Raw genomic sequence first — 127,726 nt, forward strand, 5'->3', positions numbered from 1 at the left:
ATAATGTTTTGTCTTACATATTTTACCATACAGTAGTTAAATGGATCACAATTAAGCAATTTTGTTGTTTTAATGAATGATTTTTTATTCTATTACTAAAATGCTGACATTTCTTACCTATAGCCTGCGTTTGAGCGCCATCTACTGTTCCATTTTGGCTGTGTATTTTCACAAACTCGTGAGCTACTTTCAATTTCTCAAACGCAAAACCAGGAAACGATTCAGTATCAGATAGATAGAAACCTACGGACTTATTGTAGGCTATATATAATTTTGTATAAATGCAGTGGGAAATTGGAAGACAATATTTAAGGGGCTCAGTAAGGACCCAGCTGTTTGTAGATCTGCTGAATCTCGTGTTTCAGTAGGTTGTTAAATAGCCTATTATACTATGCTATTTGCAACGCAAATGAATGATCTCAGAGAAGCAGTCAGACTCCCATGTATGTTCTTTTATGATCAAAAGGTGTGCCACACCTTACAAACACACCTGTTTTGCACACGTTTTGAGACAGGAAACACTTCTCAGTTGAGAGAAATCGAAACTTAAGTGTTGTTCAGCAGTTGTCTAGCTGTGTCTGTGTGTTCGTGCTGTGAAATGGCAGAATCCCGTATTTCAGACGAAGATCAGTTCAGCTGTTCAATCTGTCTGGATCTACTGAAGGATCCAGTGACCATCCCCTGTGGACACAGTTACTGTATGAGCTGTATTACAGACTACTGGAATCAAGATGATCAGACGAGAGTTTACAGCTGCCCTCAGTGCAGACAGACCTTCACTCCAAGACCTGCTTTAAACAAGAATGTGGTGCTGGCTGAAATGGTGGAGAATCTGAAGAAGAAAACGGTCAAAACAGCTCGTACTGCTCTCAGTTACACTGGACCTGGAGATGTGGAGTGTGACGTCTGTACTGGAAGGAAACGCAAAGCTGTGAAGTCCTGTCTGATGTGTCTGGAGTCTTACTGTCAAAATCACTTTGAGTGTCATGAAGAATCTCCTTCAAGGAAACGACACAAAGTGACTGATGCCACTGGACGAATTCAGGAGATGATCTGCTCTAAACATGACAGACTGCTGGAGGTTTTTTGTCGCACTGACAAGCGATGTATTTGTTTGATGTGTATGTTGGATGAACACAAAAATCACGATACTGTTTCAGCTGAAGCAGAGAGGACAGAGAAACAGGTAGGCTATGAACTGAAAAAGCTTTTGATTAATTGATTGCTTTTCAAATTAAATGACACGAAGATGGTCACAAGTTAAGACTTGACTATATTGTTATTGCTTGTTGTTCATTTATAACAGCACTTTTCCAATGGGTGATTAACACACTTGCATAGGCCTAATGCTGCATGGCTTGGTGTGCTTAGAGGTGAATTGTGATTTTTGTTGCTGCAGCGCATATTGATAGAGAATAAATGAATAAATGGTAAAATGTGGTGTTTCATGCTGTCAAGACGAAAGAACATAATTGGGAATATTGCAGCCAGCCATACCAAAATTACTTGTGTTTTTCATGAGTCTGTGTCTTCAAGTCCAGAGTCAGTTGTTCACGAGTCCAAGTAAAGTCGCAAGTCATTTTTTGTGACTTAAGTGAGACCGGAGACCAAGTTGCAGACTCGAGTTTCCATCTCTGTTAGTAGCCTAGTATAGTATTTTATTAGCACTTTAGTTCTGGCTCTGGGTCATATGTCATGTGTTTATTTTTCTTTCTTATTGTGAGTTCTTTTTCAGAGCGAACAAAAGTAAACAAAAGTAATAGTTCAATGAAAAAATTTAATAGATACATTCCAGTATAAAAAATATCTAGATGTAATATGTGAAATCTATTGAGAGAAAACTAAAGTCTTCTAATGTTTACAATTATTTGTTCATCCTCTCAGAAACGGGTTGGAGAGATGGTAATATTATTACAGAAGAGAATTCCACATCGGCAAACAAAGCTTCAGGAGCTGAGAGAATCTGTGCAAACTCACAAGGTAAGTTCTTCTTCTAACATTCTTTCAGTATCTCACTATGGGAACGCCTCAGGCATGCTCACCACACACCAAAAAGAAGGAAAAAGAGGGTTCTCTATTGTAGAACAGCTCCGTACTAGTTGTCACGTTGTGGTGGGCTTACCGTATGAAGAGAGTGCAGGCTCCATCATGGCCACTGCGAAAGAGCCAGAGAGCCCCAGAGGAAAAGGTCGTCCTCCTCATCCATGTGCTAATGGAATGTGGATTTCTGCGAAGGACTCAGACGGTCTCTGCATCTCCTGTTTGGGCGCTAAACACGCTCAGGCAGCTCTGTCTAACCCCGAGGGCTGTCCTCACTGCGCGACGTTCTCAGCTAAAACCCGAGAGCGGAGACTCCCAGCTACGTGGCAGTAGCTGGGAAGTCGGACCCATGGCTCTCTGCTCAACCCAGAGAGGAACCTATGGATTGCCCGCAGGCCACCAGTACGTGTGGAGAGATGATGGAGAAGGTGTCACCCGTCCTTCCCCCAATGTTTGAAGATCCGTTAGCGGGAGAGGAAGAGGAAGATGACGATGACGACGATGAAGATGCTATTCTTCCCCTGAATCAGTACCATCTGCCGAGTGCACAGGATGAGAGTTCACTGTACAGATGGACACGGATCTACTCGATGTCTGTCGTAGGGCCGCGGCTAGATTGTCGATCAACTGGCCATCCCAACTGGCAGGTCAAGGGGCTGAAAGAGACCTGTATGATGGAAAAAGACTTCCATCATGTCTCCCTCCAGCGAGGCAGTCAGTGAAGCTGTCAACCTCAGCTGTCAATCATGACATCTCACCCCCGTTTTTATAGCATCAAATAACTAACTAAAACCAAACTTATTCAAAGAACGAACACTTGAACTAACACCAGCGTGATAAAAACTGCCTAATATGACAGAAATTGTCTTTGGAAAAAAAATATTTGAAGTGTAATTTAATTGTTTAGTTTGTCTCACGTCCCACTGGAATACATGGAGAGGGCGAGGTTTATGACCTATACTGCATCCAGCCACCTGGGGGTGATCGAGACGCTTTGGCTTCACTTTTCAGGACTCATGTGGCACGCTTGGTCCTGGCCTCTGTGGCTGAAATGAAGAGGTTTTGGGACACGCCTATTTCCCACTGAGTACCCGTCAAAGGCTTCTCAAGGCTGGATGTTCAAGTAATGTAGAAACATCTGTGGCGAATCATTTGTACCCAAGCTGCAGGGCAGCGCTCTCTTCAACCGGAGCCTCACTGCCAGGGAAAACAGCACTTCGCAGCCTCTGTTTTTCAAAAGATTAATAAATCATCTGCACTGGCCGTGAGGCTCCGTACATGCTTTGATCTCAACATCCCTCCATACAGTCAATCAAGCGGAGTTATTAGAGGAGATGGGTCATCAGTTAGACTCCGGATCTCCCAACCCAGAGCTCTGGGAGGAGATATGCGTCATAACAGATTTAAACCTGTGCACGTCCCACGGAGCAGTTCATAGTACGGTCAGAGTATAGGCTTAGCGGTGGTGGGAGAGAGATCACTATGGCTGGGTTTGTCAGGCCTCTCTGACAAAGAGAAAGTAGAGTTTTTGGATGCCCCTATTGATCCAAAGGCCATGTTCGGCACAACAGTAACAGCAATGCATCAGCAATGTGACCTGCAGAAAAAAGAGGGAGAGGCATTCGAGGTCTATCTCCCCAGAAAGCCAGCAGCTCGGCCTTATCACCCGAACCGACTGAAACCGAAACAGGCTTTCACAGCCACAGTGGCGAAACACTGGTCGGCTACCCCTCAGGGGAACAAAAAGAGGCAGTCGAACTGAGACGTCAGTTTAGTATTAGGAAGGGTTTAGAGACAGCACTCAGGGTTTCTCTGTCCCATCCCTTCAAACTAATTTCTTTCTCTCTCCCGCTGGGAAAAGGAGAAGGAATTTAAATGTGAAATGTGTTTGTGTGGAGAGTTCAAAGGAAAATGGCCCATGTTCCTCTGGCGCCCCCCTCAGAATTGTCTCTCCCTCCACCTACAGGGTTTGTTCTGAGAGAGGAAGGAAAAAAGTTCAAAAGCATCCCATCAAAAATAAAGTTTTCTCTGATGCATCCAGGCCAGGTGCTGAGGGCACAAAAATAAAAAATAAAAAAAATCACAAAAGATTAAAACAATCACAAATAGAAACGAATATAACTCCTTCACTGCTGCAGCACCACTAGTGAGCGAAGACTGGAAGGGCCCACTCGCTGCAAACTGGCATGCATGAGGAATTGCGCAGTTCATCTCTGGGTTTTAACTACGATAGACAGGGGATACAGACTTCAATTCGCTGTAAAACCTCTAGTGTTCAATGGAGTGATCATTTCAGTGGTAATTTCTCCAAGGGGAAGCAGCTTGGGTTTTAGAGGAAGAAATGTCCTCTTTAAAGGCACAATCTGTATTTTTTCGCTGCTAGGGGTCACTAACCTCTTCAAAACCATAACAAAGGCGAACTTGTTACAAAATCATGGAACTTGTCGTCATGCCAATGGATCTAATAATGTTTATGGGGAAATAATGTTTATGGATGTTTATCATGTTTTTAACATGGCTGTGGTATGAAGCAGGGCGTGGCCGAGAATCGCGGGCGTGATTGCTAATGAGAGACAGATATCAGTGCCAAACGCGAGTCCCATAGGAATGAGGACATTTTATTCTACCGAACTACACGCAAGTGCTGAAATACTACTCATACAGGTCAGTTTATTTGACTAATTAAAATTGTGAGGTAATGCAGCGCTGTTTCACTTGGTTACACTATCATACTAAACTGCATTTGAGTGTCTTCAATTCAATTCATTTATAAAGCACATTTAAAATCAGCCTTGGTTGGCCAAAGTGCTGTATATAGAATAGAAAAATACAGATAAATAATAAAAAACAGAAAAAGTCCAGAGAGGGCCTGTTGAAAGTTGTAATGTTATACTATGTATTAGTTTGTTGGCTATATGAACATTTCATCGTGTTGAGCTATATAACATTGATTCGTCTTATGTACATTTGCTTACCTGTCTAATAATGTGCAAGAGTGGTGTCTCTGTCAAGTTGAAGTTTGTTGAAAAGCTCTCACCATCTCAAAAACGCCACACCAATATTGATCCTAGTTTTATTTCTCCTTTTGTCCCAAACTTTGTTTGCCATGGTCCATAATGTTGAATGAAATAACAGCAACAACGTGCCACTAGACGTTATGCAGCTGTCCACGTCTGTTACCATGGTTACTATGCAGTACAAGCAGAAACCAGGGATAACGCAGATATTGCATCATTGACAGGCGACAAGTGACAAGGGACAGGCACTATTTAAATATGTGAATTTCTCTGAATTTACAAATTCTTGGAAACATTTAGGATAATGTAAGTACACAATTGAACGAAATATGTAACACTGTGCAAGTGGTTTTTGGATATTTTAATATAAAAATATTACATATTGTGCCTTTAAGGAAAAAAGGAGTCATAAGAGTGATTCCAATGAAAGAATGCCACATGGGCTTCTACTTCCGTTATTCTGTGATTCCCAAAAGAGAGGGAGGTCTCCGTCCCATTTTGGATTTACAGGTCCACAACAAACACCTCAGAAAATGCAAATTCAAAATGCATTCACTCACGTCAAGGGGAATGGTTTGCCTCCAGGACGCATATTTTCACATAGATATTTTTCCTGCTCACAGGAAATATCTGAGGTTCACTTATCAGGGCACAGCATACGAGCATACGAAAATCCCCTTCGGCCTTGCTTTAGCTCCCAGGGTATTCAGCAAATGTGTGGAAGGGGCTCTGAAGGTTTTAAGGAATGGAGGGGTCAGTTTCATCATATCTGGATGATCTGCTCATCTGCGCGCTGTCCCCGTGGCAAGCAGAGAGTGATAAGTAAACACTAGTGACACATCTGGAGAGATTAAGTTTCAAGATCAACCAGACGAAGAGTAGTCTAACTCCTTCAAAGGAAATAGTCTACTTGGGTCCAGTGTTGGGTAAGTTACTTCAAAAAAGTAATTAATTACTAATTACTAATTACATCATTAAAGTTGTATTTAAAATACTTTTCTAATTACTCTGTCTGAAAAGTAATTTAATTACTCAATAAGTAATTCAACTCATTACTAATTAATTCTTAAAATCCCTATAAAGCTTGACCGGATAGACAATAGAAAGGAAACTCTTTTAATAATTTAAATATGAGTCAAACATGGAATAGTTTAGCCTTTTATAGCTTAATAAAACATTTTAGCTTTATTAGAACATACTATAATACCTAAATTCTTTAGTAACAAATAGGGATGTCAAGATACCAAAAATCTAGTTGTCGTTACCGATACCAGCAAAAGTGCACGATACTCGACGCGGTAAAAATATTTAAAGATACAAATAAAACAATGCTAGGCCTATATATTTTTTCAGGTAGGTCTAATACTAGTAAGTAAAAATACCACAGAAATTGAATAATCAAATAAAAAAATACCTCTGCATAGTCATAACTGTATAAATTAAACATAGATTAATCCTTATTAAAGCTTTTCTTTTGTTGTTTGATTATCGTTTATAATACAGACAGCCAATAGTAGACAGTAGCATGTTTTAAAGGCTGCTGTCACTAAGACCTAATGGACGGAGACAATAAGCTGTTACACATGCTGTTCACATTCACATAACCATTTTGACATAACTGTGTGTGTATTTGTACGTTTATGTGTAACAAACCGCGAAAATCTGACACTCGCGAGAGGCCGCTATGTGTGCGCTTTGGCTGAGAGCGCGCTGACTGAAGACCGTCTCTCAGAGAGCGCGCGCAGTTTTTTCTCTCTAGGACATAGCTTACATTTTACCGTAATGTTCTTGCCTACCTGTGTCAAAAAAGTGGAGTGATTGGAATATTTCCATTCTGCAAAACAGCCACTCGCTTCTGCCTACATCTTCAGACAGTAACTACACAGCCAACTGGTGCGAAGCTGTGAACTCACGCGCAACTGCACTACAGATAACGATTTTAAAGAGGCAGCGTTCACTTTTACCTTTAGACGACGAATTTAGATTTTAAATTCAATATTGATTTATACAGAACTGTTGAACTAATTTACAGTATGTAACGCAAACATTATAAGTAACTAATTAAATTACCTAAAAATGAACAGTAATCCCTTACTTTACTTTTTCAGTGGATAAGTAATGTAATTCAGAGACTTACATCAGAGACTTATTTTACATCTTGAAAAATGGGGCATAATAGGTCCCCTTTAAAGTAGGCTCTGTTACTCTCACTACAGCAAAAAGGGTGAGTGAAGTACATGCTTTATCAGTTCAGTCCTTATGTATGATGTTCGCTCCGGGTGGTCAAAAAGTAACAAACCCGGCATTTGTGCCTAAAGTGTTTAATCATGCTGGTGCTAGCTTTTCATCCACCACCATTTTCATCCCCAGAGGAGGAGAGGTTACACTGTTTATGTCCGGTTCGTACTCTCTACCAGCGAACCAACACACTTCGCAAGAGCAATCAGCTATTTGTCTCGTGGGCTGACTCTTACAAAGGAAAACCCTGTCAAATCTCCTGTCAACGCCTTTCTCACTGGGTGGTGGAGGCTATCATGCTGTTACAATAATGTAAATATAAAGCCCCCAATAGGACTACGAGCACATTCTACTAGAGGTATGGCTACATCCTGGGCTCTATTCAAAGGGATTTCTATCCACGAACTTTGTGCGGCAGCCAGCTGGTCTTCTCCGCACACATTTGTTCATTTCTATAGACTGGATATGACAGAACCCTCTCTGGCTTATTTAGTCCTGGGAGTGAGTAGTCAGGTTGTTTAAGAGGCCATATCACATATCACATCTAAAAACGCATGGAAAGCGCAGCCGTGCCGCTTCCTCCTTCTTTCCAAAGCGCTTGCGCTCCCGTGGCATCTGTCGTTGCTATGCAACCATGAACTGCGCTCTCCACAACGACGAGGAAGTTTCAGCAAAGGATAAATTGATTTCTAGCCCTTGCATTAGCTTTACAACTAGATATATTTATGGAGATGAGATATAAAAACCACACTTTACAGCTATGATCAGCTGTTCGGCTAAGCTTTCGATGTTTTGTTACGGAAAGGCCGAAGTTGATCGGTTCATTCTTGTCACATGACCTGAGGTGCGCTTGCAGCATTATGAAAAGTTAAGAATTTTTCATCTACATGCGCCTGGAAAACGCACCACATGCGCGCCGCGACCACGTCGCTTTCATTAAGAGCGGGCCTGCTGCGGGCCTACACTTGAAATAACGAATTTGAGCGCAATTTGACGCAATATGTGAACAGCTCCTAATGCAGTTTTATTAAGGGCAAATTCCTTTTTCACCTCCGTTTTCACCTCCGTCTGGAGCTATGATTCAGATAATAACACACTCATTCCTTAGTCTGTTTCGTCAGCATATTGGCAATACGGGGGTTGTCTATATCTCATAGTGAGATACTGAACGAAAGTTAGAAAGAGAACGTTAGGTTATTGACCCCGGTTCTCTGATAACATAAAGTGAGGTGTCTCACAACATTGCCCTCCTTGCCGGAGAAGAGATATACGGAGAATGACCAAACGGCAGGTAGCTAGTAGTATACAGGGAGGCGGGTCTCCCTGATCAGCGATTGGTCTGCCATGGTTGGCAGACGTGGTGTTATTGGTGCTTCCGCAATCGGTCATGCCTGAGGTGTTCCATTAATGAGATACCTCACTTCATGTTATCAGAGAACCAGGGTTACGTCAGTAACCTAATGTTTTGAAAAGAGAAGAAAAATAACTGTCAGATCGAATGGACTATTCTAGTGGTTCTCTGTCTGTGTCCTAACAGCGTTCTGCACAGGCGGCAGTGGAGGACAGTGAGAGGATCTTTACTGAACTGATCCACTCCATTGTGAGAAGCCGATGTGAGGTGACACAGATGATCAGAGATCTGGAAAGAGCTGAAGTGAGTCGAGCTGAAGAAGACTTGAAGCAACTGGAGCAGGAGATTGATGATCTGAGGAGGAGAGATGCTCAGCTGAAGCAGCTTTCACACACAGACAATCACATCCATTTCCTACAGGTTTAGAATGATTTTATTATTATGGCTTGTACCGCAGACTCTTTAATTGACATTTGATTTGAGATGCCATTAAAGTTTACAATTTAATGAATCTGAGAACAACCACCAGTTGTTCTGATCAGTATGAATGTTGTCAAGATTGTATTAGATCAGGAATCAGGGGTTCCCAAACGTTTCTGTCAGCTGAACCCCGTAACCTGAAATATTGACTTGAAGTACCTCCGGTGGTTTTAAGTTAATATTTCAATAATTTAACAGCATAATTACATGTTCATGATTCTCTGTGTCAGTTGATGGTCATATGATATGCAGGTAAGCAAATGGAATATTTAATCTTTAAGTAAATGTTATATTTTCATTTTATTTTGTTATTTATTCATTTATTACATTTGTATGATTTAATTCATTATTAGCTTTTTGTCAACTCACAACCCCCCCTGCAATTCCCCCACAAACCCCCATAGTGATGATCTCACTGCAATGTATCAGTCATACACTGTGTGATTCATATTTACCATATGTCTGTTGTCTTTTTGTATATGTAGAGTTTCCAGTGTCTTTCTGTCCCTCCTGCATCTACAGACGGCACTGTCCGTTCTGGCTTGTCTTATGATGATGTGAGAAGCTCTGTGTCTGAGTTACGAAGTAAATTTGAGAATTTCTGCAAAGAGGAGATAAAAAAATTATCTGATAAAGGTAAAGTACAGACTCATAAAACAGTACAACAAAATGAAAGTATAAATATTGTGTGGATGTCAATAAATAAATAATTATTAACAAATGATTGTAAAATAATTAATACATTATTGTAATTAAAAATAAATACATATTATGGATACCTTTATTAAAATAACACTTTAAATATCTGTTTCTGTAGCACAATGCATTCAAATCTGCCTCACCACTGAACCCACTACAAGGGATGGCTTCTTACACTGTAAGTGTTATAAATATTAATACAAATAAAGCAAACACAGACAAATATACATACTTAAAGTGAAGGGTTTAATTTCAAACAGTATTGCAGTGTTCTGACATAGCTTTTTGTGGTTTGGATTAGCTACTCCAAAGAACAGCAGACAGGGAGTGTGTTTGAAACTTTTCATGAAAGTCATTATTTTGCAATTCTGTATAACTAGTAGCCAGGAAGAAAGGAAGAAACAATTTGTAAATGTTTTAATTGTTTTGATGATGTGACTTTATGTCATGGTGATCTCTTCTTTCTTTTTCTTTTTTGACAATGTTGCTCATCTTGGCCAGGTCACTTTTGCAAAAGAGATTTTTAATCTCACAAAGTTTTATCTGGTTAAATAAAGGGCAATAAATTTGCACTTTTAAAAGGCTAAATAAACTTGTAATGAAATCATTTCACCTGAAAACTAGATCAGTGATCTTGTTGCTACCTTTATATCTCACTTAAAGGGTTAGTTCACCCAAAAATGAAAATAATGTCATTTATTACTCACCCTCATGGCGTTCCCACCCGTTCCACTTCGTTAATCTTTGGAACACAAATTAAGATATTTCTGATTAAATCCAATGGCTCAGTGAGGCCTCCATAGCCAGCAATGACATTTCCTCTCTCAAGATCCATTAATGTACTAAAAACATATTTAAATCAGTTCATGTGAGTACAGTGGTTCAATATTAATATTATAAAGCGACGAGAATATTTTTGGTGCGCAAAAAAAAACAAAATAACGACTTATATAGTGATGGCCGATTTCAAAACACTGCTTCAGGAAGCTTCGGAGCATTATGAATCAGCGTGTCGAATCAGCGGTTCGGAGCACCAAAGTGACGTGATTTCAGCAGTTTGGCGGTTTGACACGCGATCTGAATCATGATTCGATACGCTGATTCATAATGCTCCGAAGCTTCTTGAAGCAGTGTTTTGAAATCGGCCATCACTATATAAGTCGTTATTTTGTTTTTTTTTGGCGCACCAAAATATTCTCGTCGCTTTATAATATTAATATTGAGCCACTGTACTCACATGAACTGATTTAAATATGTTTTTAGTACATTAATGGATCTTGAAAGAGGAAATGTTATTGCTGGCTATGGAGGCCTCACTGAGCCATCGAATTTCAACAAAAATATCTTAATTTGTGTTCCGAAGATTAACGAAGGTCTTACGGGTGTGGAACGGCATAAGGGTGAGTAATAAATGACATTATTTTCATTTTTGGGTGAACTAACCCTTTAATGCTTTCACAGTATTACAATATAACTACAGTATTACAGTATTTTTTTTTCTATTAAAATGCAGATTGTGTGTTTTATCTCCCATCAGATTCCCATCAGTTTACTCTGGATTCAGAGTCAGTGCATAAAACATTCCGTCTGTCTGAGGGGAACAGAGTGGCTACTTGCACTGCCACAATCAAACTGTATCCTGATCACCCGAACAGATTTGACGCTTGGCCTCAGGTGTTGTGTAGAGAGAGTGTGTGTGGACGCTGTTACTGGGAGGTGGAGTGGAGTGGGACTCATGGTGTGGGAATATCAGTGTCATATAAGAGCATAAGCAGAAAGGGCAGGGGGAATGAGTCTAAATTTGGATGTAATGATCAGTCCTGGAGATTGTTTCTCTCTCCCTCTGGATACATAATTAGTCACAATAACATTAAATCTGGAGTCCCTGTAATCTCCAGCTCCTCTAGAATAGGAGTGTATGTGGATCACAGAGCAGGAATTCTGTCCTTCTACAGCGTCTCTGACACAATGAACCTCATCCACAGATTCCAGACCACATTCACTCAGCCGCTCTATCCGGGGTTTGTCTTAAATAAGGACTCATCAGTGAAACTGTGTCATCTAGAAGTATAGATGATATAAAGCTTCTACAAATCATCACAATCATATGACAGAGTCACTTATGGAGTCAGATTAAGTTAATAATGATTGTAGTGTATACATATTAATTGTAGTGTAAAAATGACAGTAACATCATAGGCTGTCATTTTGCATTTTTGTGTAAATCATTTTAACATTAAATATCACAAGTAACTTAATTTCTCCATTTCTCTTTAGCTATATGAAAGATTTTAAATCATTGTCATTAAATACTTTTTAGATTGATAAATATATTTTTTTTACATTGCACTTAAAACAATAAAAAAACACTTATAATAAACGCTGATAATGCTCTGGATTTAATAAATGATTTTTTTTAATTGTCTAGAAATATCATACTGTACCTGCACTGTGAAATATTGTAGGCTAATATAAATGTGAACAAAATTAAATCTATATTATTTTGAACGGTTTTGAATTATTTCTTGTGAGCACTGTGAGTTTAGACCTCACATTTCAGTTCAGACGCTTTATGTATAGGTGCATCTCAATAAATTAGAATATCATGAAAAAGTTGTTTTTTTTTTCTGTAATTTAATTCAAAAAGTAAAACTTAAATATATTCTAGATTTATTAGACATAAAGTAAAATATTTCCAGACTTTTTTGTTTTCATTTTGATGAATACAGCTTGCTGCTCATCAAAATCAAAAAATCAGTATCTCAAATTATTAGAATATTTAATTTCAAGTTCTATTAAATTACCATTCTCAGGGTATAAATACTGGGTTCAGGTCAGTTATCCCAACAGCAGTCATGGGGAAGTCTGCTGACTTCACAGTTGTCCAGAAGACGATCATCAAGACCCTCTACAATGAGGGTAAGCCACAGAGGGTCACTGCTGAAAGAGCTGGCTGTTCGTAGAGTGCTGTGCCAAAGCATATTCATGGAAAGTTGACTGGAAGGAAAAAGTGTGGTAGGAAAAGGTGTTTTTTATTTTGGTTAACTGTAATAGGTCTCACACTCAAAAAAAAAAATGATATTTTAAATTAATTCAATTATGGACAGTGGTTCCACACAATAAAAACATGTTATCTCAACTCAGATATTTAAAGTGGGATGAACATAACAGAATTGAGTCAACTAAACTAAATTTAAACATTGATTGAACTAGTTTGAATCAAGTTACTTTTCAGTTAACTGTAGCAAGTAATAGTACATAGCATTAAAAATAAGTATTCTTTACACAAATGATGTTGGTAACCAGATAACATACTAGTAACGACCGTAGTTTTTGCATGATTCTTGACTAAGCAATTTTCAAGCTCTAGTACCTAACGTGCTCATAGAAAAAATAATAAAAATTATGCAAAAGCACATTTTTATCAAACTAAATGTTGTAGTATAACAATTAGGAGCATTGATGTGTGAACTGAATTTGGTGACATTGTGTTACAGTGAAGTTATTAAATATTTTTCATAATGAAAAATCATAAAAAAAATTATGCAAAAAGACATTTTTCCAAACTAAGTGCTGTAGTATTTAGAAGAGCAGTGATGTATGAAATGAATTTGATGACAGTTCAGTGTGTTACAGTGAAGTTATTGATTTTATTTCATAATAAAAAATTTAAAAAATTAGCAAAAAGCTCATTTTTTTTTAATCAAACTAAGTATTAGCAGGAGAGCAGCAGGAGAGCAGTGCAGTATGAACTGAATTTGGTAACAGCACAGTGTGTCCAGTGCGTCAGTGCTGCTTTTTTAGGAAGGCATAGGGCGTAGCATAAGTGTTTTGAACTGCGAGAGTTCTACACTTTCTTCGTACGTTGAATACGGAAGGCGGAAGCTAGATATTTTACTTTATAACTTGGTAAATATGGATATTTTTTACACAAAGGCATCGCTTCACTTCAGAAGGCCTTTATTGCCCCCCACCCCCAAAGCAGTGTGGAGTACGTTTATGATGGATGGATGGAATTTTTTTGAGCTTCATACTCGTTGCTCCTGTTCACTGCCGTTATAAAGATTGGATGCATCAAGATATTTATTAATATAACTCCAATTTGTGTTCATTGGAAAGAAGAAAGTCATATACACCTAGGATGGCTTGAGGGTGAGTAAAGGGTAATTTTCCTTTTAAAGTTAACTAATCCTTTAAGTAATTAGGCCTTTTCTATCATTGATTGCTATCAGGATGTGAAGAGAGTTTCAACCAGAATAACAAAAAGTGTTTTGTTTTTTTGTTAGCTTTAATGATATTTTCACACAACAATCTAAATATATTTATAATTTATTTGCATTAGCCAGAAACTATGGAAGCCACCACTAAATAAAAAAAATAAAAACAGTAATTGTGACTTTTTATCTTAGAATTCTGACTTTTTTTCTCACAATTGCGAGCTATAAAGTCAGAATTGTGAGATATAAACTCGCAATTGCGTGATATAAAGTCGATTATAAGATATAAACTCAATTGTGTGGAACTTTTTTTCTTGCAATTCTGACTTTATATGACGCAATTGCGAGTTTATATCTCAGAATTGTGACTTTATAACTCGCAGTTGCGAGAAAAAAAAGTCAGAATTGTGAGATAAAAAGTCGCAATTACTGTTTTTATTTTTTTATTTAGTGGCGGAAACGGGCTTCCATAATTAAAAGTTATTTTATTAAAAGTTATTTTTTCTTTCCTCAGAAAGAGGTTGGAGAGATACAAGGAAAATTCCAGCAGAGAGTCCAAGAGAGACAGAAAGAGCTTCAGGAGCTCAGAGAGGCTGTGGAGACTCACAAGGTGATACTCAGACTAACCAAGTACCCTACTTTTAACCAGTCAGAGGAGCTCAATGAGTCAACGGTCTGATTGTCTGATTGTCCCAACAGCGCTCTGCACAGGCGGCAGTGGAGGACAGTGAGAGGATCTTTACTGAACTGATCTGCTCCATTGAGAAAAGCCGATCCGAGGTGACACAGATGATCAGAGATCAGGAACAGGCTGAAGTGAGTCGAGCTGAAGGACTCTTGAAGCGACTGGAGCAGGAGATTGATGATCTGAGGAGGAAAGATGCTGAGCTAGAGGAGCTTTCACACACAGACAATCACATCCATTACCTGCAGGTAATCTAAATTTGATTTGAGCCACCGAAACATCGGCAAGCTTTAAAGAATTTCTTTGTCTTTATTGATGCATCTTTATTTTATATGTCTATATGTAGAGTGTCCAATCTCTCTCCGTTCCTCCTGGATCTACAGACAGCATCAGTATTACTTCTCTCTCTTTTGATGATGTGGAGATATCTGTCGCACGGCTAAGAGGGAATCTGGAGGATTTTTGTGACGAGGAGATAGAATATATATATGATAAAGGTAAAGTACTGGAGATTATTTTTGCTCAGACACTTAAAAATGCGTCAATGCATTGGATAATAAAATATCAAATTAAGTGGCATTTATTTTAAAGAAAAGGCACAAACACACTTTTAAGCAAAATATTTCACAAAAATAAGCTTATTTTTAATTTCTGTTCAAAATTGAGAAAATTGTATTTAGATTAGGGCTGTCAAAATTAACACGTTTTTTTGTTGTTGTTGTTTAAAGGTGCTTTATGTAAGAATGACAGCTAGTGGTTGAAATGGGTACTGCAGTCCAAATTCAAAATATTGTTTGCCCCGCCCCCTCCTCCTCAGACTCCACGCTTTTGCGGGTTGCCAGTTTGAAGACATGCAACAGGAGTGAGCTCAATTGACATTGGAAGGCGAGGTGACTTACAACCTGTAAGATAATTAGTTGATTTATTGATTTATGATGAGTTGATATCGGGTTTTAATATGCTCCCATTCATAGAGATTTTTAGATGGATGCTGAGGCTTTTTAGGTCGAGTAGAATCTGCGATCTCTGACCCAGTTTTTCGCTGGCTTCCATGGCTGCAATTCGCTGCATGTGTTTTCCGCCAACTGGCAACCCGGGGTGGCAAAATACTATTGGGTAAATTGGCAACGTGCGGTCTAGCACAGACCAAAACAAAGACAGAAATTCCAATACGGAACGCAAATTTCAAAATTAAAATAACTGGCTGTAGCACTGGTTTTCAGAGAAACGAGTATGTGAACTCAGCATGTTTAATAAATATCTGCAAACTGCAAACATATTATGGTATTTTTATGATTTAGTACAATCAAAAACTTACATAGAGCACCTTTAATGTCTTAAAAATATATAATGTAATTATTGCAGGATCTGTTTTTTTCTGTGAAGTGCTTGATAACTTTATTCAATTTTTGTATATTTCCTACCTGTTAGACCTACCTAAAAAAACTCTTAAAGCACTGTTTACTAGGTTACATTGGTCAAAAACAATGAAAACTTTGTGTAATTTGGCAAGGCAAGTAAACATCTGAGCCGGCCTGACTGGACCAATAGAAAAATTCCTGATTACAGAAAAAATGTGTGATTTAATTAGTGATTTTTTTTTTTTAATCGATTGACAGCACTAATAAAAATATATTAAAAACTTTAATGTTAGGTGCGATTAAACACAATTAATTACAGAAAATGTGTAATTTAATTGATTAATGCTTATAGTTTGTCAAACAAAAGTGGAACATGTCCATAGTTAATGTGATGAAATAAGACTGTGTTTCTCTGCTAAGACTGAGTAACAACAGTTGGTTAAAGCTGCAGTCTGTAAGTTTTGCCACTTTGTCGCCATCTCTGTTTGAAACCTGCAATTGCAGTTATTTGCAGAATTATCATCTTTACATGGGTTGTGCATGGCTCCTCAGCGCGGATGAATCTAATGTTTGCTGTCAGTCACCACAGTGTGGATACTGTACTTCAGAATCACAGATTCTACATCTTGGAAGTATGACCAAAATAAGAATTTTGACTGGAAAATGTCATCTGAACAAACAAGTAACATGTCTGCCAATTTTGTTCTGACCAACTGAGAAAAGAAACATTACAATAAATCACGGTACCAATGGTGATTAAATCTAATGATCGCTTAGCTCATATCACATCAAACCATGCAAATTATTATTTTTGTTATACTTTGTTTTCAAATTGTTAATGTTAACAACATCAGCATTGTGTGACTATGTGTATTTAGTGTGTATTAGCATCCAAAGTCTTTTGCTTTTGACTACAGGTGAATCTCCAGTTGTCACTTATGATTGTCATTTGGACCTTTCTGGATTAAAATCCGCCATTAAAATAACAAGTTTATTCCAGCTGCTGTGAGAAAAGGCTATAAATGATCCACCACTTGCAGCGTGCAGGACTCCTTCTTTATGTAGACAGAAGTGACGTAATGACACAAAGGCAAAGTCCTATTTCCTGCGGAAACCTACCATTACCACTCAAATTAAAAAACATTATTACAAGCTTACCGTTGTGAATCAGGCTAAGGTTTTGAACACTGGCTGGTTATGTACTTGCTGAAAAATTGATTTTGGATCATTTTTAACCAAAAAATGTTGTGGACTGCAGCTTTAAAAATACTTGCAAAATGACTAGGAAAAGGGGAAGAATGGCATTATTTGTTTACACATGCAACATAATGAATTAAAAAAAGATTTTTAAGTGAGGCTTGAATGCAGTAAAATATAAGTTGTGTAAATGAATCACATTTTCAACTCCTCTCGGTTTCTATAGTGAGTTGCATCAAAATCATTTCCACCACTTTACCCAAAACCAGAGAGGACTTCTTACAGTGTAAGTTTCAATTATTAATTATAATTATTATTACAAATAAAGCAATCAAACAGATACACCCTTAATATGTGTTAGATTTTAGATCCTAGAGGTCAGTTCATTTTAAATTTAGTTCATTTCACTTTTTAACAGTGTGACAATTAAATTTTTTATTTCCAGATTCCCATCAACTGACTCTGGATCCAAATACAGCGAATAAAAAAATCAGTCTTTCTTGGAGAAACCGAGTAGCTACTCGCAAGCACACAGTCCGGCCGTATCCTGATCATCCGGACAGATTTGATGTCTGGCCTCAGGTGTTGTGTAGAGAGAGTGTGTGTGGACGCTGTTACTGGGAGGTGGAGTGGAGTGGGGGTGCGGTGGGTATATCAGTGTCATATAAGAGCATCAGCAGGAAGGGACGGGTGATAAATTTGGATGTAATGATCAGTCCTGGAGATTGTTCTGCTCTTGCTCCAAATACCTGTTCTGTAGCAATTACAAAAAAAACTAAACTCAATGTAATGCCCAAGTCTTCTACAATAGGAGTGTATGTGGATCACAGTGCAGGAATTCTGTCCTTCTACAGAGTCTCTGACACAATGACTCTCATCCACAGAGTCCAGACCACATTCACTCAACCGCTCTATCTGGGGTTTTTGTTATAACAGGGATCATCAGTGAAACTGTCAAAATAATTGGCAAAATAAGTGTTGCACTGCTTCAACAAATAATGCTTATTAACATAGTTTGAAGCTGCATGAGAAACATTAATGTCCGTTACTTTTTAATCAGTAATTCTGTACTGTAGTCCAATGTTGAACCTAGCTGAAAAGTGACATTTTTAATTTTTATTAGAAATCATTGTGCCATATCAACTCTGTATTAAATTTGGATTCATTTTTCCCATTGCAGTCCTATACAGTAAAAAAATTAACAAAATTCTAACCTTTCATTTAAGTAAAACAATTGAAAGTGGGGGGGAAAACTCGCATTATGAAATAAATGTTTTTCTCTAGTTCACGTTGGCCACAATTATTGGCACCCAATTATTGCAACGTTCTTTAGCCAAGATAACAGCTCGAAGTCTTCATCTATAATGCCTGATGAGTTTGGAGAACACCTGAAAAGATATCAGAGACCATTCCTCCATACAGAATCTCTCCAGATCCTTCAGATTCCCAGCTCCATGTTGGTGGTGCTTCTCTTCAGTTCACTCCACTCATTTTCTGTAGGGTTCAGGTCAGGGAACTGGGATGGCCATGGCAGAAGCTTCATTTTGTGCTCAGTGACACATTCTTGTGTTGGTTTTGATGTTTGTTTTGGATCATTGTCCTGATGGAAGATCCAACCACGGCCCATTATAGGATTTCTAGCAGAAGCGGTCAGGTTTTGATTTTTATCTGTTAGTATTTGATAGAATCCATGATGCCATGTATCTGAACAAGATGTCCAGGACCTCCAGCAGAAAAATAGGCCCACAACATTAAAGATCCAGCAGTGGGCATGGGGTACTTTTTATCCCTGTTTGCACCAAACCCATCTGGTGGGTTTGCTGCCAAAAAGCTCTTTTTTTTTTTAGTTTCATCTGACCATAGAACCAGGTCCCGTTTGAAGTTCTAGTCGTGTCCGACAACTGAATATGCTGGAGATAGTTTCTGGATGAGCGAGGAGGATTTTTCTTCAAACCCTCCCAAACAACTTGTGGGGATGTAGGTGCTGTTTGATTTTTTTTTTTTTTTTTTTTTTTGGCTTTCTGAGACTCAAGACTCAACTAATTTCTGCAATTCTCCAGCTGTGATCCTTGGAGAGTCTTTGTCCACTCAAACTTTCCTCCTCACCGCGCATTAGGACGATTTAGACACACGTCCTCTTCCAGGCAGATTTGTAACATCTTTAGTTGATTGGAACTTCTTAATTATTGCCCTGATGGTGGAAATGGGGATTTTCAATGCATTAGCTTTTTTCTTATAGCCATTTTCTATTTTGTGAAGCTCAACAATCTTTTGCTGCACATCAGAACTATATTCTTTGGTTTTTCTCATTGTGATGAATGATTAAGGGAATTTGGCCTTTGTGTTTACACATATTTGTGGAACAGGAAGTCATGGCTGGACAATTTCATGCTCCTAGTCACCCTGGTGTGCTGCTAAATGTAAATATGAATGGGAATATACTTAAGAGATTTTTTACTCATAAGAATTTCTAGGGGTGCCAATAATTGTGGCCAACATGTATTGGAGAAAAACATGTATTTCATAATGTGAGTTTCCACCCACTTTCAATTCTTTTCCTTCAATGAAAGGTTAGAATTTTGTGGATTTTTTGAATGAAAGATCAAAAGGATAAACAAAGATTTATTTTCACAGCCGCCTTTGCTCATATTTACTAAGGGTGCCGATATTTGTGGAGGGCACTGTAGATAAATTATATCAGCACATGACCTTTGCATGTTTTCATAAATCATTTTATTAACATTAAATATCAAAAGTACCTTAAATTCTTCATTTTATAAGTGTGATAAAAAAGTTATCTTTCTTATTTTTAGTTATTAATTCATATTTTAGTATTTTATATGCCGTGTACCTGTACTGAGAAATATTTTTTAATACTTGCTATTATTTTGAACTAAGCCGAATATTCACCAGTTTTTATTTCTTATGACCAATAGATGGCAGTGTCCTAGCTGTGGGCTTAGGCTTACACTTCACAACGCCCACTGGTACAGTGCTGGTCATCATGACCTACAAGATCAAGTTTGTGAGTGTGAGAGAGCTCTCTGTAAACATAAAATATAATAAAAGATGCTTTGGTAATATTTCACAGTGTTTTATTGTCAAAATAGTTTTCTGTCAAAGTAAATGATAAATACACAATCTTGTATAAATGTTAAACATTCTATGTCGTTGTTTTAACAATAAAATCTTAATATAAATACATAAGAAAAATATAAAAACCCGTATAACACTTTTAAAGGCACATTCATAATAACCTGATAAACAGATTTAATAACTGGTAGGCAATTTAGTGTAGTTGAAGAGATCGGGAATAGTCACACTTTTTACTTCAGAATATTTCTCACAGAATATGGTGTTATAGCAACTTCACCGTGTGACAACTAGCCCCGGTCTCACCTAACGCTGGTATTATGCATCTCTCATCTGTCAGGAAAGCAGCAGTCAGTTTGCAAAGTCTTTTTGAGAAGTTCTGCCTCACCTATGTCTCAGTCATCAGACTCGCGACAGTGGCATTTGTTTTGGTGGGTACAAAACCGAGCTTGCTGTGCCGGACCTCCACGTCAGTCCCGTGCTGCCGTCACTGTAAACTGACCCGCTCGTGCCTTTACCTCCCCAACTGCAGCAGCAGCGCGTGCACAGGGCTCGCCAAGAGTCCAGAGTTTTACCGGACCACGTCCACGCACCTGACGTGATCCCAACCACAAGGCACATGAAGTATTTGAGCATAAACACGGCGTAATCAGGTTTCAGGGTTTTTTTCTCCGCCGAGCAGTTACACGCGTGCGCTATTTCCCACGCTTCACGATTGTGCTGTTCGTAAACGTAACAAGCCACAATCACCATGGCAACGACTGTATACAGCACAGTAAATACCCCGATTCGGACCATCAATCTCTCGAGTTTGTCCGTCTTCGTTCCTCCTTGTTTAATGACGCTCCGTATCCGAAACATAGACACGAAGCCCGCGAATAAAAATATTGTTCCGATAAAAAGATAAATCACCAGTGGCGCGAGCACGAATCCCCGCAGGTTATCCAAGTTCTGGTTACCCACGTAGCAGATTCCCGCAACCGAGTCTCCGTCCACCGAACTCAGCGCGAGCACGGCGATAGATTTCACGCTCGGAATGAGCCAAGCGGCCAGGTGAAAATACTGCGAGTATCGCGCGATTGCTTCATTTCCCCACTTCATTCCTGCCGCGAGGAACCACGTAATCGTCAGAATCACCCACCAGATGGCGCTCGCCATCCCAAAAAAATAAATTAGCAGAAACACAAGCGTGCAAAGCGCGGGACCTGTGGTTTCATAGTGGATATGGTCCACCTCATGATTCTGGTTGCACGCGACCCTTTCGTGTCCCGCGATGAGTCTGATAATGTATCCCACGGACACGAACATATAGCAGGCGGACAGGAAAATAATAGGGCGCTCGGGGTATTTAAACCTCTCAATGTCAATGAGGAAAGTGGCGACAGTAGCGAACGTGGACAGGAAACACAAAACCGACCAAATCCCTATCCAAAATGTGGCAAAGGTCCTTTCCTCCTGAGAAAGATAGGGGTTGTGGCACGGCATGGCGCAATTGGGGATCTGCCCCGTGTTGACCCGGTTATACAAGGGATGACGGTCATTGCTCACGATTACCATAGGCGCGCGACAGTGACACTCCGGTTCGCATGAAGAAGATCCATGACTGCTTTTATTCTTCCGGTTGTTTGGCTTCCCCTGGCGGCTAGTTGGTTTTGCAGCAGCCGGTGATGCTGTAGCGTCAGTTCTGTTGTAGTCCATACACAGAGTGTTTGAATCCCCCTGCACGGGTAGAAGATCGCACCTCATTCGGTCCGGCCACGGGAAACCGTATTGCCTCATCAGCGGCGCGCATCCCGCTTTCGCCCGTTCGCACACACTCCTGCACGGCGGCAAAGGCTTCTTATAGTCCTCAAGGCAAATGGGTGTATACAGACTGCAAAGAAAGAAGCGCAGGTCGGGGGAACACTGGATCTCCACGAGCGGCCAGAACTGGTGCACCTCAAGTCCTGCTTCATCCTGGGTGTCGTGGTTGAATTGGTTGGGCATATAGGTGTAGTTATAGCCAATCCCTCTACACAATGGCACTGAAATCTCCTGACAGACCGGCTCACGAGCACACACGGAGCTCCACAATAGCAGGGCACAGAGCGCGAGAGGAAGCCAGTAGGACCCCTGCATAGGCGAGTCCATCCTCGGTCACTTGCACGCACCCGCTCCCCGTCTTCTAGGATGCGCTTGCATATGCGCAATAGTAGTGTGGTTACTTAATTCTAATAATAAAAAATAGCTTAACACTAAAGAAAAACCTGCTGTGTCTACAAGCTGAGAAGTGTAATTCAGTAGGCTACAGCGTCTAGTTTGTTTTGACTGTCAAATAGTGGAGCGCGTGTCTGTTTATACAAAGGACGGCCGTGGCACGCCCACTTATATCAGCGCCCAATCATAGGAATCCAGGGGCGGGACCTAATGGTAATTTAATCAAGCATCCCCTGAGAGTTTTGAGTAAATGTTTGCGCTGCCGACGGTTTGTATGTCTTAAATTATTTTGCCTATGTTTACATCCCACCCTATGTCCAAACACAGAGTTTGTGGTTGTAAACAAGTCTTCTGGCATGTTTAGGTCTCTCCAGAATGTGTATCCTCTGGAAAATGTAATTATTGCATAGATGAGCTCACATTTAGTCTACATTAATAAGATTTAAAAGGAGACCGAAAAGCAAGAGCTGAACCAACGAGGCTTACTGAACAATAAAATGTAGTTTTCGTGCCAGTACAATAACACTTACCCAATTCCTGTTGTTAATTCGCTATTTAATGCATGTCCCCAGAATGTATTTGGACACTTATGTCACGCTTTCAATTATTCATTGTCATTGGATTTGAAAACAAAATACCACCCCCCCCACATTTCCAATTTTTAAGCAAAATATTTTGGAAAAGTTATAATTTAAAAACAATAGCCCGATTGTTGAGAGATTGTTAAAAAAAATCAGTAGGCTACATGGAAATAAAAATCAGTTTAAAACAATGTGGTAGTTTCAATTCATTCACTGAAAATGTAGGCTGTGTTGACCAATGTTGAGTTATATGTGAGGAAAAACTTAAATTTAGCATGGAGAAGATTGCCCCTAAATATTTATGATCATGTTGAAGATATCAGTCCAAGTAGGCTAATTGTTGAAATATGTTACAACTTGACGTTGAGGACTTCATATAGGCTATCCGTTAAAAAATAATTTATATCAATAGTCAATGGTCATTGAAAAAATGGTTAGTTCTGAAAAAAAATCTCTAGCAGCACTTGCAATGAAATCTTGTCACTTGCATATGTCACTTGAAGTGTGACTCAAGCGTCCAAAAACTTGTTGGGGCCACGGAACGGATGCAGACACGCGCGACTCCTCCAGCTCGAGAAGTTGAATGCGCTCTTGCTGACAGCGCGCGCGGGGGGAGAGAGGGCTTTCGCGCGCTGCGAACTTCTTGTTCGCCCTAATTGCGTCGCTGATGTTCCGTTTAGTGCCTCAGCGGGGTGCGCGCAGCGGGGGGACAATTAACATACAGCCCGGGATAAGCTGAGTGATGAATACTCGGATGCCCTGGTTTCCTGCGTGTGACAGACTGCGGATACAGTGAAACACCTCGTACATTCTAAGTCTGCTAATTATTTGAAACAAGTCCAAAACAAATTATTTATGGATAGAAGTAGGAGAGACAAGGGCTAGTTTACTAAATCACACTTTCTTTTTCTTTTCTTTTTTTTTTTTTTTTCTTTTTTCTTTTTTTGCATAGGCACAAGATTTGGCTATAGGCCAACACTGAAGTTAGCATCACTCTAGTTCCCTAGACAAAAAGCCAATAGAATTTTTTCGCAAATGAACAAAACTTTTATGAATTTTGAAGTTTAAATACAATCAGTAAAAAGCTAAAGTTAGGCTTAATCATTATTTAAAATCTACAAGATGGTAAGTTCCACTTATTTACACTTTTTAAAGACATGTAAAAGCTTAAAAAATCACGAGTAGGGTATATTAATGTATTTTGTAAAATGTGAAAATATCTTGAGCTTTAAATTCAGAAGATTTCCATTTGTGTCTGTAGCTCCAGGCAGTGTGAGACAGAGAGAAATAGAGAGTGTGTGTGTGTGTGTGTGTGTGTGTGTGTGTGTGTCTTATTCTGTGTAGTGTAGCTGAGCCTGTATTGATTAACACTGATATGCTCACAAGTCTGGCCACCAACTTTTTCTCTTCTCTTTCTTTCTCCAGGTAATGATATTACCTTGAGTCTGGATACACACTGCCTCCACAATTCCATTCCACTGCAAATGACACTGCATTCAATTTCTCTCCCTCTTCCTCTAAAATGTGTCTGTGTGACGAGTCTCTTTATCAGAGACACAGAACAGCTCAAGTTTCCACCTGGCTTAGAGACACACACACACACACAGGAAGCATTTAAAGGGATAGTTCACCCAAAAATGAAAATTCTGTCATCATTTACTCACCCTCATGTCGTTCCAAACCCATAAGACTTTAATTCATCTTCAAAACATAAATGAAGATATTTTAATGAAATCTGAGTGATTTCAGTCCCTCCACTGACAGTCTACGCAACTACCATTTTGACGCTTCAAAAATTCATAAAGAGATTGTAAAATGAATTCATATGATTTGAGCGGTTTAATCCAAATTTTATGAAGAGACTCGATCGCCTTATATAATGAGCAGATTTAATTTAGGATTTTATTCACATGTCAAATGTGGTAAACGGAAGTGTGAGAACCAATGAGGCTCATTCTCGTGTGTTACGCAGCACGTTTTAGCTTCCGCAAGAACCAATGAAGTTCATTCTCGCACCTCAAGAAAGTATGTTTGAGCTTCTGTTTATGTTTGCTGATAAATGTTTATATGTGAATAAAAGTCTCTTTTGAAAATTTGGACTAAACCACTCGATTCATATGGATAGTTTTATGATCTCTTTATGAATTTTTTTTTAATGAACTTTTTATGAAGTGGTCGTTGCGTAGACTGTCAATTGAGGGACAGAAATCTCTCAGATTTCATTAAAATATCTTAATTTGTGTTTCGAAGATGAACAAAAGTCATACGGGTTTGGAACGACATGAGGGTGAGTAAATGATGACATTTTTTTTTCTTTTCATTTTTGGGTGAACTAACCTCTTTAAGGAATAACCTGCATGTTTGTACTTAATGTAGAATACTAATATAGAACATTAATTTATTAATTCATCCATGTGATGTGCACATAATGTAATTTACAATGTGAGCGAGAACTATATGTGTCATGTAAACTAGCCTCTAATTTGCTGAACTAAGAAAGACAATATTTATTCAAATATGTATTCAAAAATACTACAACAAAAGTGATTCATCCTAGTGAGACAGAACATGTGCTGCAATACAAAGTTTTAAAATTGGCAACACAATCTCATGGTAATTCATAACTATTTTATGTTTGGCAAATTGGTGGCTAATTGGTGGTTGGTTAGGGGAGGACATCATTACTTTTTACTAAAGATTTTATATTTTCATATGATTCACATCGTACAAATTAATTTGAAATTGCCACCTCATAAAATAGTTGTGTTTTTCTGTAAGACTGGGTTGGAATTGCTCAGAAAAATACAAGCTACAGGGATATTATATTCCATATTTGCTTGTATATACAAACTTTTTATTCAAAATTTGTTCCCAGAAACACTAGAAAAACAGGGCTAAATGGCACCTACACAACACAACTATTTTAGACCATGAAATGACCATAAATTTCACACACACACAATTTTTGGCTCAATTCCACACTGAACAGCAGTGATCACTGTTATGTTTGCTCCTGTCAGAGTCTTCCTACATCTTCTCTGTCCTTTTCCCCTTTCCACCTTTCTCAAATGCATTCACCAGATTCCTCACCATGGCAACAAGCCCACCCAGACGGCACCTGGCAGTCTAGTCTGAGACACACTGTTATGGGGTTTCCAAACAGAAAATGCAATACACTGACATCTATATCTCCACTTGGTGTGTAGAGTATGGACATAACTCATATAGCACTTTTATTTGTTATTTTGCAACTTGTCAGCCCCTGTCCTTTGTTATGAATTTTATTTTAAGCAAGGATATTTCTCTGGATATGCTTAAAAAAAATCAACCTTTGTGTCCTACTGAAGAAAGTTATAGTTTGGAACAACATGACGGTGAGTAAATAATGGCAGTGAAAACAAATCCCACTTCACCTTTAACCACAGTGTTTGTGCTGTTTTGTGTGTGTGTGTGTGTGTGAGTGTTTGTCTCATTTGGGACCCTTATTTTACACCTGCAGAACTGGGAATGTGCATTCAGACTACTGAACCCGGTGATCCAGGGGCCCAGTCCATCCTCGACCTACGAAAGCATGACATGGGCCACTCATGAAAGTCTGAGGAGAGAAACCCAATCAGCCAAGAAACAATGCAGTTGTAGCCCTTAATGCCAAAAGAGAAAATGAGAGGCTGTGTTTGGAATGGAATACTTGAGCACTGCTTAATGAATTTTTTTTTTTTTTGTAGTAATTCAAATATATGTTACATTGTTTGTGCATTTGTACAAACATTGTCATTATTTAGTCACCCTTATGAGATTCCAAACTTCCAAGACTTTCTTTCTTGTTTTATGGGGACTTTCCATACTTCCATAGACATAATACTTTTTATATTGTACAAACTGTATATTCTGTCCCCTTACCCTAAACCTACCCACCTCAGAAAACTTTCTGCATTATTACATTTTAGCTGTTTTCCTCATGAGGACCGAAAAAATGCACCACAGGGACAAGGATTTCAGATATTGCCATCTTTGTGAGAACATTGCACGGACTTCCATGAGGATTAGTAAAATGTCCTCACTGTCCAAACCTGTACACACACACACACACACACACACACACACACAGATTATGAAGAACATCAGGGTCCAAAAAACATTGGACCCCACTGGCTTTCATTGTATGCAAAAGAAAAACCTCTGATATATTTATATATTATATCTTCTTTTGTGTTCAACAGAAGAAAGATTATTTGGGTGAACTATCCTTTTAATATACATAATACCAACACAATCACAATATCAGCTGATTTTTATCACATCCCTATTAATTTAACATCCATGGATTGACTTTATTATATTAAATAAAGAGATGTGATAAAAATCACAGCTAAAATTGTGGTTCATTTAACACATTGGAAATGGACCGTCAAATCAAGGCCTTTGCATCATGGGACACAGCATTTCACAAAATGTGTTCTGGTTGTATACTGCACTTTTCAGCCAAATCTGAACATATCCAAAGACTAAAGTGAATTTTTTCTGAGGAAATCAGATAAAGGTGAGTCAATCTGTAATGAATTTCCAGGTACAGGGTTTAGGGTGCCCTTTGGGATTTAGCCATACAGGTCACATAACTCACAGCTTCCACCTTCATGAGCCCAAAAAAACAGGGTTTGCTCAAACTAATCTTGAACTTACCTGGGTAGAAACTGAAACTGGCTTTGTGCAACAGGCCACTGGAGGCATTTTTTCATTTTACAAGTATTCATCACACAAAGGACAGCAATGTCAATGATTGCATGTCAGGTGTATAGTGGGAAAAAATGATCTACCTGTTCAAAAGTTGTATACATAATACTAAATGAATGTAAAAAAAATTTAAATACCTTATAAATAAATGTTGCATTCACAGTTAATCTCTGAATGAGACATTGTGTGTGTGTGTGTGTGTCTTTGCCATTAAGTCTCTTGTATACAGTCCTCCACATCATAATAGAAAGCCTGACTGAAAGTATTGCTCTTGTTTTTCTTTTGTGTATGTAGTGTTCTTTCCTTCCTCTCAACGGCTTTTCTTTTTCTATTTGTCTGCCTGGCCTTCCCCCAACTCTCTCTCTCTGTCATTCTTACGTCTGTTTAGTTTGTCTTCCTCCATTCATCTGTGGCTTAAGACCTCTGCTCTCAGACTCCTCCAGGCACTCATGTGTCTCCTCCCCCTCTATTCTCTCTCTCCCTCTTCCTCATCCTGCTTCTCCCCTTCTTCATTCTCTCCTTCCCCTCTCCTCTTGTCCTGATCTCAAAGGACATAATTAGGCAGCATTTTCAGACAGACACATTTATGTCTCCACAATAGCCCTCTCTCCATCCCTCACTCTCTTTCTAAAGCCTGTTAAATGGTATAGAATAAGAATCTGTGAATGAGTCTGCTTAATTAGAGCAATAAACATCTTCATTATTAACTCATCCTAAGAGAGGAGACAGACAAAATCTATCTATCTATCTATCTATCTATCTATCTATCTATCTATCTATCCAATTTTGTGTTAAGTGGCAGTTCAAATAATGCATTTAAGAAAGAGATGATCAAAAAAATCTGAGCTGATGTTTGGATGAATCTCATCCTTCATTCAGCATAGCGGTTGATGTGTGTGCGTGTGTGTGTGTGTGTGTGTGCATGTGTGTGTGTGTGTGTGTGTAAAGACAGTACAGTTTGCATTTCAGCAAATGTAGAACATCAGCATTGACCTTGACCTGAAAGAAGGCTATTGATTGCTCCGGATGTGGACTCATGAGAAATCATTTGGATTGACTGATTAATCTTTTTTCACCATTTGATTGATGTCATATATAAATTGGACATGCAGGCAGCTGAGTCAGTTCCCTAATAATTACATAAAAGGGGAAAACATTTAAAACTGGGTGGCAGAACAAGCTAAAAGAGGGAACACAGCTACTGATAAAATATATTGATGCCGTTAGTCTCTTTGGATGAAAGCATCTGTCAAATGCAAATGTTGGTAACCCCAACATTTAAAGTAAATTCTATGTCTTGAGCTTTATAGATTGAACACAAACAGTCATTTGAAGGTTTAACAAACATTGGGTTGTTTTTGACCCGCAAGTCAAATAGCTTTTCACTGGCACTCTGCCCAGACACACACATCGAGACTCTGTCTGTTTTACTGTAGTGCTATAGGTTTAGTACAGCTTTTAATAACATTAGTTTAAATATGTGTCCACTTTCTGTATTTAGGCTGATGTATGTGTCTAATTTGTCACCTAATGGTCCTAATATATGTAATCAAACTCATTTTAGTCAGTTCGTTAATCTGAGAACATACTTTCAACCACTGCCAGCACGAATTATGTGGTGAAGGTGTCTAATGAGATTACCAACAAAGAGGAACATCTGACTACATAATGTGTTCTCAAGTTGAACAGGATAGGTTAATTTTATACTGTTTTGAGGAAAACTAAACATCAAAAGGTCAGTCAAAACAACCCTACCACGCACATATACACTCCTTTACTCTCACACACACACATTTGCAAATAAAAAAACAACTTGTAAACATAGAATTGATTGTTTTTTTTCCCCTATCAGTATTAGCTATTATCGTTCCTAGCAACAAAACACGAGATAATTCTTAAAATAATAATCGTTTATTAAATAAGTGTAATTTTAAAAATTGATTAAATATAAATGAATTGTCACAAAACAAATGTAAACAAAATGTAATGTCACCAACAAGTCAGCCGCAACATTAGAGTTTTATTTACTGCAGCACGAGAGCCACTAGAAATCTGCTGGGAAGTAAAATTACAAAAATTCTTGCCTGATGAGGTATATTGCCAGAGACAATTTTCCCATGGTGATACTTTAACAATTATGTCATGTATATGTTTTGTTTTTGTTTTTTTGTCTTTGTTTTTTTGTCAGTATATTTTTGTTTATAATCAGGTGTCCGATTCGCGAATGAGTCACTCTTTTGAGTCGGTTCATCTCATTGAATCTGTAAAACGTGCTTCTAACAAACGGTTACCGAATCGGTTCGTGATTCAGTCTAAATCATTCATACAGCTCACGCACTGAATCCTTTGGCGCGGTTATTCACCCTACGTTCCATTCGGAAGGGCTCATCCCTATGCCCTAATCCCTTCAAAGGGTTTACCCTCCGGAGTGAAAGCTTCGAAGGGATGAAGGGTGTAGGGGTCAAAAAACCCTTTTTTTGGAACACACTTCTGCATCATCTTAACGAGACAATCAAGGAAGAGTCGATTGTGTAAGCTGCGCCCTTTGTTTAACGTTAGTTTATTTATTTAGTTTTGGTTTATCGCACCATATTGTAAATTGTGTCTATGTATTTTAAACATTTGAATGAACTGATAAAGGGAGCTGTAAAGTATCTTTATTGAAGTACAATGTCATTTTGACCATAATAATGTACCAACTTTAACTCGTATAAATATTACAGTAGTATAGACAAATACTTTACATACATTTATAGGTAAAATTGAACTCCGAGCCTCCTGTACCCATTCTGTGACGTCAAACAACTTCACTGTGCAATGGATCATGGGGGCCCGAAGTGTCCATCAGTTGTACCCTTCGAAATCCTTCATTCCGAAGGGCCCTTTGAAGTGGCGAGTTTTGAGCACTTCGGTTTGGAACGACCCTTCAATATGGCGGCCATGATTGTTTTCACTCCGAAGTGCCCTTCGGAGGGCGATATATCCCGTTTGGAACGCACCGTCAGTCTGTTAAACTGAATTTGGATGCTTCTGAACACAGAAAAGAATAGAGTGATTAATGAAGTGGATGTTTACTTTTTAGTCAGCTGAAACAAAACCTAAAAAATGTCTTTTATCGTTTACCAGGGTTGAAGAAAGTCTTTATTACGGTTAAACACCTGCACGTGCGGCGGCGTCTGAACGACTCTGTACTGAAGGTAAACACTTCTTAACGATCAAAATACTACAGTACACAAAAGCACTTTAAGTACCAAAACAACCATTGTACTATATTGCCATTCATTCGATACCATCACCATACCTGTGTACTTTTTGGAAAGGTTATTTTGAGTCAAGTAACATCACGTAAGTAGGCCTATGTCTTTAAGAGGTCATGTGTTAATAAATGTAGTGGGATATATGTATGTATACATATAGCTATAGTTGTATACCTTCTGCTAATTTGTAAAAAGCAAACGATCCATTAATCTATTTTCTGTTTGATGAGTCAACGTCGATAAGGTGAACGTTAGATGACAAAATATGTTTAAATTACAGTTAAGCAGATTAGAAATTTAACTAGTGAAAACATGGTCTAATACAGATTTGATTAGAAATACGGTATAGGTTTTGAAATATTATTTGCCTACATCCAAAGACTGATCAAACCTTCGAATCTACCTTCTTAACATTTTGTCTTCATTTTTGATTACTGGTGAAATGGAGCTTGATGCACTTTATTTTGAGTCATTTTTACAATTTTAAATTTGACTGTTTTTGTAAATCTCAAGTAATTGATTAGTTAAAATGAAATAAGTTGTAAACTTGACAAGTCTTGTAGCGTGATGTTAAACGCCAAAGTGTTTTGCAAAGATTTTTTTTTATAGTTATGTATGCAGATTTTATGGGCTTAAATTAATTGAGAGACAAGGAAAATTTGCATTTCTTAAAAAAGCTAATGTTACACTGCAGGGCTGTGGACAACTTTTAGAAGAATGGTGACAAGTTATATAACAAGCCCTAAAATATATCTTATACATTAATATAAATATCAAACTATCTTGACGTTGATCAAAAAAAGTCCACATGTCCACTACCCAATTACACAAACTGAAATAGCATTTAAAAAGACATTAGAATAATGAAATTAGCCTATCATGTCATTGGCAGGGCTATTGATATTTGTTTAAGAGTTTGATTGAATGAAGTTTTCAGGAGATGTACTCAGATGTATTGGTCAAGTGAGTTGTGTATTCAGGACTCATTACCCCTCTGTGTGGTCTGTGTTTGAGGGGCGAGGGTTGATTCAAACTGCCCGACACTAATCTATGTCGTCAGGACTCTAAACACTCATAATGAGATTCGCCTCCCCCTTAATGAGGCTGATAATCACTGTTTGACAACCATCTCACACTAATTGTCAGCAGATGTTTGTGTATTTGTAAAGCTGTATTGTGGTGGTAATTAGGACTAATGTTAACTAAAGAGACAGACAAGCTTTATCTAGCCCTTGTCTAACACAAACACACATTAAAGCCAACAGCTTCTCATGTTTGGCTGAGCTACAGTTTTCTGATTAAGTTTTCTAAATTACACTTATTTGGTTGAGAGAAATGTTCACTTTTAATTTAACCCATTCCCTTTAAAGGGTTACTTCACCCAAAAAGGAAAATTCTGTCATTAATTACTCAGCCTCATGTCGTTACAAACCTGTAAGACCTTCGTTCATCTTTGGAACATAAATTAAGATATTTTTGATGAAATCTGAGAGGTATATGACCTGTCCATAGACAGCAAAATTATCAACACTTTCAAGGTCCAGAAAGGTACTAAAGACACCGTTAAAACAGTCGATGTGACTGCAGTGGTTCAACCTTAATGTTATGAAGCGACGAGACTACTTTTTGTGCGCAAAAACAAAACAAAAATAACTTTATTCAACAATATCTTCTCTTCAGTGTCATTCTCATATGATGTACTAAATGTATTATTTTTTTCATTTCTTATAATAATTATTATGCATTTAAAGCGATAGTTCACCCAAAAATAAAAAAAAATTCTGTCATCAAGAAAGAGATTCAGAATAACTTGAGGGTGAGTAAATGATGACAGGATTTTTATTTTTGGGCGAACTATCCCTTTAATTTAATTCACCATGGAGAGTAGGCTACAAAATATCATTGCCAGTATCTGACATACAGAGTTTTGTCATAGTCAATTTTTATTTATCATATTTAATTTTTTTATTTCCTTGATCATTATACAGATGTATACCTTTCCATTTAGGATTGCACGATATTAGAAAAAACTGACATTGTGATATTTTGTTTTTCTGCAATTATATATTGCAATATAAAAACAATTTCACCATGACTTGTATAGCTCTATTTGGAAAGAATGAATCATTCTAGAATTATTGGGGTGATTTTGTAGGGGAGTGTATCTGCACAGAAAAAAATAAACAAATTGCAATCATAGATAAATACACACTGAACAAAGATACAAATGAAATAAGCAGTGCTTTATTTATTTTCAGGTAAAGCTACAAAAGTGATCTTGTGGTGTTTTGTTGTTTGATTAACACAAATGGCAGACAGTCATAATGCTTCAAAAGCAATAATTTAGGATATTGTTTACAAGTCGCAGTCCATGGAACTGGATTTAGCAAAACATGCTTCAGAAAAAATTAAAACTTCACAAAAATTAAAAAAGTAAAATCATGAATTGATGATTAAGTTAAACAGTTAGGTTTTATTTATTAATTCACAGAGAGAAAATTACTTTTAAAACAATTTTAAAATATTTATTTTAACAATAATAAAAATAATTATGATCATTTTATAGGTAGGTAATTATAATACAATTGCTGATAACTTTTGAACAGTATAATTTTCAGGGAACTTGGAAAGTTTCACATGCTGACAAGCATTGCAGCAATACAGTATAAATTCTACTGTAAGAAAAATACATATTTCTTAATTTCAAAATGTTTATGCCAGACTAATACAGCTTACTCATAATTTCTTAAAAACTAGAAGGAAGTACTTCATATTATTTTACAGTATCTAAATGTTTGCATGATTTTGAAAGACTAAACACAAAGATGAAAAAAATACATTTATGCTTTTTTTTCAGAAGCTTTTATCCAAAGTAGCTTAAAGAGCATTTAAGATTAAAAAAAAAAAAGACTTGATCATTTCATGCATTCTCTGGAGCCATTACTGTGTTGCTAGCACTATGCTCTACCAGTTGAGCTACATTACATGATTGTTGTGGATTCTTGAGAAATTTGACATCATTGTGCAAACACAAATACAAGCATGAAATAACTCTTAAATTCAGTATTCTTCATGTTAAATGAGGATTGATTCATACGCTGATTCATAGGTGAATTGATGTTTAAGTAACATCATGTTAAGCAAATTTTCAATTTTCCTAATTCTCATTGAACTAATCTGCCTTTATTTTGTTTAGGACGTCTCCTGGCCCTCAAGGCAAGCACTTCCATCCTTTTGATCGGATGTTTTCTGATTGCTCTGTGGCTTTCTTCATTCTCATAATTTTCAAGGCAACAGTTTCCATTCGCTTCTCTCTCTCCTCCATAATGCGGCGCTCTGTTTCGAACAAATTTTCTCCTTTCGCAATCTTTTCCAGGATAAGAGTTTCTTGTTTCATTTTCTCGAGTCCAACAATCCGGTCCTCAAAGCCAGGACTTTTCTCATCTTTCTCGGTTTTGATCAGGATTTCAAGATACTCGGCTGTGGAGAGAGATTTTGGCTTCAGTGGTTTCATCCAGTCTACTTAAGCAATCCGAGGACAGTTTGATCAGGACATTTGTTAGGTTTTACAGGATGGCAAATGTTCTCAGTACACTGCTCATCCTTAACTGAAATAAATTAGCTGCACCAGTTTGCTCCAAACTGAGAGATGACATTCTACAAATCTCCACAGCACATCTGCACCAGATAATCATCTTTTTAAAAACTGCCACCTCAGAGCTGTTTCCCAGCAGACTGCATATCTTCCTCCTCCTGCTGGATACAACATGCTCTGAGATTCCCAATGCAATTTGAAAGATAGTGAAAGATTGAAATATGTGACAGGAGATGAATTTGGATGGTCAAGGGACAGATAACACCAGTCATGCAGCACATACACATACCCGCTGATTATTTGGACCATAGGATTGAAGCCTCTTGGTGGAAAATGCCGTACACCATGATAGAGATCTATATATAAATCAGGCTGATACATATTAAGTTTCTGCAGGTGGTTTCTTATTGTTCTTAAACAATTTTGAGTCATATTTCACTCCAAAAGATTTAAAAAGTAGAATTTAAAAAATGAAATGAATGCAGAAAATGAAACCTTTTTTAGGGCAATTCAATTTAATGTTTTTTTTTTTTTTGGACATTATTTTAAGCACATTTCACTCCATATCCTGGTGTTTATTTTTTTTGTAATGCCCATTACTCTAAACAGTACAAAAATACTGTATAGAATGCTTTTTAACAATTTATTTCTCTCTTTTTTTTTTTTTTTTGTTAGGTGAAATACGACTGGGACATTTCATTGACATGTTTTGCATGAATCACCCATTTGTATTCTTATAACACTTAAAGGGGATATATCATGAAAATCTGCTTTTTTCCGTGTTTAAGTGTTATTATCGGGACCCCGGTGCATCTACCAACCCAGAAAATGTGAAAAAGGACAACCCAGTAACTTTGTTTTGGTAAGCCTTTCTCTGCAAGCATGTGAAAAAAATGAGCCGTCCAGATTTCGCTCCCCTTGTGACATAGGAAGGGGATCTTGTTACAATATTACCTATTACTTAATCTGCACGTTTCCTCCCACAGCGCCGGCATTTTGTTTTTGCAAGCGACAACGGTGTACCAGTTCTAATGCCATGGCAAAAGTTTGAGCAAAGCATGCTAACTGTTCTGTCATTGGCTGCACAATCGAGCACATAACACTATTTAGAGTCCCAGCCTCAGAGGAGATGAGAGCAGTGGATTTATTTTATTTTCACTGGAAATCCCCCAGAAACAGTAAGCAAAAACCTGCTTGTGTGCGCTAATCACGTCAAGCCATATGCTTTTCTTAACCTTGGACTGTACAAAGCAGGATTTGCTTCAAAGTTGTTCCTGAACGAGGGAGCGATACCAACTGAACGAGGCAAAGCTGCAGATGAAGAAAATGTAAGGATTAAGTAATGCAATGTGTTTCTTCGGTCCAGGCAGCTCCACTTTCCATGTGCTTTCTTTTAGCCTCCATATGCTCTATGCTAGCACAAACAGAAGTTGTGTTTGACAGAAATGTCATTTTACGCCGGACTGCTTCACAAATGAGGGTCAATTCAACGCTGGATTTACACAAAAGATTAACATGACGGCACATGCTAGTCAATGAGTTGAATCAACTTCACAGCAACTACATAAATTTATCCACTAACCGTTCAGAAACGTCTAGTGTCATTCTAAAAGTTGTAACTTCTTCCTGAGTCTCTCCATCAGTGTCCGACTCCGGTTTGAACAATGTAAGGCTGAACACCTTTACTGACAATCGTCATTTTGGCTGCGTGAGATTCCCCAGCTTTGTTGTTGTTGAGCAAATAAAGTGTGAGCTGTTAAGGCTCCGCCCTCTTCTGGAAAGCAGGCCGGGAGCAGCAGCTTATTTGCATTTAAAGGGACACACACAAAAATAGCATGTTTTTGCTCACACCCAAAGAGGGGCAAATTTGACAAGCTATAATAAATGATCTGTGGGGTATTTTGAGCTGAAACTTCACAGACACATTCTTGGGACACCTGAGACTTATATTACATCTTGTGAAAAGGTGCATAATAGGTTCCCTTTAAAACATACTTTCTATGCTGATTCTTTCTGCTCTTCTTCTCCCTTCTCCTTTTTCTTTGTCTGCCCTGTCGTGTTTGTGATATATTAAATATTTGATGCATTTCAGCAATGGAAAAGATGGACATTTTGTAAATGCATGCATGTAGACACAAATCCAATAAAAAGAGATAATATGAAAAGTGCAAGAGTGAACAACATGAATGCACAAGGCAACTTACTCTTCTCTGGACATTTTCCATACCAATTCTATGTACTAAGAATACGTTGTTGACTCAGGAAACACAGCTAACAGGAAGACAGACAACATGTGACCTGAACAAACCAAAATAAATAATCCCTTAAATTCCCAAACAAATATACACATCAAAATAGACTATTTAGTCTGTCTCTCAATTTGGGTTTTTCAATTCACTGAGTGTGACATCCGTCTGTTTTCATTTATTTTGAATTCCATCTCTGAGATATCCTGTGGAATTGTTCCTCTCATCCAGCTGCCGTCCTGTCACGTACATTCCTGAAAATCTGCTCAAACTGTTTCACTTTGTGCTCATTGCTATAATGATTAATGATCATTTGACAAAATTAGACCTAAATGTCCATTAGCTTTAAAAAATCTATACATCAATAAGCCAGATCAGCCAGACATTCCCAATTCACTGGGAATGAGCTTCATGACACATTTCCTGTCTGGTTTTCCTGTTGGCATGGTAATGAGTGAGTTTATATTGTATGTTTCCTGTGTTTGGTGGTCGTGTTTATTAAACTGAAGTGATTGAGTGGCTGCACATGTTGCCACACTTAAACTAGAGCTTAAACTAGAATCTAATCAGGCACCATCAAAGTCTTAGTGTGCACTAGAAACAGAGTTCAATGGAAACCTCTGTCAAAAAAACCATCACAAAGTCAAATCAGTTAACTAATATGTCTCCATTTCCATCTGAGCTTCTTCAGCAGGTCCTTGCATGGCCAGGAACCCGAGAGCTGCTGAGAATTCAGTCCTACTTCCTTCACATTGTACTCTAGAGCAAGACACTTTTCCAGGTTGCTTCAAGAAACTTCCTCTCCCATTTATGAACTGTAAGCAGTTTTGGATTAATTAAAATTGTCTGTTAAGTAACCAACCTTTCACTATTCATGTCATCTGATATAATTGATTAAAAAGTACTATAAAATGATAGATTCTGACAGGGCAAGTGTGTAAGGGTGAAGACCTGTTCACATCAATGATGTTAACGATAAAGACAACAAAACTGTGGATGCCAAAATAGTTCTTTATGGTTATCACCTGTTCACACCAAGAATGATAATTGACAATAATAATATATAATACGTCTATAATAATAATAATAATATTTGTTTTTTTCCTATCTACCCTAAAATATCACCATGCATGATCATGTGATCATAAACAGCAAATTTGACCATCCTATCTCACTAACGTTACTTCAGATGAACAGTTGTTTGTGCAACGACCATTTGAGTCCTGTATCTACATAGATCTTCAAGGGCTTGTAATGCTGTTTGGAATTTGCTCTTTATGTGAACAGGTGCTGGTTTGGATTTCTAGCTTTCTGATATAGTTTGTCGCCATCTGCCAGTGTGCTTGAGATAATACATTGCATTGAGGGGAAAAAGGTCTGACTAAATCTCTGGTAGTGAGGACAATATTCGAGCTTAGAGTTTAAAAAATGATTGTCTCAAGGATTGTCTTTCAAAGGTTTGTCTATAAAACAATCAGTTTTTAATAAAGTTACAGAAATTAGTAAAGTCTGTCATGCACTTTTATATGAATACTTTCCTAAATTTCAAATCATATAATTTTGTTTTATTTATTTTTAATTTTTGCAGAGCTCAGAAGGTACTGTATAGCAGGAATGACCGAAGTATGTGGTTCCACTTCTACTGAGGTAAAATAATAATAATAATAATAATGTAATATTTAATTTATTCATTAATAAGAATTGTTCATTGTAGGTGTACAATGTTTTTGGGAAATCAGCCCTGGTGGATTAATATATTTATATGATATTTTTTCATTATGCTTCAAGAAAGTTAACTTTTTTTTTATTTTAACCTTATAAGATACCATACCATTTTTTTTTTTTTTCATTACAAAATATATTATCCCTAAAATAATAATCAGATCAGAAAATTTACATTAATGTCAGAACATCTTAGTATATGTCCCTTTTTGCTTACATTTCTTGACAATGAGAAGAATCCATGTCTCAAAATGCTTTATGCCATGCTACAAGCCCTTGCTCATATGTACTTGTAGAACTATTTCAAAAAGGTCAACAAAGTGATTGAAACAACATCTAAACCACAAAAATAGTGATATCAATAGTGATATCTATTAGCTAACCCTAACCCTAACCCTAACCCTAACCCTAACTAGGCTCAGGTCATGTATTTTTCGAAAATACATTGAACAGAGAGGATTTTTTTTATTTTTTAGAAGATATAGATTCCTCTGATCTTAGTATAAAAGTTAGTATTAGTTAAAGGTGCAGTGTGTAAATTTTAGCGGCATCTAGTGGTGAGGTTGCGAATTGCAATATAGAGAAGCTACGGTGGCCAACACAAGACAAAGATATCGTGCTCTGTAGAGCAGTTCGTCCATTTAGAGCTACTGTAGAAACATGGGACGCAAAATGGCGACTTAATATGTAAGGGGACCCGTGGTGTATGTAGATAGAAATGGCTCATCCTGAGGTAATAAAAACATAACGATTCATTATGTAAGGTCTTTATACACCACTGAAAACATAGTTATGTATATTATATTGCATTTCTGTCAATAGATCCTCCTAAAATTTACACATTGCACCTTTAAATAATTTGAAACCACTTTCCTGTGCATTTGTGGTATAATTTTCCACATAGTTAATTTTGGCTAATTAGTGCTCATTCTGCAGGTACTACATGCAGGGTCATGCTTTAAGGGATAGTTCACCCAAAAATGAAAATTCTGTCATCATTTTCTCACCCTCAAGTTTTTCCAAACCTGAATGAGTTTCTTTCTTCTTTAAATACATTCTTTAAAGAATGTTGATAACCGGACAGTAGATGGTAGCCAGTGACTTTTTTTTCCTACTATGGAAGTCAGTGGCTACCATCAGCTGTTTGGTTACCAACATTCTTTAACATATCTTCTTTCGTGTTCAAGCAAAAGAAAGAAATTCATACAAGTTTGGAACAACTTGAGGGTGAGTAAATCACATTTTTGGGTGAACTATCCCTTTAAAAAAAAAAGACAAGAGAGATAAGGCCCATTAGAGGGCGCCAGTTCCACTGAAATAGACCTCTGGAAACTCCACTGATTTCTACATATGAAATGCATGGGATTTATCAATCATAAAACATTGAGACCCAAACACAAGAAACCCTTATACTTAACAAAAAAGACTGATTATGAAACATTTTCTGTTTTCTGTTAAATGACTGAAAACAAAAAACATTCATCAGCATTACAATTCACAAACAACAGTATGTGACACATTTTTATTATTATTAGTGGTAAAAGTAGCAACAGCAATAACAAATTATTAATTAACAAATTGTATATAGTAATAAATATATATGGACAATAAAAAACAATCCCAAAAGCCCCCAGTCAGAAAAGCTGGGTTCAAAGAAAAAAAATCACAAATTATTAAATAAATTGAATTATAGTGTTATATAATCGAATTACATAATTAAAAACAAATTTTTTTTTAACAGATTGGGAGTGAGAAATATGAATATTAAGAAAAGATATACACAGTTATGTTAGAGCTTTAGTTTCTCATTTTGTTGATGACTTGTTGAAAAATTTGGTGTAGAATCTATTTTCACAAACAATTCCAAAGAATTGGCAAGTAACACTGAATTAAACATGAAATTCTTAACTAAAATAACGATAATAGTATTTTAGTAAAACGTGTGTGTGTGTGTGTGTGTGTGTGTGTGTGTGTGTGTGTGTGTGTGTGCGTGTATACAGTATGTTTACAGGGTGGGTCTGTGTGCTGTCAGTAGCAGATTTGCAAACATAAATGTTACATATCTCTGTCAGGAAGATAGCCAAGAGTATGGAGACTTATGGATAATAGTGAGGATACACCCTCATGATTCATTGCTTCTCTCCCTCTCAAACACACACACGGCTGCTTTATATCTTGCTTCCATTAGGGCAATTACTGTGTGATGCGTGTGAGCTAGAACATGCTGTCCTCTCTCTGTTACTGTGCTTTCTGCTTACTCAACAAACACACGGCTGAAATATGGTTTGAGGGCAGACATATCGACATGATAGTGTTCTGGTTTAATGTTTCTGAGTGGCCAGTGACTGCAGGGCCAATTCTATAGATCATTTTAGAGAACCGGTTTGTATACGATATAACTAATACTAGATGGCCTAGATAGATACATACATAGATGCATACATAGATATATAGATAGTTATTCTCTATGTTTGAGGAACACATCTCCATGGTCCATCCCAACACATCTTTTATATGTGTCCTTTTATATCTGCTGTAGTGTATTCATTGCCCCATCAGCACTTTCATGTGTATCCCGTGCCAACGAACGAGTCAGCGCAGGTTAATTGTACAAAGTGATGCAGATATGGCACAAATTCTAGGAATTACAGGACAGAGAACATTGTCATTGTCAAAACAGCATGTGGGTCAATGGGATTCTTGGTAACGGTTTAGCTTTCCTGAGAAAGCAAAACAAGTCTAGTTTATAACGCCAAAATGTTTGAATCAGATGAAAGAATATCAAAGCACCAAACATATCAGGAAAGATCTCATAAAAAAAAAAAAAAAAAATTGTGTTGTATGATGGCGAGCCTGGACTGGAACCACATTTGTTATTACAGTGTATGTTCTAAAGAAGTCAAGAATAATAACAGAACAAGAGAATGTCTCAAGCTTTAGGTATGCACAGTATGCTTGTGTAAATCTACTTCTAGGAACAGCCAGTTACCCCCAAAACAAAGTAGATGCTACAAAAAAGGAATCTGTTTCTAAGAACAAAAACGCCCCTTTAAACAAGTCTGATCAAGTGTGTGTGGCTGCGTGTGTGTATAACGGACTGGTTGGATTCATGTATCCAAACACTCAAGAAGGTTATTGCTTGAACACAATTATCTGAAGATTGTGCAGAATTGTGCTCAGTGTTCCTCGACTCATTGAAAAGAGCTTGTGGTACAATGTTGGTTTTCTGGGCAAATACTTTGAAAATTTATATCTGTCGGTCATTCTATCTGTATGTCTGCCTGTCTATTTATGTCCATCCGTCTTTCTGCCTCTCATTGTTTTAGAGATTTTCAATGAAATATATCACATGTATGTGTGTGTGTGTTTAAGTTTTGGATAGCATACTAGTGTGCTGCCCACAGTTAAAAAAACAACAACAAAAAAAAACAACAACAGTGTGTCACATTTCACGCAGTAGTGTTCCTACATGAGGGCATTGCATGTTTAATTCAGTGACTGTCATCCAGGTATGACATGCAGGCAAAAGGAAACTGTGAAGATCAGTGATCCAGTAACTTTTCAACCCAGTTTGCTTTGGCTCTTTCCCTCTTTCTCCCTTTGATTGATTATTTACATCTACTATAACTTACTTTGATAATAAATGTTTTGAAAGGAAAATAAAACTTAGAATATGATATGACACATTGAGACTTAATAAGCTCCCAGGTATATGTGTGCACTGTGCAGGTATATGCATTTTGAAAGAGTATTATGTAATACTGTTAGCAAGCTGGAACAGAGCTTACACACACAGACACACTCACATACACGTACATACACACATTCATGGTATTTTAGTAATTCTTCTCACCACACAACAAAGAAACACATCACAAATCTGCAGAACCCCACCTTAGTGGAACAAAACCACAAAAGCACAGAACAAATATATTAGCTCATTGCATCATAATAATGTTGCAATGTCGATCCCTTATAAGGAACATTTTCCAGTCACATGTGTATCAGTCTGGCTAGATTTCCATAACGACAAGTAACAGAACAATATGCTCTCTTATTCAGGCACGCACACCCTTGGCTGAGCATTCAAACCTGTGCAGTCTTGTATGTCTTTGTTTTACTTCCATTAAATTCCATCTCATTAACAATGTGTTTTGTCAGGCTTGGTATGAGGGATCATGCATGGGAAAATAGCACACTAACACAATAAAACTACATTTCCCAAAATTCCTGAGGAGACTTCTTGTTAAAGGCACAATATGTACAAACCCGATTCCAAAAAAGTTGGGACACTGTACAAATTGTGAATAAAAAAGGAATGCAATGATGTGGAAGTTTCAAATTTCAATATTTTATTCAGAATACAACATAGATGACATATCAAATGTTTAAACTGACAAAATGTATCATTTTAAGGGAAAAATAAGTTGATTTTAAATTTCATGGCATCAACACATCTCAAAAAAGTTGGGACAAGGCCATGTTTACCACTGTGTGGCATCCCCTCTTCTTTTTATAACAGTCTGCAAACGTCTGGGGACTGAGGAGACAAGTTGCTCAAGTTTAGGAATAGGAATGTTGTCCCATTCTTGTCTAATACAGGCTTCTAGTTGCTCAACTGTCTTAGGTCTTCTTTGTCGCATCTTCCTCTTTATGATGCGCCAAATGTTTTCTATGGGTGAAAGATCTGGACTGCAGGCTGGCCATTTCAGTACCCGGATCCTTCTTCTACGCAGCCATGATGTTGCAATTGATGCAGTATGTGGTCTTGCATTGTCATGTTGGAAAATGCAAGGTCTTCCCTGAAAGAGACGACGTCTGGATGGGAGCATATGTTGTTCTAGAACTTGGATATACCTTTCAGCATTGATGGTGCCTTTCCAGATGTGTAAGCTGCCCATGCCACACGCACTCATGCAACCCCATACCATCAGAGATGCAGGCTTCTGAACTGAGCGCTGATAACAACTTAGGTTGTCCTTGTCCTCTTTAGTCCGGATGACATGGCGTCCCAGTTTTCCAAAAAGAACTTTGATTCGTCTGACCACAGAACAGTTTTCCACTTTGCCACAGTCCATTTTAAATGAGCCTTGGCCCAGAGAAAACGCCTGTGCTTCTGGATCATGTTTATATATGGCTTCTTTTTTGACCTATGGAGTTTTAGCCGGCAACGGCGAATGGCACGGTGGATTGTGTTCACCGACAATGTTTTCTGGAAGTATTCCTGAGCCCATGTTGTGATTTCCATTACAGTAGCATTCCTGTATGTAATGCAGTGCCGTCTAAGGGCCCGAAGATCACGGGCATCCAGTATGGTTTTCCGGCCTTGACCCTTACGCACAGAGATTGTTCCAGATTCTCTGAATCTTTGGATGATATTATGCACTGTAGATGATGATAACTTCAAACTCTTTGCAATTTTTCTCTGAGAAACTCCTTTCTGTTATTGCTCCACTATTTTTCGCCGCAGCATTGGGGGAATTGGTGATCCTCTGCCCATCTTGACTTCTGAGAGACACTGCCACTCTGAGAGGCTCTTTTTATACCCAATCATGTTGCCAATTGACCTAATAAGTTGCAAATTGGTCCTCCAGCTGTTCCTTATATGTACATTTAACTTTTCCGGCCTCTTATTGCTACCTGTCCCAACTTTTTTGGAATGTGTAGCTCTCATGAAATCCAAAATGAGCCAGTATTTGGCATGATATTTCAAAATGTCTTACTTTCAACATTTGATATGTTATCTATATTCTATTGTGAATAAAATATAAGTTTATGAGATTTGTAAATTATTACATTCCTTTTTTATTCACAATTTGTACAGTGTCCCAACTTTTTTGGAATCGGGTTTGTAAGATTTTTTTAATTAAAATATCCAAAAACCACTAGAACAGTGTTACATATTTTGTCAACTTATGTAATTATATGAGAAATGTTTTCAACAATGTTTAAATCCAGAGAAATTGGTCATTTTAACCAGTGTAACGGCCCATGACTGGCAATGACGTCATATCTGCGTTACCCTCGAATTTCGGTTATTTGTTTTATTAGACAGGTAAGCAACTGTTTGGATAACTTTATCAACAGAAAACTAATCATTGTTATATATATATTATTGTTATAAATTATATATTATGTAACGTTATTACCAGTGTTGGGGGGTAACGTGAGTTACGTAATCAGATTACTTTTTTTCAAGTAACTAGTAAAGTAACGCATTACTTTTAAATTTACAACAAAATACTAGATTATTTTTCAAATAAGTAACGCAAATTACTTTTGACTGACAGCTCTCCTGTCCCCATGTTGAGAGAAATCGGGACTGCAGAGGCGTTGTGTGCGCTGTGTAAACATGATGGTTATTCTAGACTAGTTCTAGACTAAATGTGAGCATATATTTACTCATTTACTTCTTCTCCTGTGTCCTATTCTTCTGTATTCCAGAATGGCAGCACAGCTGAAAAGCTTGTTTGTTTGAGCTGCGCCCTCTACTGTATAGGCGTGAATTAGCATTTCCTGAATTTGAATTCAGGAAATTGAATATTCGAATATTCATTTCACTTTCGGTGTGATAAAGCCTTTACGTTTGCCAAAAATAGGACTTTTTTGTTGTTATAAATACAAACAAACAGAGAAAAGTAACGCAAAAGTAACGTAATGCATTACTTTCCATAAAAAGTAACTAAGTAATGCAATTAGATACTTTTTTAGGGAGTAACACAATATTGTAATGCATTACTTTTAAAAGTAACTTTCCCCAACACTGGTTATTACATAAGTTTCAACACACTCAAATGTATTTTTAGTATGATTGTTTCGACGAAGTAAAACATTGCTGCGTTATCCCACAATTTTAATTCATCAAAAACCTGTATGAGTAGTAATTCAGCACTTGTGGCTATTTTATTAGAATTAAATAAAAATGTGAATTTAAGTGATCAAACTGTAATAAAGTTCAAGTTCAGGGAAGGAGGAGGCGGGAACCGGCAAACATTAAACATAACTTTAATCGTAAAATGAACATAAACAACAATACAAAAGTAGCAGCATATATAAGCATAATAAAAACAGCTAAAATATCCCAGGCCTGGTCCTCTCTCGCCCTTCACTGTCGTCATTCTTTCCGGATCTCCTCCATGGGACTCAAGACCGGTGTGTTGCACAGGTGTCTTTCACTCCACCAGCCTCGTTTCACTCCCACGTATGGTTCTCGGTCCCACCCTGCCGCATACTAGGCCTATAGTAACGTTATTAAAACTTTAAGACATTAGCTCATCCATGAACATGATTTCTGCCTGAGTCCCGTCGGATTGCTTTCCATCGGCTGTGGAGGTAAAGACAACAGCTCCCATGATTCCACGCACATTCAGGGCATCATCAAGCCATGCCTTTGTTATTTTTTTTAATAAGCCACCTCTAGTGGCGAAACTTACATAGGCTGTGTAAGAAATCGCCCCCATACCCTTAAATAGGGCACTATTTGAGGGGACCACCATTTGTAGTGGTGTCCGAAACCATAGTGGATGTTATCAAAGGCACTCATTCAATCCCACTATGCACCACAATAAGGAGTGTACAACTGATATATGCTCAACGGCTACAGAATACCCATAATGCACTGTGAGAGTGGGTATGCGAGAGTCGTGCGCCAAATGAATTCCCACGTCTGACCAGAAGATGGCGCCCGCAGCTGAATCATCCATCCATCCATTTTCCAAACCACTGGTTAAATGTGGCTACAGTGTAATATCATACAGATATAAATTACTTTTTAATTGATTATTAAATTGTTTAATTAAGGTTTATATGACAGAGTTCAAGATAAATCTTTTCATCCTACTACTGGAGCTGCCAGTTTGCTAAGATTCAAATCATTATTAAATTAGCTATATTAGTGGACTATGTAGGGAATAGTAAATGAGGGTACAGGGGGTGAAGATTAATGCACATATCCATGTCAGTTTTACTAATGAGCCACATGATTGATATTTATGCAGCCTATGTGCTCTGAAATGGCTGAGAAGGATGGGTTTGTTTTTTTTTTTCAAACCATTACAACCAAACAACCAATATATATATATATATATATATATATATATATATATATATATACACATACATATATACAGTGGGTACGGAAAGTATTCAGACCCCCTTAATTTTTCCACTCTTTGTTATATTGCAGCCATTTGCTAAAATCATTTAAGTTCATTTTTTTTCCTCATTAATGTACACACAGCACCCCATATTGACAGAAAAACACAGAATTGTTGACATTTTTGCAGATTTATTAAAAAAGAAAAACTGAAATATCACATGGTCCTAAGTATTCAGACCCTTTGCTCAGTATTTAGTAGAAGCACCCTTTTGATCTAATACAGCCATGAGTCTTTTTGAGAAAGATGCAACAAGTTTTTCACACCTGGATTTGGGGATCCTCTGCCATTCCTCCTTGCAGATCCTCTCCAGTTCTGTCAGGTTGGATGGTAAACGTTGGTGGACAGCCATTTTTAGGTCTCTCCAGAGATGCTCAATTGGGTTTAAGTCAGGGCTCTGGCTGGGCCATTCAAGAACAGTCACGGAGTTGTTGTGAAGCCACTCCTTCGTTATTTTAGCTGTGTGCTTAGGGTCATAGTCTTGTTGGAAGGTAAACCTTCGGCCCAGTCTGAGGTCCTGAGCACTTTTTGAGAAGGTTTTCATCCAGGATATCCCTGTACTTGGCCGCATTCATCTTTCCCTCGATTGCAACCAGTCGTCCTGTCCCTGCAGCTGAAAAACACTCCCACAGCATGATGCTGCCACCACCATGCTTCACTGTTGGGACTGTATTGGACAGGTGATGAGCAGTGCCTGGTTTTCTCCACACATACCGCTTAGAATTAAGACCAAAAAGTTCTATCTTGGTCTCATCAGACCAGAGAATCTTATTTCTCACCATCTTGGAGTCCTCCATGCGGGCTTTCATGTGTCTTGCACTGAGGAGAGGCTTCCATCGGGCCACTCTGCCATAAAGCCCCGACTGGTGGAGGGCTGCAGTGATGGTTGACTTTCTACAACTTTCTCCCATCTCCCGACTGCATCTCTGGAGCTCAGCCACAGTGATCTTTGGGTTCTTCTTTACCTCTCTCTAAATGGAAGACCTCTTTACCTGTCTTCCATTCAAGGATTATGGAGGCCACTGTGCTCTTAGGAACCTTAAGTGCAGCAGAAGTTTTTTTGTAACCTTGGCCAGATCTGTGCCTTGCCACAATTCTGTCTCTGAGCTCTTCAGGCAGTTCCTTTGACCTCATGATTCTCATTTGCTCTGACATGCACTGTGAGCTGTAAGGTCTTATATAGACAGGTGTGTGGCTTTCCTAATCAAGTCCAATCAGTATAATCAAACACAGCTGGACTCAAATGAAGGTGTAGAACCATCTCAAGGATGATCAGAAGAAATGGACAGCACCTGAGTTAAATATATGAGTGTCACAGCAAAGGGTCTGAATACTTAGGACCATGTGATATTTCAGTTTTTCTTTTTTAATAAATCTGCAAAAATGTCAACAATTCTGTGTTTTTCTGTCAATATGGGGTGCTGTGTGTACATTAATGAGGAAAAAAATGAACTTAAATGATTTTAGCAAATGGCTGCAATATAACAAAGAGTGAAAAATTTAAGGGGGTCTGAATGCTTTCCGTACCCACTGTATATATATATATATATAAATATATATATATATAAATAAATATATATATATATATATATATGCACCGTATAACAATACACAGGAATATTTACCTGTATTGAACTGAAGCATTGTAATATGAAATATGCCACATGAAGACTTTTGTGAATGTTTTTGAGTGATGCTGCAAGCAAATTTTTTTGAACCAATTCATTGAAATAAATTATTTGAATGAAAATGATTATGAGACAAAATTATTTTAAATATATTGTGTATATATTTAATATATGACTTAGTTTTCAAATTACAATTTGAACCCAATTCCAACTTTATTTATGTATAATATATAATTAATATGTATGCATTTATTGTGTAGTTGTAGGTATTGTCTGCTTATTTGTGATTGTGGATGTCTTCCCGTTACTGTCGTGATTTACCATGAAAACATTCTCTGTGATTTTGAGTATGTTGCAAAAGACTATGGGCTCGTTTCAGAAAGGATGTTAAGTGAAAACTCTGAGTATGTTAACCCTGAAATGAGGGAAACTCTGGGTTTTCTGTTTCAGAAAGGGAGGTATGTCAAACCCAAGAAAGCAGGGTAAGTCAAGCCCATTTCTAAAAGAAAGGTAACTCTTACTCAGAGTCAGTTACCATGGTAACTTACTCTGTGAACCTAACCTAACCTTTTCTTCGGTAAACCCAGAGTTTCCTTCGGTCTCCTCCCCCTTTTTAAAGTGCAAGTGATGGTTAAATAGTTCATTCATTCATTCACGCTGCAAAAATGCATGTCCTATTGTCCTATTTCAAGTACAAATATCTAAAAATTCTTAAATCAAGATGGATTTTCTATATAAGCAAATGATATAAGATATTTAGTCTTGTTTTCTGGGGGGATCTAACTCAGTTCAGCTGTTCTGAAACAGAAAACTCTGAGTTTCCCCATTTCAGAGTAAGTCAATTCAGAGTTCAAGTTTTAACTCAGAGTTGGTTGAACCTCCTTATTGAAACAGGCCCTATATCTCTGAAAGCTTGAAAGAGAGAGAGAGAGAGAGAGAGGCTGTACACAAAAAACTGTAAGTGCAATCACAGTAAATATGAGTCACCACCACTGTACACACTCCCTTCCCTGTGTGTATGTGCATGTTGGTGCATGTGTGTGTAAACGTGCATCCATTCACACGGCCTTGATAAGGCGGAAAGCTTACGATTGTAAACAGACTGACATGCCTCAGTGGTTTAATAAGGTAAAAAAAAAGAAAAAAGTATGGGTTTAGGTTTGTGTACATGCTTCCAGTTATTTACTTTCAGTAATCCTCACAGCAGTGTCTCTAATCCAAGGCTTTTATGAATGTGCAAAGCGCAATAACAGACATTACAAATTGATTCAGATCTGATTCACCACAAATGCCCTCCATGCACTTGTTACTCAGATTGTTTGCTGTAGCACTGATGATGAACATTAACCGAATGTTACACTCTTAAAGGGATAGTTCACCCAAAATTGAAAATACTCCCCCATCAAGTTGTTCTCACCCCCATTGACAATTATAGTAGGGAGAAAAAAATACTATGGTAATAAATGTGGGGTGAAATCTGCTTGGTTACAAACATTCTTCCAGATATCTTCCTTTGTGTTCAGCAGAACAAAGAAATTTATACAGGTTTGGAACAACTTGAGGGTGGAGTAAATGATGACAGAATTTTCAATTGTCACAAAAGTGTACATATATGCCACGCACAGAATAATGCAGTGTCTGTGGCTCTGTATGCATTTAAAATTTAAGTTGTAATTTATTCAAAATCATAATTTTAAAGCAGATCCTTTCAGGGAATCACTTGACCCAATGATTTGCTCATAAATCTGACTGATCCAGTTCAGAAGACACAGAGAATCATTGAAATCAGTGACTCAATGATCCATCCACCTCATATGACGGGAAAGATGAATAACGACTTATGTCAATCCCTTTCTTTCACAAATAAGACTTAAAAAAAACCTAAAGTTAACCCCTTAACTGTCTTTGTCACTCTTTTTTTTATTGCCTTTTTTCATATCACATATTTTAGTAATCAGGTATCATTCAAAAGCTTAAACACTCAAAAATTCATCCTGTGAAAACCGTTTTGAAAAAACGGTATATTTAACATAAAAAAAATAATCAATGAAATGTGGGTGTCACCCGGTGGCACTTTTTTGTATTACGCCCAAACAATATCTCATAGGAACAATTTTTGTGATATCAACTTCAAATTTGGAACATATGGCTTTGATTTCATAGCCATTTTAGAGTAAAAATTATTTTGTAAAACATATATTTTGTATAAAATAAATGTTTATTACAGTACATTTGCTTTAGGGTAAACTTAAAGGGATAGTTCACCCAAAAATGAAAATTCTGTCATCATTTACTCACCCTCAAGTTGTTCCTGTATAAGTTTCTTTGTTTTGCCGAACACAAAGGAAGATATTTGGAGATCTGTTTGGTTACTGACATTCTTCCAAATATCTTTCTTTGTGTTCAGCAGAACAAAGAAATTCATACAGGTTTGGAACTACTTGAGGGTGAGTAAATGATAACAGAATTTTCATTTTTGGGTGAACTAAACTTCTATAACTTTTTTACACTTTAATTTTTTAAGTGCTTTGAAATAATCAGCTACATGCCTTCGTTAAAAAGAGCAAATCCATTGGAATACTACAGAATTCTATAATACAATATTCTGTATTCCAAAGCATTCTTGAATTACAACCATTTAAGTTTGTATAGTGCATTTTCATTTCTATTGGGGGGGGGTGACAGTTAAGAGGATAAAACTTGGACAAACTTGCATGATATTTTAATCATGCTTTTGAGTAATGTTTAGTCTCAGCCTCCCAAACCTCTTCTTTTAACCATAGTGTACATATCAGGAATATGCTTTATCAGAAAGATAGGACTTATTAAATTTGCTTAACAATTAAAAAAAAGCATCTGCAAAATGATTCAAATTGACGTAATCGTAATATTGTTTATGCACTATACACTTATATTCAGTCAAATGTCCTTTTATGTTGCTTGCCAACAAAGCTATACTTAAGTTACACTTGTTCAAATATGACTCCCTCTTTTTTTGTGTGTGTTGAAATAGGCTTACCACAAATATTACTTCCTCAATGGCAATGAAAGGGGGATGTTTATATACCTTCCCAGAAATAGCGCCAACTACAACCCACCAATCATCACCCAGAGAGCCACACGGATAACCAATCACCAAGCAGATCTGCGGACAGGCACACCCAGTGGGTGGAGTTGAAACTGTGGGCGAGTCACTAGCAGAACCCTCTGATTTGTCCGCTCACCGCTGATGACGACACTCAACGTGTTTCGCTTGTTTTGAAATGGGAAGTTTGCTGCTGAGTATCCGCTAAAGACAAACAAACTGTTGCCTTACGTCCGCGCATGAAGACACGGCGGGAAATATCCTTTTCCAGTATTTCCAGGTGGGTTTGACAGATCTGCGTGGGAGGGATATGGATGTTATTCCCATGTGCAGTATATTCCAGGAGCTACAGAGTGTCCTTGACACGGGATACCTGTCCGCACTACCATCTTTGGAGGAGTACTGGCAACAGGTACTGTTTAAAGCACCTGTTACAAACATATGAGTAATAAAAGCAAAGATGCGATTATTTATATATAAGATTTCCTAAGCTTACGTTTTGCTTTTAGTTTTGAAAGGGGATAAAAAGCAACACATCTAAAAAACTGAAATGGATGACATGACACGCGCTATTAAGTGAAAATAATAACTAATATATTATTATTTATCCGACTTTGATAAGAGATTATAATTTAAAAGTCAATCTGAATGACTTTTCTTTTTACGAGTATAAAAGACTTTCTCGTGCTACAGTATGTTTTTTGACAGATGATAAAGTTCAAAAGTTTGGAGTCGTTTTTTTTTTTGGAAGAAGTCTTTTATGCTGTTATTGCAGCTGCATTTAGGCCTATTTGATCGAAATACAGTTAAAAAACATTAATATTATGAAATATTATTACAATTTAAAATAACAGTGTTTTTAATACATATTAAAATGTAATTTATGCTTTTCAGCATCATTACTCCAGTCTTCAGTGTCACGTGATCCTTCAGAAATCATTCTAATATGCTGATTTGCTACTCAAGAAACATTTCTTATTACTATCAATGTTGAAAACAGTTGTGCTGCATATTTTTGTAGAAACCGCAAAATATTTTAATTTTAAGATACTTTAATGAATAGAAAGTTAAAAAGAACAGCTTTTATTTGTAATAGAAATTTTTGTAACATTATAAATGTTTTGATCAATGTAATGCAATTTCTTTTTTAAATGAAATCTTACTGGCCCCAAACTTTTGAACAGTGGTGTATATAACTTTGATATAAAAATACATATCTAGGATTTACCAGGGTAGTTGTCATACTTTTTACTCTAGTGAAGAATGTGGCACGCAAAAAATGAAAATCATTTTGAAAGTCATCGTTTACTCATGCTCATGTAATTTCAGACTAGATATTCAGTTTTGCTGAAACTCAGTGTTCTTTTCCAAAACACTTCAAAAATTACCATACGTACCATGTGAGGAATACACAGAAATTTAAGCTATTATTGATTGATACTTGAGTATGGACTACTTATTGTAATGTTGTCATTTTTAGAGCTTTTATACTTTATTAGTATAGAAAAGAGCACCTTGAAATTCTGCTAAATTTAGTGTTCCACAGAAGAAAGTGATACAGGCTTAGTGAATGAATGATGACAGGATTTCTTTTTAGAATTTTTTTTTATTCAAAATCTTCAACTTTTGTTATGCTATTTACATGCATATATATAGTGCATGTTGTCTGGTTGGTGTTTGTGTCACTGATTGCCCTTTTCTCTCTTACAGACTTGTCTTGAGCTTGAGCGCTATCTGCAGAACGAACCCTACGTCTCTGCAGCTGATCTGAGATCAGTGTGCGAGTGTGACGATCTGTGGAACCAGTTTCTGCAGTGCTGTGGGACTGGAGCGAGCTCGTCTCCACCAGACGCTTCCATCTCCAGGCAGGACGGGATGTCTACTTCTTCCCATTCATCAGTCGGCAGCTGTGAGAAGATCATTTCCTCTCCTGATGTGCTCTCACACCCACTGGGTCACAGCGGATCTGAGCAGCAGCATGTCACCACACACACGCCACCGACGCCGCCCTCTTCACCCTCACTCGCTCCTATGGAGGTTAAAGAAGAGGCAGAGGAGGCGAGAGGGGAAGAGGTCAAAGGTGAGGTGTCACCTGAAGGACGAAGGAGAGCTCATCGATGTTACTTCAATGGTTGCAGGAAGGTGTACACCAAGAGCTCTCACCTGAAAGCACATCAACGCACGCACACCGGTAAGCAGTTTCTATGAGGGTCTATAATCCTACCTGTATTTTGATTCACTGTTGCCACAACAGTTTTCTTAGCTTTGGGAAACAAAACTTCTCTCATTTGGATCATGCTGTAAGTCACTCCAATAAATTGGCCTTACAAAGCATTTTTAAAACTACTCCAAACCCTATAAAGCCTACTTTATCATATTTGATATACAAATACACACATGATCAAAACTTTGCTGAAAATCCTGTTGCAAACAAACTTCTACGTCTTCTGTCATCTGATTGATAGTTTATATTTAAGTAAAAGGCCTTTTAGTACACTGTAAAAAATTATTTTCATGATTTATCACAACATTTTTTCTTTTATCAAATCAACATAATTAATTTGGTTCAGATAACATAATATTTTGAGTTTTTGTTGATTAAACCAATTGCCTTCATTGTATTAACTCAAATTTAATTTCAATGAACTCAAAATTTTAAGGCAACCAGGTAACTTACTTTTTTAAGTTAAACCAACAATTCTTTTTTACAGTGTATAATTGTAAAAATGTCCACCTTCAGGTCGTGATACATGTCTTTTGCTGTGAAATCTATAATGATTCTTTATAAAGCAAATGTAAGAATAACCTTTTGTTAGTAATATTTCAATATTAACACTTAATAACTGGACTGAAGCATATTTGAGGATCAAATATGATGATACATCAGGTTTTTAATGGACATTTATCTGTACATCTCTTTATCATCAATGATATTGCATTACATTATGTTTTGCTCCCACAATAAAAACTACAGAGCTTTTATCATAAAATACATAGAGATATCTATATGCATTTTATGTAAGTAGTCTGCTATACTGTTATAGAGATCTCATTGTTTTACAAGCTAATTTAATCTTACTTTTTGGCCATATAAATATCAGCAGCTTCACCAAATTGTGTATTTATGCTCAGTTTGGACCTCAAATTTGTTTGTTTTCTTCCTCAAGAATCATATTCTCACTCTATCATACTATTTGATGTTTCAAGTATAATACGCAACAAAAAAACACATATGCGAACTTGTTTTAGATAGTTTCTAATATTTTGTCTGAAGGTTCAGTAAACTACCATTTCAAAACATTTGATTTTTCGGACTGTTATTTCATTTTTCAGGGTTAAAGCTTCACAAAATGATAACAGACTGAGTACTGGCAGAACTACAGCGATTCTTAGGGGATGCATGAACTGATAAAATGTATACTTTGAATGCATTGTAAGTCGCATTAAATAAAAACGTCACAGTAAACGTCACCGTTCAGACTTCACCTTCACAGTTTCAGTGCACGTATACACAGTATGTGTTTATTCCCATGCAGCATTGCTGTTGCATAACGCTCATTGTTTGAATATTTAGTAAGCAGAGGCGGCTGTGGCCTCCTCCTCTGGAGGCAAATGTTTGAGTGTGTGTGAATGTGGTTTGGTGACTCCCCACATTCTTGAAATGCTCATTCTTCATGATGCTGTCATACACTCTAGGAACATAGATTACAACACTGTATTCACACTGTTCATCTTGAATGCAATCTCAAAATGTTTGCAAAATTTACTGACTTCACTAATAACTAATAAAGATCATAAAGAAACCCAGACCACATCAAATAACACCTTGTAGACGTGGGCTTACTATTCTTTGTTGGTTTTCAAATGTCCTCTAAATACAAAGTGACAAAAGCCTAAAAATAAAATCCTTAAAGAATTGGTGAGGTGACACAATAACAATGTGTTTCCTACATCTTTAAAAATAACGGTTCCAAAAGTTTTTTTTTTTTTTTTCTTTTTCTTTTTTTTTTTTTTTTTCTCGCAACAATGCCTTAGAAAAACAATTTTTGGTTCCCCAAAGAACCTTTCATTGAACAGTTCTTAAAAGACCTTTTTTTTTTCTTGGTGTGAAGACCTAAAAGAACCACTATAACACTATAAAGAACATTTTGTGCAATGAAAAGGTTCCATGGATGTTATAGTTTCTTTATAGAACCATCTTGGTCTTGTCAGATCTGAGTGCAGCATTCGACACATTGTGCCATTCCATCCTGCCAAATAGACTAGAGAGTTGGCTTGGTATCACTGGTACTGTGCTTAAACGGTTTAAATCTTACCTTACTGATCGTTCTCAGTTTGTTGTTTTGGGAAACAACAAATCTGAATTTGGACCGGTCTGCCATGGTGTCCCTCAGGGATCTGTCTTAGGTCCTTTATTGTTTAGCATTTATATGCTTCCTTTGGGGCAAATCATTAGGAAATATGGTTTGGGGTATCACTTTTATGCCAATGATGGCCAAATTTACATCAGCTCCAAATCTGATTTTACTATCACCTCTACTATTCACTATCCTGTGTGTGCAGGAAATAAAAACGTGGATGCACCATAATTTTTTAAAGATTAAACTGTTCCAAGACAGAGGTTCTACTTATTGGCACATCAGCGGCTATTCACAAAGGTAGCCATTTTAATTTGATTATGGATGGTAGTGTCGTATTCCCATCTGCTCAAGCTTGTAACCTTGGTGTGATTTTTGACAGTCATCTGACATTAGACACCCATATTAAGAGAATTACAAAATCTTTGTTCCGTCATCTCAGAAACATTGCTAGAATTAGGCCTTACCTCACTCTGTCTGATGCTAAAAGGCTTATTCACGCATTTGTTACTTCCAGGATTGATTATTGTTATTCACTATTTGTTGGTTTACCTGCTAAATCAATCAAACGGCTGCAGTATATCCAGAATTCAGCAGCATGTTCTTACACATACATATACTTTGTATTTTCATGACTTCAGTGATGCTTCTTCAGATATCTTTTTGTAGTTTTTCTTATGAATCTTCATGGATTTGTCATATAATATACAATGCTTCTTAACTTCCACAACCAATCTCTTCTCATCCCTACTTGATAATTATTATACAGTCAAACCAAAAATTATTCAGACGCTAGATATAATTTTTTTAAATATTTTTTTACTAGTGGGTGCAGGACACTATAGTTTATTTATGTAAGTGAGGATAGCAAAATAAAATAAACTGACATATTATACCCAAAAATTCTTCATACAGTAAAATTAATAAAAATTTGGGACCAAAAATTATTCAGACACTTTGATCTGACCATGTTTTGCTTAAGTGTTATCTGACATAATTAAGATTATTTTTTTCTGACACAGTTTAACTTGTCATATCTTGTCATATTTTATTACCATTTTTTTTAACTATAGTGAATAAACTAATAATGAATGAAATGTTCAAGGTACCAGTTGGTAGGACCAGTACTACAGCCCAATGAGATTTCATTGTGGGTGGAGCTACCTGGAACAATTCCATAATTGTCTATACAAAATGTATAGGGGTGGGAATCTTTACGCACATCATGAGTCGATTCAAGTCCGAATCTGGGTGTCATGATTTCAAATTGATTCATGATTCACTTTTTATTATTATTAGTATTAATATTAACTAATTAGTTTAACTACTTTAAATATTTAATTTATACATTTTTTAAAATTACTTATTTAATTATAAGTACTTTTTAAAGTAATTACAAATTACAAGCAATAATACTTGTATATTTATTTGATCACGTCACATGACATGCAGGTTAACAAATAAAATATTTATTTCTTTTTAGTAAGTGATATACTTTGTATTATTTTAAAATATTTAATGAACAAAGTAATTATTAGCTTTTCATCAACTCATGGAGCCCATTTTGGGAGTCCCTGAATTAGCCTGTGATGTTATGTTGAAAATAAGACCTTCTGTACTAAATAGTGAGTATTGTTGTGTGTTTGTTCGCCCCCTGCAGGTGAGAAGCCATACAGGTGTTCATGGGATGGCTGTGAGTGGCGCTTTGCTCGAAGTGATGAACTGACAAGGCACTTCAGAAAACATACCGGATCGAAACCCTTCAAATGCAGCCACTGCGACAGGTGACCGAGAGAAAGAGTGTGTGTGTGTGTGTGTGTGTGTGTGTGTGTGTGTGTGTGTGTGTGTGTGTGTGTGATCGGACACAGTGTTTCAAACAGATTTTGAGCTATACGTAATCATTATGTCTTCTTTCAGGTGTTTCTCTCGTTCTGATCATCTGGCCCTTCACATGAAGCGACACATCTGAACGAGAGGAGTGAGGGACAGACACACTGGTACAGCACAAGAATGAACAGAATGTGTGTAAAAATCCCAAAGACCAGCACAGCTGGTTTTCTGTGTATTCATTGACTGTCAGTGTTGCACATTCTTGCCAATTATATGTTTTCAGCAAAGGGGTAATAGATTTTGTTCCCATGCTGGTGACATTTGACTTGTTGTTTCAAGTTATAGCATAGCTATGAATGCATTGACAATGCAGAAAGTCTGGTGCTAAATACATGTTAACATATTTGCAGGCTTTGCTAATTGTAGTGTATCCATTTCACTCTGCCTTAAAAATAAAATCATGGTCCGCACAGAACATGTGCTGGCAAAAATTTCTGTTTGACACATTTTATCATATTTAAATTAATATATTATCATAATAAAATCTGTGCCTGCTTTTCCATTCTGTACTGAAAATGATCCACACCACAAAAACTAGTTTGTATTTTGTAGAAATTATATAAAATATATATAAAGAAACTGCACCAAAGGTGTTAGAATATATATATATATATAAGATAAAGCTTTATTTTTAAGTAACACTTTGCATTAACACACTGAAAACTCTCTGCTTTATTGCGCAGCTGAAATGTTTTTATCCAGAGCAGCTATGTATGTGTCCATGTAGGTTATAAGAATACATTTTTAAGAGTAATAAAAGTGTTTTTTGCTGTCTATAGTTTGCAAATGACCTGCTTTATCCAGCAGTTACAGGTTCAGTAATTGTGCTGATATTACTGGTGATGAAACCTTTTTAACCACCAAAGCAAAAAAAATTGCTAAGATTTTCGTATTAGTGCCTTAAAATCATCCTCTTGATCTTTGGCCAATTAAAGTTCAATTTTGGCCTAGATCCGTTGGATGAAACTGGAAAATCGATGAAAACTGTGTATTTTGTCATAAAGACTGAAATGTCTGAATTGTGTTATTAAATGATTGTTACATAAAGAGAGGAACTGGATTTGCTACTGTGTAGTATGCTGTCATTTTGTGGTTTTAAAAAATGCATCAGGACCTTTCATTGGCAGTTTTTGGTTTCTGTGAGTACAGATTGACATGATGTCTAGCATTTTTTGTCCAGATGTTTAAAGCCCTGCAGGTGTTACTGAGACGAGGGTGTTCACTCAGGGAATGATAATATGAAATCTGTTAATGTCTAACTGGAATTCAGTATCTTTAGGGGAATTTAATATGCACTCCAATATTATCCCTTGATAATACTTTATGTGCATATTTTTAAAGGTTATGAGCTAAACACATACATAACAGATTTTACTTTTGTTTCATGCTATTTGAGCAGTAGTTTGAAATTTGACTTGAGTTTTCCGGTATACCATGATCATTAACATGACTTTTGTAACCTTTCAAATATCTCTGCCTAGATTGCCTGATGTGATGGTTTTGATTCATTTTTTAATTGTAAACAATGGTACTTTTTGTTTGCTCTTTATTGTTTTCTTTGTTAAAAACAGATCTATATACAGTATAAAGCAGCAATATAGTGTAACATTTTTATTTTATCTTTGTAAATACATTTTATATTGCAACAATAATAAATGATTTTTATAAACCTCTGTTTTGTGGTTTCTTTATTATACAATGTGCAAAACATCACACATCAGATTTCAATTCTCCCAGGCCTGGACTGCTGCACTTCACGCATTAGGGATGAAAGAGAGATCCTGTATCAGAGACAACAATAAAGATCCACAGGAGGACTGTGTGGAAACAGTAAACAGAGACTCTTCTGGAACATTGTGTACACCCAAATATGAAGCACTTTGTTCAATGTTACAATAAATGTTCAGTACTGCAAGTTCATGGGAGTGTTTTACAGACTTTTACCTCTACATGAACTTAAAACAGACATCAGTGAGATGAACAACATGCTCTACAGACCCACCCTCATACACAAAAACACTAGGGAAGAAAATTTCTTTCAAATACTCACTTAAATAAGACTGTCAGCAGATTTCAGTTGGTGGTGATATTAAAAATGTGTCACTGAATCATTCATTCAAGGTATTTGTTCAAAAAATGATTATTCATCCAGTAATGAAACAAGTGAAGACATTCAAACCTTTTTTTTTAAAGAAAAAAAAAAAAGTATTTTTTTTTAATAGACTGCAGCAATTAACACTTTGTCAGAGCCTCTAGCAAATTACACACTATTTTGTTTAGTTATCTATTCAGAATCATGGAAAAATCGTGATCTCTATTTAAAAAAAAAAAAAAAAAAAAATCGTGATTCTCAATTTATCCAGAATCTTGCAGCTCTATGATGATAATTCTTTGAAACCATGATAATTCTTTGTAAGGAAAACTCCCTCTTGCAACAACCTCATCATTTTAAAACTTTTTAAAATATTTAACCCTAATGGATAACTCCCTATATGTCCAAAAAGTTTATTTTGTAGCTCCCTCCTTTTCTAAGTACTTGACCCCTGTGTTTATGCAGCGTGACCCCTGTGTTTCCCTGTTTCTACTGACATCTGCTGGTCATTTTAGGAAGTGTTAATTGTCAAATAATTAAAAAAAAACAAAAAAAAAAACAAGCATCCTGCATTCCATTTCCTTTATCTTTAAAGTGTGTATAGTTATCCAAACCGTATTTTATAGCTTCAAATTTACATTTAATGTAGTTTTTTTTTTTTTTTTTTTTTTAAATATTTAACCCTAATGGATAACTCCCTATATGTCCAAAAAGTTTATTTTGTAGCTCCCTCCTTTTCTAAGTACTTGACCCCTGTGTTTATGCAGCGTGACCCCTGTGTTTCCCTGTTTCTACTGACATCTGCTGGTCATTTTAGGAAGTGTTAATTGTCAAATATTTAAAAAAAAAAAACAAGCATCCTGCATTCCATTTCCTTTATCTTTAAAGTGTGTATAGTTATCCAAACCGTATTTTATGGCATCAAATTTACATTTAATGTAGTTTTTTTTAATTATTGCCCATACTTTTATTTTGTAGAAACAGTGACTCTACGCTCTTCGTGTTGCAGCCAATGAAAGCAGCGTTGTTTGCGGTGTTCTAGTGCGCATGCGTTATGTACGGCATGCCATGGGACATGGAAGGACAGAGCTCAAATCGTAACGGAAACATGAATCTAGAAATTCACATATAATGCGTTTTAACTTTTAGCCCACAATCACATTAGTTATTAGAGACAGTGGATTTAAGCATCTAAAATGTTTCGTCAAAGTAAGACAGTCGTCACGAAGCTAAAAAATTTGTGGTGAGTAATACTACACATCACAGTTGAATTAAACTTCACTCCTGGTTTCAGACATATGCGCGATCTTATTTAGGCCGTTATTAATATATTAATCGTCGTTAATTTATTATTCAGGTCAGTGTAACTACTTGTCATCATGTTTATAGGTATAATTTTGACGTGTGTGATGTAATTAACTAAGAAATGCCCAGTCATGCTGATTAGTGTGATCTGTAAGTCTGATGAATGAGGGGTTTGTAGTTTGCAGGGTTCATGGAGGTCGAGAGGCAGCTCTGCTGTAGAAAGAGCACTGCAGTATACAGTGGGACAGAAGATCCACGGATTCACTGTTAAAGAGGTAAAGAAAGAGTAAACAAATCATGAAAATACATGTGATGCTGGTATTGTTTCTATTTCATCACATATAGTGAAGCAGGAGTTCTTAAACCTTCCCAGTCTGACATTCATTACAGTGTGAAAATGAAAACTAAAATCAATGTAATGCGCATCACTAGTGGCTTGCTTTAGTAAGTAAAGCCTTACATATGAAATAATAGTCAGAAACATCTATTTTGTTTTAAACAGAAAAAAATCATTGAATGTTTAGACAAAATATGAAAGAAAAATATAAAAGTTTGTGTGTATGTTTTAAATGATATTTGATACATAAGGCTTGTAATGTATGTCAATAAGATCTTTATTACAGTGTAGCAGACATAAAATGCATATACAGTATCTCACAGAAGTGAGTACACCCCTCACATTTTTGTAAATATTTCGTTATATCTTTTCATGTGACAACACTGAAGAAATGACACTTTGCTACAATGTAAAGTAGTGAGTGTACAGCTTGTATAACAGTGTAAATTTGCTGTCCCCTCAAAATAACTCAACACACAGCTATTAATGTCTAAACTGCTGGCCACAAAAGTGAGTACACCCCTAAGTGAAAATGTCCAAATTGGGCTCAAAGTGTCAATATTTTGTGTGGCCACCATTATTTTCCAGCACTGCCTTAACCCTCTTGGGCATGGAGTTCACCAGAGCTTCACAGGTTGCCACTGGAGTCCTCTTCCACTCCTCCATGACGACATCACAGAGCTGGTGGACGTTAGAGACCTTGCGCTCCTCCACCTTCCGTTTGAGGATGCCCCACAGATGCTCAATAGGGTTTAGGTACTCTCAGCTTCTTTAGCAAGGCAGTGGTCGTCTTGGAGGTGTGTTTGGGGTCGTTATGTTTGAATACTGCCCTGCGGCCCAGTCTCTGAAGGGAGGGGATCATGCTCTGCTTCAGTATGTCACAGTACATGTTGGCATTCATGGTTCCTCAATGAACTGTAGCTCCCCAGTGCCGGCAGCACTCCTGCAGCCCCAGATCATGACACCCCCACCACCATGCTTGACTGTAGGCAAGACACACTTGTCTTTGTACTCCTCACCTGGTTGCCGCCACACACGCTTGACACCATCTGAACCAAATAAGTTTATCTTGGTCTCATCAGACCACAGGACATGGTTCCAGTAATCCATGTCCTTAGTCTGCTTGTCTTCAGCAAACTGTTTGCAGGCTTTCTTGTGCATCATCTTTAGAAGAGGCTTCCTTCTGGGACGACAGCCATGCAGACCAATTTAATGCAGTGTGTGGCGTATGGTCTGAGCACTGACAGGCTGACCCCCCACCCCTTCAACCTCTGTAGCAATGCTGGCAGCACTCATACGTCTATTTCCCAGACACAACCTCTGGATATGACGCTGAGCACGTGCACTCAACTTCTTTGGTCGACCATGGCGAGGCCTGTTCTGAGTGGAACCTGTCCTGTTAAATCGCTGTATGGTCTTGGCCACCGTGCTGCAGCTCAGTTTCAGGGTCTTGGCAATCTTCTTATAGCCTACGCCGTCTTTATGTAGAGCAACAAGTCTTTTTTTCAGATCCTCAGAGAGTTCTTTGCCATGAGGTGCCATGTTGAACTTCCAGTGACCAGTATGAGAGAGTGAGAGCGATAACACCAAATTTAACACACCTGCTCCCCATTCACACCTGAGACCTTCTAACACTAACGAGTCACATGACACCGGGGAGAGAAAATGGCTGATTGGGCCCAATTTGGACATTTTTACTTAGGGTAGTACTCACTTTTGTGGCCAGCGGTTTAGACATTAACGGCTGTGTGTTGAGTTATTTTGAGGGGGCAGCAAATTTACACTGTTATACAAGCTGTACACTCACTACTTTACATTGTAGCAAAGTGTCATTTCTTCAGTGTTGTCACATGAAAAGATATAATAAAATATTTACAAAAATGTGAGGGGTGTACTCACTTCTGTGAGATACTGTAAATATCAGTTGTCACTCTGTTTTTCAGTAATGTCTTAGTAAGATGATATGTAAATGCTTAGTTTTATCAAAGCTCTGTAGTTTTAAAACATAATGCAGTTCAATACGATGATTGAGAGATGTACACGGAAAAAAAAACTCAAGCCTGATGGATCATATTTGATGCATATTAACATTATTTTTCTAAAATAAAAAAATAAAATAATAATAATGTATGGATAATCAAGCAAATCCAGTAAGTGTTCATCTTGATCACTAACAATATAAAAGCTATTCTTATGTTTATTTTATAAAACTTATTAAAGATTTCACTGTGTACAATGACCTGAAGGTGGATTATTTAAGAATTATACTAAAAGGCCTTTTAATTGCTAAAAGAAATTATCATGCTGATAATTTAGAGGCCTTATAAATTCATAAAATCAAATATGATACAGTAGGTTTTATAGGGTTAATTTTCTTCTTAGCTATTATGCTTTCAAATGTGATCAGTGATAGTCCACCAGACCGTCACAGCACTTCTGGACATTTTGTATGGATGTCAAAGTGACCTTGTGCTAACATCGACTGGGATTTCTAGGTTACAGCGGTGCCGGATTTGTTCCTAACGGCCGTTAAGCTCTCCCATGATGTCACAGGAGCTCAGTATCTGCATGCAGCCCGGGACGATTCCAACAACCTCTTCAGGTACAGTCTGCATCTGCTGGAGACTGATATGCTTTAAAACATCTGAGGATTTTCATTTGAAGCCCATTATATGCTCCATGATGTGCACATTCCTTTGTATGTATGTTATTATAGTGTGCAGTTTCGTACCACACCAATGGACAGCACCGGAGTTCCTCACATTCTCGAGCACACGGTCCTGTGTGGCTCTCAGCGCTTCCCCTGTAGAGACCCCTTCTTTAAGATGCTCAATCGCTCTCTCTCCACCTTTATGAATGCCTTCACAGGTACCTCCTGAAGTGGGTTTGTGTCCAAGTGAGTATATGTGTGTGTGATTTATCCCTCTGATTATGTCATTCTCTCTCTCCAGCGAGTGATTATACAATGTATCCGTTCTCAACCCAGAATGCCAAAGACTTCCAGAACCTTCTGTCAGTCTATCTGGATGCTGTTTTCTTCCCTTGTCTCAGAGAACTGGACTTCTGGTAAAGGCCTCAAATAGTGTAATTAATGGCACATAAATTGGTTTTGAAAAGGATTTCATGTTTGTTTGTTTTTTTTCAGGCAGGAGGGCTGGAGGCTGGAGCACGAGACCCCCACAGACCCCTCGAGTCGTCTGGTGTTCAAGGGTGTGGTGTTCAATGAGATGAAGGGAGTGTTTGTAAGGAAACTCCTTTATGCTCTTCTGATTTCAAAAAAATATATCGGTAATATGTATAGAGATGCATGCATGATATATCAGTAACCTCGTGCACTACTGTTAAAATATTTTGGGGTCAGTAAGATTTTAAGAATTTTTAAGGTATTAATTACCTTTTATTCAGCAAGGATGCTTTAAATTAATCAAAAGTGATAGTAAAGACATTTTATAATGCTACAAAAGATTTCTATTACAAACAAACGCTGCCCTTTTGAACTTTCTATTCATCAGAGAATCCTGAAAAAATGTTTTGCGGTTTCCACAAAAATATTAAGCAGCAGAACTGTTTTCAACATTGATAATATTAAGAGTTGTTTCTTGAGCAGCATATTAGAATGATTTCTGAAGGATCATGTGACACTGAAGACTGGAGTAATGATGCTGAAAATTCAGATTTGCATGGCAGGAATAAATTGATTACATTGTAAAATATATTTACGATATAATAAATAAAATAGTTATTTTAAATTGTAATAATGTTTCACAATATTGCTGTTTTACTGTATTTTTGATTGAATAAATGCAGCCTTGGTGAGCAGAAGAGACAAAAACATAAAAAAAAAAATCTAACTGACCCCAAACTTTGAAATGGTAGTGTAGGTAGCGGCCAATATTATGTTTTCTTTTTTCTTTTTCTTTTATTTAAAAAAAAAAAAAAAAAAAAAACCTACCAGAATACTTGCATATAAATGGCTGTCAAAACGATTAATCGTGGTTAATTGCATCTAACATAAAAGTTTGTATTTACGCAATATATATGCGATATGTGTCTGTGTGTATATATATATATATATATATATATATATATATATATATATATATATATATATATATATATATATATAGATATATATATATATATAGATATAGATATATATATATAGATATATATATATAATGTGTGTGTTAAATATTATGTTAACATAAACTTTTGATAGATGTGATTAATCAATTTGACAGCACCTTATATATATATATGTGTGTGTATATATATATATATATATATATATATAAAATGTATATGTGTGTGTGTATGTATGGTTTTAGTGTAATAAACAATTGTTTTCTTTTGCGTATTAAATTAGCATGTCACATTTTTGTCATCACATTTTAACTCAACTATTTTTATTATTAAGTGGTTTTAGGAGGTTTGTAAGGGCATTTTCAGAAATTTGGTTGTCACAAATATTGCAAAAATCTCTGTAGATTTGTAATATGAAGCATCATAGTGTAAAAATGAATATCTACATATGCCAATATAATCCCTAATAAGATGCATGATGCACACATCCATATACTGAATGTATCACTGCATCTGTCCATAATTACAAAAAGCATAGGAGTTGTAACTGCCGGACGTCAGATTTACATTTATTTTAGTTTCTTCTGATGTTATAATTATTTTAGACTAACAAATGCTTCTCTACTGTTGTATATGTTGTGTGTAGTCAGATAATGAGCGTATATACGCTCAGCACCTGCAGAATAAACTCCTGCCAGATCACACATACTCTGTTGTGTCTGGAGGGGAACCGCTGGCCATCCCTGACCTGACTTGGGAACAGCTCAGACACTTCCATGCCACACACTACCACCCCAGCAATGCACGGTACGAACATAAAAAACTCAGACTCTCTGAATGAATGTGTGTTAAAAGCAGACAATACTCATTGGCTTGCGTGTTTATTGCAGGTTTTTTACATATGGGGACTTACCGTTGGAGCAGCACCTACAGCAGATAGAGGAAGAGGCTCTGTCTAAATTTGAGAGAACAGAACCCAACACTGCGGTTCCTACCCAAATGTTCTGGGACAAACCCGTACGTTACGCAATACACACATGAGAAGGACCTGTAAAATGAGCTCATTCAGTCCAAATATTGCTTTTCGAGGTTTGTTCATGTTTTGTGTTTTTGTTCAGAGAGCAGATCATGTGACTTGCAGGCCTGATGCACTGGCTCCTGACCCCATGAAACAAAACACACTCTGCATGAGCTATCTGCTGGGAGAGTGAGTGGACAAATATTTACAGCATCTTTTTTCACTTGAATGTTTTGGTCATTTCTAGTGTTGTCACGATGGCAAAATTGCAGTACCAGTAAAAGTCCATGGTTCAAGTAGTTCATTATTAATGTTATTAATAATTATAAGTATACAATACATTAAAACATTAGCATGTAGCCTTCAAATATATGACGTAGGATGTATGACGTAGGTGTAGCATAAGCTCAAGTGAGAATTGACCAACGCGGAAGCGCGGAAGAACCCCAGTCATGAATTAGAAGTCTAAAACGAGAGGTTTTAAAGAAAAATGTCAAAGGATTTCAATATAAGAGAAGAGAAGCTACATTCTACATCAGGTCTCTCATGAATGCAATTATGGCCGTTGCCAAAAGCCAGTGATTTTAGTTTATGAAGTTTTAAATATGAATATTTTTCTTAAAAAAAAGATGCTTTTTAGAACTTCAAAAACTCAGGCACTATTCAATGCCATTACAAAGCTGGGAAGAGCCAAGATAGTATTTAATATAACTCTGATTATGTTCAGCGTTTACACCCAAGAAAGTGTATATACAAGAAAGTCATATACATCCAGCATGGCTTGAGGGGGAGTAAATTATTGGAAAATTTTCATTTTTGCGTCAACTATTCCTTTAAAGTTCCCCTATTATGCCATTTTAAAGGTTCCTAATTTTGTTTCGGAGGACTCCTATAATAGATTTACATGCATCAAAAGGTCAAAAAACACTTTTTCTCATAATATACATTGCAGCATCACCTTTTTTTCTCAGTTTCTGAGATTGGTTTGATAAAGTATGCAGCCTTTCTAAACCCCTCCTAAGCCTACTCGGCTCTTATTGGTCAGATGGCCCAGACTGTTGTGTTTGGTCAACCGCTTAGAGTATAATGTGTCAGAAACAAAATGTCCAATGCTATATCTGAATTTCAGCTCCGGATCTTTCTTAGCACTTGCTACACAGTGATACCAAATGGTGGCGTCAGTTTTACTGTATCAATTCTAGCCCAAGATTGAAAATGTCGACAACACGAACCAAACTCTTCCAGGCCTCAGCTACAACTACAGTGTTTGAGGGCGGTTATAAGCAGACGTTGTTCACAGGCAGCCAATGAAGGCTGTAGGCTGGCATTATGCAAATGTGTTATAAACCTACGCAGGTTTATGCAGGATGTAAGACTCGAATTACTGGCGTCTCGTTTTAGCAGTTGCAGACTTTTTACTTTCACAAACAGCTATTTTAGACACCACATGAAAGGTAATATCCGAAAAAGCATAATGGGGCACTTTAAAAAGATCAAATGAAAAATTACTAATAAAATGAAAAACAATGAAACACAATACAGGTAACAGAACAAGTGTCAGGCCTATTGAAATTAAACTGCAAGACTTAATGCACAGATCTATTATTTATTAATTTTCTTTAATTAAGATTTTTTTTTTTGTCCCATCAGTTGCTATGGTTATCAAAACATCAAACATCGCAATTTCAGATTCTGTCCTGCATTTTGATACAGTTTACACTCCTGAAATTTTGCAATGTGTACTTAGCAGCATGAAAAATAAAACTTATATTCAAATTATCAGTGGGTTATATATTTAAAGCATGCAAAGAGTAGTACCGGCAGGGTTGGGCAAAAATACATAAAAATGTATTTTAAAATAAAATACCAAATACCTTAATTTTAAGTGTATCAAAATAAACTACAAAATACAGCAGCCACACCATGTATCAAAATAAACTACTGTATTTTTGTATTTTAAAAATACTAAAAAATACTTTTACAAGGGAGCAGGAAATTTCTTCGCAAACCTTCCATCAGTTGGCCTATTTGATCTATCCCTTCACCACGCTGTGTCCATGTGCCACCTATCAATGACATCATACCAGCATTACCCTCGGTTTCTGGTTTTATTTTGTAGAAACCATGGAAACACCAAAGACGCGTTATATTCCTCATCTGTCTAATAAAACATATTATATGTAATATATTATGTTTTATTAGACAAGATGAGGAACTGTTTGGATTCATTCATCGACAGAAAACAAATCATGTTATATAGCTTCTTATTTAAATTTCGTTTTCTTTATTTACAGCGAGTACCATGTTTTACCATGACTAATATCGATCTAGCTTACTGCAGTGTGCAACAAGTGTCTCTTAGCAGCCGCCGAGTGAACGCAGAGTAGCATTATAACAACTTTCAACTCAAATATATCTAATATGATAAACAGCACTTCGTTACCCCACATACGCTAGACCGAAAAAAGCGGAAGCGGCGCCAGTGGCATAATAAAAACGTTCAACTCCACCATCACTCGGCCCTGCTCTGCTTCATACTACAGTAACGTTAATACTCTCATCCATAAACATGATTTCTGACGAGTCCCGTCCTGGCTGTAGACGTGAAGACAACACATCCCATGATTCCATGAAATCAAGGAAAAGCGACTGAATTAGCGACCTCTAGCGGCGAGAATTTACATATTGTGGCTTTAACAGATCAAATATTCACATATCCCTGTGATCTCCTAAATGAAGGTTAGTTTTAAAGTAACCCACAGTTTAATGTTTAACAGTTTGCAAATGACTCATAATTTAGTTACTTGGTGTTTGGTAACGAAGGGCCTACTTTGCATCAGCAACACTGACTTAATTCATAAGACCTGTATTCATAGCAACTAGTTTCTAACTAATTAATCATTTGATTGTTAATCATAAATATAGGGGGCTATACAAAGTATTTTACAGTAGTGTTTTGTATTTTTGTAGTTTTAAAATAAAGTATTTTGATACAAAATACAAAGCCATTTTCATCAACCCTATCAAATACAAATTACAAAATACTATTTTGTATTTGAAATACGTATCTGAAATACATGTATCATAAATACTGCCCATCCCAGAGTACCGGGACTTTTGACAGCACTTGTCATTTCATTTTTTACATTTGTAGTTTAACTCTCTAACCTCATGTCTGTGTGGTTTTCAGCATCACTGACACGTTTGAAGGCGTTCACTCTGAGCCTCCTCTCCTCTCTGATGATCTCTGGCCCAAACTCTCCCTTTTACAAAGCCCTGATCGAGCCCAAAATCGGTTCTGACTTCTCCTCTTCAGTGGGGTACGTTGTTTGGCAAGACTTTAAAATCAATTCCTCTTTCTGATCAGTGAGAGTGGAGCTTTATAAATGTGTGATTCACGCAGGTTTGACGGCAGCACTAGACAAGCGTCTTTCACCATCGGTCTTCAAGGCATAGCGGAGGCCGACACTGAGGAGGTCAAACACATCATTGCTCAAACCATCGATGACATCATTGCGTGAGTACAGATTGGCTGACTGTTTTATTGCCTTACTACAATAAAGAGTTTTAATTTAACTCAGTCTCCACTCAGTTTTGAGTTTGAGAGAATCTGAATTTGCTTGTGATGTTCACTTTGGATAAAAGCACCTGTTAAATGAATAAATGTAAATGAATTGCTGTTTCAGAACTGGTTTTGAAGAGGAGCAGATTGAAGCTCTGCTGCATAGAATCGAGATTCAGATGAAACATCAGTCCACCAGCTTTGGCCTAGCTCTCGCTTCAGTGAGTAGTACACATACTTTTGTGTTTACAAATGTGTACTTGTATTTTTTATTTTATTTTGCTACTTTTATTAAATGTTATAAAAATGAAAAAGAATGTTTTCTGTATAAGCAGCCTTGATTAACATGTTGGAACACACGCTCTTACCACTAAGCCATGGCTCTGACAACTTTTATTGTTCTTAAAGGGGCAGTTCACCAAAAAATGAAAATTATCCCATGATTAACCCTCCCTCAAGCCAGGTGTATATGACTATCTTCTTTCAGACAAACACAATCGGAGATATATTTAAAAATATCCTGGCTTTTCCGAGCTTTATAATGGTAGTGAATGCCACAATCAGTGTTTTGATGCCCAAAAAAAACTCCATCCATCCATTATAAATATAATCCATATGACTCCAGGGGTTTAATAAAGATCTTCCGAAGCGAAGCGATAGGTTTTTGTTAGAAAAATATCCATATTTAAAACTTTATTAGCTATAAAAACTGGCTTCCGACAGACAGCCTAAAATATATAACCTGCATGGCAGAAACACCCTCTCTCTCTATCTGTCAGTATATTGCATCCTGCTGGAATCATGATGGTGATCCGGTGCAGCTGTTGAAGATCAGTGAGAGTGTGTCCAGATTCCGACAGTGTTTGAAGGAGAACCCTCGCCACCTTCAGGACAAAGTCCAACACTACTTTAAGGTAATATTCTTTTCTTCAGTCATTCAGACTAATTATTCTGATGCAATGGTTGCTTTGTGCATCATATGCTATGCTAATTATATGTGTTTAAGCAGCAGCGTTGTTTTTGTTAATGAAAACTAAAATGAAATTAAAACAGCTGTATTAAAGATTGAATGCAAACATAATTGGAATAACTAAAACCAAAGTGAAGTATATTTTTATGGCCCCAAAGCTAACTAAAAGAAATTAAAAATGATCAAATAAATTTTTAGTTTTTGAATGACAAATTGCGCTATATAGCAATAACAACAGACAGCTGAGAGAAATTTAACACATTTAACAAAATGTATGCACATTTAAATAATATCAGTTTTATCATTAACTTTGGCAGCCCTAAAATGCTAAATCTAAAATTACTAAATATATTAAAATCCTACAACTAAACTAAAAACACTGAAAAAATGGACAAAAAAGATTGATACTGTAACTATGGTTGTGAAAAGTCTTTATCAAGTCAATACTGAAATTTTAAAAATGTGACATTACCAGCATTTCCCCCTAGCGTTTTGAGCACTGTTGAGCAGATTCTGACTAACTTAAACATCACTGATTGGCCATTGTGTTCACACGCTCAACAGATATGTCTAATTGACTACAATGATCAACGCTTCAAAAACATGTTCACCGAGCGCTTACACTGATACAGACGGGAGCGTTTGAAAGCAGGTGTCTATCAGCGCTCGTTTAATCGCTCGGTTTACAACATGTTTTTGAAACATTGATCATTGTAGCCAATTACAGATCTTTCTGTTGAGCATGTGAACACAATGGCCAATCAGAGGTGTTTAAGTTAGTTAGAATCCGCTCAAGAGTGCTCAAAATGATAGGTGAAAATGCTTTTTTTTTTTTTTTTTCAGTACCTACATGGTACCAAAGTACTGGTACTTTTGATAACCCTAACTATAACTAAATAGGACAAATAGAAAATATAAAGTAAAATTATTCATTCATCAAAATCAGTCATACTAGGGAGTGCTTTAGAATAACAGCATTTATAACAGGATGCTTGTTTCATGATTGCAGTTTTTTTCATGCATGTTTGTTGCATTAAGGTGCTTTAAAATATGTGTCTGGGTTTTTGTGTTTCAGAATAACACACATCGATTGACGCTTTCCATGAGTCCTGATGAGAGATTCTTGGAGAAACAGGCTGAAGCTGAGGAACAGAAACTACAGCAGAAGATACAGATCCTCAGCGATGCAGACCGCAAAGACATCTATGAGAAAGGTACGTTCACGAGACCAAGAAGGACGAGAATTATTACTCTCATTCTGTTGCAGAGATTAAACCATGTTGTTGTTTCAGGTTTGCAGCTGTTGGCTGCTCAGAGCACAACTCAAGACGCTTCCTGTCTGCCTGCATTAAAGGTGTCTGACATTGAGCCGATCATTCCCTACACACCTGTAGAGCTGGGTAGTGCAGGTAAAATGCACATGCATACATGTAACAAGCACATTCAAAGTTGAAATTATAGATGCAAAAGCCATTTACTGTATTTACTACATTTGCAATCTCTTTCTGTGTCTGTAGGTGGTGTGCCTGTTCAATACTGTGAGCAACCCACCAATGGCATGGTTTATTTCAGAGCCATGTGCAACCTCAACTCTCTCCCTGAAGACCTCAAGATCTACGTTCCTCTGTTCTGCAGCGTCATTACCAAGTATGAAACCCTTTGTGCTTTATCCCAGCTACATACTGCAACATAGAGTATACAGTATCCAAATACTATATATAAAGATCAAAAGTTTGAGGTCGGTAGGATTTTTTAAGGTTTTTCAGATAAGTCTTATGCTCACCAGTGCTGCATTTATTTGATCAAAAATCCAGTAACAAGTCTAATATTGTGAAATATTAAAATTTAAAGCAAGTTTTCTATTTGAAATATACTTTGTCACATGATCCTTCAGAAATCATTCTAATATGCTGATTTGCTGCTCAAAAACATTTCTTATTATCAATGTTAAAAGGGTTAGTTCACCCAAAAATGAAAATTCTGTCATTTATTACTCACCCTCATGCCGTTCCACACCTGTAAGACCTTCGTTCATCTTCAAAACACAAATTAAGATATTTTTCATAAAATCTGATGGCTCAGTGAGGCCTGCATTGACAGCAAGACAATTAATACTTTCAATGCCCAGAAAGCTACTAAAGACGTATTTAAAATAGTTCATGTTAGTACAGTGGTTCAACCTTAATGTTATGAAGCGACAAGAATACTTTTTGTGCGCCAAAAAAAAAAAAAAAAACGACTTTATGACAATATCTAGTGATGGGCGATTTCAAAACACTGCTTCATGAAGCTTTAGGAATCTTTTCTTTAGAATCAGTGGTTCGGAGCGCCAAAGTCATGTGATTTCAGTAAACAAGGCTTCGTTACGTGATAAGTGTTTCGAAATTTGAAAATCACTTCCATGTCGTGCAATAAAGCGTGCTATACTTTAGCTGCCTTCCATACTCAGCACAAACACTTGGATATATAATAGCGCACTTTTATCTAGGTTAACGTTAGAGCAAGCAGCCGTGTAAAGTTGCTACTACTTACATGTTTCAAATGATAAGCCATATTTGGGGTCGATGGATGATAGGCGAACGTTTGGATTTCCTGCCAGACATACTGTAATTATTACAAGGACCAGCCGTTAACCATCTGTCCTTCACGGACTGCGTGACTGCCACTTCCTATGGAGTTTTATTTTTTGTTTCTGGGACTAACTGACTAATAAAATCTTGGTTGACTAAGCCTCTTCTTGTTGACTAACGTTTAGTCAACTATTAGGGGGCAGCCCTACTTTGTCACTTTTGATCAGTTTAATGCATCCTTGCTGAATAAAAGTATTAATTTCTTTAAAAAAACAGAACAAATCTTGCTGACTCCAAACTTTTGAACAGCAGTGTAAGTAAATAACACTAATGTAATGATGATATAATCTTAGGTTGGGCAGTGGGGAGCTGAATTATCGTCAGCAGGCCCAGCGTATTGAGCTGAAGACTGGAGGCATGTCTGTATCGCCACAGATCATTCCAGACACTGATGATCTTGATCTGTACGAGCAGGTATCACTCTTTCCTCCTCATATATCATGTGAATTTATATAAATATGATGCTCTTTTGTTTACAAGTACATTGAGGTAAGCTCAGAACTGGTTGCCAGAAGGTTGTAGGTTTGAAACTACACATTTGTCTGGAGATTTTTTTGCTGATATTTGAACATGTTACTTGCATTGGAATGAGTGTGCAATCTATGCTAATGTCTTTATTTGTGTTTTTTAGGGTATAATCCTATCTTCTTCCTGTCTGGAACGGAATCTACCTGACATGTTTCAGCTGTGGAGTGACATATTTAACTGGTTAGTCTTGTTAAGAGACAGAAAAATTTATTTTTAAATCTCTGTGTGAGTATAATTATTTTAAACTGAATTTGTCGTGTATACCTCCAGCCCTCGTTTTGATGATGAGGAGCGTCTGCGTGTGCTGGTCATGATGTCAGCTCAAGAGCTGTCCAATGGCATTTCCTACTCCGGTCACATGTACGCGATGACACGGGCAGCTCGATCGCTCACACCTACAGCAGACCTGCAGGAGACCTTCGGTGGGATGGACCAGGTGAGTGATGATGAGACATGTTCCTGATGTTGTTCGCCAGCCTTTGAGGAATTCAAGAAAAATAAGTTGTTTCATAAATTTATGGTGTTTTAATTTTAGGTTAAATTTATGAAAAGAATCGCTGAGATGACTGATCTGACTTCAGTTTTGAGGAAACTTCCCCGGATAAAGAGACACCTTTTTAATCCTGAGAACATGAGGTAAACATCAGCCAGTAAATGACAATATATGTAGCATTATATATGCTAATGCAATAAGCCATTTTGTACTACAGTGATTTTACTATTTTAGGGAGTGTTTGGGGGTATTAACTGAGGTAAAATTGCGCATGGCCTCAATAGGCTGATTGCTTTTTTTAAAAGCAGTGACAGACACATTACGAAACACATTTAATTTAGGCAGATTACTAATAATATCCACATTAATAATTTCTTCTGTGAAATAGTGTATTTGCAGGGTGCGATTTGTTAATAAATGGAGGGATGTTTGAATGAAAAAGTCATCATTAAAGTGCTACAAATGCATTTAAATGTGATTATGATGTCATCGTTTCAGGTGTGCCGTGAATGCCACACCCCAGAATATGTCAGATGCAGCTGGGGAAGTGGAGAGGTTTATAGGTAATATAGCAGCCAACAGGAAAGATCGCAAACCTATTAGACCAACCATTGTGGAGGTGAGAAGCCATACTTTTCTTTTTAGAAGACACAAGTTTTCACAATTAATTAAGCTTATTAATGTTCCTGTAGCTTAAACAGTTAAGCATGGCACTAGCAATGGTTATGGGTTCAAATCCCAGAGAATGCATGAACTGATAAAAATGTATGCTTTAAATGCAATGCAAGTCACTTTGGGTAAAAGCATCTGCCAGATGCATAAATGTAATATAGTTGAGTGTAGCACTAGCAGCACCAAGGTTGTGGGTTCGATTCCCAGCGAATATGTGAACTGTTAAATGTATACTTAATACACTTAGTATACTTAATATATTTTTCCATAACAGCTTTATAGAGAATAGTGACTAGTGAAAAAGATAAAGATAACGGTTTTTAGCTATCCTTGAAATTTTTTACGTTGCAAAGACAGAGGGATGAACACTTCTAACACTTGCACTAATAAATAAGTGTTTTCCCCTCACAAAACTACATCAAAAAAGGATTCATTCATGTGTTGTGTTTAGATGAAGAGAAAATCTCACTGTTTTAATTGATTGTTTTTTTTAATCCCCTCATAGAAAGCATTAGACCCTAATGCTGGATCAGCTGTGAGCCGTAAACTCATCTCAGTAAGTGCATTTGTACAACATTACAGCAACATGCAGATTTCATCGGTAGCATTCTCACTGATCTCCCCCTCCATCCTACCAGGAGCCTCATTTTAAACCCTGTCAGATGAAGACATATTTCCAGCTTCCGTTTACTGTGAACTTTGTCAGTGAGTGTGTGCGCACAGTCCCATTCACACACGACGATTACGCCAGGTACAACAAACACACTCGTGCACTTTTGTAAAAAGATGGTCATTATGCTCACTTAGGGCTGCACTATTTGGGAGGAGAATCTAATCAAATTTTTTTTTTAAATGCTCCATGTTTGGTAGGGCTGTACAATTTGGTCAAAAATGTTGTGCTTCTATATGGCAACATGAATATAATAATAATAATAATAGTGCTTCTCAGTGTATGCAGTGCATATATTGATTTAATTATTTAAATTTTTGATTTTATGATTAGACCGTCAAATCGCTGTTAAAGTTTTTTTCGATTAATCATGCACTTATTTATAGTTTGTCATCTGTGTGTCTCTCTCAGTCTGTGTATTTTAGGAAGGATGATGACTGCCAAGTTCCTCCATGGAGAGATCAGAGAAAAGGGTGGGGCTTATGGAGGCGGAGCTAGAATGGGAGGTGGCGGCCTATTCTCATTTTATTCCTATAGGTGTGTATGACACGTTTCATTAGACCTGACACAATGTGTTTTGTATGTTTGCTTTGTGTATATATATATATATATATATATATAAAATGTACAGTATCTCACAGAAGTGAGTACACCCCTCACATTTTTGTAAATATTTTATTATATCTTTTCATGTGACAACACTGAAGAAATGACACTTTGCTACAATGTAAAGTAGTGAGTGTACAGCTTGTATAACAGTGTAAATTTGCTGTCCCCTCAAAATAACTCAACACACAGCCATTAATGTCTAAACCGCTGGCCACAAAAGTGAGTACACCCCTAAGTGAAAATGTCCAAATTGGGCCCAAAGTGTCAATATTTTGTGTGGCCACCATTATTTTCCAGCACTGCCTTAACCCTCTTGGGCATGGAGTTCACCAGAGCTTCACAGGTTGCCACTGGAGTCCTCTTCCACTCCTCCATGACGACATCACAGAGCTGGTGGATGTTAGAGACCTTGCGCTCCTCCACCTTCCGTTTGAGGATGCCCCACAGATGCTCAATAGGGTTTAGGTACCCTCAGCTTCTTTAGCAAGGCAGTGGTCGTCTTGGAGGTGTGTTTGGGGTCGTTATCGTGTTGGAATACTGCCCTGCGGCCCAGTCTCTGAAGGGAGGGGATCATGCTCTGCTTCAGTATGTCAAAGTACATGTTGGCATTCATGGTTCCCTCAATGAACTGTAGCTCCCCAGTGCCAGCAGCACTCATGCAGCCCCAGACCATGACACCCCCACCACCATGCTTGACTGTAGGCAAGACACACTTGTCTTTGTACTCCTCACCTGGTTGCCGCCACACACGCTTGACACCATCTGAACCAAATAAGTTTATCTTGGTCTCATCAGACCACAGGACATGGTTCCAGTAATCCATGTCCTTAGTCTGCTTGTCTTCAGCAAACTGTTTGCGGGCTTTCTTGTGCATCATCTTTAGAAGAGGCTTCCTTTTGGGACGACAGCCATGCAGACCAATTTGATGCAGTGTGCGACGTATGGTCTGAGCACTGACAGGATGACTCCCCACTCCTTCAACCTCTGCAGCAATGCTGGCAGCACTCATACGTCTATTTCCCAAACACAACCTCTGGATATGACGCTGAGCACGTGCACTCAACTTCTTTGGTCGACCATGGCGAGGCCTGTTCTGAGTGGAACCTGTCCTGTTAAACCGCTGTATGGTCTTGGCCACCGTGCTGCAGCTCAGTTTCAGGGTCTTGGCAATCTTCTTATAGCCTACGCCATCTTTATGTAGAGCAACAATTCTTTTTTTCAGATCCTCAGAGAGTTCTTTGCCATGAGGTGCCATGTTGAACTTCCAGTGACCAGTATGAGAGAGTGAGAGCGATAACACCAAATTTAACACACCTGCTCCCCATTCACACCTGAGACCTTGTAACACTAACGAGTCACATGACACCGGGGAGAGAAAATGGCTGATTGGGCCCAATTTGGACATTTTTACTTAGTGGTGTACTCACTTTTGTGGCCAGCGGTTTAGACATTAATGGCTGTGTGTTGAGTTATTTTGAGGGGACAGCAAATTTACACTGTTATACAAGCTGTACACTCACTACTTTACGTTGTAGCAAAGTGTCATTTCTTCAGTGTTGTCACATGAAAAGATATAATAAAATATTTACAAAAATGTGAGGGGTGTACTCACTTCTGTAAGATACTGTGTGTATGTATGTGTGTGTGTATATATATACACATATGTATATGTATGTATGTATGTGCCAAGTGCGTGTTTATGTGCCAAGTTGTTTTATTATCTGGTTGTCATCTCAGAGATCCAAACTCCACCCAGACGTTATCGGCTTTCCGTGGCGGAGTAGAGTGGGCACGAGCAGGAAAGTTTACCCAGCAGGATATTGATGAGGCCAAGCTCTCAGTTTTCTCTGCCGTTGATGCACCTGTTGCTCCCTCAGATAAGGGTCAGTCATTTAAAGCACCTCTTGAATGATCTGATGAATGTGTTGCTGAATGTTTTAGTCTCTTACTCTGTCTGTGTAATTTAGCTGCAGTTCATGTTAATTTAGATGCTTGAATCTGTGGATATTTTGTGTGAATGTTCAAATGTGTAGGAATGTCTTTGTGTTTGCTGCTGAGTTTGTGTTTTTGTATATTTGCTTTCTGGTTCACAAGGACCTTATAATTGTGCTGCAGGTTTGGGGCGTTTTTTAAACGGCATTACAGATGAAATGAAGCAAAGATACAGAGAGAGACTGTTTGCTGTGACCGACAAAAACCTAATTGACGTCGCTGGCAGGTAACAAGACATTCATGAATGTACAGTAGTGGCCAAAAGTGATGTCCGGGAGGATGTTTGTTTTTAATGACCCTACAAGTTTGAGTAAACCAGCAAAATATGAGGAAAATATATTATAATATATAGTTTAAAATATTTTAAATATATACAAATGCATAGAATGCATTGGTTCTTTCTTGTTTTGCATGTGTTCATAATTTCTTTGCATGACAGCCTGACCAAAAATTATGTTCGCACAGTTTGCCATGTTTCATTGCGTTATCACAAACACTTAATTTAACTATTTGAATAAAGGGTGAAGATGTCAATTTTCTTAGCACTATAGTAATTATCTAATAAAATTAATATGAAATAAGAAATAAAATTAATAAAAAAAAATTATGCTTGAGTGATGGTGCGATACTTATATTTGTATAATATAATATTTACCTATTTTTAATATATTTTTATTTATTTTTACAGGTATCTGGGTATTGGCCAGCAGACATGTGGAGTGGCTATTTTAGGCCCAGAAAATGAAAGCATCGTAAAAGACCCTTCCTGGGTTGTCAAATAGACTTTTTCCTCTGTTCTTTTTATTAGGATGAAAGACACGCACACACTCCAGGATCACGCTCAAATGTTCTTCTGATTACAGGAGTCATCATGATGAACAGAAGTGCTCCTGAACAGTCAAGTGCTGAAAGTACCTGAATTAAAGTACCACTTATTAGACCAGCAAATCTACTTTTGTTTACACTGATGCACAGTGTTTATAGTAGATTCCAAGTTTTTATAGCAAGGTCAACAAAAACAGCTCATATGATTCTAAAAGTGTTGTAGTTTGAGTCTGAGATTTATAAAATAGAAAAAGATTATTTATGAGATATATAGAATTATAATAAATGTGACCATGTTTGACTAGAATGGAAAACTTTTTCTATTAAAAAATTTAAATCTTGTTTTCTTTCCTTCTTTAATCCTAAATCATTATCTTTAATCCTAAATCATTATCCATTTCTTATTAATTAATTAACCCTCTGGTGCTTTTTGGTCATTTTTGAACAAAATAATTTTCTTTTGTTTGTTTTTTTAGAATTTTTTACTTAGGCGGGATGGTACGAAACTTGGTAAAGGTTTTAGCACTTGTTGTGTGAACACATACACACACAAAAAATCATGGACATGACTTGAAAAGGTTAAATGGTCCTAAAAAAAAAAATAGTCACACTTGTGCTGTTCATGGTAAAAAAAAAAAATGACAGCATTGGAAATTAATGGGAGATTAATTTCATCTAGTGGAAACGTTTGGTACGTTTCAAAATCTTATTGAAAGCTCATTTTTTGAGATATCAACTTCAAATTTGGAACAAAACTTTAGATTTATGGCTTTGATTTTTCTCATGTTTTACTCTAAAACTATGTTTTAGAAAATATATATTTCAAAATAAATTTAAAAATAGTATTTTATGCATTTTTCATAATAGTAAAACTTCTATAACTTTTTTTAGTTTCACTTTTTTTTTTACTTTACACTTGGCATATTGTGGCAGTGAAAATTCTTTACAAAGAGACCGAACTTAAGTCTGTGCTCCAAAGCATTCAAGATGTACAACAGTTTAAGCTGGAAATTTCATTTTCAAGTCTATGCTTGAATAAATGGTAATAAATGGATCATAACTATTCCATAAATGTAATTTAGTACCAAAAATCCCCTAAAAATACAAAATATTAAATAAAAAACATTGAACTAAAATATAGTACATTCATTGAAATAAAAAAGTCATTTTTGACTGCCACACAAGCAGCCCCAGTGGGTTAAATGTGCTTTTGTATTTTTTAATATGCTGTGCATGGTCTCAACAACTGTGCTCAAATAAATTAAATGACAAGCCACACCTTTTTACATTCTAAAGGGAGTTTATGCAGCATTAGAAGCATATACACACGTACATCATGACAAACACACTAACACAACATCTGCTTTGTTACAAAGTGCCTGCGCTAACAGTATAGCAGTTTGGAAGACTTCATTCAGACTTCATTTAAATTATAACAAGGTGCAGTTTTGGAATTACGTCACTATAAGCCAGTGGAGCTGGACTGTTCATTCAGTCAATGAAAATAAGCTCTATTAGAATAAATATAAATATGGAAATCTCGCATATTAACAAAATATACCACTTGGCCCCATTTAAGGGATAAGCCATTTGCTTGAGCATATGGATTGTCACTCAAAACACTGAGCTACAATATTTAAGGATTTTGTGGCTCTATGTTTATGGTCACACTTTAATGTGAATTGCTTTACACAGACTATATGATTATGTGTTCAGGTCAAGACAGATTTCTACAAGATCTGCTATGGAATCACAGGTCCTCAATAAATACATTTATATTTTCAAGACAACTAAGCTTTACTTGGGCTGATTTTAAACAGCAGAGCTGTCTTTAGCTCTCAGACGGACGATGTGTTCGAGCTGGCCCGAATCGGACACGTCGTAGCTGGTTTTGTACTTGGCCAGAATCTTCATGAGTGGACGCAGTCTGAGCCACCACTGTTCCTTCGGGATCCTGTGACTGGAAATAAACAAGTATCAGGTCAATGGTCAAGTCTGTCTCATTTTAAAATGTTAAAGAGAAATACCATGGAACACAGGATTATTTTCTCCTTGCTCTTTTGAGTTAAATAGGCCATGACATGAGAAATCTAATTTGCTTTGATCTTTTGACATATAAGATGTCTTTGTACCATTAAAACATCCTCCCTATAAACGAAGCATTTCTTAAATCAAGTCCAAAAGTACAGTTTATATGTATAATATTTTCGAAACATTTAGTCATGTACAGTAGCAAGTGAGTGTTGATACTGTCTCCTACGCAATTTCATTAGGCAATCATAACAGTGGTCGTTTACTGACGAGCCTTAAAGGACCCGCCCCTTAAAAACAGATCATTTCAGACAAGAGTCAGAATAAGGGTTGAAAATAATTTTTCTGCATTAAATATATACAAGTATTCAAATATATACAAGTAATTAAAAATATACAAAAAAACGTAAAATGACTGGAAAACATAATGGTGGGGAAGCACTGTCATAAATGACGGAAAATTTCTTCAATGGCGCAGAAAGAGTTAATTTTTTGTTCCTTGAGGTTCTCTTATAATGTTTATTATATACATATATTTATAAAACGGTTAGTTCCTGTCCTTGATTCTGATTGGTCAATAGTGAATAAAACACGGCTATGACCGCTTCACCCAACGGTTCTGTGTATCACTACATAACACCCTTAGCAACCACTCTTAGCAACATAAACTGTATGTTCTCAATTTATATTGTTCATTGAAGCTTACTGTTTTATGTAGAAGAGTATTATGAGAAAGATCAAGTGAGCGAGTTTATTACCTGCATTCAGATTTAGCATTTTCCTTCAGGTCAGTCTTATGTTCATAATAAAAAATCTGTTTAAATGTCCGATGTATTATCTTGTCCTTTTAACAGTTAAGGGGTTTTCCCGTGACTGACAGTGCTGTTAAAAATAATTGGTCTCGTCTTGTTCCGCGTTCACAACAATTCAGTCTTTTCAATGTTAAAGTCTTCGCTACTGACTGACACACTCATAAAGTCAGTCTTTGCCGCCATGGCGTAATAATGTAACTTCTGTTGTGGTTCACGGTCAGGGACTATTTTTTTCCGGCGGAAGGAAGGCTTTTAGTAAGAGTTTACTTCATGAAAGTTGCATTGTTACATATTTTTGGCTTTAATATTTGTATCATGTGGTAACCCTTTTATAAAAGCAATAAGGTACTCGAGGCTAGTGCTGTATCGTGAATAAGTCACGGCTGAAGGGCGTTGTTAGGCACGACGCGATTGCTTACATTATATATATATATATATATATAGTGCAAAAAACATAAGAGAACCTAACATAAAAACATAAACAGATCAACTCTTTCCCCGCCATTGAAGGAATTTTCCGTCATTTACGACAGCGCTTCCACGCCATTTTTTGGCAATCCATTTATTATCCACTATTACGAATCTTCAAAAAAAATACAGAATCTCCAGATCCAAAAACAAGTGAAGACCAAATTCATGTGAATTAATTTGTTATGATTAGGCTTTGTTACTCCATACCTGTTTCAAAACGTTTCGAAATTTCAATGGTTTGCCGCTAGGGGGCGATGATCTCTGTGAACCCATGAAACAGTGTCTATATTTTTTTTACAGGTTTATACATTTTGTAGTCCTTCTTAATGACATTTTTTATGATAAAAAAAAATAATAATTTTGTTGCATTTACACCCTTTTGACTAGCAGTCATCATCAGCTTTGAAACAGTTTCGAAACGCTTCGAAACAGTTAATCATTTTGCGAAGAAATTGGTTCAATTGATTCAAAGTTTTAAAAAGCTTAGTTTCTCCCATCACTACTCTCAAGTCCACCCAGACCATTTATTAAAATTAAGCAGAAAACATTAACAACATTAACATATCATCGCCCTATTCACATATTCATGGCTGTTCAGTATTTAGAAGTCTTAAAAGGTACAGTATCAAGGTACTTGACATGGACTTCCGTGGAAAAAGTAAAATGCTACAAAATAGAATCCTTTAAGATTTGCCTTTGAAACAAATATTATGACATCATTACTGAGATATTAGAATCAGCATTGTGAAGTGTGTGTTGTCTTACACGAAATCAGTCTCATCCTTCAGTTGTACAACGGGCTGGAAAACCAGAGCTCTGCGCCGCATCCCCAACAAACAAGCAGAATCCTCTGTGTTCGCAAACACACGTCCTACCAAATACACAAAAATATGGTATTGCACACAGTCTACAAGCACTGCAAAATCACCAGTCAATGTTACAAGCATATTAACTTTGCGTTTTGAAGTGAACTCAAACTATCAATATATTTTTGAGATGCAAATCATTTACCTTCATCTGAGCCAACCAAGGAAAGCAAAAAACAAAGAGCAAAAGAAAATAACTCACTATAACGTCATAAAAATCTATATGGTCAAGACTGAACAATTATATATTTGTATATAATATATTCAGTAACACTTTACAATAAGGTGGATTAGTTAACTACATTTGTTAACATGAACAATGAACAACACTTCTACAATAATCTTAGTTAATTATAATCTTAAAATTTGATAATATGCTTTTAAGATCAAAATGTATCTGTTAACATTAGTTAATGCACTGTGGAGTAACTAACAGAAATAATTTTTATATTTATATATATTACTTATAGTAATTTATTATTATTAATTTATTATTAATTACTGTTTTTACCATTATTTTTTATTATTATTACTAGTACTATAATGTATTAAATTTATATATATATATATATATATATATATATATATATAAATTTAATACATTAATAATAAAATGTATGTAATTTATATGTATAACATTTTATTATAATATTTTAGTTTTAACTTTAAAAGTTACATTATTTTATTAATATTAATTTATTATTATCAATTCATTATTAATAACAGTTTTTTAATAATATTATATTATAATTATTATACTTTATTGTATTGTTTTATATTGAATATTATATTACATTTTACATCCAAATCTGTGCAACCCTTAAGTATGACAAACACATGGCACTGATGTTAATTTACTAAAATTGTGTAATTTTGCTAATCAAAATTGCACTATCCTCTTTGTTAATCAAGATAATTCTGTATAATTACAAAATTACATAAATGTATCTGGTGTAAAAATGAGATCTGAGACTATCAGCATATCATTTCCTACAGCTGTGTTGAATATGCAAGTTTTCTGTAGCTGCTGTACCAAGCACATTTTCTGAGTTCACACAATCCCAGACTGCATCTTTACATTAATGATTTCTCTTTACCTTGTCTGTAAAACTCTTTGAGCTTCTTGGAGATCCACTGCACGGCTTTAGCAGCAATCTTGGTGCCAAAGTTCCTGTCAAACGGTGAAGGAGCACCACCCTACAGGACATCATAACGTGGCAAATGAACAATATTCTGATCATGTTCACAGTGCTTGCGTGCACGCATGTGTGTGTGTGTGTGTACCTGCTGCATGTGTCCCAGGACATTCTTCCTGCAGTCAAAGACTCCTTTGCCCTCTTCAGTGTACAGCTGGTAGATGAAGTCAGTGGTGTAGTTCTCACTGGAGTTCTCATTCCTGGAGAACACACACAATCACATCTCACTGATTCTACAATTACAGATCTACATGATACAGCTGAATGAAATCAGTGTAGTGAATTAATGTCGTATGTACGATATATAGATCTTACCTGAGCACTAAACCTCTCTGGATGCTAGTCTTCATCTTCTCAGTTAAATGTTCAACGTTAGACTGAAAAATAGAGCACTCATAAAAACTCAGCTGACGCTCTCTCTCTTTCCTTAAATAGTACACACTGCTAAATATTCCTCCCTGTGCGTGGGACAGAACAGACAGAGGACGGGGAAGGAGAGTGTAATGCCTGTGTCTGACAGAAGGGGGCAGACATGACCTTTAACCCTTATCCAGTGTTGGGAAAGTTATTCTAAAAAAGTAATTAATTACTATCTACTAATTACATCTTCAACAGAGTAATTAGATTACTGTACTAATTACTCTCTGTAAAAAGTATTGCATTACTTATTGTTAATTAATTTCTAAATCCCATATCAACCTCGACCAGTTAAACAATACAAGGACAGATATGAAACTGCTCTTTTAATTCATTCAAATAAATAATATAAAATTGCATAAATTATTCTCGAACTGACCCAAGTATTTAAATGGAGAAGGTTACATTAAAAATGACATTTTACATACATTAGACGTTCAATTTTGATGTTAAATTCACTATTGTTTTATATAGAATTGTTTATATATATATATATATATACATACATTTATCAAGTGACAGTAAAGACATTCATAATGTTACAAAAGATTTCTATTCAAATAAATGCTGTTCTTTTGATCATCAAAGAATCTTGAAAAAATCTTGTATCACAGTTTCCACAAAAATATTAAGCAGCACAACTACTTTGAACATTGATATTAATAAGCACCACCAAATCAGCATATTAGAATGATTTCTGAAGGATAATGTGACACTGAAAATTCTAAATTCAAAAGAATATTGATATTCCAAACATAACCTACGTGTGAAATAAAATTGTTCAATTCAAAGTATGGAGAGAGAAAAAAACATTTGCCACATTATTTCAGTCATCATGTTCATGAACAAAAAAACAAAAACATGGAAGTACCACGGTACATGATTGATGATTTCATATAATACTTAGATATACCATAGTACTTAGAGATTACCATATTCATATTCACCATATCTATGACATTTTAGTGTACTTTCTTCACAGAATACAATGGTACTATATTGGTACATGTCCAAAAAGTTTTAGTTTCAGTAAATTTTTTGTTAGTGGTGTTCGCAAATCTAGGTCACAAGCTGAATCTATATAAAGATGCAGAGCTACACTATATTGCCAAAAGTTTTGGGAGGCCAACCTTTACGTGCACATGGAGTTTAATGACATTCCATTCTTAATCTGTAGGTTTTAATATGAAGTTGGCCCACCCTTTGCAGCTATAACAGCTTCAACTCTTCCAGGAAGGCTTTCCACAAGGTTTAGGAGTGTGTTTATGGGAATTTTTTACCATTCTTCTAGAAGCGCATTTGTGAGGTCAGGCAGTGATGTTGGATGAGAAGGCCTGGCTCGCAGTCTCCGCTCTAATTCATACCAAAGGTGTTCTATCGGGTTGAGTTCAGGACTCTGTGCAGGCCAGTCAAGTTCCTCCACACCAAACTCGCTCATCCACGTCTTTATGGACCTTGTGCACTGGTGCGCAGTCATGTTGGAACAGGAAGGGGCCATCCCCAAATTGTTCCCACAAAGTTGGGAGCATGAAATTGTCCAAAATGTCTTGGTATGGTGAAGCATTAAGAGTTCCTTTCACTGGAACTAAGGGGCCAAGCCCAACCCTTGAAAAACAACCCCACACCATAATCCCCCTCCACCAAACTTTACACTTGGCACAATGCAGTCAGGCAAGTACCGTTCTCCTGGCAACCGCCAAACCCAGACTCGTCCATTGGATTCCCAGACAGAGAAGCGTGATTCGTCACTCCAGAGAACACGTCTCCACTGCTCTAGAGTCCAGTGGCGGCGTGCTTTACACCACTGTATCTGACGCTTTGCATTGCACTTGGTGATTTAAGGCTTGGATGCAGCTGCTCGGCCATGGAAACCCATTCCATGAAGCTCTCTACACACTGTTCTTGAGCTAATCTGAAGGCCACACGAAGTTTGGAGGTCTGTAGCTATTGACTCTGCAGAAAGTTGGCGACTTCTTCGCAATGTGCGCCTCAGCATGCGCTGACCCCGCTCTGTGATTTTACGTGGCCGACCACTTGGTGGCTGAGTTGCTGTTGTTCCCAATTGCTTCCACTTTGTTATGATACCACTAACAGTTGACCGTGGAATATTTAGTAGTGAGGAAATTTTACAAATGGACTTATTGCACAGGTGGCAACCTATCACGGTACTACGCTTGAATTCACTGAGCTCCTGAGAGCGACCCATTCTTTCACAAATGTTTGTAGAAGCAGTCTGCATGCCTAGGTGCTTGATTTTATACACCTGTGGCCATGGAAGTGATTGGAACACCTGAATTCAATGATTTGGAGGGGTGTCCCAATACTTTTGGCAATATAGTGTATATTCAGTAGGACATTTAATCAATCACCTTATCCATTCCATCCAGTTACACTGCAGGTGTAACATAGGTGTATATTTTTTTAAATATTATATTCAGATAACACATTGCAGTTAATATGGACAGAAGTACGTCTCTCACCTGTAGGTCTCGGATGTCAAACGGCTCTTCATAGATGTAGGCTGCATCCGCTCCGGCCGCCAGCCCCCCCACCGTCGCCAGGTAACCACAGTAACCGCCCATCGTCTCGATGATGAACACGCGGCGCTTGGTTCCGCTGGCGGACTGCTTTATACGATCACACGTCTAACACACACATTGTAATGGTTTAAGAATGAAACATATCTGTTACTCATGCACACACACTTCATAAACAGACAGACTGCAGTTCTGACACACAACCATAAACTCAGACATACAGGATATTACAGAAGTACTGAAGCATGGTCCAAAATTAACTGGCCAATGGTGAGTAACTTATTTATTTTAAACAATAATATATTAAAAATATATATTTTGTGCCTATGACAATTAAATTATTTAGTCACTAAGGTCAAAGCAGATGTACCTTATTAGAGTCAAGTTTTTGAATTATACATGTGACTTCAGCAATGGTTCAAACCATTATTAATTCAACTTACACCATGTATAATGTAACCTTTTTACTCACAGTTGGTTGTTAATTTTGGACTTATATGCAAGAGGTCACATGCAAGCACAAGGCACAATATAGTTCACAACAATAGAGAACATGCATGTGGTTCCAACTCATAAATATGTGCTTTTTGTGAGGATCCATGTTTGCCATGCAACTTGGGAAAATATACAAACATTTCAGATCAGCATATAAATCTGTTCCTGTAGTGGACAAACACAGTTCGGTATGTTATATATCCACAGATAATATATCTCACATCTAAAGCCTAATATCTCACGGGCAGATATTTAAATAAGAAAAAAGAAAAAAAAATTAAATGAAACCTGAAAAAACATTCTCTATGTGTTTCTCATAACTTCCAGGCATGATCGTAAGGGCACTAAATAGTTTTATCCACTTGAAAAATGATATTCTTATAAAATTATTTAAAAAAAAAAAGATATTTCTCATAACTCACAGGCATAATCGTAAAATCGTATAGGTGCACTAAATAGTTTTTTTTCCATTTGAAAAATATATTTTAAGTATATCATTTTTTTTAAATAGTACATTTGACAAATATATTTAAAGTGTTTTTTTTTTTTTATTGTACCTAATGTCTTATTGAGACCACATGACCATCCGAATACTATACTCACTTTATCTTGGTAAACCCCCATTATTGTACACTTCCTCTTGGAATAAATTAATGATGTATGTGAAAGGGGAAGTTCTACAATGGTACTGATAACAAAAAACATTTTCTTGTGTGTAATGCTGAATCCTATGGAAGCTTGTTTCTGCCACGGAATAAAACAATTTAAAAGATAATTGCGATTTTTTATCTTACAATTGCAAGTTTACTTTATAACTTTATATCTCACAATTATGACTTTATAAATCGCAATTGCGAGTTTATATTACGTAATTCTGAGAAATAAATTTTACAATTCGACTTTTTTTTTTATCTTGCAATTCTGACTTTTTTCTCAGAATTGTGAGATATAAACTTGCAGTTATGAGTTATAAAGTCCAATTCTGAAGAAAAAAAGGCTGACTTTTTTCCAGAACTACGAATTTATATCACGCAATTCTGACAAAAAAAGTCGACCTTTTTTCTTCAGAATTGTGAATTTATGAGAAATAAATCTCGCAATTCTGACTTTTTTCTTCGCAATTCTGACTTTATATATCACAATTCTGATAAAAACTCACATTTGCAAGTTATAAAGTCCAATTCGGAAGAAAAAAAGGCTGAATTTTTCTCTCAGAATTGCGTGATATAAATTCGCAATTGCGAGTCAGTTCAGAATTGGACTTTATAACTCAAAACTGCGAGTTTATATCACAATTCTGAGAAAAAAAAAGTCAGAATTTTAAGAATCAAACTTGCAATTGCGAGAAATAAATCTCGCAATTCTGACTCTTTTTCCCTCAGAATTGTGATATAAACTCACAGTTATAAGTTATAAAGTCCAATTCTGAAGAAAAAAAAGGCTGACTTTTTTATCAGAATTGCGTGATTTAAATTCGCAATTGCGAGTTATAAAGTCAGAATAGTGTGAAATAAACTCACAATTCTGAGAAAATTACCTTTTTTATTTTTTATTCAGTGGCAGAAATAAGTTTCCATAGAATCCACACCAGTAGGTGTCGGTAAAAAAAAAAAAAAATGTTTTGTCTCAGTCTTACATCACTTAAAATTACTTAGTGCACCTTTAAAGATACAGTCTGATCAATTCTTTTCATTTCCGCTGTATTAATTGACATAGTAACATCTGGCGCTCCGGGCGAGGGTGGTGTGTCTTACCTCCACTATGGCATTGAGTGAAGTGTCAGCGCCAATGCTGAGGTCAGTGCCGGATACATTATTACTGATGGTGGCGGGCAGCATGCACATGGGCACACAGAACTCCTCATAACTGCTGCGGGCATCGACCAGCTGTAGCAAACTCTCAAAGGCCTGCAGCAGTGCACATGCATTAGGACGATTGCTCACTTACTCTCTTCCTAGTGTACCCTAAATAGGACGACCTTTCTGATTGTTTTGAGGGAGAGAAAGTGTTTCCTGTCTGCTCAAAATGACTAGATCGCACATATAGTTGACCACCAGTTCCTCGTGACGGGGGCGTGGCATTGTCTAAATGGTGACTGAGGCGAGTTTTTTATATAGCAGGAAGCCTCACAATAACCAAAGTGTGATCGACTTCACAACCAAACTAAATAGCAGCACAACCACACCTTAAATAGCACGCCATAACACAAACATGCAGACAGAAACACACAAGACTTCAGGCCAGGCCCAAAACAGCATGCAGTTAGTTACTTATTTAATTTGATTAGTACAACTTAATGTCTAATGACAGCATATGTGGCATGAATTTAAACTGAAAAATGAATGCATGAAATTGGCAGTGTGCCACAAAACCCAGCTAATAAAGAATGTTCTCAGAACTTTAGCTAACGTTCTGGCAAGGTTCTCTCAAAATTATGAACAAACATTCTTCCAGTAACATTAATAGAATGTTTGTTCAATGTTATCTAGTCTTTAATAATGTTCTCAAAACGTTAGCACAAAAACATTATTTATATGTCGTTCATGGAATGTTTTTTCTGAAATGTTCTAGTTGGATGTTGGTCTAATGTTTTTTAAATGTTACTACTTGTTTCAGAATGTTCAAAGAACATTTAAATGTAACATTTGAAGAATGATAAAATGGAATGTTTCCTTGCCATTGGCATAACCAAAAAAAAAAAAAAACCTTTAAAAAATTGAACGTTTTGAACGTTCAGAAATGACATTTTCATAACTTTAGCGAAATGTTCTTAGAACATTTTTGTTAGCTGGCAATGCTGTCCATAATCATTAAATTTTAATGAATGAGAAATATTTCATTAATCCATTTGCATCTGTGATTAAGAGCTTAATCATGTAATTATTTGTTATTGCTCAAACACACAAAATAAAAGGTTATTCCACAACATATATATGATATAAATTAAAGTTTACCAATTCATATTAATGAAAAATTCTGTTTTGTTTTTTGTCCACCAAATGGTTTTAGTTGTTAGTGATGTTATTCACTATATCAAATGCTTTTGAACTCAGTCGCAGTACATTAATTCATGTGTTAATTTGTTCAGAAGTATTTATTTATTCAATATTATTATTATTATTTTATTTTTATTTTTTTGGAAACAGCAGAACTGAGCTCAAAGGTACAAGATTAATAAGTATATTAATCTTAATCTCACAGTGTATATAAAAAGGTATAGTTATAAATGAAACAGAATGGAAAACTTTTAGATAATGTTTGGCAGCACATGCATTATAATCAGACATAAAATGCAAAAAATGGATCTCAATATCATTGTGCTACATTGTTGGACCAGGCCTGCAATATAAGCACGCAGAAAAGGTGCAAACACACAGTTATACAGTCAGAAGCAGGAGTGGGTGACAGGCTGTGCTGAGTGACCACATGCGTTCGTCTCCAGACACGCTGATTCAATCAGGCTGCAGTGACCACCAACCTCAGCCCATCATCTCACACAGCGATATCCCACCCAAAACAAATTCAGCTCTACTTCATAATACAAAACCAAAGCTCTAGCCAGAGAGCTGTAAGCCAACATAAACACTGTAAGTATGTTTACATGCACTTTAGAAGTTCGATTTCAGTCAGACAAAAGTAATTTGTTTAAAATGTCACATACAGAGTGAAATTAAACTACACTGTCTATAAAAAATTATTTTTCAAAGTTGCAAACAAACAGGATTACTGAAGTACGTTTTACAAGAAAATACTATTTCAGTCTTTGTACTTCAAAATTTCACATTTAATTCAATGTTAATTGTAAATTTCACAAATAATGACAAAGAATTTCTGAGTAAGAACTGTTTCTACACCGATTCTTTTTTCAGTGTAGTTTGTTTTTTGCAAACAGTATGTATGCACGTTAATTGGAATACAATTCCAATATTATCCAATAACCCTTCCAATATTATATCAAGGCCATAACCATGCCTTTAACATTGGGGGGACAAAACCAAAGTAGTAATAATCTTTTTTATTTAAAGGAATTAAATAATGAAAGGATCATTAATCAATGTGTACTATTTGCAAATAGTATTTTTATTTTAAAACATGCACACATTAACTCTTATGCCAAATACAGTGGCAAAAAGGCCTCTATTAATGTTTTTTGTCTCATCACATTCAGCTATGAATTAAATAGATATATTTTCAATTCAAAATTTTTTGATGAAAAAGTCAAGTGGTTTCTATCACTGAATATCACTGTTGGTCGTTTAACATTTCTATCATAAAACAGTTTTGCTTAGCTACTTACATATTATACTCTTTACACCGTTAAAGGGATAGTGGAACCAAAAATGAAATTTCTGTCATCATTTACTCACCCTCAAATTATTCCAAACCTGTATGAGTTTCTTTCTTCTGCTGAACACAAAAGAAGATATTTTGAAGAATGTCGGTAACCAAACATTTGATGGATCCCATTGACTTCCATAGTATTTTCCCCCGATACTATGCAAGGCAATGGGGTCCATCAACTGTTTGGTTAACCATGTTTTTCAAAATCTCTTCTTTTGTGTTCAGAAAAATTAAAAAAAATTCATACAGGTTCGGAACAACTTGAAGGTGAGTAAATGATTACAGAATTTTCATTTTTGGGTGAACTATCCCTTTAACGCATAGAAATCCACCTCTTTCCACCAAACATCGCTCTTTCACACTTTCTATGCTCTGCATAAGGTCTACATTTACATCTAAAATCAAAAATGACCTACTTATCTGGGCTAACTGCCATCCATGTCAATGTCATTTAACCTTCAAGTATTTTGAGTGTGACCTGTGTGTTTCCTGGCAGGGAGGTTGGTCATCATCAGCCCTGACCTTTCAGCGTATCTTACTGACAGTGCTCTTGACAAACAGATATACATGCCCACCACCCCACACACACACTCTCTGACACGAGTGTGTGACGTCTTACGTCCGTGATGGCGTTGAGGGCCGTGTCTGCCCCGATACTCAGGTCTGAGCCGGGGATATTGTTGGACACAGTGGCCGGGACCATCACCATGGGAACACAAAGCTCTGTGTGTTTGGAACGAGCTGCTTGCAGCTCCATCAACCCCAAATATGCCTGCGGTCAGAGCAAGGACTTATGGGTCACTGGCTAGAATTATGAGTAATATTAAGAAGGGGAAGGGCAGAGAGCCATGCCCACTTTGATTATGAAGGTAGGAAGATACTGGAAGTATTTATGTAGAAGATTTAAAGTATGATTGTGAAATGATAGATGAAAGACAAAACAATTTAAACTTTTACTTTCTTTTCGGTATGATATTATAAAGATAAAAAAAAAGACAAAATAATTATAAATAAAAATATTATAAATAAATTATGCATTTTAATTTCTTTCTTACTGAAAAATCTCACTGACCTCAAAACTGTTGAACTGTAGTGTATGATGTAAATATTTTAATCTATTTATTATACTGTAAGATATGTATTGTTAAAATAACAAGATAATCTCAAAACAGATGTTGTGCCTCAATCATTAATTTAAATGTTATTTTATTACAAACTAAGGAATATCTGGTAGCAATTAAAATTTGTTTTTTCACCTGTAAATAACAATTTGTAATGAATACTATAAAGCAGTGATATAATACGATCATGACATCATTGAAAGGTGCAGTAAGAGAATTCTGAGAAACTCTGGATTGGACCGAACACCAAACCACACGTGTAGCCAATCAGCAGTAAGGGGCGTATACACTAATGAGGGGCGAGGTGCCTGTGTTGCGTAGGGTGTTTGTGAATTTGGGGAAGGAGCTATCAAGACAGACGTATACAGACTTTTGGGTAGGGGCGTGTTTGTTTTGGTGATTTCAAATATCAACAGCGTTTCTCAGAAATTGCTTACTGCACCTTTAAGACAAAAAAGAGACACGACACGCGATTATAATGAATAGAATTGGGGGAAGGAGAAATTGATTTTCAGTACAAACTTCAGAGTAATAGAATCAAAATGTTATTTTACTTATTAATACACAGCAAAATATGCACAAAATTGTAGACAAATACTGTAAATATTACATTACATACCTCAAATCCCCCAATAACCAATAAAGCATTGATGTTGTGAATCCTCATTTGTTCTGCAATTTTATCAATGTGTTTTGCTGGGAGAGTTCTGAAAAAGACATTTCAGGATATTACAAAGCAACTTATTCAGAGCATAAAGGCATATCGGTGTATTTTTATTGACAATGAATAAAAAATATAATCTTACCTTTTTGTGCCTAGCAGGGACCCGCCCTGGCCTGTCCAGCCCCCAACATCACCCCACTTGATTTCTTTTATCTGCAGAACAACAGTAAATATGGGATCATGGACCTTTGCTTAAATTTTAAATCTTTTATCTCTTTATAAACTGCGCTATGCTAAAAATGAGTATGACCACTGATACTCAATAAGTCAAACAGAGTTTAATATGTTGTTTTTCCTTGTAATAATATACACTTGAGATATAAAGCATTCATTTCTTACACAGAGAAACCTTGTGAAACCACTGGAAACACATCCAATCACATTTAAGGATTAATGGGCAAAAAAAACCTCCTCAAACTTATAAGCAGCATTAGCACTATTTCCTCTGAATGAGGCAAGCAGTATAAAGTTGATCTGTAATGCTACACTAGGTTAAATATGGCACTGAGCACAATGCAGCAGGGGATTGTGGGAGGGAATAATGGGCTTACTGTAATCATGACTGTTTATCTCATTTGGCAAGGAACTGATTCACATACATCTATATGCTGTCTCACAGTGTTTCACAGACGCCAACAGATGCTTTGCAAAATTAATATGTCAAAATATCATGCAATTTCCTCCACATCTTAAATCATGCTTTGTATTTGATAACATTTAACTTTAAACAATTTTGGAATAAAATGCTGGACTCATTCGTCTTACAAAGGCTAATTTCACAAAATACACACATTTTTTAACACAGTTTTTGTATAATTTGACAAAATTAAATTACAGCTTGATTGTAAATCATGCACAATAAATGATAGTGATGATGATAATAATAATAATAATAATAATAATAATATATTATCTTACTTTGTCTTCTTGGTAACCAAGTACACTACATTTCAAAAAAACTTTCTTTAAAAATGGCAAAATAGTTGGTTGTGATGAAAATGATGCCACAACAATGTGGTAAAGTTGTGTATAAATAATTTACCTTTTGAAATTGTTTATATTTATTTCACTCTTTGTTTAGATTATCAAACTTTTAAAAATTCTGTAATATTTTTAAAACGTATTTTCCTATTTTAAAGTTGAAAGTCAGGCTCCGGGAGAAGAGTAAAAAAATTAAACATCTACATAAAAACCATTTGAAAAGTTCCAAAAATAAATGATGAAACATCAACATAAAAGTGTCCATATTTAAAGAAACACCTATTATGCATAAAGGTCTGTTAGTTTGTGTTGTGTTACCTGTCCCTTATAGAAGCCCTCAAATCCGTCACTAACAGCAAACATGGTGTGGCCTTCTGTGATCCCGACCCTGACGGCCGAACGCACAGCTGCATTCATGCCAGCTGCAGGAGCGCCGACATTCAATACGGCTACATTAAATGAACTCTAGAGAAGAGAAGAGTAGAGAGCATTATCACACAATATAAACATAATAAAACACAAAGCAATTCAATTAGAAGTCTGCTTCTCAAAATAAATGAGATGAGCTCAAAGTATCTGCTCTCTGCTATTACACAGACTGCATAAGACATGAAGAAATGTTTATAGAACAATACAGTGTTAAATCTAATCTGATACACAACAGAAAAAATCCTGGATTAAGCTGCATTTGTGAGTAAATTACTCATGAAAACACTGTAATCCATGGCTATGTACATGTGGTCTGTTGTCATGTGCCTCTGATTTAAACCTTTAAAGATAAAGATATAATTGTTCTATTTTTATTGTCAATGCTACTACTTTCTAATCTATTCTATAGAGTGCATGTTTTGTTAAAGGAATTGTTCACCCAAAACTTAAAATACTGTCATCATTTACTCACCCTCAAGTTGTTACAAACTTGTATGAGTTTCTTTCTTCTGTTGAACACAAAAGATATTCTAAAGATCGCTGGTAACCAGACATTTGACAGTAGCCATTTTTTTCCTACTATGGAAGTCAATGGCTTCCGTCAGATGTCTGGTTACCAGCATTTCTCAAAATATCTTCTTTTGTGTTCAACAGAAGAAAGAAACTCATACAGGTTTGGAACAACTTGCGGGTGAGTAAATTATGACAGAATTTTCATTTTAGGGTGAACTATCCCTTTAAGTGATCTCTGGAAGCATCATGTTAATGTGATTTCAACTGACTACACTCTCCCTACACCCTCAAACAACTAGCTAATACACTACCGTTCAAAGGTTTGGGGTCAGTTACTTTTTTTTTTTTTTTAAGAGAAATTAATACTTTTATTCAGTAAGGATGCATTAAATTGATCAAAAGTGATAGTAAAGGCATTTATAATGTGACAAAGGATTACCATTTCAAATAAATGCCGTTCATTTGAACATTATATTCAACGAAGAATCCTTAAATTGTAAGTTTCAACACTGATAATAATAATAAATGTTTCTTGAACATCAAATCAGCATATTAGAATGATTTCTGAAGGATCATGTGACACTGAAGACTGGAGTAATGATGCTGAAAATTCAGCTTTGACATCACAAGAATACACTACGTTTTAAATTATATTCAGATAGAAATTAGTTATTTTAAATTGTAAAAAAAACATTTCATAAACTATTACTGTTCCACTGTATTTTATTGTATGACCGACTGCAAATGTTTGAACAGTAGTATATATTTGCATATATTTGAATATTTTGCAATAAACAAATTGTAAACAAAAAATATATATTGTTTTTTAGACTTAGAACATGTCAATCAAATGCTTGTGGAGAGAAAGTTCAGAAACCTAATCAGGAGGCAAAGCTTTCTATTCTATATTCTATTCTATATTCCATGTACAGTACATACATGACAATGGCCTTCCTGCATTCCATCCTCATCCCCACAAAAGAAAATAAATAAACATATTGAGCTGTCAGTGTAACAGAAAGAGGCTAAATCAGACCAAACATGCTGTGCAAAATATACATTATGTCTTGTTCGCATTATGACTTACATGTGGAAGTTCAGCATCAATTTTGCGGTGGGACAAGAGTTTGTAGGTATTCAGGTTGTTTTCAAAACTTCTAAAATGCAAAAAAAGAGAAAAAGGCCATTCAGACATTTCCTGATGTGACATAAGTGCATAAAATGATATGACTATTTTTACAATTAACATTGACATCTGCTAAAATGATGTGGTTTTTGTGGTTTACCTGCCACGCAGCTTTACGGCTTCTTCAAATCTCTTTTCATCCATGGCCTTCTGGACCTCCTGCGTCTGCAGTACGACAAACAATCAAACTGACAACTCCAAAACTCCCAAAAAGAGCATCAAACTACTTAGTAAATACTCTTTTGATTGAACTAAACTGAGATTCAGGATTGGCTGTTAAAGGATTAGTTTATTTCAGAATTAAATTTTTCTGATAATTTACTCACCCCCATGTCATCCAAGATGTTTATGTCTTTCTTTCTTCAGTTGAAAAGAAATTAAGGTTTTTGAGGAAAACATTCCAGGATTTTTCTCCATATAGTGGACTTCAACAGTTGAACTCCAACGGGTTGAAGGTCCAAACTGCAGTTTCAATGCAGCTTCAAAGGGCTCTACACGATCCCAGACGAGGAATAAGAGTCTTATCTAGCAAAACGCTTGGTCATTTTCTAAAAAAAAAAAAAAATGATATACTTTTTAACCGCAAATGCTCGTCTTGCACTAGCACTATGATGCGCCACGCATTATGTAATCGCGTTGGAAAGGTCACGTGTGACGTAGGCGGAAGTACAGTTCCAGTGTCTACAAAGCGAACATGCAAAGACTATGCCAAACGGCCTTTACAAAAAAAAGTTAAAACAACAATGTCAGACAATTTTGAAATTGGAAGAGAAAATGAAATGGAGTTTTTCACCCTACCGCGTTACTTCCGCCTACATCACGCATGACCTTTCCAACATGATTACGTAATGCATGGCACATCGCAGAGCTAGTGCAAGATGAGCATTTGTGGTTAAAAAGTATATAATTTTTCTTTTTTTTAGAAAATGACTGATAGTTTCACTAGACAAGACTCTTATTCCTCGTCTGGGATCGTGTAGAGCCCTTAGAAGCTGCACTGAAACTGCAATTTGGACCTTCAACCCATTGGTAACTGTTGAAGTCCACTATATGGAGAAAAATCCTGGAATGTTTTCCTTAATTTCTTTTCGACTGAAGAAAGAAAGACATAAACATCTTGGATGACATGGGGGTGAGTAAATTATCAGGAAATTTTAATTCTGAAGTGAACTAATCCTTTAATACTGTTTATATGGACCACGTTGTCTGTATTGCAGCAATAAAGTAAAACATTGCTTTAGGGCAATTTTATTTTATTTCTCAGAAATAAAAATGCAATAAAAACGTCCACTAACCGCTATACCAAAGCTCCCAGATTTAATAAACTTTACCATAGTCATTAGTAGTTACTTTCTCACCATCTGAACGCACTCCATCAGAGGCACCCTGACAGCCTGGTTCCCACACAGAGACACCACACAAGCTGGAGTACCAGGAGACGCTTCTAACAGGGCCAACACGGCTTCCACTCCCATACGACTCGCCTACAGAGGAACAGAGGAGAGACAGAGAATTAAAGAGAGTGAATACAAGATGTTACAAGTGTGTTTTGTCTAATAAAATACAGTCAGCACCATACCAAAATGCGGTCAAAGGCAGAGGGTGTTCCTCCTCTCTGGACGTGACCCAGAATGGTGACCCGTGTGTCAAACCCCAAACAGCTTACAACCAGCTGCAGTAGAGAGTCAACAAAATCTTTACTTCAAAGGAAATACAGATGATTCTCAAACAAATCCAGCAAACTTAAAAGATTAACGACAGACACACACTACTTTTCAAAAGATTTTTTAATGTTTTTGAAAGAAGTCTCTTATGCTTACCGAGGCTGTTTTTATTTGATCAAAAATACAGTAAAAACTGTAATATTGTTAAATATTTTTACAATTTAGAATAACGGTATATATGAAGAGTTCCATTGCAAAAACCTCTAAGTCCGTCTGACATTTTTCACCAGGCTCCTATGTTTAGGTTCAGTAATTTAACTGTAATGGCAATGAAAATGTTATTATTCAGTTATTGAAATGCCTTATTTTCAAAAATGTCACTTTAGTCAATTAATTTGTATTTAACAATTTTTTAGGTCCAAACTGTTGTGTTTACTTGCTACTCGCGAAAATCCTGTCATTGCCACGATGGACAAAACATGATAAAAACTTGCAGCTCGGCAATACGCACACGATCATTCATCTTGAAATCATATGATTTGATTTGCATCTTCTGATTGGTTCTGATTGGCTTTTGCTGACAAAGGGAAGTGGCGTTTAGCAGTTTCTGCCAACTAACCGGTATTTCTGAATGGGCTGATTATTACTGATAGATGGATTTATTATTAATGTCAGACTGACCCCAAAACCCCAAAACTTCACCATAAATTAAAACACACATGCATGAACGAAGCAATATTTCTAAAGCAGTTTACTCTAAAGGCTATGGAATGCCAAAGCTGCCAAAATGAAAGATAAATAAATAAATAAATACATACATAAATAAATATATAAAGAAATTTATAAATAAATATACAAATATACAAAGAAATGTATTTCTTTGTATATTTATTTATTTATTAATTTATTACACTTCTTTGTGTATTTATTTATTTCTTATTTCGGCAGCTTTGGCATTCCATAATATGCAAGCTCAGCAAACATAACCACAGACATGCATGTTGTGAGAGAAATGTGTGACTTAAAGACACAAAAGAAAATGAAGGGAAGTATCACATGTAAACACACACAGCTGATATTTACACCAGAAGCAGTGTCTACCAAAATTCTAATACAAAACATGCATTTGTTAATCCTTCTGTAACAAAAAAAAATGGAAAGATTTGTTGTGTTATGTGTAAGAGAAGGAAAGCAGTCATTTATACACTCATTAGTATGGATGTGCTGTATGGCCTGTGGCTGTGCATTACTCACGTCCTTTATAAGGTCTGTGGTTATGGGCTTGTTGTTTTGATCTATTGCACCTTCAGCTACTATGATGATATTAAGCCGTTTCTTATCAGCACGATTCTACAAGGGAAAAAAAGCACGCGCACACACATCCGTACATACATACACACTGGTGAGAACGGGGAGGAGATACTCACGTCCTTCACTGCATTAGAGCTGATGGGGTTTCCATGTCTGTCTGTGGCTCCCTCGGCCACTATGATTATATTAAGACGAGAACCTCGCAAACGGCTCTGCAGGACAAACACTGGAGGACTGAAACAAGCTGTGTGTGTGTGTGTACATTGGCATGTATGCATGAGTGTGTTGTGTGAATGTGTTCATGTGTATGAGCATGGCTTCTTGGGGAAACTCTAGCAAGCTAAACAACAAGCAATTTTTAATTTCAACTAGTATTGTCAAGTTATTCTTTAGAAAAAGTGGCTTGCTACACTACAAGTTACTAAAAAATTAAAAAAGTCAATTGAAGCTATAAGCTGTTAAATAATCTAAATATCAGATTACATGATTCAGTTAAAAGCAGAAGCATTTTTCTGGCACAAAAACAATAGATCAATTAGTGACAGCATCAAAATTAATCTATTAATACAAATTATTTTACAATATATTAATAAGAAAACACTCTTTTATTTATTACAGTGTTTAATTAAATGTTTATTTTTTCTACAAAAAGACAATGTCAAAAAAAGTTTCAGGAACACAACTGAGTGATGATTCAGTGAATTAGGTGATTTTTTTTTAACCAGTTCATTAAAATGAATCATCCGAATGAACTGCCTTGCTTGTTTATATTGTTTATATGTGAGGTTTATATATAATTGTATTTATTGATCCATTTTATTTCTTTTCAATGCTATGACAAAGACGTTAATTACGTACAACAATAAACACAGGCACTTCTTATAATAACTTTTATATATATATAATATTATATATTATATATAAATATATATTTACCACACATCTAGTTATAAAGTCAAAACTGTGAGTTATAAAGTCAAAATTGCAAGTTATAAAGTCGGAATTGCGTGATATAAAGTCGGAATTGCGTGATATAAAGTCAGTACTGCGAGATATAAAGTCAAAATTGCAAGTTATAAAGTCGGAATTGCGTGATATAAAGTCGGAATTGCGTGATATAAAGTCAGAATTACGAGTTATAAAGTTAGAACTGCGTGATATAAACTTGCAATTGCGTGTTATAATGTCCAGTTGTGAGGGAAAAAAGACATTTTTTCTCAGAATTGGGAGTTTATTTTTTTACTCGCAATTCTGAGAAAAAAAGCCAGAATTGCAATTTATATCTCGCAATTCTGACTTTATAAGATGCAATTGTGAGTTTACAGTATCTCACAAAAGTGAGTACACCCCTCACATTTCAGCAACCATTTTGTTATATGTTCTCAAGGGACAATACTATAGAAATGAAAATAGGATATACTTTAGAGTAGTCAATGTGCAGCTTGTATAGCAGTATAGATTTACTGTCCTCCAAAAATAAGTCAACATACAGCCATTATTGTCTAAATAACTGGCAACAAAAGTGAGTACATCCTAAGTGAACATGTCAAAACTGTGTCCAAAGTGTCAATATTTTGTGTGAGCATCACTGTTATCTAGCACTGCCTTAAAGCAGTTGTCATCTTGGCGGTGTGTTTGGGGTCGTTTTCATGTTGGAAATCTGCCGTTCAGCCCAGTTTCTGAAGGGAGGGCATCATGTTCTGCTTCAGAATGTCACAGTACATGTTGGAATCCATGTTCCTCTCAATAAAGCAGAGCTCCCCAGTACCAGCAGCAATCATGCAGCCCCAGACCACGATGCTACCACCACCATGCTTGACTGTAGGCAAGACACAATTTACTCCTCACCAGTGTGTTGCCACACATGCTGGACACCATCAGAGCCAAACAAGTTTATCTTAGTCTCATCAGACCACAGCACATGGTTCCAGTAATTCATGCTCTTTGACAGGTTGTCTTCAGCAAACTGCTAGCGGGTTTTATGTGAGCCAGCTTCAGAAGAGGCTTCCTTCTGGGACGACGGCCATGCAAACTGACTTGTTGAAGTGAGCGGTGTATGGTCTGAGCACTGACAAGCTGACCTCCCGCTTCTGCAACCTCTAAAGCAATGCTGGCAGCACTCATGCGTCTGTTTTTGGAAGCCAACTTCAGCACCTGATGCACAGCACGAGGACTCAACTTCTTTGATCAACCCTTGCGACGGCCTATTCCGAGTGGAAACCGTCTTGAAAAACCTCTGTATGACCCTGGCCACTGTGCTGTAGCTCAGTTTCATGGTGTTACCGATCTTCTTATAGCCTAGGCCATCTTTGTAGAGAGCAACAATTCTAATTCTCAAATCCTCAGAGAGTTCATTGCCATGAGCCGCCATGCTGAACATCCAGTGATCAGTATGAGAGAATTGTACTCAAAACGTCAAATTTAATCTGCTCTAATACAAGATAAACAAATTTGTATGGTCCTGTCAAGCAGACAAAAACATGAACATGATGAATAGGACATGTGGCTTTGCATGGTTAAACAACGTACATCATTTATCACTTAGGGTGTACTCACTTTTGTTGCCAGCTATTTTGACAAGAATGGCTGTATTTTGAGTTATTTTTAGAGGACAGTAAATCTATACTGCTTTACAAGTAGCACATTGACTACTCTAAAATATATCCAAGTTTCATTTCTATAGTGTTGTCCCTTGAGAAGATATACTAAAATGGTTGCTGAAATGTGAGGGGTGTACTCACTTTTGTGAGATACAGTATATCTCGCAATTCTGCAATTCTGTAATATATAATACTCATACTATACTCTCTCAAATAATTCTCTCCTAATTTTACATAATACACATTACTGTTTGCTCTGATGACAAATTGCATGTGATGTTCCTCATTTGTAAGTCGCTTTGAATAAAAGCGTATGTTAACTACTTCCTCAGCTTGCTTGACTGCAAGGCTCCTGCACAATATAATGCAACAAACAGTGATGTAATGTTTGGTCACACTACACTGCAACTGCTGTAAAAGGTAGCTTGTTAGCTACAGCTTGAGTACTGTCACGCTACTGAACAACGTAGGTCAGTAGTTTCTCTGCTTTAGTTAGTTTGAGCGTGGCTGTAGGTTTCTGCATGCATGTTTATGTGTGTGAGAGTGTTACCTCTGATAGTTTGTGACACATCTGTTCCTCCCAGCCATCTTTGGGAGGCATTTCTGGAATCAGCACCCAGTCAGCTCCACACGCAAGACCACTGACTAATGCTAGATACCTACACACATACACACACGGTTTAGTGCTGATTTCAACTATAACGTATGTTTCTCTTTGAGTGTTTCTAGTCGAGGATCTTACCCGCAATGTCTACCCATGACCTCCAGCACAAAGGTCCTCTGATGGCTAAAAGACACATAATATGAATTTTTAAAAAAAAACATGATTTCTCTTTAATGATAGGCTTAAAGTGTTCAAAACAATGTCTAATGTATTTGATATTCAAAATGCATGACTTGATAATGCGTGATTCTTTACATTTAAGTTATATATTTTATTAGTGCATGCATGGGAATCAAATCCATGACCTTGGCATTGCTAATGCCAGGGCCGGATTTATGCAAAGGCATTCTAGGCACGCGCCTATGCTCACATGTCTGGCGGGGGGGTCCAATTACAATGAGGAGAAATATTATTTTATTCAATTCACATTTATTTGTATAGTGCTTTTCACAATACATATCAATTCAAAGCAGCTTTACAGAAAATGCATGTGTATAAATTATAAATATTATTAAATATTTATATTTCACTCTAATGGTAAAACACTTTAAGACATATACTATATAAAATTAACAAAATTGAAAACACTATTCAGAAAACTTGTATCTCCGTATTTCGTCATTTTTTTCCATAAATCATTACTATTGGTCACCCTTCACCCGTCTGTCTGTTGGTTGTGCAAATATTTAACCAATGAAAAGTATTAAAAAGAGCTTGTGACTAAACGTCATAACTCCATTGGATCATCAAACTGTCAGTCAAACCTCACAACTCCATCTCTATCGTGAATAAAGTTTTTTTTTACTCAAGAAACACTATATATATATATATATAAAGGCTAATGTTTTATGTACAGTGGGTACAGAAAGTATTCAGACCCCCTTAAATTTTTCACTCTTTGTTATATTGCAGCCATTTGCTAAAATCATTTAAGTTCATTTTTTTTCCTCATTAATGTACACACAGCACCCCATATTGACAGAAAAACACAGAATTGTTGACATTTTTGCAGATTTATTAAAAAAGAAAAACTGAAATATCACATGGTCCTAAGTATTCAGACCCTTTGCTGTGACGCTCATATATTTAACTCAGGTGCTGTCCATTTCTTCTGATCATCCTTGAGATGGTTCTACACCTTCATTTGAGTCCAGCTGTGTTTGATTATACTGATTGGACTTGATTAGTAAAGCCACACACCTGTCTATATAAGACCTTACAGCTCACAGTGCATGTCAGAGCAAATGAGAATCATGAGGTCAAAGGAACTGCCTGAAGAGCTCAGAGACAGAATTGTGGCAAGGCACAGATCTGGCCAAGGTTACAAAAAAATTTCTGCTGCACTTAAGGTTCCTAAGAGCACAGTGGCCTCCATAATCCTTAAATGGAAGATGTTTGGGACAACCAGAACCCTTCCTAGAGCTGGCCGTCCGGCCAAACTGAGCTATTGGGGGAGAAGAGCCTTGGTGAGAGAGGTAAAGAAGAACCCAAAGATCACTGTGGCTGAGCTCCAGAGATGCAGTCGGGAGATGGGAGAAAGTTGTAGAAAGTCAACCATCACTGCAGCCCTCCACCAGTCGGGGCTTTATGGCAGAATGGCCTGACGGAAGCCTCTCCTCAGTGCAAGACACATTAAAGCCCGCATGGAGTTTGCTAAAAAAAAGAAATAAGATTCTCTGGTCTGATGAGACCAAGATAGAACTTTTTGGCCTTAATTCTAAGCGGTATGTGTGGAGAAAACCAGGCACTGCTCATCACCTGTCCAATACAGTCCCAACAGTGAAGCATGGTGGTGGCAGCATCATGCTGTGGGGGTGTTTTTCAGCTGCAGGGACAGGACGACTGGTTGCAATCGAGGGAAAGATGAATGCGGCCAAGTACAGGGATATCCTGGACGAAAACCTTCTCCAGAGTGCTCAGGACCTCAGACTGGGCCGAAGGTTTACCTTCCAACAAGACAATGACCCTAAGCACACAGCTAAAATAACGAAGGAGTGGCTTCACAACAACTTCGTGACTGTTCTTGAATGGCCCAGCCAGAGCCCTGACTTAAACCCAATTGAGCATCTCTGGAGAGACCTAAAAATGGCTGTCCACCAACGTTTACCATCCAACCTGACAGAACTGGAGAGGATATGCAAGGAGGAATGGCAGAGGATCCCCAAATCCAGGTGTGAAAAACTTGTTGCATCTTTCCCAAAAAGACTCATGGCTGTATTAGATCAAAAGGGTGCTTCTACTAAATACTGAGCAAAGGGTCTGAATACTTAGGACCATGTGATATTTCAGTTTTTCTCTTTTAATAAATCTGCAAAAATGTCAACAATTCTGTGTTTTTCTGTCAATATGGGGTGCTGTGTGTACATTAATGAGGAAAAAAAATGAACTTAAATGATTTTAGCAAATGGCTGCAATATAACAAAGAGTGAAAAATTTAAGGGGGTCTGAATACTTTCCGTACCCACTGTATTTGAGGAGCGAAGTAGAGGGTCTAGCATTTGTTGTCGAATGTCGAATGTTGTCTTAAATAGCCTGTGCGTAACACTTCATCTTTAATAACATGAGATTTTGGACAAATGACAGAAAAAACCCACATAGCTACAGTAAACTTTGTAACCTGTAAATTGATGAAAACGTAATGCAATGAACTTATTGCCTTATGTCCGAAATTCGCTGGTCAAAAACCTAGTAACTCCATTTGAGCTTGATTTTGGTAGAATGTTAAAAATATAATGACACATGCAAGTGTCTGACCACATATAAAGCCACAACATCAACTTTAATTTTTTTTTTTTTTTAAATACAGTGTGTGGGGGTTTTTTTCCATTTTTTGATTTTGCGGTTTTGGACATTGGGTTTCCGCCCAACAGCGACGATATATAGTTTAGTATGTATGTAAGCTACTGGGGTCAGAGTGGGGGGTATTGAGGGGGCCCAAAAATATATTTTGCCTATTTCACATTATGAGGTAAATCCAGCCTTGGCTAGTGCCATGCTCTACTGTTGGGCAACAAAAATGTTTGCAAATTTAAATTGATTGGAATAACTGAGATTTTTTTTTTTTTTTTTTTTGTGTATATTGTAATTGTTAGCATATACCTTTGTGCGGTGGTCATTATGGCATCCACCACCTCTATGATCCTGTGCAGTGCTGAGTCAGTGCCAATGGTCATATCTGTCCCGCAGAAATCATTGTCTATCGAGCCCACCATCCCAACGACATGCAACACAGAATGAGTTTGGGCAGCTTCTTCACTGATTTCACCTGGGAGAGAGAAACAAATCATGGATACAGAAAAAATATGAAGATATTATATATGTTATTCAATACAGTTACAAATTACAAATCACAAATCTTCGTCCCATGTATGAGCCCCTCCTACTCTGCTACCTGATTGGACAAGCTCATCCAACAGTCCGCTCCACTCCTCCCTGAAGAGATTAGCTCCGGTCAAACTGCCATCTCCACCAATCACACACAAGTTAGTGATGCCACGCTGCACCAGGTTTAGAGCAGCACGCAAACGTCCCTCGTGGGTACGAAAATCCTTACAACGGGCGCTGCCAATCACAGTGCCACCCTGCACACACACAGTGACATTAAGAAAATAGGCTACACTGTTGTACAAGGTGACAGTTAAAAATGTATTTGTCATTGAATCATCCATTCAAAAACATGAATTCATTCAATAACAAAACAAATGCTATATGACAAAGAAAAACATTAATTAACAACAACCATAAACACAGGAACTTCCTATATTTCTGCATTTAAGTTAGCTTGTATGCTAATCTAGCTTAATTTCCCCAATATTGAAGGATCTGATGACAAACTGCATGTGATGTTCCTCATTTGTAAGTCACTTTGAATAAAAACATATGCTAAATAAATAAATGTAAATTATTTCCCTGCACAATATAATGCAACATTAAAAACAGTGATTTGTGTTTACCCCTTCTGTATAGTTTGAGAATCATGCAGGATCAAAAAAAAAAAAAAAAAAGACTCTCAATTTATCCAGAATCATGCAGCTTTACGCAACAACCCTGCAATGTATTCAATTTAGCTCAATTTTGTGCACTATTTTAGCTTTTAATTTAATATGGAAGTTAGCTTACCACTTGTAACATGCTGGAAACACTTTCCCATGATGCCTCTTTGATGTTGTCACCTCCGTCCACCATGCCCTGGTAGCCCTGAGGATAAAAAACAACATTTATTGTGACATATTAATAGGCTGAATTAATTTTCTACCAAGGCAACGACAGAATGGACACCTTTAATCTGTCACAAGCTTTCATGTGTGTCCTTTGAGATCCATGGAAACAATGCTGCTTGTTGGAATACCTGAATCTTTATTTATCACTGCACAACAAAGGCCATAGATGCCACCATGAAATGACTACAGGCAACACATGAGATCAACCAATAGAAAACCAGGTTACTTATTTTACATTCACATTTAAAGGGACACACAAAAAAGGGCATGTTTTTGCTCACATCCAAATAGGGGCAAATTTGACAAGCTATAATAAATTATCTGTGGGGTATTTTTAGCTGAAACTTCACAGACACATTCTGAGAACACCAGAGACTTATATTACATCTTGTAAAAGGGGCATTATAGGACACCTTTAAAAAAAAAAAAGTTACCAAAAACCACAAACATCCAACATTCCAATCAATTCCCTATGGACAAAATCAAGTCCCACTCTACATTTCGTCTTGTTAGAGAAGCCGTTTCACTCAGATATACGTCACAATAAGGAAGAAAAGACTATCTCAACATTCATTTCATGTTATCTTTAAACAGTCAATGTCCTATAGAAATTTCACAGAGAATACATAGGAATATATGGATTCATAGAAATTTTGATCTTGGGAATCAAAAGAAAAATCACCTCATGGACGAAATAAACTTTTGCTCCTACGTAGATTCCCATTCTGACCACTGCCCTCACAGCAGCATTCATACCTACATAAAGAAATACAGAAAAGGCTGGTGATTCACAAATTCTGATGCATCAAACACACTGTAAAACTCAATATGTTCAGAATACTCAAAACATTTGAAGAAACTTGTTACCTCAAAACATTTAAGTAAACTAACTCATTTTTTTAAGTTAGTAGAACTTAATTTTTTTTTGTGACAAGTGGGGCGGGGCCAAGAGCCATGGAAGCGGGAGCAACGCCAGTGTGGTGCACAGGTGTCTCTCATTAACAATCACATCACCAGCATCCCTTCGCTCTCACAGTACTCAGCCTCACCCCACTCATCATAATGTTAATTACATACAGGTCATTTACATAAACATCACATTCAGATCTTGGTTAAATGTTAGATAGCAAATAACACATGCTATTATAACTATCAAAGAGACTATAGTTATATACTTGCATGTATGTATATAATCAAACAACATAAAGTATATGTGGTCTTAAAAATTTTGCAGCCCATCCTCAACCTAACCACATGCTCTACTCTTCACCACAATGGTAACCCTACAAAACTAACATAACAAAACCCCCTTAAAATCCAACATAACACAACATTAAACACTAACTTATGTCTCTCTATGTTAATCTTGTGCAAAAACACACAAAATAACACTTAATTTCAGCATTTATTTATACAGTCTGAGGCAAAGCATGCTGGGAATTAGAAATCTGCTGCAACTCAACTCAATCATATTAAAGGAACACTCCACTTTTTTTGAAAATAGGCTCATTTTCCAACTCCCCTAGAGTTAAACAGTTGAGTTTTACCATTTTCGAATCCATTCAGCCGATCTCCAGGTCTGGCGGTATCACTTTTAGCATAGCTTAGCATAGTTCATTGAATCTGATTAGACCGTTAGCATCTTGTTAAAAAATGACCAAAGAGTTTCGATATTTTTCCTATTTAAAACTTGACTCTTCTGTAGTTACATTGTGTACTATTTTAGTAATATCATTGCGCCTGCTGCACCCATGGTACGGCAGCAAAGTTCCTTGATTATTACGCCGGAATGAGAGTGTAGTTCCTAGCCATATCGGCCTAGAAAATCGCAACTTTTCATTTTCTGTCGGTCTTAGTACACGATTTAACAGTAAAACTCAACTGTTTAACTCTAGGGGAGTTGGAAAATGAGCCTATTTTCAAAAAAAGTGTAGTGTTCCTTTAAGTTCAGCTTACTACAATGAAATTTTGAGTTCACGCAACTTTTTTCTATTAAGTACAATGAACTATCATTATTATGTGAGTGAAACTTTAATTTAATTAATTTCACTGTTCAGTTTTACAGTGCAGAGTAAGTCATTTTAAACTAGGGGTGTCCAAACTCGGTCCTGGAGGGCCACTGGCCTGCAGAGTTTAGCTCCAACTTGCCTCAACACACCTGCCTGGAAGTTTCTATCTAGTATGCCAGGTAAGACCTTGATTAGCTGGTTCAGGTGTGTTAAATTGGGGTTGGATCTAAACTCTGCATGACAGTGGCCCTCAAGGAGCAGGACTGGACACCCCTTAAACAATCAACAAAGATCTCCAGACCATTTGTGCACAAATAGAGGAATTAAAGGTGGAGGCTCTGCTCAGTATGTTCCCTATAGTGCTGTGACCTGACAAGTTGAATCAAGCATCTATTCCCCTGAGGCTATATGTCCAGCCTAACCCATAGTGATGGGAGGGCTGCTGCCAGGAAACCGTTGCTAGGAAACATAGTGCCATCAGAGCCATAACCGAACTAAAATGGTAAAATGGGTCAAAAGTGGAAACTCTAGGAGTAGCTGTACTTTAAATACACCATTTTCCTACGAACTCACATTATATAACTAATTATTGTATATAAATTAAAACTAGTGTTTTATGCTGGTCCAGGAAATGTGCACACGCATTCAATAAAACAATGTTTCTGAGGAATATACAATCGTCTCTTTTAGGATGGATGTATACTGATGAAGGGAGTCAGACATTGCATCAGAGAGCAAAACAACGCTTCGTGGCCTCTTTAATTCTCTATTAAATGTGCGCAAAAGAATAAACGACCGAAAGATGCGCTTTTAAAACGGAAATTATTTTACAAGGCTTTTAACTCGCGCGCTCATGCTTGGGATGCAGTGGGATTTTTATCACGTGAACACGGCATCATGGGAGTCTCACTCTAATACTTGCCTGTCATCACGTAGACATTCTTCACTATTATATATTTATTATGACATATAACAAATATTACACTTAATGCGCACAAAGATGCACAGAAAACCAGGGGAGGAAACACATAGAAGGCCAAAATGCGATAGTCTGATCTGTAATTCATTTACTTCATTCATGATTTAACTGTATAGCAGTACCAATACCAATGTCAGCATAAAATAAGACGTATGACATAACGTAAATGCTGCGTCATGTAGCTAATTGTATAAATATTTTATTGCAGTTGCGTTTAAAGTCGCTCGAGCGCACCCAGTTTATACGCGTTGTCATGACGCTCAAACAGTCATAGAGAGTGCAGCGCAGCGCAGTTAATTATTTTAATTTCAATATCTATAAACTATGTGTTAAATTATTGTGTTTTAACACTAAAATATTTAATTTAATCATAAACATATTCCAATCATATTTTCAGTAGCCTAATTAACGACTGAAAACATAGTTCAGAATCGCTATACATATACAAGTACTGATAAAGTAATTTTAGCGTCATTTTAAAGACCGGAACTGCGTCGCCTTTCACTTTTATCATCTGCTGCATCGGTTGCGTTTTGCCAAGACGTGTAACGTTAATCATTAGATGTAAACAGATCAATCTGCCACTGCTAGGTCGGGCAACAAGCACCCTTGAAATCCTAATCGTTGTTATTATAGACAAAAATTACCTTGAGCATCTCCGCCACTTGTCAAGACGCCAATGGACTTCCCTGCTCCAGACAGGTTCTCGAATAATTTTTTACTGTCCGGCATTATTCCGCGGATGTCTTTGCGAACAGAGTAATGCCTTTAATTCCTGGTTGAAGTAAGAGCAATCCAAAGCAGGCTGGAGAGGATAAAAGGCTCCGCTGATCAACTTCTCCTCCGGTGTCTGACGTGCGTTTCGGCGCCTCGCGCGGTCCGGTAGGTTGACATCTACCGCCCCATTCTGGATTGACAGCAGCGTCAGGCAATAGTCCTGCTGATCACGTCTCATCTGGACGAATTTAGACCAATTGCTGTCCGATGTTGGGATTAAATAAGTGACAAGGAAGTCCTACTTTGCTTTCATCAAGTTGAGAGTTATTGTAAAACAATTTACACCATAAAGATCCAGCCTACTCTAAATGTAACACGATACTCTTGTTCTTGCTGCACATAGAAAAACAGATTACGTTACAGTCATTAAGGAAGTAGCCTAATTTATGCACTTATTTGTCACACACAAATTGGTTCATGATAATGAAACGAAGACAAAACATATTAATATGTATGCACTTGTGGTCTAGTAATAGAATACTATCTATAGAACACCCTGCATAGCAATTGTAATCTAATAAACAAAAGGTGAAACTCTGTCAACTAAATCTAGACAGTGGAATCTCTGTATGACCTTGACATATTATTCACTCGGAGACAATTTGTGTGGATGAGAGAGAAAGAGAGAGAGAGAGAGAGAGAGAGAGAGAGAGAGAGAGCACTGCCTTGCCAAAGACAGATGGGTTTGTCTAGGCTTACAGCAAGAAAAGGGCAACCACATCATGCTGACAGTGACATAGCACAAAGATAAAAAGCTAATGTATAGAGCTTAATACAGATTTTAAATTACAGATTTTTTACACAAGTTAATGTCTCTATACATTCTAATCGATTATTATTATTTTAAAAAATGTGTCAAGTAATGGCATCATCTGTTGAATCTTTAAAGAAGAGCACTCAACAATAGCATTGCACCACTGAGTTCAACAGGAAGCACACTTTTAAAGGGTTAGTTCACCCAAAAAGGTTCAAGAAAAACTGCATAAACAGAACAGACCGGAACACGTGCAAGCTACAGCGACAGTGGAGGCCTACACAGACAAGAGATTGTGCGAAGAGGTTGGAAAACAAGAACTCATACACGGACATTTTTGCCCCATATATTTTGAATTTTGGGCTTTTTTTTTTCGACGCATGTGCAATTTTGAGCAATCTCTCGCCACAAATTACATCATTTTGTGGCGAGAGGGATCACAAGGGATCATTTGTACAACTCTAGCATGAAAGAATACAAAGATGTTGTAATTTGTGGCGAGAGATTGCTCAAAATTGCACATGCGTCGAGAAAAAAAAAGCCCAAAATTCAAAATATCTGGGGCAAAAATGTCTGTGTATGAGTTCTTGTTTTTAATATTTATAACAGGATATATTGTGCTGTTTTCCCGAATATCAGCACAATTGCAATTTTTGATTTCATACAACAGTTTAATAAGTTAACGTTAATCTGTGTTTTGAATGAATCGTTTGACTGAATGATTGAATGACTCACTTGTTAAGACAATGATTTGCTGCCACCTACTGGTGGTTTGAGTTTCATTTCATTTTCTTTCATCGTTTCAGTTTTCTATATATATATTTCGTGCCTGCAGCTGATAAAAGCATACATGTGGTCCACCATGCTGCAAGATACAATATTTTTTACAATATAATATTTTGGGGGGGGGGGGGGATTCTTTGAAATGGGCCTTCAAATTGTAACTAACATTATATGACTATAAATAGAAACGTGGGGCCCTATAGTGGCCAGCTGCACTGTATGTAGCAATGATCCTGCTGTTTAGCTTCTTTTGACAGTCTCTGGCCTCACGACCTGATGCTCTTTTGGAGGCCCTGACAGTCTGAGACCTCTTTCCCAGTCCTTAAATCAGTCCTGCCATAAAGCATTTTTTTAATCTTAGAAAAAGAGAATAGGGGTTGTCCATGAAAAAAGAGAAAGCATTAGGGGTGTGAGTGTGTGTGTGCATTCTGTTTTATCCTTATCTCCCTACCTCTGCTTCTCAGTCTGCCTAAGGGTGGGATGTCTATCTGAAACACCGAACAGACCAGCACACAAAGCACTAAGATAAAGAGAGCAAGAGCAAGTGCAGCATGACATGCTTGACAGTGGCTGCAGGTCAGGTAGTGTGACAGTGATCAGAGACAAACAGGGGCCTGAGTGTGTGCTGCAGAACACATATTTAGGACTTATATGCACATATTTACCCCTTAAACCATCATATAATTCACACACTTGTGATTGTATAATGTAGCATTTAAATTTGTCCAGCAGATATACTTAAACCTATCTTTCACACTTTCTTAGCACAGGTTGAAAGATCTTCAGATTGTAATTTACACAAGTTCCAAAAAAAAAAAAAGTGAACCAACAAGCTGTAATAATTAACATTTTGGGTTGCAGAGCACTGCTTTCTTAACTGGGCCAAGCTTTCCAGTTGTTTTATAATCCCTGATACATAAGCCAAAAACAAAACAAAAAAACACATCAACAAGACATTTTTAATATGTATCAGTTTCAAATATGAAACAGTTGTACATTTAGAACCTTGCACATGTCTGTTTTTTTAAACACCTGTGCATTGCACAAGAAATTTAAAATAATGTTTTTTTTAATTGAACGTATTTAGGCATTTTACATTTATATTTGCTTATTTTGACATGTTTAACTGTATAGTTATGAAAATGTAAGAAAACACAATTGGCCCGTACGGGGATCGAACCCGCGACCTTGGCGTTATTAGCACCACGCTCTAACCAACTGAGCTAACCGGCCACGTTGGCGTGGCTTCCCTACATTTGTTTTATTCATCTGACTATTGAAAGTTTAAGCTAGCATGTTAGTGTAATGTGTAAATACATTCCCACGTATTTTGTACGTCTTTGTCTTGCATCCTGAACCACACACATATGTAAAGAAAAAAAATATATATATAATATATAGTCATAGTCCGGTTGAAGACTAACCGCTGTGACTGACCTCGTGGCGCAACGGTAGCGCGTCTGACTCCAGATCAGAAGGTTGCGTGTTCAAATCACGTCGGGGTCAATAATTCTTTTGAATCTATGAAACGGAGGAAAGGAATAGAACAACACAAGTGACTCATACCAAGGAACCAAGATCTGCGATTCAAATTATTTACAAATCCAAGATCACATGTAATATATGGATGGACTTTGTGGTGAAAAAACATATTTTTTCACCACAAAGAGGCGCTGTAAGTACATACTAGCGAGGCTGTTGACGACTCTATTATGAAGGAGCGTCAGCTTAAGAAGCGTCAGCTTTTTATGAAGTGTCGTTGCCACATTTTTTTTAGAATAGTCAGAGGATAGGTACACACTTCAATACTGGAACATGTCAAAAAGTAAAGAAGAAAAGGTGGGCTCGTCCGGGATTTGAACCCGGGACCTCTCGCACCCTAAGCGAGAATCATACCCCTAGACCAACGAGCCGACATTCAAAGTCTCTAAATAACATACTAAGTCCTTCACATTTGTAAAAGGTTACTACAAAGGATTCGAGATGTTTTTACTGCCAGTTCGCGATGGTGAGCACAAGTATATGCTTTTAACATCCCATGTTTTTTCCATAGACTGCTTTTCCTATTCCACTCAGCTACTTGAATTATTTATCAACCCGTAAAGCACTCGTTAACTGGCCAAATACTCACACTTAACAGATAAAACCAAAGGCAGATTTATAAATTAAAATGTGTTATTGTTGGTTCTAGCTTACACAAATTACCAAGCAGTTTTTGATATTTTGTTACATCACAAAGTTAATTACCTTTCCACATTGTTCTAACTATTAATTCTACAGACTCGAAATAAACGTCAGTCATGGCCAGTGGCGGACGAAGTACACAAATCAAGTACTTGGTCTAACTTACTTGATGTAACGTACTGAAGTAGAGTAAAGAATTAAAAATAGGCCTACTTCGTTACTGTTCACCACTGGTCATTGTGATGACAAACATTGAACGGATTTTGATTTTGTGGCTGTGAGTGTGTTAGCTTTTTAGCTATCTATGCTGTTAATGTCGTTAAAGTGTTATAAACTGTAATCTATCTAATATCGGCAACACTTTACAATAAGATCCCACAATTTAACGTTATCATAGGCTAATATTAACTAACAATGAGCAATACATTTGTTACAGTATTTAATCCCTGTTAATGTTAGGTAATAAAAAAAAACATATTCACTGTTATTTCATGACACCGTTAGTCCATGTCAACTCAGGTCCATTAAATTATATTAACAGATTCAGCTTCTGATTTTGATAATGCATTAGTAAATGTTGAAATTAACATTAACTAAGATTAATAAATGCTTTAGAAGTATTTGTCATTGTTGGTTCATGTTAACAAATGGAACCGTTTTGTAAAGTGTTACCATAATATATGCGATATATAAAAGTATAAAATTATAGGCCTGATAATTAATTCTTTCAAAGTTTTTTAGGGCTGTTTCTCTAAACTCTAAACTCTCTTCAACTCACAATAAAGATAATAGTCAACAACATGCTATAGAGTGGTGCAGGTATGACATCACTTTGTAGGCCAAAACACGGAAATGAATTAGCATTTTATCACTTCCGGTTCCATCTTCCCAAAATCAATGTTTTTTTTTTAATGGAATTTTGTTTAAATGGCTGAAATAAGGTTTATGATGAACACAAGCTCAAGACACTTTCACGTTTTATTATACAACATAAAATACATCCGTATTACCCCATTTGTGATTTTTTAAATGTGCCTTGAAAAAGGCGGTTGCTAACAAGTGGCTAAATTGGACCAGAGAGACATTAAATGTCATCACACCGAAAAAGGTAAGCTCAGCCCTCTTTTACAGCCTTGTTATGCTCATAATTGTGCTCTTATAAAGTAGTCTAACTTAAACTTTCGGAGAAAATGTTTTTAGATAAAAACTGAAAGAGTTGTCGGAAGCTTAGTGGTGGCGACGTTGAAGTCAAGCGACCGTTGTGTAGTCCGTTTATAGCTACCTTTAGCTTTTTATTCTGGCGACTGCATTTAGGCTTCAAAATTCATAAAAGTTGTGTTCATCTGTTAAAAATTATCTTGATGGACAAAACGTGTAAGTATCATAAACTTTTGTTAATCACAGAGCTTATTTTTTTTGCAATAATCCAAAAGCCTATGAGAAAAAACTATTGGGTTTTATTGTGGGAACCAGTGTGATGCTAACTGCCGGTTGGCCTACAAAGTGACGTCATACCTGCACCATGATTTGTATAATAACCCAATTATTTCATAAGATTAAAAGCTTAAGAGAAAGAAACCACTCTTGGAGGAGGATTAAACATGGTCTTTTAATCTGTTCAGTGACCAATCACAAGGTGACACAAATTCATCAGTTTATGTATAAAAGTTCAATTAAAACACTCACTCTCAAAGACTGCTTTGATTTCTCAATACATACACACATGCACACACTTTATCTTAAACATGATCATTTTACAGAAATCAGTCGAATGTAATGGCAAAAAAATTGGAACTTGGTATACATTAGAAAACAATATGAAATAAAAAAATAGTTGCACATGAATGGTATTAAACTATATCTTAAAATGTCACTAATATCAATAATTTTAACTTCTTTTAAAGAAACCTATTATCTTTCAGTCTAAACCTAATTACAAGAGGATATTAACATTGATAATATGGCCACAAAATAAATGCATCCATAATTTCTCTTGATTGCAATTGCCCTTTTGTTCAGCATCAGTCTGGTTTGATTTGACTTCACTCTTAAAAAAATGTTCCACTAGGAGGGTTTCACATAGATGCCATAGAAGAACCATTTTTGGTTCCCCAAAGAACCTTTCAGTAAACAGTTCTTAAAAAAAATATATATATATATTTTTCTTAGTGTGAAGAATTTTTAATAATCTAAATTTTTCCATTATAATGACGTTTTGTGCAGTGGAAAGGTTCCATGGATGTTAATGGTTCTTTATGGAACCATCAATCCCAGTAAAAAACTGTTTACTGAAAAGTTCTTTAAGAGTGTTCAGGAGAAAGAAATCACAAAACTCAGAGGAACAGTAAAGAGCAGCTGCAAACAACCATTTCATGAGGACCTGCCACCAATGAGTATAGATGGAGGAGAGGGGAAAACAAGAGAGCAAAGAGAAGAGATGAGATTGAGGAAGGGAGAAAATGAAAACACATAAATGTCCCTTCCTAAGAAGCAGTGAACTTTCTGAGCGTGATCACAATGAGAGCGAGAAGAACAGAGGCTCCGAGGAACACCGCGATGACGATAGCTGTGATGGCACCTGGCCCCAGCACAACTGAGAACAGAAATAATACAACTGTCAATCACACACCATATCATAAATGTAGCAATGTTCTCTTTAAAGGGTTAGTTCACCCAAAAATAAAAATAATGTCATTTATTACTCACCCTCCTGCCGTTCCACACCCGTAAGACCTTCGTTAATCTTCGGAACACAAATTAAGATATTTTTGTTGAAATCCGATGGCTCAGTGAGGCCTCCATAGCCAGCAATGACATTTCCTCTCTCAAGATCCATTAATGTACTAAAAACATATTTAAATCATGTGAGTACAGTGGTTCAATATTAATATTATAAAGAGACGAGAATATTTTTGGTGCGCCAAAAAAACAAAATAATGACTTATATAGTGACGGCCGATTTCAAAACACTGCTTCAGGAAGCTTCAGAGTGTTATGAATCAGTGTGTCGAATCATGAAATCACTATATAAGTCGTTATTTTGTTTTTTTTGGTCGCTTTATAATATTAATATTGAACCACTGTGCTCACATTAACTGATTTAAATATGTTTTTAGTACATTAATGGATCTTGAGAGAGGAAATGTCATTGCTGGCTATGGAGGCCTCACTGAGCCATCGGATTTCAACAAAAATATCTTAATTTGTGTTCCAAAGATTAACAAAGGTGGTGGAACATCATGAGGGAACGTGGAACGGGTGTGGAACGGGTGTGGAACGTCATGAGGGTGAGTAATAAATGACATTATTTTCATTTTTGGGTGAACTAACCCTTTAACAAAGACTTTTACAATATTCAATGACTGGAGAAGGATTAATTAACAAGCCATTTCTGAGCTAGTAAATATAAAATATGCTCTATTTCAGTAAGTGTGATTAAGTATGTGAACATGGGTGGAATAACTTTACCTTCCTCATTCAAGGTTACTAAATGTGTACTGTCCTCATAGTCAAAGGTGAAGGTGTTTTCTGTTGTGTCCTGGTAAGGGACTTTTGTTGTCACATCAATGGCTCCAGCACCGGATAGTGTATCCTGGTTATCATTCTGCAGTGTAGGGGAGGAATCAGCCACTGTTTCTGATGGAAGACAAAAAATTAAGGTGAATCAAAATGGAATCAAAACACTCTATGTAGTTTGAGAATGTTTTTAAGCTATTTTCACAATAATCATTTCAAAACGGAAAGGCAACCACCATGAATAGAACATCAAAATCTAGATGTTAGCAGCAGATCCTTTAAGTCCTGTAAGTTGTGAGGTGGGGCCTCCATGGATCGGACTTGTTTGTGCAGCACATCCCACAGATGCTCGACTGAATTGAGATCTGGGGAATTTGGAGGCCAAGTCAACATCTCAAACTCGTTGTTGTGCTCCTCAAACCATTCCTGAACCATTTTTGCTTTGTGGCAGGGTGCATTATCCTGCTGAAAGAGGCCACAGCCACCAGGGAATACCGTTTCCATGAAAGGGTGTACATGGTCTGCAACAATGCTTAGGTAGGTGGTACATGTCAAAGTAACATCCACATGGATGGCAGGACCCAAGGTTTCCCAGCAGAACATTGCTTAAAGCATCATACTGCCTCCATGTGAGCTGAAAAAGTTTTTTTTCTGAACGTTAAGCACGGGGAATGCATAAGTCTACAAAGTGGCAAATGTTAGTCACATTATGTATGACTCAATGGGCGTCTTTATGGAGGATTAGCACTCGCTCCTCACTATGGCATCCTGTCCTGCATGTTCCTCCCCTCTTCTTCTCCTCACATCTCTCACTGACATTCCACATCTCCCACAGGCATAGAACAGCCATGTGACTTTTCTCACCTACACCATACTCACGGGGCACAAAGCCCATTTCCTATCTTACTGCTTGCCCACCATTCCCAAAGGGCACCTTATGGACAAAGGTTCTGACCTCAAAATGAAGGGACAAAGACAGACAGAGTGAACATGGATAAACAGTGGGATATAGCCTGACCCTGTTTTAACAACCCAATGTCACAGGGTCAAAACAAACCCAACAAGCAGACACACATAACTGAGCGCTCATTTGTGCATTGAAAGCACAATTAGGTTTCGAAAATATAGGTGTATACATGCAGCGACAACTTATACCAAATTTTCATGCAAATAAACATGCTAAAATGTTCGTAGTCCATCCTAAATCTTAAATAAAAGGTTAATATTTAGAGTCAGCGAGCTGGGGATGGCCAACGTATGAGTATTTTTGATCATAAAAATAAGTAAATAATTGCTACAAGTAAGAATACTTGAAAAACAGGAAAAAAGTCGCCAGACTCCAGCTCCAAAAAATAAGCGAAAATTTATCAATATAAGACTCACACCGGGTTACGTTTTATATTAAAATATAAAAATTAAAAAATTATATAAAAAATTTTCACATTGGAGCTTTGGTGTGCCGACATTTTTCCTGTTTTTCAATCATTTTTTTTGGTCGAGCACCCATTTTTGGGCATATTTTTGCTGATGATGTGCGTGCTTTTTGTCTTGATTTTACAAGTAAGAATACTAAGCAAATAAAAATAAATACGTAAATAAAAAGAACCTATATGATGTATTTAAATAACTAATCAAAAACTACAAGTAAGAATACTAAACAAATAAAAAAGTAACTAAATAAAAAAATCCTAGGATTATATACTTAAATAACTAATAGTTACAGGTAAGAATATTAAACAAATACAAATAAGTAAATAAAAAGAACCTAGGAAGATATATTTAAATAACTAAACAATAGCTACAAGTAAGAATACTAAACAAATGAAACTAACTAAATAAAAAAGAACCTAGGATATATTTAAATAACTAATAAAGCTACAGGTAAGAATACTAAATAAAGTAATAAAACCAATTTATTTAAATAAATAAATAAATAAATAAGAGCTACTAAGAACTGAACAATATGGCACAGGTCAAAACTAACCCAACAAGCAGACTAACAACAGTGCTCATTTTTGCATCGAAAGCCCAATTCGATTTTGAAAATAGGCATATTTACATGTAGCGGCTACTTATACAACCTTTCCATGTCATTAAACATGCTAAAACGCTAATTTTCCACCCTAAATCTTCAATAAAAGTTTAATATTTGGAGTCAGCGTGTTGGGGATGAACGTATGAGTATTTTTTATATGTAAAATAAGTGGAAAAAAATAGCTACAGGAAAGAATACTAAAGAAATAAAAGAACCTTGACGATACATTTAAATAACTAAATAATAGCTAAGAATACTAAACAAATAAAAATAAATAAATAAATGAAAAGAACCCATATGATGTATTTATATAACTAATCAAAAGCTACAAGAATACTAAACATATAACAGTAACTAAATAAAAAAAAACTAGGATGATATATTTAAATATATCATCCTAAACTAATAGATACAGGTAAGAATACTAAATAAATAAAAAATAACTAAATAAAAACAACCTAGGAATATATATTTAAATAACTAATAACAGCTACAAGTAAGAATACTAAATAAAGTAATAAAACCAATTTATTTAAATAACTAAATAAGAACAAGCATACAATCAGACAAACATAACAGTGTTCATTTTTGCATCGAAAGCCCAGTTAGGTTTCGAAAATAGTCGTATTTACATGTAGCGGCCACTTATACCACCTTTCTATGCCATTAAACATGCTAAAATGCTCATATTCCACCCTAAATCTTAAAATAAAAGGTTAATATTTGGAGTCAGCAAGTTGGGAATGGTCAGCATATGATTTTAGCGTATTTTTAATAATAGTGTGTTTGCTCAGTGAGAGACACACTTTCTGGACTTGAAGCAGGCTGTAAGTACGGCACACCGGGGCGCTAGGCCAGCCATACATCAATGAGCCCTTCACTCGAGGGTACAAAAAGGCGCTTGTGTGGTCAGAGAGGACGGCTTGAGGCAGAGGAACCAACGGCCTAAACACAGCCAGTATACTGCAAGTTAAACAAGCTTGTTTATGAAGTCTGTGGAAAAGCACGCACCTCGGCGTCAGCATACGCAACCCGTTGATTTGAAAAAGTACACTTTTTTTGTTACTTCATGGCCTGCTTAAATATTTATTAAGTACTGCTTAAACATTTGGCGAAGGCCAAGGACGTTGTCTCGTTTCTTCTATTTTAACACACAACAGTGAGATGACAACATGCAGACAGGTGTGTGCGAATGACACAATCCTCTGCCACAGTGCGTGTGCCAGGGTGTTGCCTGTGCCCATGTCCTCATCTCACCTTACTCCCGCTAGAGTAAAAAAAATACAGAAACGCATTAGGGTATTAAAAGACACTTAATACCCAGTTAACAATATGTTCTAAGAATGTTTTGCTAATGTTCCCATTAAGTTATAAAAATGTTATTTCTGAATGTTCTCTGAACTTTCATAGCCCCCAGAATATTTTTCTTGGTCACGCTTCTCACTATTGGGTCCAATTCTCACTATAACTAACTATTAACTACAACTTTTGCCTCAATAAACTCCTAATTATTGCTTATTAATAGTTAGTAGGTAGTTATTAAGGGATGTAGAATATAGTCATGTAGAATAAGGGTTTAATATGTGCTTTATAAGCACTAATAAACAGCCAATATCCTAGTAATATGCATGCTAATAAGAAACTAGTTATTAGTGAGAATTGGACTCTAAAGTTAAGTGTTACCTTTTTCTTGTATGAATATCTAAACATGCAATATATCAAAAGAAAGAACAGAGCCTCTGCTTTTAAACAAAAAAACAAATGTTTTATTCTAGATTCATGCATACTTTTTTATCAACACTTGACTGTGGGTAAGTTTCATAGAAAAGCAACATTTTCAACAAAAAAGCTGGGAAAATCTAGTCTTTTTTCAAAGACTACAACGTGCACAAGCAATGCTTTTTTATCGCTCGTTTCTGCTCCTTTTTTGCCTGTGTTTGTATCCAGAGATTCTCTGCTCTTTCAGAAGTTGCATAATGCCGCTACCATATAACAGTGAAAACAGGAAAGCCGAAAAATCCCGTCAATGCCGGGGAAGAGTTGTCTTGGAAATGACGAAATATTCTGTCAATTGCGGCGAAAGAGTTAAAATGTTTAAAACATTTTTTTCATTTTTTTATATGAATGTCAGTGGAAAATCCATTTTATCATTCTGCAAACATTATGGGAACGTTACGTTTCAACGTTCTCTGAACGTTCTGAAACAAGTATAGTAACATTTAAAAAACGTTCAACTAAAACAAACGTTCAACTAAAATGTTTCTGAAAAAACACTCACAAAACGGACATTTTGATGTTTTAAGGACATTATTAAAAACTTTGAATAAATGTTCTAATAATGTTACTGAAAGAACACTTGTTCATAACTTTGAGAGAACCTTGCCAGAACATTAGCTAACGTTCTGAGAACGTTCCCTGTATGCTGGGTTAGGGTTAGAGTTGAGCTGGATGATGACACTATTGTCTCCAGTAGAGCTGTTTTATAGCTGAATAAAATGTTTCATAATTGATAAATTTAGCGACATTGACACTTATTGAATTAACATCAACTGAATTGAATCAACACTGAACTGACTTGAGCAGAATAATGATATTTTTAGAGCTCAAATTTGAAGTTTGCATCATTGATTATTATTTTCCTGTTTATCACTGCGAAGCTGCTTTGAAACTTTATAAAGCATATATAAAGGTTACTTGACTTGATGAGGACTAGTCAACACTGTTCAGTATTACAGAATTTGTTGTCTTCATGAATATTGTTTTACCCAATAAAACATGTAAAATAAAGCAAAAATGGCATTAAAGTAATAGAAACGAACAGCCATAGTTACAGTTGAGAAGAAGCATCACGGATTAAAAGTCGTCCCCTTACACCTAAATTCAGAGTCCAATACTGACTCTTCAGCAGAGCATGTAAAAGTAAATCTTTTGCAATTATTATAATGCCAAAAAGGCTATTAATATCTTCAATGAATTCGAAGATTAAAAAAAGAGAGTTCTTCCTCCACAAATTCTGTTATGTACTGGAAGTGTATCAAAATAGACAGTGACATCATGATCATCCAGACTTTTGGAACCATTTCTGCTGCCATGACATCAATGCAAATAAGTTCACATTAGAAATATCAAGCAACTGCTCCATCGCAACTTCCTTCTGGGTCTTGAATGTGTAATAAAAAAGTATTACATCATGTATTCTGGCTGGAGTTTCTCCTACTTTATGAGCAAGTTTGTGATTTTAATGTATCTTTTGGAAGGTACTATTTTAAAGATGATGGTCGAAAAATTCTAATTTAAAAAAATGCTTTTTTTGTTTGTACAAACTTTGTGCTCTTTGTACAGCTGTATACATGCCTTGTTTTTCCCAAGAGTCTAACAAACTAACTCTTTGTCTTTGTGCGCAATGAACCCATGACTAAATTCAGGTTCAACACCTGTATGTGAAAAAGAGAAGGTCTGAGTCACTGAAGACAGTGTGACGTTTCAGTCTGCAAGAGTCTCGCTGTAAAGACTTGATCCTGGGATTGGTTCAGTGAAACATTTCAATTATGTTATTTTGGTTTGCTTTATAATAACACCTTTTTACAATAATGAGCTAACCCTTTTTGCCCGTTTTCTTTTTTTTTTTTTTTTTTTGCCCACAGAAATGATCCTAGCATTTAGGAAACGTAAGCAAATGTTCATTAAAATAGTTTCTGCTATTCAGTTTTGAAGGTCTCTCATGCTCAGCAATGGCTATTGGAAAGGGGCCTTGCAAAACCAAGAGGGTCAACATGGTGAAAATGACACGTATGCACAATTAGAGATTTCAGAGATGAGGTTTTTCTGAACCTTCATCAACATGGGCTCAGAAAGACACTGATCTACACACCTACAAGTCAAAATTCTCACTAAAACTGACAGAAACTCAATTTCTTACTCATAGTCACCAACCAATCAGAATTACTCACTTATCAAAACCCATTTATTTTTTCCTAATAACTCAAACACATTTATAAGAAGTCCATCATTGTTTAGATGGGAAGATAGTGATGTTACCTGTCTGCACAAGAGCCATGCAGATGGCCAGAGCGGTAATGAAGACGAGTTGAGATAAACTACTGGAACTGCTGCTGAAGCCCATGGTTCCTGGTTCTGTTCACCGATCCTAGACTGGTACGTTAATGAAAGAACACAGAGAGGAAGTGAAAGAAGTGAGAGAGGTAGGGGTAGCTGGATTTAGGTGGGAGGACTCTGTATGGACAGTGCAGACTTTTGTCAACTCTTCTGGTAACTGCCCACCTTCTTCAAACCCCGCAAAGTGAGTCTTTCCACTCCTGCAGAACGATGCAGACGGCCTTCATGCCCAAGGCTACTTTTCTGTAGGATTTAGGATCATAGAGGTGATGACAATTCAATTTTATTACAACTGATGTAATCAAACTGTATGAGGCATCATGAAATCCGAAGTTAGACCATGAATCAGTTTTATTAATTTTCCATGATTCTTAATTAGGGAAATTTACGTGAAAGTGGAATACTGATACTAAATTCTAAAAGTTTTACAGGCTCAAGAACTCTATGTTGAATATGCAAGTATAACATGTTGGACATTACTGTAGTTATTATAATCAATTAATACAAAGTGCATAGTTGGATCCTGGTGCAGAAAAAAAAAACAATAGCCTAGATTAACAGCTAGGACCATTGTTTTGGTGAATTGGTGGCTAATTCGTATGAATTTGTATGTTTTCATATGATCTGCTTGCTTCCCAGTGATGGTTATGTATAGGAGTAGACCTACATGATTACTTTTTCTAAAACTCTTACATTTTCATATGATTCACATTAATTTATATGAAATTGCCACCTCATTTTCTTGTGAGATCAGCTTGGCTATCACTTTGCTTCATCCTGTGAATTTGCTTAATAAAATGTTTTAATTGAAGTGTGTAGTGTTCTTAATATTATTTTGTAGTAGCTGTTGCTATATTGTAAATGCAGTCAACACTCAAAAAATGAACTTTCACTGTTGTTAGTTTCACTCAAACCATCCTTGTTCACATTACTTAAACTCATGTAACTACATGAACTTAATTTAACTGAGTTGTTTCTACTAAAAATAAGTATTGTCAGCTTTACTTAAGTGTTTGTTCAGTCAACTTAACATTGCTGAGTGAAATGCACAAATTAATGTTGACATAACTGGGCAGTGGATCCGTAGCATGCTTTGCAAGGGACTGCATTAGGAGAGAAAATTTAGGGATTAAAGTGTTATTTTATGTTTTTCAGTAAAGTAAAAGATGTTGTTAGTTTATGTTAGTGTTTAATGTTCAGTTATGTTGGACATTTAGAGGAGTTTCTGTAATGTTTTTGAATTTTGTGGTTACCATTATGCAGAAGAGTGGCGCCTGTGTTTAGGCTGTGCGCCTCATATACGCATGTTTATAGGATGGAATTCCGCCTCTCAATTCAGTTGAGTTTGTTCAATGAGTTATTTTTTGAGTGCATTTTGTAGCGCAAACAGTTAATTTAATAAGGTAAATTAAGTCAATAAATGTGTTCTCACCTTGCATAATAAACATAACATTAAGTAAAATGCACATATAAATATTATGTAACAGTGACAAATTCAAATGATTTCTATTTACTCAAAGAAATTTTGTCAGCTTTACTTGAATTTGTTTTGTTCATACAACTAAATTGTTTTCTGGTACAAATTACGCAATATAGTTGTGTAGAACCACTTGACACTTCTTTTTTAAGTAAATCCAACAATTCATGTTTTTTTTGTTTTTTTTTTTTTGTGAAGGCTGAAGAGATTACATAGGCCTCATAACTTTAGCTTTTTAAAATTTAAGTTTTTCCTGTAAGGCTTTTTTCCACCCTGCCACCAAATTCTTCAACTGAAGTTATGTTATGGAGACATGAACTGAGTATATAGTACATATCAATATTAGTCTTAGATGCTGAGTCCCCCTTCATAAACACCAGACAGGAACAAACTGCTACAAACAACGTTGAACAGTTTCTGAAGGGTCTCTCTGGCCTCGACGAGACCATTTTCACATAACACTGTGGATTAACCATTGAATTTGCCTGCTTTATGCATCTCAGAGAACTAATTAAAGGACATAATACAACATTTTGTGACTTGTAGCTATACTTTTTTGTTTTAAAGTTTGCATTTTAACATTTATTCTGGTGCAGTGCCCCTTTGACTTTAATTGTAAGTGAATTAGTGTAAACCATTTTTACTTATTTATAAATGATGCATTAAAAAAAAAAAAAAAAGCATTTCCTGTAGTTATTAGGAAACAATTTCAGGATTAGGAATAATCTTGAAGTATGTCAATTTTAGTTTTTTTTGTTTGTTTGTTTGTTTTGGGCAACAAGTTAAAATAAACTTACTAAAAATCAGACCAGGGAGCTATGAATTTTTGATTTTTTAGTAGTTCATACCTACTGGACAAGGATTTTTTTTCTTTTTAAATAGTATCTCTTTATATGAAGTCATATATT

General features: G+C 36.5%; 6 protein-coding genes and 3 non-coding genes across 13 annotated transcripts; 5 read left to right on the plus strand and 4 right to left on the minus strand.

The window, feature by feature from the left end:
• Positions 1-231: 231 nt before the first annotated feature.
• Positions 232-12,333, plus strand: LOC127500687 (E3 ubiquitin/ISG15 ligase TRIM25-like). Its single transcript, XM_051872036.1, has 6 exons — positions 232-1,186; positions 1,885-1,980; positions 8,833-9,066; positions 9,612-9,762; positions 9,944-10,003; positions 11,363-12,333. Exons 1-6 carry the CDS (start codon positions 599-601, stop codon positions 11,896-11,898), a joined length of 1,665 nt encoding a protein of 554 aa, XP_051727996.1. The 5' UTR covers positions 232-598; the 3' UTR covers positions 11,899-12,333.
• Positions 12,334-14,559: 2,226 nt separating this feature from the next.
• Positions 14,560-19,115, plus strand: LOC127500911 (tripartite motif-containing protein 16-like). Its single transcript, XM_051872523.1, has 5 exons — positions 14,560-14,652; positions 14,742-14,975; positions 15,074-15,224; positions 17,512-17,571; positions 17,731-19,115. The coding sequence occupies exons 2-5, from the start codon at positions 14,832-14,834 to the stop codon at positions 18,216-18,218; spliced, it is 843 nt and encodes a 280-aa protein (XP_051728483.1). The 5' UTR covers positions 14,560-14,652; positions 14,742-14,831; the 3' UTR covers positions 18,219-19,115.
• A 1,273-nt stretch (positions 19,116-20,388) lies between these two features.
• On the minus strand, positions 20,389-23,212 carry fzd8b (frizzled class receptor 8b). Its single transcript, XM_051872026.1, has one exon. It carries the CDS (start codon positions 22,506-22,508, stop codon positions 20,781-20,783), a length of 1,728 nt encoding a protein of 575 aa, XP_051727986.1. The 5' UTR covers positions 22,509-23,212; the 3' UTR covers positions 20,389-20,780.
• A 28,494-nt stretch (positions 23,213-51,706) lies between these two features.
• klf6b (Kruppel-like factor 6b) lies at positions 51,707-59,492 on the plus strand. The gene is made up of 4 exons (XM_051872541.1): positions 51,707-51,987; positions 53,286-53,766; positions 57,594-57,717; positions 57,851-59,492. The coding sequence occupies exons 1-4, from the start codon at positions 51,886-51,888 to the stop codon at positions 57,900-57,902; spliced, it is 759 nt and encodes a 252-aa protein (XP_051728501.1). The 5' UTR covers positions 51,707-51,885; the 3' UTR covers positions 57,903-59,492.
• A 1,453-nt stretch (positions 59,493-60,945) lies between these two features.
• On the plus strand, positions 60,946-79,950 carry pitrm1 (pitrilysin metallopeptidase 1). Its single transcript, XM_051871863.1, is given in 28 exon segments — positions 60,946-61,158; positions 61,399-61,495; positions 64,053-64,159; positions 64,274-64,425; positions 64,509-64,623; positions 64,703-64,799; positions 66,287-66,447; positions 66,531-66,657; positions 66,759-66,847; positions 69,849-69,870; positions 69,872-69,978; positions 70,062-70,175; positions 70,345-70,441; positions 71,000-71,134; positions 72,266-72,404; positions 72,483-72,599; positions 72,708-72,837; positions 74,114-74,234; positions 74,452-74,528; positions 74,619-74,784; positions 74,884-74,984; positions 75,340-75,460; positions 76,019-76,069; positions 76,152-76,264; positions 76,595-76,720; positions 78,530-78,675; positions 78,908-79,010; positions 79,473-79,950. Coding segments are annotated over 28 exon segments (3,072 nt in total). The 5' UTR covers positions 60,946-61,111; the 3' UTR covers positions 79,567-79,950.
• Positions 79,951-80,889: 939 nt separating this feature from the next.
• Positions 80,890-112,088, minus strand: pfkpb (phosphofructokinase, platelet b). 5 transcript variants are annotated; one of them, XM_051871907.1, is made up of 23 exons: positions 111,824-112,088; positions 108,871-108,944; positions 108,088-108,165; positions 107,360-107,549; positions 107,068-107,233; positions 104,047-104,091; positions 103,855-103,963; positions 100,648-100,743; positions 99,309-99,401; positions 99,088-99,213; positions 97,830-97,894; positions 97,631-97,700; positions 95,920-96,066; positions 94,703-94,773; positions 94,516-94,603; positions 93,395-93,547; positions 90,189-90,341; positions 87,883-88,047; positions 85,301-85,362; positions 85,074-85,185; positions 84,887-84,986; positions 83,689-83,794; positions 80,890-81,569 (listed from the first exon to the last, which is right to left on the minus strand). In XM_051871907.1, the coding sequence occupies exons 1-23, from the start codon at positions 111,906-111,908 to the stop codon at positions 81,422-81,424; spliced, it is 2,502 nt and encodes an 833-aa protein (XP_051727867.1). In that variant the 5' UTR covers positions 111,909-112,088; the 3' UTR covers positions 80,890-81,421. The 5 variants fall into 5 exon arrangements, with proteins under 5 accessions (XP_051727867.1, XP_051727848.1, XP_051727875.1 ...); XM_051871888.1 differs by lacking the exon at positions 93,395-93,547; XM_051871915.1 differs by lacking the exons at positions 93,395-93,547; positions 100,648-100,743 and adding an exon at positions 100,821-100,916.
• A 2,561-nt stretch (positions 112,089-114,649) lies between these two features.
• On the minus strand, positions 114,650-114,723 carry trnai-aau (transfer RNA isoleucine (anticodon AAU)). The gene has a single exon. It is a non-coding gene; the product is annotated as a tRNA-Ile (tRNA).
• Positions 114,724-114,924: 201 nt separating this feature from the next.
• trnaw-cca (transfer RNA tryptophan (anticodon CCA)) lies at positions 114,925-114,996 on the plus strand. Its single transcript has one exon. It is a non-coding gene; the product is annotated as a tRNA-Trp (tRNA).
• A 335-nt stretch (positions 114,997-115,331) lies between these two features.
• On the minus strand, positions 115,332-115,403 carry trnap-agg (transfer RNA proline (anticodon AGG)). Its single transcript has one exon. It is a non-coding gene; the product is annotated as a tRNA-Pro (tRNA).
• Between the last annotated feature and the right edge of the window lie 12,323 nt (positions 115,404-127,726).

This window comes from Ctenopharyngodon idella, chromosome 2 (genome assembly GCF_019924925.1).
Source record: "Ctenopharyngodon idella isolate HZGC_01 chromosome 2, HZGC01, whole genome shotgun sequence".
Lineage (NCBI taxonomy): Eukaryota > Metazoa > Chordata > Actinopteri > Cypriniformes > Xenocyprididae > Ctenopharyngodon > Ctenopharyngodon idella.

Bases quoted from the DNA above. Each gene is read 5' to 3' on its own strand.
- LOC127500687 (XM_051872036.1), top strand. From the start codon at position 599: ATGGCAGAATCCCGTATTTCAGACGAAGATCAGTTCAGCTGTTCAATC. The intron at 1,187-1,884 runs GTAGGCTATGAA...TCATCCTCTCAG, and splicing joins CAGAGAGGACAGAGAAACAG to AAACGGGTTGGAGAGATGGT. The intron at 9,763-9,943 runs GTAAAGTACAGA...CTGTTTCTGTAG, and splicing joins AAAAAAATTATCTGATAAAG to CACAATGCATTCAAATCTGC.
- LOC127500911 (XM_051872523.1), top strand. From the start codon at position 14,832: ATGATCAGAGATCAGGAACAGGCTGAAGTGAGTCGAGCTGAAGGACTC. The intron at 14,976-15,073 runs GTAATCTAAATT...GTCTATATGTAG, and splicing joins ATCACATCCATTACCTGCAG to AGTGTCCAATCTCTCTCCGT. The intron at 17,572-17,730 runs GTAAGTTTCAAT...TTTTATTTCCAG, and splicing joins CAGAGAGGACTTCTTACAGT to ATTCCCATCAACTGACTCTG.
- klf6b (XM_051872541.1), top strand. From the start codon at position 51,886: ATGGATGTTATTCCCATGTGCAGTATATTCCAGGAGCTACAGAGTGTC. The intron at 51,988-53,285 runs GTACTGTTTAAA...TCTCTCTTACAG, and splicing joins TGGAGGAGTACTGGCAACAG to ACTTGTCTTGAGCTTGAGCG. The intron at 57,718-57,850 runs GTGACCGAGAGA...GTCTTCTTTCAG, and splicing joins AAATGCAGCCACTGCGACAG to GTGTTTCTCTCGTTCTGATC.
- pfkpb (XM_051871907.1), bottom strand. From the start codon at position 111,908: ATGCCGGACAGTAAAAAATTATTCGAGAACCTGTCTGGAGCAGGGAAG. The intron at 104,092-107,067 runs GTATATGCTAAC...TGTGTCTTTTAG, and splicing joins ATAATGACCACCGCACAAAG to CCATCAGAGGACCTTTGTGC. The intron at 88,048-90,188 runs GTAAGACACACC...TGTGTGTGTTAG, and splicing joins CACTCAATGCCATAGTGGAG to ACGTGTGATCGTATAAAGCA.
- fzd8b (XM_051872026.1), bottom strand. From the start codon at position 22,508: ATGGACTCGCCTATGCAGGGGTCCTACTGGCTTCCTCTCGCGCTCTGT.